Below are 144,179 nucleotides of genomic sequence, written 5' to 3'. Positions count from 1 at the left end.
AAACTATGGCATTCCTCAAGGCTCCATTCTATCTCCATTACTGTTTAATATTTTTTTCACCCTTATTAAGTCTATGTCTTTCTATAGGCTTTACTACTTATGCATATGCAGACGATATTCAGCTGACTCATCCCCTCAATCCAGAAAATGTAGATGAAATACATCAGATCAACCAAAAATTAGAAAAAATTAAAAATTGGCTTACCTTAAATAGATTAGCTTTAAATATAAAGAAAATAAAAGCTCTACTTTTTCCATGGAAACAGGGGTTAAATTTGGGCACTCCATTTACCATTAATAACATACATATAGACTTAGTATCATCATTAAAAATACTTGGGATTATTATCGATGACAAACTATCATATCACGAACACATAAGTAATGTTGTCAAATGCTGCTTTTATCGCTTACGTTTGATTCGTTCTATTTCCAAGTTTCTGGAACCTAAATCGTTAAATACCACAGTTCTTCAACCGCCGGTCCGCGGACCGGTGCCGGTCCGCAAACAAAATCTTGCCGGTCCGCAAAGGATTCGGTCCCCGCCGCAACGAAAGGCCGGCGTCAGCTGACTTGCAACTTCCTGTTGCAGTCGCTGTGCCGGGACTCCTGCCTTCGCCGGACTCCTGCCTTCCACCGCGTTTGCCTCCTGCCTTGTCTCCGCACCTCCAGACCAGCAGCGGCAGCTCTGTATGCTTTTAACTTCGGCACAGAGCTGCCCCTAATCAATAGTTTAGCGCGGTTTCATAAGGCAGCCTCGGGGCCTTTGCTAGGCCGGCCCACATCGCATCATCGAAGCGGGCCGGCTATCAAAGGCCCCGAGGCTGCCTCATGAAACCGCGCTAAACTATTGATTAGGGGCAGCTCTGTGCCGAAGTTAAAAGCATACAGAGCTGCCGCTGCTGGTCTGAACTCTTGGGCCGCTGAAGGAGGGCAAAGAGCAGCTGTCCTGGAGGTTTCCCTTCCTCTCGCCTTTACAGGTCCCTTTTTTCCACCTTTTTTTTTTTTTCCTTCAAACGGCAACGGGCCCCAGCATCGACATCAATCAAGTAAGTTCCACTGTCAATCAAGCGGTTCTGCTCGGCCAAAGCTTCCCCTGTGACATGAGCCACCCTCAGGGGAAAGAAAGTGACCCACAAAGGTGAGGGGAAGGGGGGCAGATGATGGAAGTTGGGGGGGAGGAGAGAGAGAGAGAGAGAGAAGGGGCAGATGATGGAATGGAGGAGATGAGAGAGAGAGAGAAGGGGACAGATGATGGAAGTGAGAAGAAGGGAGAGAGACCATCTAGTAGCCGTTGCTGCTGCTCCTTTAAAACAGCCCTCGCAACCCCGAACCAGCCCGACAAGATTCCTCACTGAAGAGGCTGTCAGCCTAATTGAAACACCGACGCTGATCTTACTGCTGGGCGTGCGAGCTTGCTCCGCCCCCCAATCCCTGCCGGGACATTTAAATTTGGCTGCTCAACGGCGCACAGTTCAAGACCCGTCAGGACAGATGGTTAAGACTAGGTCCCTGATTTCTTCTCAATTTGAACAATTCTATACCTCCTTATATAAATCCGAACACTCAGCCTCTGACTTTGAGATAGACTCTTTTCTTGCTCCCTTGATTCCCTCATCCTTATCAGATTCTGTAAAAATGGAACTTGATTCCCCTATCACTATATCTGAAATAGAAGCTGCAATTACTTCCCTGCCCAATAGTAAAGCACCGGGTCCAGATGGCTTCACTAATGAGTTTTTCAAACAATTTCGAACTCTTTTGGCCCCTCATCTTCATACTTATTATGAATTTCTACATTCTACTCCAGATAAACAATTTAATTTTACTGAGGCTACTATTGTAGTTATTCCTAAACCTGACAGAGATCCCACCTTGGTTAAAAATTTCCGCCCCATTTCTCTTCTTAATCTAGATTATAAAATTATGGCAAAACTTCTTTCTCTGAGACTCAATAGAGTGATCCCCTCTCTAATTCACAAAGATCAAGTAGGATTTTTTTTTTTTTTTTTTTATTTATTTATCAAATTTTACATCATTATCATTTATACAGATAACAACTTAGGAAGGAAATCACAGTAAAAATAAAAACCCAACTAATATTTAAACATTCCACTAGCTCCTCAAGTCCACATATTTGGGAGAAAATATCCAATATTTAAACAGAAACAATTCTTAATATAATCCCTGATCAAAGATCAACATTAATGGTGCATCAATACTTTAAACTCCAAATATTAAATCAGTGATGTCTAACTAACTTCTTTAAGTTGTAAAAATTGTTCTAACTGATTCGAATCCCAATATACATATTCAGTATCCTTAAATTTTATTAAGCATTTACAAGGAAATTTTAAATAAAAGGTGGCTCCCAAAGCCAGTACTCTTGATTTCAAAGCTAAAAAAGCTTTTCTCCTCAATTGCGTGGCTTGGGCCACATCTGGAAAAATCATCACATTATCTCCACAGAATTTTTCTTGCTTATTCCGAAAATAAGCCTTCATTATTAAAGATTTATCTATTTCTCTTACACATGTTATCAATAGGGTAGATCTAGTTTGAATTCTATCTTGAGAATCTTCCAAAAAACCAGTTAAATCAAATTCAATCTGTTCCAACTGATCTACACCCATTCCTATAGGAACTTTCTTTCTCTGGGGAATATAATATAAATTTGTTATGGGCAAATTCTCTGCGTCAGTCAATCCCAATATTTCCTTAAAATATTTCCTAATCAATATTTCTGGAGATAATAATTCAGTTTTTGGGAAATTAACTAACCTTAGATTTTTTGCCCTTTGAAAATTTTCCATTTTCTCAAATTTCATATGAGTAATATGAGAATCTTTAACTGTTGTAGAGGTCACTGCTTGCAATGTGACCACATGAGACTCTGTTGTTCTAATACATTTTTCCATAATTTTCAAGTTAGCGTCCACATTTTCCAACTTTTCTATCACCTCCTGAGAAAATTTTACATCCTGAGTCACCACTGACTTTAATAACCCCTCCATTCTAGTATTTATTTGCCATAAATCTTTAAGCGTTACCTCCTGTGGCTCTACCTGGGAGTCTCTTGCAAACAAAGCCTCATCTTGGAATGATAAGGCTTTAGGTATGTCCCCAAAAACTAATGGGGGCATCACCTGTTGCACAGATACTCCACAAGGTTGAGAACTGGAACCTGAATTAGGATCCAGAACTACTGGAGCATTTGGTGGAGGTGGTGGAGTTCTTCCTGGGGGACTAAGAGACGCCCCTGATAGCGAGTCAACTCCCTGACCTTGGCCCAAGGCGCTGGTTGAAACAAGGTGTCTTTCTATGGGACCCGGTAAATTAGGTGTTGATGCTTTTGATTTCCCCTTTCTTTTCCCCATAGTAAATTCAAAATACAAAAATACATACAGTTAATTCTGCTCCCCTTGTCTCCCAGAGTCTCCAAGGGGCTCCCAAGGGGCTGGCCCCTTAGGGCACGCCCCTTTGGCCACGCCCTGCGGCCGCGCCCTGCGGCCGCGTGCCGCAGTTGCGGCGTCCCTTTCACGGACTGTGAAAGGACCCGCGATGACGTCAGGTCAGTCTCCCTCGCAAGTGCCTGAAGGGGTCCGCTCCCGACGCTCTGGCTCAAGCTGTCAGGTGAGCACTGCAGTCCTGGGCAAACACGTCCACCACTATCTGGCACCCAAAATTAGATATTCTTCCAGGGAAATGCAGTTGCGGCGTCCCTTTCACGGACTGTGAAAGGACCCGCGATGACGTCAGGTCAGTCTCCCTCGCAAGTGCCTGAAGGGGTCCGCTCCCGACGCTCTGGCTCAAGCTGTCAGGTGAGCACTGCAGTCCTGGGCAAACACGTCCACCACTATCTGGCACCCAAAATTAGATATTCTTCCAGGGAAATGCAGTTGCGGCGTCCCTTTCACGGACTGTGAAAGGACCCGCGATGACGTCAGGTCAGTCTCCCTCGCAAGTGCCTGAAGGGGTCCGCTCCCGATGCTCTGGCTCAAGCTGTCAGGTGAGCACTGCAGTCCTGGGCAAACACGTCCACCACTATCTGGCACCCAAAATTAGCTATTCTTCCAGGGAAATGCAGTTGCGGCGTCCCTTTCACGGACTGTGAAAGGACCCGCGATGACGTCAGGTCAGTCTCCCTCGCAAGTGCCTGAAGGGGTCCGCTCCCGACGCTCTGGCTCAAGCTGTCAGGTGAGCACTGCAGTCCTGGGCAAACACGTCCACCACTATCTGGCACCCAAGATCAAGTAGGATTTATTAAACACAGATACATAGGTGATAACTTACGCCTCTTCCATCATGTTAATGCCCATGCTAAAACTCTTTCAGATCCTGTAATCGGCCTGGCTGTTGATGCTGAAAAGGCCTTCGATCGCGTCGAATGGCTCTTTCTTTTCCGAATCCTGAAATGGTATAATTTTGGTTCGTTCTTTATAAAATGGGTTGAAACCCTGTACAAACAACCCACAGCTCGAATCTTGATCAACAATTCCCTTTCCAACAAATTTTCACTTCACAGAGGCACTCGCCAAGGCTGTCCACTCTCCCCTTTATTATTCAACCTAGCTCTAGAACCTCGCCTTTCGGCCATTCGTCAATGTCCCTCAATTAAAGGCATTTCCACTTCCTCTCGACAGATTAAATTAGCGGCATATGCTGATGATGTTCTTCTCTTTATCCAAGATCCTACTAACTCCCTTCCAGCTCTCGTTAACATCGTCTCTCGATATTCCTTGCTCTCTGGATACTCAGTTAATTGGGAAAAATCGGAGATTTTCCCCCTTAATGATCATATTTCTCCCTCAGACCTCACTCAATTTTCTTTCCCATGGTCGCGTGGGGCTGTGAAATACCTAGGTGTCTTGATACATAAAGATCCAATTCACGCTCAAGATCTTAACCTGTCTAAAATCAAAAACGTAGTCCTGAACACTATATCTCGTTGGTCTCCACTATATTTATCTTGGTGGGGCAGGATTGCTTCCATCAAAATGACTCTTGCCCCCCAAATAAACTATATCCTCTCAATGCTCCCATCTTTATGTAAGAAAACATTTTTTCAGTGGCTGGATAAAAAAATTTCTGAATTTGTTTGGAATAAGAAAAAGCCTCGAATTGCTCTTACCAAATTGAAAGCCTCCAAAGTTCATGGCGGTTTAAATTTACCAGATTTCTACTTTTACTATATTGCATCATTGGCCAAATTTGGAGCTTATTGGATCACGGACCCCTGTTCCCAGGACCCTCCAGCTTGGTTCGAGATGGAACGATTTATATGTACACCACTACATGTCTCTTGTATGGCAACAATTCCAATCCCTAGACATTTGAGAAGATACTCTCTGTTGAGTGCGACGCAGCATGCCCTTCATCTATTAGATGCGATAGCAGAAATTTCAATCAAAGATAGCCCATTTGTGTCTATTTGGAACAACCCCAAACTCCAACACAACGGAAAGTCACTTTCATGGAAAAGATGGCAGCAGGCTGGGCTATGGTTTCCTCATCAAATAACTACTCAGACCTCTATTGTGCCTTTCAACACACTCTGCTCTACATACTCATTACCTCCTTCCACATTTTCTCAATGGCTTTCCCTCACTGAAGCAATATCCTCTCAGTCCCTACGATTTGACTTTGAGTTATCCATTCACACTATACGCCATTGGTCTTTACTGGCTATATCGAAGGGCAAAGCAATCTCTTTATTTTACAGCATACTAAGGGACAACTCCTTTATCTTTTCTCCTCATTCCATGAAACACTGGGAATCCATACTAACAACCCCTCTTACTGATGTTGACTGGGATCTTTTTTGGTCCTCGACAAATCGTCCTCTCTTATCTTCCAGAGTTTCACAGTCAATGTTCTTCGTCATGTGGAATGCGGTATGGACTCCTTTTCGGATGTGGAAAGCCAACCTTAAACAAAACTCTATATGCTGGAATTGTATGAAGGAGGCCGGAACCCTTGATCATATGCTCTTCCACTGCACTCCAGTTCGCTCCTTCTGGTCTCGCATTTGGGACACTATAAAGCATGTTACTAACTGTTCGGATGAACTTTCTTTGGATATTATAATTCTCAGATCTCAGCACCCCTGCTTTATTCTTTCAAATTGTCCTCCTAAACTTATTGACACTATGTTTGTGACTGCCCTTATGCATATATTGAAGAATTGGAAATCCTCTTCATCATTGGATTATACTTTTTGGTGGAAATCTTTGTGCATGTATCATAAATTTGAATCATATGCTTATGAGAAGAAAAATATTGCTCGACTATCCATGAACAAGACACTATGCAACTCACCTTGGAAATTCTTAGACTCCTATGTTAGATCTGTTTCATAGACACTCCTGTCCTTCTCTCTTTCTCTTTCTCTCCTTCTCTTTCTTTTATCTTTTCTCTCCTTCTTTCTTTCTTTCTGCTTTCTTATAAACAGTCCAAGTACTTTGGATCTCTTAGAAGGTTTCAAACCCAATTACAATTGATTGTAGTTACTGCTGTGTTACACTAAGTGTTATTAGTTTCGAGATCCCGGTGTCGTACATGTATCTGAATGCATTTTTGGACTGTATCTTTTCATAAAGCTTAATAAAAATATTGAACTGAGAAGAAGGGAGAGAGAGCAGAAGGCAGATGGATGTCAGTTGAGAGGGGAGAGCAGATGCTGAATGGAAGTGGGGAAAGAACACATACTGGATGGAAGGAGGAGATAAATAAAGGGGGAAGAAAATAGTAAGATAATGGAGGGGTGAGGGAAAGGGGTGACAAGCTGTGTGTAGACACAGTGAAAAGAGGGAAACGGGACTAAATAGTAAGAAAGAATTTAATTTAGATGGAGGCAGAAAATAGAGAAGGAAGACCAGAGAAGAAAAGGGAAGAGAGAGCAGAGAATGATCAGTTCTGAGTGGAGGAAATGAGAAGAGAGATATGCTAAAAACCACAGGGGGGAGGGAAGGATAGAGATGCCAGACCATGAGGGGAACAGAAGGAAGATGATGGATGCTAGACCAAATTGGGGGGTGGGGGGGGCAGGAGGAGAGATGGCAGGGAAAGACAGACAGTGAATGGAAGGGGCAGATGCTGGACTGAAGAGACAGAGAAGGTTATCATGCTGCTGTACCGGGCCATGGTACGCCCTCACCTGGAGTACTGCGTCCAGCACTGGTACTTGAAGAAGGACACGGTACTACTCGAAAGGATCCAGAGAAGAGCAACTAAAATGGTTAAGGGGCTGGAGGAGTTGCCATACAGCGAAAGATTAGAGAAACTGGGCCTCTTCTCCCTTGAGCAGAGGAGATTGAGAGGGGACATGATAGAAACATTCAAGGTACTGAAGGGAATAGACTTAGTAGCTAAGGCAGGGAGAACGAGAGGGCACTCTCTAAAGTTGAAAGGGGATAGATTCCATACAAACGTAAGGAAGTTCTGTGGTAGAAAGCTGGAACGCTCTTCCAGAGGCTGTTATAGGGGAAAACACCCTCCAAGGATTCAAGACAAAGTTAGACAAGTTCCTGCTGAACAAGAACGTGCGCTGGTAGGGCTAGTCTCCGTTAGGGTGCTGGTTTTAGACCTGAGGGCTGCCGCGTGAGCGGACTGCTGGTCATGATGGACCTCTGGTCTGACCCAGCAGTGGCAATTCTTATGTTCTTAGGGCAGACACTGGCTGGAAGAGAGTGAAAAGGCAATGAAAGCAGAAATCAGAGACGACAAAAGGTAGAAAAAAATAATTTTATTTCTATCTTGTGATTCAAATATATCAGATTTGAAATATGTATCTTGCTAGACATAATTGGGGAGTGCAAAGCCCAGGCAGTGCTTCTTTAGTTTCCAGCTGGCTTAGGGCTCTCTCTGACCAGGGGGCAGTTGCCCTAGTTCCACTCCCCTAACACCATTCCTGTCATGTGTGACTGTGATATTCTGTTACTTGATATTTGTGTAGCATTCTGTAATAATTTGGCTTATTCAGTTTTCTTGATAGTAGAGAGGATATATGTGAAGGGGAGGGGAGAGAGGGGTTTTGTTGATTTTGCCCTGCATTATTTGTATTTATAAAATGACAATTGTATAGAATATTGTTTCTTTTTATACTTTAATAAAATATGTTCAATATAAAATTATAACTATTTGAGGCTTGTGCGGATGGGATCAGATGGTTTTTGGGACCGAGCTTGCGGGGACGGGGCGGCGATGGTTTTTAAAAAAAAATTTCAGTCTTAGTAGTTTGCCGGTCCACGAAATAATTATTTTATTTCCGCCGGTCCATAGGTGTAAAAAGGTTGAAGAACACTGTTCTAATACACTCACTTGTCATTGCTAAGCTCGATTACTGCAACTCCTTATTATTAAATATCACTCAAAAGGAAAAGAAACGTTTACAGATAATCCAAAATACTGCTGTTAAAATCATCCACAACGGAAAAAAATATGATCACGTAACTCCCTTCTCGATTGATTCACATTGGCTCCCCATCAATCACCGTATGACCTATAAAATCCTGCTTCTAGTATTTAAAACACTGTCCACTAACAAACCACAATTTATAAACCGAATGCTTATTCCAGGGGTGCCCACACTTTATGGGCTTGCGAGCTACTTTTATAATGACTAAGTCAAAATGATCTACCAACAATAAAATTTTAAAAAAAACACAAAGCACACTGAAAGGCAGAGAAAATGTTAATTATTCATATTCCGGGTATTTTCAAAGAGGTCACGGCAGATGACTCTATGCAATGTCACCTCAGTAACAAAATACAAAAACAGACAAATATACCCCCTCCCTTTTTACTAAACCACGATAGTAAGTTTTAGCACAGGGAGTTACGCTGAATGCCTCGCACTGCTCTCAATGCTCATAGGCTCCCTGCGCTAAAAAACGTTATTGCAGTTTAGTAAAAGGGAGCCATAGTGCAAAATATAGACAGCAGATATAAATTCTCAAAACAGACACATTTTGATCACTAAATTGAAAATAAAATCATTTTTCCTACCTTTGTTGTTTGGTGATTTCATGAGTCTCTGGTTGCACTTTCTTCTTCTGACTGTGCATCCAATCTTTCTTCCTTTCATTCAGCCTCCTTTATGTTTCCTCTCCTCCAGACCTCATTCTCTCCCCCAACTTCTTCTTTCTGTCTCCCTGTTCCCCCTTCTTTCTGTCTCCCTGTCTGCCCCCTTTCTTTCTCTGTGCCCTCCCCCAAGCCACTCGGTTTGCTGCCACCGCTATCGGGGAACAGCCCCCAAGCCACCGCCGTCCCAAGCTTTCCCTGCAGAAGCGTCGCGCTGACCAGCATTCTGCTCCCTGACGTCAATTCTGACGTAGGAGAGAAAGTTCCAGGCCAACAAGGCATTTCTCCCCATTCCATCCAGCCTAGCCCCATCTCTCCTTGATCCAGCATTTCCCTTCTGTGTCTGTTAGAATTACCATTCCACCTATTTTCCAGCATCACCCTTCTTTGTGTTCATCTCACCTATATCCCTATCTCACCACTTTTTCAGAATCTTCATTTGTCTCTGTCCTTGTCTTTACCCCGTGTTCACCATTTGCCCTTTCAATGTCTTTATCTCCCCCCTCACATACTTTTTCAGCATTACTTCTATGTCTCTATTTCACCTCCTCTTCATGTCCCCTCTGTATCTCTATCCTTATTCAGTAGGTCCTGCTTACCCTTTCTCTTCTTTGTGTCACTATCTCCATTTTCAGCTTTCCCCCCTTTTCCTTTGTTAATGCATCCTGTAGCCAGAATCTTTCCACCCTCCCTCCACTCCGGCCCAGCCCAGTATGAAATATTTCCTTTTGTTTCCCTCCCCTCTCTCTTTCTCTCTCTTTTCTGCTCCCTCACCCATGAGTCCTGCATCTGGCCCTCTCCCTTCTACCTTCACCCAGCAACACCCCCTGCTCCGCGGCTCTCTTCAGCAACTCGTCAGCAGCGGTGATCAAGACAGGCTGCCGACATCGAGGCCTTCCCTCTACGAGTCCCGCCTTTGTGGAAAAAGGAAGTTGAAACAAGCGGGACTCACAGAGGGTAGGCCCCGATGTCAGAAGCTTGTGTCGATCGCTGCTGCTGAGTTGCCCAAGAGAGCCGCGGAGCAGGGGGTGTGGCCGGAAGCAGGTAGAAGGGAGAGGGCCAGATAGGAAGGCTGCTGGAAGAGGTAGAAGCTCCGGAGCATGACACCGACCTGAGCCAGGATGATTTCTTTTTCAGGCTGCTGCTGCAGCCGCCACGCCCCCTCCCCCCCCCCCCCCGAAATGACAAAAAACAGCCTAAAATGGATGCCCGGCATCGGCGTCTTTGACGTCGGGGAGAGGAAGACTGATAGGCCCGGTAGATCGGGACGGCAACACGAGTCTATCACGGAGCCCGGGATGGGCTCTGCGATCGACTCACGTTGCCCTCCTGAGCTACCGGTGGATCGCGATCGACACATTGGGCACCCCTGGCTTATTCCATATAACACGTCATGTTCTCTCCGTTCCACAGCTCAAAGGCTGTTGGCGGTTCCTTCTTTAAAAGTTATTGGTACTAGACATCATGACATATATTCGGTGATGGCCCCTCAGACCTGGAATACTCTGCCACAACATATAAGAGAAGAAAAGGACCTTAATCGATTTAAAAACAACTTGAAAACTTTTCTTTTTAGAGACTCTTTTAATCTTTAAATGACATATACACAGCGCAGCAAACACAATTTATTTAAAAAAAAAAATTTTTAATAAGAATAAAATTTTTTACCTTTCCTCATGTTCCTTACATTACATTACATTACATTACATTACTGGCTTATATTCCGCCTGTACCTTTCAGTTCTAAGCGGATTACATCAGAACGATAACTGGACATTTCCAGGAAGAGAAATACAAATTACAATTAAGGCGTAAGGTCTAAAGCAATTTTGATGAGTAGATTCTAAGAGGGGGAGAGAGGGGAAAAGGAAGGGATTAGGACGTTTGGGTGAATTTCTTGAATAGTAGGGTCTTGATTTCTTTGCGGAAAGCCTTGAGGTCAGTTGATGCTGTCAGTAGGTTGGTGATGGAGGGGTCCAATTTAGCTGCATGTGTTGCAAGTAAGTTGTCATACGTCTTTTTGCGTTTAGTTCCTTTAAAAAGGGGGAAGGAGAAAGGGGATTGGGTTCTCCTCTGTCTGGTTGAGAGGTTCCTGTTTAGACGGTTGTTTAGGTGGGTGGGTGCCTTTCCGTTTAAGGTTTTGAATAACATACAGTATAGTTTGAATTGGATGCGGGCTTGTATTGGAAGCCAGTATGAGTCTAGGAAGGCGTTGGTGATGTGGTCAAATTTTCCAAGGGAATAGATCATTCTGAGGGCAGTGTTCTGCACGGTCTGTAGTTGTTTTATTAGGTAGGTAGGACAAGAAAGGTAGAGGATATTGCAGTAATCCAATAGACTTAGGACTAGGTATTGAACTATGAGTCTGAATTGTTCTTTTTCAAAGAATTTTCTGATTTTGCGAAGGTTGCGCATGGTGAAGAAAGCTTTTTGTGTGATTTTGTTGATTTGCACCTGAAGAGTGCAACCTCTGTCTACTGTTACTCCAAGGAGTTTGAGAGTGGGTTGTAGGGGATATTTGGTGGTTTTTATTTCTAGCTCAGTTATAGAAGGGGTTTTGTCCTTTTCAAGCAGTAGAAATTTAGTTTTATCTGGGTTGAGCTTCAGTTTATGTTCTGCCATCCATTTTTCCACTGCTTCTAGAGTTTTTTCCAGGGTGCCTGATTTGGTGGGGTCTTGTGTGTCAAAGGGGAGGAGTATGGTGATATCGTCTGCATAGCTGAATGAAGTTACTTTGAGTTTGTCTAACAGGGTACCGAGGGAGGAAATGTAAAGATTGAAGAGCATGGGTGACAGTGGGGAACCTTGGGGTACTCCGCAGGGGTTGGTCCAAGGCTCCGATATAAGATCCTTTGTTTTTACTCTGTATGTTCTTGTTTTAAGGAATCCTTGAAACCAGTTGTATACTTCGCCTGAGATCCCTATTGCTTCTAATATCTGAAGAAGTATGGTGTGGTCGACCAGGTCGAATGCGGCAGAGAGGTCGAGTTGAATTATCAGCATCCTTCTTCCTTTGCTAAGGTGCTGTCTGGCTATATCTAGAAGGGAAGCTAGCAGTGTCTCGGTGCTGTGGTTAGATCTGAACCCCGATTGAGTTGGGTGGAGTAGGTTGTGGTCTTCAAGGTAGTTGGTGAGGTATTTGGCAACCAGACCTTCTATTAGTTTAACATATAATGGAATTGAGGCGATGGGTCTGTAGTTGGAGGGGGTGTCTATTGGTCCTTTGGGATCTTTCAGTATTGGGGTGATTATGATTTCCCCTAGGTCTTGTAGGAATTGGCCTTCCGTGAGAGTTGTTTGGATCCATTGCAAGAGGCAAGCTCTAAATTTGGGGGATGCGTTTGTCAGTAGATATGACGGGCAGTTGTTCAGGTCGCATGACGCTCGACTGTATTTTCTGTAGAGTCTGTTCATGTCCAGCCATTGCACCTTTGTAAAGTTGGACCAGTGCCTGTCAGCTGCAGTGGCTTCATCTGTTGTAGGGTTTATTATGATCTCGTCTAGGAGGGACGGTGAGTTGTTGAAGGAGGCTCTAATATTGGCGATCTTATTCTTGAAATGGTCCGCTAGTTGGGTGGCCGTTGGAGGGTGGATTCCTTGAGTGGTTAGGAATGGTTGAGTGTCGGTGAGGTTCTTCACAAGTTGGAAGAGTTTCTTTGTGTCTAAGGATTCTGTGCCTATTAGTTTGGAGTAATAAGCTCTTCGTTTTTCCTTAAGTTTGATCTTGTATTGTTTTATTAGGTTTCTCCAAGCTACTTTGGTTGGTTCTTGGTTCTTTTTTTGCCATGCTCTTTCGAGTTGTCTGCAGTGTCTCTTTAGTTGAAGAAGTTCTGTGTCGAACCATTTGTCTGAAGATCTGCAGAGTTTGTGTTTTGTCTTTTCTGGGGCTAGACCGTTCAAGGTTGTTTCACTCAGCGAGCGCCACTGGTGAATGAATACATCGTGGTCTAAGGAGACGATTAATGGGTCTACTGTGGTCCAGAATGTAGAAGGGTCGATTTTTGGTCGGGTTTTGAAGGAGGTTTTGTGGGTTTCGTGCTTGTTTGTGCTTTGAGTCCAGTTGATGTTGAAGGTGAATTTGAAGTGGTCAGACCAGAGGGAGGGGTGCCAGGCCCCATTGGAGATATGAATGTTCGGTGCGTGGGGGTGTTGTGACATGTAGGCTGCAATATCAAGTTGGTGGCCTTTTTCATGTGTGGATTGAGGATATAGAATTTGGTAAGAGAGTGCGTTGAGGTATGAAATTATGCCAGAAGCTTGTTTGGAGGAGGTGTCTTCTAGGTGGAGATTTATGTCTCCGAGGAGCAGGTTGTGTGTTGAGGTTAATGAGTTCCGGAAGATGAAATCTTCAAGATCGTGTTTTGTGGTGTTCCATTTTCCTGGAGCTATGTTCCACTCATGGCTCTTTGTTTTCTTTTTTTTAAAAAAAATTAATTTTGTAACTTTCTCCCTTTTTTCCTTATGTATTCAAGTTTGTCTGTCTAACCCATTTTAAGCAGTATGTTGAATTGTATGTTTATTTTATATTTTATTGTAACTCGCTTAGTAAATTATAGATAAGCGATTTATCAAATCTAAATGAACTTGAACTTGAGTAATCTAAGGAAATACTTTTTTACATAAAAGGTGGTAGATGCATGGAATAGTCTCCTGGTAGAGATGGTGGAGACAGAGACTGTATCTGAATTCAAGAAAGCTTGGGATAGGCACGTGAGATCTCTTAGAGTGAGGAAGAGATAATGGTTACTGCAGATGGGCAGACTGGATGGGCCATTTGGCCTTTATTTGATATCATGTTTCCTGTTCTCTATCTATCTAGCTCACTTCCATCAGCATCTGCCCCCTTCTCTCCATCCCTCCATCTGATCCTTTCCCTCTCTCCCTCCAGCCTACTTCTATCCAGCAAATCCATCCTTTCTCTCTCTCTCTCCCTCGACCCTACTTCCATCTAATATCCTGCTTCTTCTTTCTCTTTCTCCTCGCTCCACCCCACTTCCATCCATCTGCCCTCTCATTGCTGCTGCTTTCTTAAACTACCAGCAGCAATCTGAAATCCAGCCATTGCGGGACCTTCCTGCACCTACCCATGGCTTGTGGCAAGTGACATCAGAGGGGTTGGACTGGCAGCTGTGGGTCGGCGCAGGAAGGCCCCACGATGGATGGATTTCAGTTTGCTACTGCTGGTTTGTGAAAGCAGCAGCAGTGACAGAGCAAGGTGGGAGGTTCCAGTGTGCTAATTTCATGATGGGGCTGTGCGGCTGGATGGTCACCTTCCAAAAGATGCACAGCCATACAGCTTAGAGGCAACATTGAGTACGATGATGGAGCTAAGAGGAGCCTGAAGCCTGCATTCTGAGGCTGCTTTTAAAGTATGGGGATATTGGGACTCGAGACCAGCTCACTGCAGGGATCCAGCCTCCCCTTTACTGAGGGAATGCTGCAAGAATTGCTGTTCCTGTGGCACTACTGAAGAGCGGCCTACCGTTCCCGCGGCATCCCCGTTTTTTATTAATGTTGTTCCCATTACCACAGTAGTAGTTCCAATGTCACTCCCTAGTGCTCACATTAAAATATTCTGATCTCTTCCAAAACCTGATTTTTAATATGCTTAACAGAGTTAGCTTTTATCCAAACCAAATTTTTGTATTGTGCACCCAGAAAATTGTACCCAGATCTGTACAAGCTTTACACGTCTGCTCCTCAGTATTTTAGGATGCTGCTACCATTGCTCCTGCTGCTTTTCTTCACAATGCTTTTGGCATCAGTGCAAACTGCAACATGTGTCTACTGTAGGCACAAATTGTGTGAAGCACATTTTCATAAAAATATGCTTATTTGTTGATGCAATTTTTATTAGTATTAATCTGCACAATTTGGCATTTTGTGGACTTCATATTTGTTTTTTCTACAATACTGCACAGATGATTATAACAAAGAAATCTATGAACTACCTATTCTATGTTTCTCTGAGCTACAAGGGTGGTTTTAAAAGTTTGGTTAAAAAAAGCAAGTTAAACAATGTAGTCTCCATCGAGGGCTCTACACTTAGTCCAGTGAGTTTCCAGTTTTTTCGTTTTGTAGGAAAAATAGCTTGTGAATAAACTGGAAACTCACTGGACTAACCCGCTCTTCTATTAAACTGCGAACTCTATGAGTGTCGGGAGAAGCGTGGGCCTACGTATATAGCGCTCGATGGAGACTATGTTGTTTAACTTGCTTTTTTACCAAACGTTTCAAATCATCCTTATATTTTCTATTTAGTGTAGCTCTTCAATAACCCCCCACCCCCACCCCCCGAAACAAACAGGTTATTTCTCTAATTCATAAGATTATATTCATAATTTTGTGTTCCATTCAGTAAACACAATGACAGAATTTAAGCATGCTTGGAAGAACTACAGAGTTTAGGGGAAGCAAATTAACAGAGACTGGGTATAATCTGTAGTGATGAAAGGTCACTTGGACACACAAAGTCAGAGGCGTGAAGAAGTACAAGTTTTATTCACAGCATGCATGCTGGACCCCTGAGCTCCAAGCTGGCTCAGAAGTGCCGAAACCAGGAAGTTACAGAGATATTTATTCATTTTTCTGGCTATACAACTGAATTCTAGAAAAAGCTTTTCACGTGTTACTTTTCTTAACACTCATTGGTTCTAAGCTCACACTAGCAGGTCACTAGCAGGACACCTATCTAACTCTAACAGTTAAATGTACAGAAGGGCAGGGTACATCATGGCTCAAACTCTTATCTATTCAGCTTACAATGTGGTAAGGTAGGGACATACATTTTAGGCAGATGCAGTCAATAGATTATACACTGTTTTCAGCTATGTAGGCCAGAGCAATATTTTAAACAACAGTTAACCATTTCATGACCCTACATTCCCCCCTTTCAGGCTGGCGTACCTAAGGAGCCAAGCCTGACAAAATAAAGTTAGGGGTCAGGAAAGTCGGGGTCCCCAGTGGGTAAGGGACGATACTGGGAGAGGGCCAATGCAGCAGTGGAACGTTTGACAGCAGAGTCCATAGTTCAGTGGAGCAGCTTTATGGCTATGGGGACCATACAGGGCAGGCAGCAAAGGAGCAGAGAAGACAGGGCGGCAACCAGCAAGATGATATTCAGTGCTGAACCAGAGGGCAACCAGGAGCTGAAGGTACCAGAGATCCAGTCTGCAGTAAGGTCACGCTAGGTCTGGTCAGGAACATGAGCCAGTTTGGTGATACGATCCACATCGTTCTCAATCACTTTACTCAAGTTCAAGGCAGCAGTTGGAGAGGTTGAATTTATCACAGGCACAGCAGCTAGTAAATAGTCCAATGCTAGACGATTCTGATAAATAGCAGTGCGCATTTTAGCATTCGCTCTGCCAATGGTACTCAAAGCTCGGGAGGTCTCATTGGTTATCAGTTCAAGTACAGCTTATAGACAAATAATGCAGTTCAGCATATAGATTGGGGTCCGATAGCCCCAGGTGTCATCCTCGGTCCATGTGGCAGGTCCATAAGCAGCAATGATCCGTTCTGCAGGCCAGTCATCACCCCATTCACCTATTTTAAGGGAATTGGTGGAAGTAGACCGCTTTTGGCGACCTCTGGTGTTGAATACAGGGGCTCCCAGGTGTTCACCATCGGCCAGCGGTAACAGGAAGAAGCTGGGATGGATCATGCAAAGCACACATGTACCAGTCCATTAAGCAGGCAACCAAGAGTAGGCAAACGGATCACAGAGCCAATATCAACTATCAGGAGCTGACCATAATTCATAGGAAGTTCCATTAAGCAGTGTCTGAAGGGCTGAAGACAGTGGGAAGCAACAATGGAGGTTCACAAGGCCCATCGTGAAGGTCGTGGACCTGACGTAAAAGTGAGGGTCTGTGAAGTCAGGTTTAACATGTCCAGCTGCATTGCCTCCCATAGCCACTGTTCTCCCATACCAGTCCCTCCTCATACAAAATAATTGCTAACATTAAGAGTCTGACCTATAGTTTCAGCAAACTATATAAACAGATTTCTAGTGATTACAGGATATCAGTATCTACTTTCATAATTTCATAAAACTGGGGAAACACCACAGAGTGATGGACAGGAGCACATGAGTGGGATACAATTCGGACATATACATCAGTACCTGAGTCTCACCTTTTACCATCAATATACAATGCCATGCAGTCTCTGGCCTTCTGACTTGGACATTGGCATTCCAGTTATATGGGTCAGTGATAGTGAAAACCATGGGATTACAGTAGCCTGTAGTACACAAGGGGCCGGAGCTAGGACCTATAGTAAGGGAGGCAGACGGGGTATTAGGGGGATATTTGTGTGGGTTATTGTAGGTGGCCCACAAGACACTTTCTCATAAAGGACAGGCTCCACCATTAGTGAAGGTTTCCTCATAGGGGCAGTTCTTAAAGGCATCAGGTTATAATAACACAGTTAATCTAGGGAGCCACACAAAACTGAATTAGGGGTAGTACCATGACCTTGAGAAACATCAAATAGCACACATGTATCACAATACAAAGACACCGGGCGAGTGGGGTCTACAATAAGAGTCTAGTTGATAAGTGGACCCTCAACATCATCAATGCAGATTTCCGCCCACTTTTAAACTTCATCACCAGTAGGTTGAAAACAGAAAATACCCTCAAATGTTTGACACTTTCTGTACTTAACTCCTTCATGCAAACAAACATCAGGCAAAGGGGCTGCACTTGTTAAGTACAAAATACAGAAGAAAAAAACATAAGTGAGGGCAACACAAATATCATATCTATATATACTAACATAGGAAGCTCATTTTTCTTTCAGGCACAACTTAGAAAACTTCAAACAGTTATACTCAAGACACTTGCTAAAGGCAGTGGTGAACCACAGGCAGTCAATTAAACTCAAACACTTATAAAGAATTATATTCAGAACACCTGCTAAGTACAGTGGTAAATATTCAGAACTTTTGAGGTCTTAGAAAGCTTCAGCTGAAGATCCGTGTTGTAGTGGAACCAAGTTTCATGTCCGGACACCTTTGACAACTGTAAGAGAAGAAATTAGGACAGTAAAAGGACCTATCCACCTAGGTTTCAGGGGGTCTGACTTCCAAGTTTTAGCCATACTGTATTTCCAGGGAATTACCCATGGACTTGTGTAGCTATCGATAGTGGGGCCCTTTCCAGGACCCATTTGTGGAGCTCTTAAAAGACTGGACCTGACTCTGGAGGATATCTGATCCCAGAGTAGCAAAGGAACCAGGATCTGGGTTCACAATGGGTGGTGGCCGGCCGGACATGAGCTCAAATGGGGACAATTTAGTGGGTTTAGATGGGGTACATCTAATCTGAAATAGGACAGAGGGCAGCAGGACAGGCCAGGACAGATTAGTTTCTTCAATTCATTTTGTGAGAAGGGTCTTAAGAGTTCTGTTTATTCTTTCGACCTGACCAGAGCTCTCAGGATGGTAAGCAGCATATAATTTCTATTCAATTTAGAGGGCCTGAGCAATTTGTTGGACAACATTGACAATGAAAGCAGGTCCATTGTCACTGCCTATAAAAACAAGGAGATCAAGGCACGGAATTATTCAGGAGGTGTTTGGTTACTTCCCTGGCGCGTTCAGTGCAAGTAAGGAAGGCTTTGACCCATCTAGTCAGGGTGTCTGTGAAGACTAGGAAGTGACTGAGGGAATGGGAAATGGGCATGTGGGTAAAATCTACAGACAGAACCTGCATCGGATATGTTCCAATAGGTTGGTATCCAAGTGGTGGCAGTCATCTGATTGGGAATTTTATTCTAGAACCGACAACACACTGTCGGACCATATTCCGGACTAGCTGATCAAGGTGATTGATAAAGAAATGTCTCTTGAGAGTCAATTTTCATAGCGGGTTCTCCAGAGTGTGCCAGATCATGGCATCTTTTGACAATCGTGAGGGCCAGGTGTTGAGGAATGAATATGAGGGTACCCGCTGTGCTTGCATTTGAAGTATCAGTGTGTGGGTCTGGATTGGCACTTGAATTGGTGCATTTTGTATCCACCCCCCTTTCAGGACAGACTGGCCCAAAATAATGCATGCCCAAGTCTGTTCCTGAGAAGCGTACTGGGGTGTAAGGGAATCCAGAAAAGGAATGATTGTATACAGAGGGGCCGAAAGAGGGGGCAGAGACTGGCAGCTCGGGCTGTGCGGTCGGCAAGTGCATTGCCACGAGAGACAAGGTCCATCACGCGTCTGTAAGCATGGCAGTGCATAACAGAAACACGTGAGGGTAGTTGTACGGCCTCAAGAAGGTCAAGAATGAGGGGAGCATGATGGATCAGGCGGCCGGAGGCTATAAAGAAACCTCGATGTTTCCAGATGGCCCTATGGGAATGCAAATTAAGGAAAGCATATTTGGAGTCTGTATATATATATTGCAAGACTGAGAGGCAGAGTGGCGCAGGGCAGAAGTGAGGGCATAAAGCTCAGCTTCTTGGGCAGAAGGGCCAGAAGGCAGGGGCCTGAGTCAGAAGTTTTTGGAGGCAGCGAAAAGACCGCTCCTGAAGTTGGGTCCAGACAAAAGGGGCTGAGTCAGCGCCTTTGGTGGAATCATACAGAGAACGAGCAATAGTAGAGAAATCAGGGATCCAGATGGGACAGTATCCTGCAATACTGAGAAAGGTGCTCAGAGCCTTGCAGTTATCAGGGACAGGGAGACTACAGACAGCCTGGACACGGGTGTAGGAAGGGACCTGGTACCCTGGGAGATTTGAAAGCCAAGGTAGGTGACACGAGGAAGGCATACTTGAAATCAATGTAAATATGGCCACAGGAAAATTTAAAAGGCAGACCCACTATCTGAAAGACTCAGATAAATAATAATAATAACAGTTTATATACCGCAATACCGTGAAGAGCTATGTGGTTTACAAAAGATTAGAGAAGGTACAAAATAATTGAACTTAAGATGTCTACTAACACATAGGAATTGTTCTCAATCCCTATTCTATATCAGGTTCCTATCCCAAAGAGCTGACTTGTAAAAATTAAGTAAAATGCAGTTCTGGATCCACCCACTAAGCAGGGTAGTCTGACACATTTAGATTATTCATCAACAATAAAAAAATATTATCATCTGCATCTAAAACAATCTCTTATCGGGATTACTCCAACTTAGAATCATCTACTATTTCTTCTTTTCTTAACTCTAACTGTTTACTACCTGAAACTGGTTCCTTAGATGACCATCTTACAATATGGAATTTAACTATTCAGAAATTATTGGACAAAGAAGCACCACTCATTAATAAAACCATCTCCTCCCGAAAAACCCACAATCCTTGGTATTCTTATGAGCTCTCTCTAATAAAAAAACAACTGAGATCGTTGGAGAGGAAATGGCGTAAAAATAAATCAGATGAAAATCTGAAATATTTTAAAGAAAAATCTGTTCTTTATAAATCAAAAATCAATGAGGTTAAACGATCTTATTATTCAAATAAAATTATAAAAGCTAAAAATCCATCAATACTTTATTCTATTTTAAAATCCATTAATCCAAATTTACAAAAGGATACCAATCAATTAAACTTAACAGCACAAGACTTAGCTAATACTTTCTGTGATAAAATTAATACTATTCGAAAAATTTTTCAATCACCTTCTCCTGTTACTTCAACAGACGATACAAACGACCATCAATTTCCATATTCTAAATGTTCTACATTTAACTATCCTTCTTTAACAGAGATTAAAGATATTATTCAAAAAATCAATTTAAAAGGCTCTTCATCGGAAATCATATCTCCTATCATATTAAAAAAGTATTTTTCTTGTTTTGGCCCATTCATACATTCCTTAATATTAAAAAGTCTCAAATCAGGCACTTTCCCCACTATATGGAAAACAGCAATCATTCATCCGTTAATAAAGGACCGCAAAATAAACTCTGACGACCCCATGAACTATCGTCCTATTGCAAATATCCCATTTATGGGAAAAATAGCCGAAAGAGTAGTGTTTAATCAACTATCTGATTTTGTTGAATCTACCAATGTTTTACACCCCCAACCAAACCGGTTTCAGTAACAACCAGTATTAATTATTACTTGGATCATCACAACTCTGTCATACTTTTTTCTCTCGATCTCTCTGCTGCATTTGACACCATTGATCATTCACTACTCCTAAATAGATTAAAAACCATAGGGGTATGTGATTTAACTTTAGAATGGTTTACTTCATTTCTATCCAATCGATCATCTATAGTTCATTTTAATAACTCAGTTTCTAATTCTTTTTCACATGACTTTGGTATCCCTCAAGGATCCATTTTGTCTCCTTTACTTTTTAATATTTTTCTTTCTCCTCTACTTAGTCTAGCTCAGTCCATAGGCTTTACCACCTACGCCTATGCGGATGATATTCAGTTGATCCACCCCTTTAATTTGGAAAATTCAACTGAAATACTTTTAATTAATCAAAAACTTACAAAAATCAAAAACTGGCTTTTTCAAAACAGATTAGCTCTAAACATAATTAAGACAAAAGCATTACTTTTTCCTATTAAATCGGGATTAACACCAACAATTCCATTTTCCATCGACAATATTCCCATTGAACTTGTATCATCAATAAAAATACTCGGAGTCATAATTGATCAAAATTTTACATACCACGATCATATCAGTAATATTGTCAAAAGTTGTTTTTATCGTTTACGAATGATTCGATCCGTGTCAAAATTCTTGGAACCCAAATCTTTAAATATTTTAATACATTCTTTAGTGATCGCGAAGCTCGACTACTGTAATTCACTATTGCTGAATATTACCCAAAAGGAAAAGAAACGACTACAAATAATACAAAACACCGCAGTTAAAATTATTCATAATGGCAAAAAATTTGATCATGTCACTCCTTTCCTTATTGATTCGCATTGGTTGCCTATCAACCACCGTATAATTTACAAAATTTCTCTATTAGTATTTAAAACATTAACTACGCATGAACCACAATTCATAGATAGGCTACTCATTCCTTACAATGCAATACGATCCCTCCGCTCTTCATCACAAGGACATTTAATGATTCCATCCTTGAAGATAATTGGCACCAGACGGTATGACATATTTTCTGTAATGGCCCCCCAAACCTGGAATAATTTACCACTATATATAAGAGAAGTAAAAGATCTCAATAAATTTAAAACTATTTTAAAAACTTTTTTATTTAAAGACGCTTTTAACGTTTAAGAATGCTCTATATTTAATTACTATTCATCCAATTTTTCACATTCCCTTTCCGTATGTCTTTTCCTACCCCCTCTTTTTCATTTCTTGATTAAATATTGTAACTATTCCCTTCCATTTTTCTCCTTCCTTATGTATCATGTTAGTCTGTTTTGTCTGTTTGTATCTGAACCTCATTTATTGTTTTACTTTTTAAAATCCTACTTATTTTATATAAATTGTTAATCGCTTAGCTTGTAATAAGCGATCAATCAAATTTTAATAAACTTGAAACTTGAAACTTGACACAAGCGCTCTCTAAAGCAGCAGTCCCTTCACTATCAGCTGACTGGCAAAAATATTTACTTCCTTATAAAAGCATTCCTAAAAATTACATTCTTACCTAAATGATTTACATGATTTATAAACAGAAATACAAAACAAAGATTGGTATATACAGTAAAACTTTGGATTGCAAATAACTTGGTTTGCAAGTGTTCTATAAGACAAGTAATGATTAAATTTTAACTTGCTATACCAGTAACGTCTTGCAATACACATACATACAGTATAGAATCATCACATTTTCACAACTGAGCCAATGGGTCCTCTCTATATGACGCTGCAGGAATGCAGTGACTGTTCCAAACGAGCAAGGGCTTGCAATACAAGTATGTATATTTTTGTACACGAGTGCCCTGGACTACAAGCATGCTTCTGGAACAAATTATGCTCCCAAACCAAGGTTTTACTGTACTCACAAGTTTAAACACTGTTCATTTTTTTCTTTTTTTCTTTTTTTGTTACAATCAACATGGGTCTCAGTAGAGACTTACTCCCCCTTCCTACAGAATTTCACAAAGGAGAGAGAGTTGCTTAAAGATCAAAGAGATCAAATTACAGATGTAGTCCTTTTCAGAATTTTTAAATTTAGACAAATAACTACTAAATTTGGACAAAGAACTTCTTTTTAGCATGGAATATAAGTTCCAGAAATCATATTTTTCGTTTATATGCATTTCTGAATATGCATATACATTTTATAACATAGCCAAAAACTTCAAATGCAAAACCACTTATCTGTTTCAGGAGAAACCACATTTGAAGTGCTACACACTTCATGGCCCTTATCAGCACAAAAGGAAAAGTACTCTCCTCTCATGCTGTGAACAACTGACAGTTTAAACTTCACTAATACATTTGGACAGACAGAACTCATAAAAAAACCCGGGATACTGCAGGACTTGGGAATCAGATGAAGGGAAGAATTTGGCAAGGTCTGAAGCAAGGACGGTGAAGGGTTTTCCAATAGGAATGCAAAATAGGCTGACTGGAAGAGGAAAAGACAGCAAACGAATACATAAAAACTTAACGGGTTATGTCCTCTTCCAGGGAGCCAGAGGGGGCCAGCCCACACCAAATATCGGCCATTCTAACTGGCACAGACAAATAAGGGTTGATTTGTTAAGTATAATCAAAGACAAATTCCTTTTTTAAAATTAGCTAACATATCAAGGGATCCCCACAGGTAGACAGACATCCCCCCATTGTGCAATGGAGGACAAAAACACTTCCCTGAATTCCTGGCCCCGCCCATCTCTGGACTAGGGAAACGCAGTACTAACAGGTCCACACTCGCTTCGTCCTCAAGGACGTCTCAGACACTCTCAAACACACAAAACACAACAGATTTCAGTTCAGTTACTCAACCAGAAAATAACAGTTCCTAGAATCCCTTTCCCACAACTTTTCAGCGACAGATCACGTGGCTTACTAGGCAGGAGACGAGAGACAGGATAGGGATGATCAATCCCCACTTACCAGATAGTGGCCACTCCAGGTACAGATACAGATACAGATACAGATACAGATACAGATTCTTGTACTTTAAACTGAGACTAGATAAGTCAGTTGAAGCGGTCCAACGTCCTGAGGTCTGCCAACCCCCCAAAAGGAAGGCAGCCGGCTAAGCAGACATATCAGCCGTAGGACCAGAAACAAGTGACCAATCGAGTAACCAGTGGTCAAGAGACCTTCAAGTCCCTGTTCGGAAGCCAAATGAAAGGTCACTTGGACACACAAAGTCAGAGGCGTGAAGAAGTACAAGTTTTATTCACAGCATGCATGCTGGACCCCTGAGCTCCAAGCTGGCTCAGAAGTGCCGAAACCAGGAAGTTACAGAGATATTTATTCATTTTTCTGGCTATACAACTGAATTCTAGAAAAAGCTTTTCACGTGTTACTTTTCTTAACACTCATTGGTTCTAAGCTCACACTAGCAGGTCACTAGCAGGACACCTATCTAACTCTAACAGTTAAATGTACAGAAGGGCAGGGTACATCATGGCTCAAACTCTTATCTATTCAGCTTACAATGTGGTAAGGTAGGGACATACATTTTAGGCAGATGCAGTCAATAGATTATACACTGTTTTCAGCTATGTAGGCCAGAGCAATATTTTAAACAACAGTTAACCATTTCATGACCCTACAGTGACAGTGCATAGAAGCAACTGGAAACTGGGTGGTCCAAATGTTCCTTATCTGATGGCATTACATATGATTTTGCACCATCTTTTTGTAGTCACATAAGAGGGAGAAATACTTTAAACTGGAACACAAAATCTGTGGAGTAAATGATTTTGCAAAAAAGAAGTTGTACGAGATTAAGCATAAACATAACATATACAGGCACCATTCTCAATATTCTCAGCTCAGAAATACACAGAACTCAGTTTGGGATAATTCCTACATTCTGGCTCAGAGCAGTCTGTGTGCCCTAAACTCAGCCTCTTTCTGCCGTCTCTGTTTGTATACTAGAGGCTCAGGTTTCCTGGGGAGGAGGTGAGTACGGAATTTCACTAGGCTGAAAAACAAGCTCTTCTCTTTTTCCACCCCTTCCGTGTATTTTTGGCAGGGATTGATTCGCACAGCTGCCACCTAGAGGATCCCCAGTGCAGGCCTTATATAACCACGGAGAGGCGGCAAGGCAGAGCTTACACAGTGTGTGGGAAGGGACCTGAATGAGTCGGGACTCCGAGGTCTGAGGTTGAATACTGAACGTGGCTGGAAGGGAGAACTTTAAACCTCTGTAAGGGTAAGGAACAATCAGCGATAATGCTTCTGCCTCTGGGGGGAAGGGGATTCTGTGGGAAATGCTACTGAAAATGATAGTTTAAACAATACTTGGCAAACAACAACAAAAAAATCCCCTAACTACTGTCAGCACTGATGCAGTATTGAGAAGAAACCAGGTCAAATCCAAGTGCTGAGTGATGTGAACTCCTTCATTTCACTGGTCTGAAGCAGGCTACAAGAAGGAGGGTCGTGTTTCTTTGACAATTATAATTAAAATCCTGCGGACTAATTTAATTTTATAGCTTGTCAGAGTAAAGTATTCTGAATGCTAATCTCACTCTCCCTGACCCTAAGTATCAGTAGGGAGTTCTGAAATGGAGAATATTTTCTCGAAAAAGTAGGATTCCGATAAATGTGAATTTTTATCCCGGACGTATTCTCACCCTTTTCAAACGAATAAGACCTCTCTCTCGTTTTTAAACATAGAATAGCTTGCATGCAATATTGATCAATTGTGCTGCTATTTTAAATGTAATTCCTGGAGTTTTGTTCCAGTTTCTTTTATTTTTATGTGATCCGCCCTGAACTTCGAGGTATGTGGCGGAATACAAAATGTTGTGTTATGCAGTTTGTTGCTATCTTCTCGGCTTTCCAGCTCCTAGAAAAGAGATAACAATTTGTCTTTTCATATGTTGGTTTTCGTATGTAAGCTATTATAGCTAGTGTGTGTTGCTGCTAATTTACTGCAGTGATCCGTGACAGTGAGTCCTCGGATGAAACTTTGTGTTGCTTCTTCTTAGACTTCACTACACTGTACTTATCAGGATAATGTGCTACTTTTAAGATGTTCTCCACTGGGCCCTTTGGTAGTGCAGATCAAAAGTTTCTTTTCTGAAAATAGAGAACTGAGGAAAAACAGAATTCATATAAATTATGTTCATTCTATATGAGCATCTGAAATCTATTGATCTGATCAACCATTTTTATTTTAACTTATCAAATGCCCCCAAATATATGCAAAGAAAGATACAAAGTGGATGAAACAGATGCAGGGCCAGACCAACCACTAGGCAAATCTAGGTGGTTGTCTCTAGGGCAGCAGCTTCTTGGGAAGGGGTATGTGTTGGTGGGGTGGGGTGGGGCATCTAAAAGCAGCTATAGTCAAAGCAAAACAATGGGTTCTGACTGCCACACAAGAATTATGGATACACACTATAAGATGCATTTTTGTTGAATGTTTATATATAGTGATGGGGGGGGGGGAGGGTTGCAGGCTTGGGTCTTGAAAGTTAATGGGGGGTGCACAGTGCAGAACATTTGTTTAGACTAGGACTGATGAAAATAAATGGGGTGGGGGAGATTTCAGGTAGTTCAGAAGCAAGTGAACCTTTTTTTATATTTAGGTTGAGAAGGTTCTGGAACAAAGTGAAGAAACTTCCAAAGACGTATTTAAAAATAAATTTGATGTATTTATTAATAATGTTAGTAGATACAAAGATGTATAGAAATAATAATAAAAAAGGTGTCAGCTTTGTGGTCCTTGCCAGTTAAGGGGACCTAGTAATACAGCTTGGTATGCGCTAGTGCTGCCCGATTCAGGAAAAAAAATTTCGATTCGATTCAGCCTATTGAATTGGTTTTTCGATTCGATTCGATTTTCCTTCCCAATTGGGTGTTTTTTGTTTTTTTTTTCAAACATCCTGCTGGGTTTATTTTATAGCCTCTTCACCCCCTTTGCCTTCTAACCACACTGGCGCTGTGATGTAAACAAAATCAACAAACAAAAAAGACTTTTCCTCTCTCTGTTAAATCCTAGCTCACGTTTGTGGTCTAACACCAGCTCTGGCAGGATATACATTTCAAATCTGACAAATTGTAATCACAAAACAGAAAATAAAATTATTTTTCCTACCTTTTGTTGTTGGTCCCAGGCTCTGGTTGTCTTCTGATAACTTGCTTGCCAGGGTCTCCTTCTTTCTTCTTTCTCCGTGCTAACCATCCACCTGCCATCTCTGTCCTCTGGCATCTTTCCTTTTTTTTGTCTCCCTCCACAGATCCACCTTTTCTTAACTACCTTTTCATCCAGCATCTCTCCCTCCTTCCCCACCACCCCAGGGTCCACCATATCTTACTTTCTTTTCTCAAGTACCCTCCTATCCAGTATCTCTATCCCCCCTCCACACCATCCCTTGTGCCCAACTTCTCTCCCTTTTTGTTCCGTCCCTCCCTAAATCCCATTGTCCATCATCTCTCTTCTTCTCCTCTATTTTTAGACCCATTATTTCTTCCCCCAAAGTCCAGCATATGCACGTCTCTTTGAACTCCCCCTTCCCTCCCTCCGTGTACTTCTACACCAGGGCCTCCTCCCTTGAAGGTCTGTCCCCCCCTGAAGGCCTGCATGTTTCCCCCTAGAAGGCCTGCTCTCCCCTTGAAGGCCTGTCTCCTCCCCTTGAAGGCTTGTCCCCGCCTTAAAGGCCTGCATCCCACTCTTGAAGGCCTGCCTGTCTCCCCCCCTTGAAGGCCTGCCTGCCTGTTCCCCCTAAAGGCCTGTCCCCCCCCTGAAGGCCTGCCTGCCTGTCCCACCCCCCACACTGAAGGACTGCTCACCCCCCCCCCCCCCCCCCCGGAAGGCCTGCGAGTTCCCCCTGGCCTCCCACTGGTGTCTGGCTTCCCCCTAGCCTTCCCGCACCGTTTATCTTTGAAGAGCAGCCTGCACTGAAGATCGCGGTGTTAGCAATGTTTGCAAACAGCTTCGGAGCTGTTTCATCTGCCACGATCCTGCCTCTGACATCGGAGGAGGGGGTGGGACTGCGGTCTGCTAAATAGCTCTCTGTGTTTTTATTTTTGCTTTATTAAGCTCAAAATACATTTAATAAGGCACCATATAAACAGGGCACATTAAAACAGATATATTGCATGCAAAACCTTCTATTTATGTGGACAAATAACAATGCTATTTGCTAATTAGAGGAAAAGATCCATTAACTGAAGCACAGCACATAAAAAAACAGCTTTATGTTTCTTGCTAAAAAGCTACCCTTTTTTCTGACTAAACAGTGCTCCAATCAGCTCATTACTGAAAGCAAGGAAAGCACATGCCTCACTGCTATTTTGCTATGTCTGGGTGGCCAGTCCATCACAATGCTGGCCCCTCCCACATCTAAAAGGTCTTGTTCTGGACGTTTGGGACTTGGACGAATATTTGGATGTGAATATTATATAAAGATAGGGCACGGTGCAAGAAGCACAGCTTATGCACATCCCCAGATTTAGAAAAGGGTGCAAAAAAAACCGAATGAAAGACCCGGTATGGATAACCAATGAAGTGAAGAATGCGATAGGAGACAAGAAAAAAATCGTTCCGGAAATGCAAAAAGGACCAAACCAGGGAAAACTGGAAGGCACACAGAAACTGCCAAAAAGTATGTCATAGAGTGGTTAGGAGAGCGAAAAGGGATTATGAAGAAAGACTGGCCAGGGAGGCAAAAAATTTCAAATCATTCTTCAAATACGTTAAAGGGAAGCAACCAGTGAGGGAGGAAGTAGGACCGTTGGATGATGGAGACAGAAAGGGAGTGATAAAAGAAGAAAAAGAGGTAGCTGATAGGTTAAATAAGTTCTTCTCGTCAGTCTTCACAAGCGAGGATACATCCAGTGTACCAGAACCCGAAGAGATCTTCAATGGTGACCAAGAAGATAAACTGTCGACAATAGAGGTGAACCATGAGGATATCCTCCAACAGATAGATAGATTGAAAAGTGACAAATCACCAGGCCCGGACGGGATCCACCCAAGGGTACTAAAAGAACTAAGGAACGAAATAGCGGAAATACTCCAATGAGTTTGCAACCTATCCTTGAAAACTGGCGAGATCCCGGAGGACTGGAGGATAGCAAATGTTACACCTATCTTTAAAAAGGGATCGAGAGGAGACCCGGGAAACTACAGGCCGGTAAGTCTGACATCGGTTCTGGGCAAGATGATAGAAGCACTGATAAAGGACAGCATCTATGAGCACATTGACAAAAATGGGCTAATGAAAGTGAGCCAACATGGCTTCTGCAAAGGAAGATCGTGCCAAACAAACTTGCTGCACTTCTTTGAGGGGGTAAGCAGCCAGATGGACCAAGGGGAACCCGTAGACATCATTTATCTCGACTTCCAAAAAGCTTTTGACAAGGTGCCCCATGAGCGGCTACTTAAGAAGCTGTGGAACCATGGGGCGGAAGGGGACGTGCACAGATGGGTCAAGCACTGGTTGGCAGGCAGGAAGCAAAGGGTTGGAGTGAAGGGTCACGAGCGGAGTTCCGCAGGGGTCAGTACTCGGACCGCTGCTTTTCAAAGTATTTATAAATGACCTGGGACGAAGTGTGAAGTTATAAAATTTGCGGATGACACTAAACTCTGTAGCAGGGTTAGAACCGTGGAAGAATGTGAGGACCTACAAAGGGACCTGAATAAACTGGAAGAGTGGGTGAATAAATGGCAGATGAACTTCAATGTGGGAAATGCAAGGTCATGCATATAGGAAAGAAGAATCTGATGTTCAGCTACCAAATGGGGGGATTAGTACTAGAGGGAAGTAATCTTGAAAAAGACTTGGGTGTGCTGGTGGACATATCAATGAAGTCAACGGCACAATGCACAGCAGCTTCAAAGAAGGCAAACAGAATGTTGGGTATTATTAAGAAGGGTATTACAACCAGAACGAAGGAAGTCATCATGTCGCTGTATCGCGCGATGGTGCGACCGCATCTGGAATACTGTGTCCAATATTGGTCGCCGTACCTAAAGAAGGACATGGAGATACTTGAGAGGGTTCAGAGAAGAGCGACAAGAATGATAAAAGGTATGGAAAACCTTTCATACGCTGAGAGGCTAGAAAGGCTGGGGCTCTTCACCCTGGAAAAGCGGAGACTCAGAGGAGACATGATAGAGACTTACAAGATCATGAAGGCCATAGAAAATAGAGAATGACACGGTGGCGGGTTACCCGCGGCTAGCCGCATTTAACCGCGGGTAGCCTGCCGAAACGGGGAAGAAAAAGTAGTGGCCTCTGCGGGACGGGGACAAGGCCATTCACCGCCCCGTGGAGCGGTGAATGGACTTGTCCCTGCAGTGAGGCAATCAAGGTCACGCGGTCCCCGACATTTCCCTCCCTCCTCCTTACCGCCGGTTGAATTTCTGCCGGTCCGCACGAAAAAAAAAAAAAAGCCTCCTTCCTTTTCCCCTGCTCTTACCGCCATGCTCATGCTGCAGCTACTAAAGCCGACAGGAAGTCTTTCCGACGTCAATTCTGACGTCGGAGAGGACGTTCTGGGCCAGCCAATCGCTGCCTGGCTGGCCCAGAACGTCCTCTCCGACTTCAGAATTGAGTCGGAAAGACTTCCTGTCGGCTTTAGTAGCTGCAGCATGAGCATGGCGGTAAGAGCAGGGGAAAAGGAAGCAGGTTTTTGTTTTATTTTGAGCGGCAGGGAGGCAGCAGGCTGGCTTTGGCTAGGGAGAAAGGTAGGCAGGCAGGATTCGGGGGTGGGGGTGGGGGTGGGACAAAGTGTAGAAGGCAGTGAGAGGGACATAGGAAGGAGGCACTAGGGGCACTAAAGACATGGGAAGGAGGCACTGGGGGCACTAAAGACAGGAAGGGGCACTAAGGACATGGGAAGGAGATACTGGGCGCACTAAAGACAGGAAGGGGCACTAAGGACATGGGAAGGAGGCACTGGGGCACTAAGGACATGGGAAGGAGGCACTGGGGCACTAAAGACATGGGGAGGAGGCACTGGGGGCACTAAAGACAGGAAGGGGCACTAAGGACATGGGAAGGAGGCACTGGGGCACTAAAGACAGGAAGGAGCACTAAGGACATGGGAAGGAGGCACTGGGGGCACTAAAGGCATGGGAAGGAGGCACCGGGGGCACTAAGGACATAGGAAGGAAAGAGGGAGGGAATAGGAAGGGACAATTCTTGGGCCTGAGTGCAGAAATAAAAGAAAGGATACACAGACAGAAGGAAACGCAACCAGAGACTCATGAAATCAATCACCAGACAGCAAAGGTAGGAAAAATGATTTTATTTTCAATTTAGTGATCAAAATGTGTCAGTTTTGAGAAGTTATATCTGCTGTCTATATTTTGCACTATATTTGTCTATTTTTCTATAGTTACTGAGGTGACCGAGCTTGCGGAGATGGGGCGGAAACAGGGTTTTAAAATTTTAGTCCTAGTAGTTTGCCGGTCCACAAAATAATTCTTTTATTTCTGCCAGTTCACGGGTGTAAAAAGGTTGAAAAACACTGATGTAGAGTATGCCGGCTTTCTTTTTCGCCCAGCCGCACGCGTTCAAAAAGCCGCGCTTGCGCGGCTGCTCGAGTTGATCAATCTTCTCCTCTCTTACAACTTCCTGTTTCCGGCTGCATCAGAGGAAAATATTGAACAAATGAGCACCCACACGTGCGGCTGGGCGAAAAAGAAAGCCGGCATACTCTACATCTAAGGTGAGATGAAGGGAGGGAGATGGCGGAACACTGCAATCGGTCGGGTGTCTGCTGTTTTTGTATCACTGCCTGCCTGCGCTCACGTTCCAGATCCACCTGCATTTTTAGTGTGCACAATTGACCTGATTCGAGCTATAGGTGAACATGGGGGACACGTCATTGCAAGGGAGGACAAGTCAATTGATTTATTTTATGTTCTGTTTTTACTATAGGGCAGAGGCACTGAAACAGATTCTCAGTGCAGTAGTAGTAGTAGTGGTGGCAGGATTCTCTTCTGTCTTCATGGTGTTTCTCAGTACTGAGGCTTATATGGATGCTGCGGGGACGGTGACGGGGTGGTGAATGGGATGGCAGTGGCGGTGACGGGGCGGTGAAAGGGATGGCGGTGACGGTGATGGGGCGGTGAAGGGAACGGCGGTGACGGGGCGGTGCAGAGGATGGTGGGCCGGGGACGGTGCAGTGACGGGGACAGATTTTTTCCCCGTGTCATTCTCTAATAGAGAAGGTGGAAAGGGACAGATTCTTAAGCCTATTGGGAACTACCAGAACAAGGGGGCACTCAGAAAAATTGAAAGGGGACAGAATCAATGCTAGGAAATTTTTCTTCACTCAGAGGGTAGTGGACACCTGGAATGCGCTTCCGGAGAATGTAATAGGACAGAATACATTAAGAGGATTCAAAGAGGGATTGGACAAGTTCCTGAAGGATACGCGGATTGAGGGATATAGATAGAGACAGAGATAGGATGATGAAAGGGTATTGAAAGGTTTTAGACAAAGGATCACTTACAGGCCATGGACCTGATGGGCCGCCACGTGAGCGGACTGCTGGGCGCGATGGACCCCTGGTCTGACCCAGCGGAGGCAACTTCTTATGTTCTTATTGGCGGTCTGGACGATTAAATGCCTGGACATACAGATAGTTGATTTAAAAAAAAAAAAAAAAAAATTGGATGTACTTTTCGAGAATGGACATTTTGGCACTGTTTACTTTAGGTAACTAGCACCCCACGTTGAAATTGGACTTAGATGTTTCTATTGATTATGCCCCTCCATGTGTCTAATACCAATCTGATTGATATACAGTTTGTAGGTTACAGTTTTGTCACAGTCAACCTTACAGTGCAAGTTTTTCTTTTTTTCTTTATAAATCTTTATTCATTTTTTAAACTCACAATAAGTATAACACAAGTACAAGTTTTTCAGTACAAGTTGTTGTTCTAGCTTGACACACACTAGTGATATAATACCAATATGCATAATATACAATTTGCAGATTAAATTTCCATTGTTACCATAGAAGAATTTCAATTCAAGTTTTTACCCTATTGTGACACATACCCAGGATCTAGAACCCATGTACAGTTCTTTAATCCATCGGTTATGGTTAGTAGAATTAGGTGAAAAGGTATGTTTTAATTGCTTTCCTAAAGTTGAGGAGACCTTCAAGAGATCTGATCTACAGGGGCAGTCGATTCCAGTGGCTCGGTATGAAGTGGAATTAGGCATGTATGGCATTTTCAAGTTATAGGGCACGGCCAGGGGGCATTTTGAGGCAAATTTCATCCTGTGAGCAGAGGGACCTGTTCGACATATACAGAGGAAGCTTGGCCATCATGTAGCCCGGTGCCATGTCATGCAAGGATCTGAATGCTAGCATCAGGCCCTTGAAGACACAGCGTTTGGCCACGGGTAGTCAATGAGCCAATGTTAGAACCTGGGAGACAGGGTCACAGGCACGGAGGTTTTTTAGAAGTTTGATCGCCGCGTTTTGTACACATTGGAGACGATGTATGTTCTTTTACATTAGACCGTTGAATAGCACATTACAGTAATCCATGCGAGAGAGTACTAAGGCATAGAATAGTTGGGTGAAGTCAAATTCTGAGAAGTAGATCCTTATTTTTTTGAGTTGTAGATAGTAGAATAATGAGGATACTACCTAAGATATATGATTGGAAAGTGATAGTTTGCCATCAAGGAGTATTCCTAAGCTGCGCACTTGGTCTTTCGCAGTTATGGTAGTTGAGTCCCAGCCCAGCAAGGGATAGAGGCGGTCACAGCGTTCTTTGAGGATCCAAAGGAGTTCTGTCTTGGAGACTTTAGTTGCAATTTGTTGACAGAAATCCAATTTCTGATTTCCGAAAGGCAGCTTAGGAGTTTCGTGATCTGGGTGTCATGGGTTTTTCTTAATGGTAGGTACAGTTGTATGTCATCCGCAAAAGAGTGGATCTGAATTTGGTATTTGTGGGCTATGTCTAGGACAGGTCTGACGTAGAGATCGAATAATAGGGGGGGGGATAGGAGAGCCCCCTGCGGAACACTGTATTTGATTGGTCTTGGTTTCAATAGTTGAGTTGAATGTCTCAATGTTAGCATTAACTTGCTGCAGAATGCAATAAAATGCATTTAAATGTCTGTTAATATAGTCAATATCTACTCTGTAACCATGCATAAAAAAATTTCTCATGTGAGTTTAATGTAGGAAACTTTTAACCAGATCTGGGGCAGTGTAGAAGGGTTAGTTGAAAGGAGAGATGTCTAGCAGCACTTCTTTTCTCCCTCCAACTGACTACCATACCCCAAACCTAGCTTAAAAATTCAGCACCCTCCTCCTGATCTTATTGACCCGACCCCCCCCCCCCCCTTTTCCCAAACATTGCAAAAATGTTCTGGCTTCTTGAATCGATTGATAATCACATATAACCCAACAAGAGCATTAAGATCAAACTCTCAAAATCTTCTAGTTGTCCCTTCCCTACGTCATCTTTTCTACGACACTACATGTAAAACAAACTTTTCAGTTACAGCGCCTACCCTCTGTGAGGAGTCATCTTTAGATCAATTTAAATCCATCCTGAAAAGTTTTATGTTCAGAGATGCCTTCAATTTATAAACTTTTTCCTCTCCCTCCAAGTAGACAGATTACTCCCCTATTGTACTTGCCCTCATTGTTCACTTTCCTATCAAAAATTGTATTTCTCCCTCAGATACCTCATGTTTAAACTTGTTCCATCTTTAAAAAAAAAAAAATTCTTTATTCATTTTTAAAAGACAAATGGCCAATTCTACTGCTCCTCCCATCTCTCTCATCATCACCAAACAGTCATGACATCATGCATAATCTGCATTTAAATTAATCCAGTGAGCTGGAATTTCCATCTAGATATGGAATTTTCTCCTCCTATTTAAATGAAGAAAAAACTATTCACACAGTTCTATTACACTTGAAAAACCATTTCCATGTATCAAAATCATTTAAAACCAAAAACATTAAAACTCATCTTCATATAACCACAGAAAACAAATATAAAAATAAGAATAAAAACTGTTTTCACTGAGAAGATTAATCATTCAGTGCATAGTTGTTTCTTGATTTGCCAAAAATTCTTTGAGACTTTTTCAGGGTCCTCAAACTGATAAAATGTATCATTATAAGTAACCCTCACCAGCGCTGGGTAATAAAATCCATACTTAGCCCCAAGCTCTCTTAAAGGTTGCCTCAATTGCAGAAATTGCTTGCGCAGCTGTACTGTCTCTTTGGCAAAATCCGGTACAAACATTAGCTTTGAATCCTTATAAGCCAAGTTTTTTATTTCCTTTGCCATCTTTAAAAATTTCTAGAACATGCTGAAAGCGCAGCAAGCGCATAATAACTGGCCTGGGTTCTGCCTTCTTGACCGGTTCTCAAAATCCGTCATTTTCTTTACCATTTCTTTTAGGATCTTATGATCCTCTTTATAATCCTGCAGCACTTGTTCAATTTTTTTTTTACTCTGTCTTCAACCTTATCCATTCTTCTGTTAACCAAGTCCAACTTGTTATTCATAATCACCATCTCTTTCTTCATCTCAGTCAAAGTTAAACTGATGTTTCTTAGTTCTTCCATTACCTCAATCACATCCAAGGCATCCATTGGTAAAGGGGTCCCACTAGGGGTCTGTGGATCTTTTAACCTTTTTGTCTTTCCAGCAGACTTTGTAGGAATTTCCTGCAACTTCTGCTTGCTAGAAGCCATTAGTGTAGGATTTTACAGGTGAGTAGAAGAAAATTTATATCGCTGGAACCCAGTAAATGCTGCCCAAGAGGAGGGAGCTCAACAGCTAACCAGCCATTAATCATGTCTCCAAGTTTCGGAATCAAACTTGTTCCATCTTCTCAGTCTAATATCAAGAAATCTTGAATTTTACACTTTTTTATGTAAGCCGCTTTGATATTGATAAAGCGGGATATCAAATTTTTAATAAACTGGAATCTTGATTCCCTGCCTGACTCAAAACATCCTCACAATGTTAAAAAAAAAAAAAAAATGCCCTGGTGATATAGTGGACTCTTGACCCCCCTCTTTTGCAGCCCCTTCCTCTCCCCAAAAATACATGGTAGTCCAGCAGGACCCCCCATCTATCGCTAGTCTAGCTCATTCCCCCGCCCCTGTATCTAAAAGGAGGAAGGAACAATGCCCACTCATTCCTGTCTCCAGGCACTGCTATTTACAAAACGGTAGCACCCTGTCCCACCTGGTGCATCCTGGAAAGTACTGGGCAGTGCCTGTCTGCCATATAAGGCAAATGATGGGGCTCAGAAATAGGAGCAATTGGGTATCAATCGTGCCTCCTTCAGTGTACTGGGGCTGGAGGGGTGAGAAATCAAGTGTATGTGTTTGGGGTTGGAGTTGCAAGATATCAGGGGTATGTTAGGGTAAGGGGCTAACACATTCTGCAGCATGCTTGTGTGCTTTTTTAAATGTCAACTTTCATGTTAGTATCTATGCCAATCACTGCTCAGGCACTGACGGGAAGGTTGACATTTTGTGCTGCCACAGATTACTGCTGTAATTATAACATTGAACTAGAAAAAACCTCCCAAACCCCAAGAGAGGAAAATGACTGGGGGAAGGAGACAAAGACCAACAGAACATTCAATCAACTATATTGAAAATTAATGAATGCTTAAGCGGGAGAGCCCTCAGTCACACAGCCACCACTGGGAGACCCCAGGGAAAAGCTGACGTGAATTTACACCCAGAAGAGTGTTAACTGCGAAACATCCCCGGGCTCTCTCCGCATAATAAGTGAATAAATAAAGTGCAACAATAACGTGCAGTATGTGTGAAAAAATGTAATTAAATAAAAAAACACCAATGAATTAAGTTGAAATTTGTCTCTGTCTCCCAATCATGGGGCCAAAAGGAAAATGAGTGTCCAAATCTAACCAAGCTGAACACAAACTAGAAGAACTTAGCTTCTCCGTGTGTAGGCAGTCAGCAAAAGATGGCTTCGTCCTACGGGACTCCGTTTCGGGGGTGCACACCCCCTTCTTCAGGAACTCGACTGCGCTGGGTCTTTCAATTTCTCCAACACAGCTTGGAAAGCGAGGTAGAAAAAGGCACTCAACTGGAGAGGACGCCTCCAATTTAAACTGCAGACACAAATGTAATTGGTTAGAAAAGTCAGCTGACTGAACAGTGTAGGCATCTTGCCTCAGAGATTTTTTTTTTTTTTTTTACTGCTGCCTACAATTGGGATGCTTGTTTGCAGAATCAGGCCCAAAATGTATTCTTTTGGGATGGGGGCAGTCGGAGGCTCCTACTTTTTACCTTATGGAGAAATTAAGTGTTTTATATATAGACATTAAAAGAGGGTCACCTAAGAAGTGGTCTCCAGTTCATATGGGAAGGATAATCACATCATTTATGATAATGGATTTCTTTGAGAGATTCGGGGGAGGGGACGACTATGGGTTTATAATGTTTTTGTATAATTAGACCACAGTGAAGGAACAATATGGGAGGTTTATTGTTTGTCAGTTTGACTTGTTAGGATTATACTATAGAAATATGTACACTTCTCCCTCCGTATCCATGTGGTTAGGGGCAGAGCCGGCCCATGAATATTAAAAAAACCACAAATAATATTTGAGCCGGTTCTGCCCCTAACCCCCGCTTCCTCCCGGCTATTTTAAGCCCTGTAAGCCCCCCTTTAAGCCTTACCTGGTGGTCTAGCGGGTTTTCGGGCAGGAGTGATCTTCCCACTGCCCCATGCAGATCGCTCACAGGAAATGGCTGCCTTGAGCTCCCATCGTCTCTCAAGACTACGACATTGAGAGGCATCGAGGCTCTGATACAAACTAAAGCCCCAGCATTCATAGACAGACTTCTGATTCCATATGATCCCCCGAGAGCCCATAGATCAACTTCTCAACATACCCTTAATGTTCCTTCGTTGAGGATAATTGGTACTCGTCGTACCTTTATATTTTCAGTGACTGCACCAATGATCTAGAATTCTCTTCCTATATATCTAATATCTGAACAAAACCTGCAGAAGTTTAAAAGCAGTTTAAAATGTTTTCTTTTTAAAGACGCTTTTAACTGAATATTCGTTATGACCAGCATCTTTTAAGTTCCCCCCTCCCTATTGTGTTTCCATTTTATGTACCTTCTCTATATAAAAATTGTAGTTCTACCCCCCTTCCTATTGTTTCTTAATGACTTAAGAAGTCATGTACGTCAAGTTAGTCAACACTGTTTGGCCTCCTGTAACTTCTTAGATTTTTAATCTTATTGTAAAACGCTTTGTATCTTAGGATAAGCGTTTAATCAAATATTCAAATAAACTTGATAAACTTAATAAAACAAAGCTGTGAACAGCAGTTGGTAGGAGCAATTACGTGCTTTCTGGCCCCTGATAGAAGGAGGCATACGAAGCGAGTGTCAGAGCCTTGGTGGCACCTTTCACAAGAATGTGGAAAATAAAAGAAAATAGAATATAGAATAACTGGCAGATCATACTGGATTGAACTGTTGACATGTTAAGACTAGCGCAGGGACTCAGAACTAGTATTAGAGGGTTTAGAATTTTTACTAATTATGCTTGCTGGTTTGTGCATTAACTGCCTGTCTCACAATATTTAGTAATGAAGGAATGCTATTTGAGTATATTATTGGAACTTTATTTTTTGGTAAAGCCACAGTTTCCAGATTGAATTTTGTGAAAATAAATAAGGGTCATGGAGGTTTAATTTGTAGAGAAATATATTTCTCTCTCTCTCTCTCTCTCAGTATAGGAGGAGGGGGACTTAATATATTGCATTGTATTTGGGAACAAGAAAGTTTAATTTCTATTAATTTATTTTAATGAAATTTATATTTGTTAGGTTTTAATCTACATGATTGTAGATAGGATCAAACACTGGTTGGCTGGCAGGAAGCAGAGGGTTGGAGTAAAAGGCCAATACTCTGACTGGCAATGGGTCACGAGCGGAGTTCCACAAGGGTCAGTGCTGGGACCTCTACTGTTCAACATATTTATTAATGATCTGGAGGCAGGGACAAAATGTGAGGTTATCAAATTTGCTGATGACACCAAACTCTGCAGCAGGGTTAGAAACACGGAAGACTGTGAAAACCTGCAAAGGGACCTAACGAAACTGGAAGACTGGGCAAAAAAGTGGCAAATGAGTTTTAACGTAGAAAAATGCAAGGTCATGCATGTAGGGAAAAAGAACCCGATGTTCAGCTACAAAATGGGGGGAACACTGCTAGGGGTGAGTAACCTTGAAAGGGACCTGGGGGTGATGGTCGACACATCACTGAAACCATCGGCGCAATGTGCGACAGCCTCAAAGAAAGCAAACAGAATGCTGGGCATCATCAAAAAAGGTATTACAACCAGGACGAAGGAAGTCATCATGCCGCTGTATCGCGCAATGGTGCGCCCGCACCTGGAGTACTGTGTTCAATACTGGTCACCGTACCTCAAGAAGGACATGGCGATACTCGAGGGAGTGCAGAGGAGGGCGACTAAACTAATAAATGGTATGGAAAATTTTTCATACGCTGACAGGTTAAAAATGCTGGGGCTGTTCTCCCTGGAGAAGAGGAGACTTAGAGGGGACATGATAGAAACCTTCAAAATCCTTAAGGGCATAGAGAAAGTGAATAAGGACAGATTTTTCAAACTGTGGGGAGCCACAAGCACTAGGGGTCACTCAGAGAAACTGAAAGGGGACAGGTTTAAAACAAATGCTAGGAAGTTCTTTTTTACCCAGAGGGTGGTGGACACATGGAACGCGCTTCCAGAGAATGTGATAGGCCAGAACTCTGTACAGGGGTTCAAGGAGGGTTTGGATAGGTTCCTGGAGGATAAGGAGATAGAGGGGTACAGATATAACTAGAGGTAGTTTATAGAAATAGGCAGAAACTAGAGGTAGTTTATAGAAATAGGCAGAAACCACTTCACAGGTCACGGACCTGATGGGCCGCCGCGGGAGCGGACCGCTGGGCAGGATGGACCTCGGTCTGACCCAGTGGAGGCAACTTCTTATGTTCTTATGTTCTTAGGATGTGTTATTAACAATAACTTATTATTAATACTGCTCACTCAATATTTTTGATCGATTTGGGAACTGATTTAAGGTTTAGTAATGATTTTGCCTAATATAAATGAGTTCCATGTAATTTGGGTTGTGGAAATATTAGGGAAAGGTTAATGATTGATTATTTCTGTTCTATAATTAATTTGTAAAGGGAATGGATATCCTTTATAAGAAAGGTTATATGGATATATAGATAATATTGAATATTACATATGAATTGGGGTAATTTAGGCTGTACTTATAATTTGATTAATTTAGTATGAAAGGAATGCCACCGAGAGGTTAGAAAAGCGAAAGGGGAATACGAAGAGGGGCTGGCCAGGGAGGCGAAAAACTTCAAGGCATTCTTCAGTTACGTAAAGGGGAAGCGACCAGCGAGAGAGGAGGTGGGGCCGTTGGACGATGGGGATAGGAAGGGAGTGATTAAGGAGGATAAAGAGGTAGCTGAGAGGTTGAACACGTTCTTCTCTTCGGTTTTCACGAGCGAAGACACATCTAATATATCGGACTCAGAGGAGCTCATGAGTGGGGAACAGGCCGAAAAATTGGAGCACATAGAGGTAAGTAAGGAGGGTGTCCTCAAACAGATAGACAGGTTAAAATGCGGTAAATCACCGGGCCCGGACGGGATCCACCCAAGGGTTCTGAAGGAACTAAGACAAGAAATAGCGGGCACAATCCAGCATGTTTGCAACCTATCCTTGAAAACTGGTGAGGTACCAGAGGACTGGAAATTGGCGAATGTCACACCTATCTTCAAGAAGGGATCGAGGGGTGACCCCGGGAACTACAGGCCGGTGAGCCTGACTTCAATTATAGGGAAGATGGTGGAAGCTATGATCAAGGACGGCATTTGCGAGCACATCGAGAGGAATGGCCTACTGAGAACAAGCCAGCATGGATTCTGTAAGGGAAGGTCGTGCCTAACGAACCTTCTGTACTTCTTTGAGGGAATAAGCAGTCGGGTGGACAATGGGGAACCCATAGACATCATTTACCTCGATTTTCCAAAGGCTTTTGACAAGGTGCCACATGAAAGGCTGCTTAGGAAGCTGTGGAACCACGGGGTGGGAGGGGATGTGCACAGATGGATCAAGCACTGGTTGTCGGGTAGACTGCAGAGGGTCGGAGTGAAGGGCCAATATTCTGACTGGCGGGGAGTCACAAGCGGTGTGCCACAGGGATCGGTGCTGGGGCCGTTACTCTTCAACATATTTATCAATGACCTGGAAAAGGAGGCAAAGTGCGAGGTTATAAAATTTGCAGACGATACCAAACTGTGCGGCAGAGTTAGGTCCAGGGAGGAGTGTGAGGACCTGCAAAGGGACCTGGACAAGCTGGAAGACTGGGCAAACAAATGGCAAATGCGCTTTAACGTGGAAAAATGCAAGGTCATGCATATAGGGAAAAAGAACCCGTTGTTCAACTACAAATTGGGGGGGGCATTGTTGGGAGACAGCAGTCTTGAGAGAGACTTGGGTGTGCTGGTGGATGCATCATTGAAGCCATCTGCACAGTGCGCAGCAGCCTCGAAAAACGCTAACAGGATCTTGGGGTTAAGAACATAAGAAACGCCTTCACCGGATCAGACCTAGGTCCATGCTGTCTGCCTGGATTTTTTTCATTCTTTTTTTAATGGCAATGATATTTTGCATGTATTACATTTGCAAAATATCTGGCCAGTTTTTTAAAAAAAAGTGAAAAAAAGCTCCCCACCTGATAAACACGAGCCCCACCTGAACCACAGCCCTCTCCCCTGAGCCCCCCCCCCCCCGAAGAAAAAGGAAGGAGGGATGCCCACTCCCTCCTGCCACTGACCCCGGCCTCCTGCTCCCCGACCCCCTCCCTGTACCTCAAAAATTTGGGAGTGGGAGGGGTGCTCAGTCCCTCCTGCTCCATAGTCCTCCTGTGCTGCAATGCGGGCCTTAAGCCCTGCCATGGTGCATCATGTGATGCACAGGGAGGGGCCTAAGGCCATGATTGGCTCTGGCGTCTCGAGGAGTGAGAGTAATGAGAGAGGGAGAAATGGACATGGGGTTGAGGAGAGGGAGAAATGGTGCATGGGGAGAGAACATGGATTGGGGAGTGGGAAGGAAGGAAGGATGTCACTCGAGGGAAGAGGCAAGGAGAGAGAGAGAAAGTGTGGAGGAGGCAAAAAGGGTTGGACTCATGGAGAGGGCGAGATGGATGGGGAGGATAGAAAGGAGGGAAGGAGAAATGTCACACTCGGGGGGGGGAGGAAGGGGGAGAGGGAAGAGAATGAAAAGTTGAACTCGTGGAGGGCAATAGAGAGATGTTGGTTAGGGAAGGGAAGGAGAAGCATGCAGGAGGAAGAGAGAAAAAATGTTAGACTGGTGGAAAGGAGAGAGAAATGTTGGACTGGGAGGGGGGGCCGGAAACGAGGAAGGGAAGGGAGATGGACTACAGGGGGCAGAAAGGAGGAAGGGAAAGAGAAATGTTACACTGGAGGGAGGAGAGATAACTAAAGGAAGGGAGAGATATCAGACCAGGGAATGGAAGGTAATGCTTGGAGCGTGATCATTATTGAAAAGCTGCAATGACTGGAAGGTAAATTCTGGTCCAACACTAGGGGGGTGCAAACCTTCCTTGTAGAGTTTCACATCTCTGAGCAACTTCCAAAAATTTTTGATCAATCTCCATAGACAGGTTTCAAGTGAGGTCAGTTTACTTTTTGATATAAGTGCTTTCTGACTTTCTTTTGTCTTCAATCAGAAGTTTCCCTGCAATTTCTAAACGAAGCAAAGCATTGGCAGATCAGCTCTCTTTCTCATCTTTTCTTCGTTAGATGACTGTTGACTTGGATCTTCAATTAGATGCTGGTTCCAAATACTCTAAGGAGTATCTCGAAGTCATGCATTTACCTCAACCTCCGGCAGAGTCACTTAAGCTTCCTCTTCACAAGCTTTTCTCTCAGACTTTTGTCAGATGTCTGGAGACTCCTTATACCATTCCAGCTGTACCAGGCAAATTGGACTCTAGGTATAAAACTACATTGCAAAGGGTTTGACAACTCACAGTTATCTCATCAATCCCTGCTTGTGGAGTCCTCCTTAAAGAGGTCTCATCTTTCCAAGGTTTATGCCACCGTTCATCCTGGGAGGGAAGGGAAAACTATGGACAAATTTGGACGTCGCATCTATCAAAATTCTATGATGTCCTCTAGAGTCCTCAATTATAACTTTCATTTTATTACTTATTTTGAATTCCTCATAACTCTTACCTAAATTTCTGAGTTATTTGGATACTCAAAAACACTTTGAATTTCAATAAGTCATTGCTTCTTTATCATAACTAAGACTACATCTACTTCAGTCGTCTTATGATGCCTTCGAGTTATCTGCCCAGGCAGCTACTTGCTCTGTAGCCATGCGTCGCCTTGCCTGGCTTCGTACCATTGACATGGACCCTAATATTCAGGACTGCAGGCAATGACCTCTTTGAATCTATCGATGCAGCCACCAAGAAATTGTCTGACCATGAAAAATCCTTTGCTTCTATTGTCAGACCCAAGCCAAAGCCAGCTCCTGCAAAAACTACACGTCCTCCTTCTATCTATCAGAGGCGTTTTGCTCCAAGGGTGGCTCTTTACAATCGCCCTCCTCCTAAGAAACAGCAGCCTCAGAAGCAACAAAAATCTCAACCTTCTGCTGCACCTAAGGCTTCACAGCCTTTTTGACTGTCTCAAACAGAGCATAACCACCATTGTTCTGTGTCCGACTTCTTTTCCCCCTATAGGAGGTCGCCTCCATCATTTTTACCACTGATGGATGACAATTACATCCGACCTCTGGGTACTGACCATCATCAGAGAAGGATACTCTTCATTTCACTCAGGTTCCACCAGAGCTTCCTCCAAGAGAGTATTCTTCCCAGACCGCACTTCTTCTTCAGGAAGCTCAAGCTCTGCTTCGTCTCCATGCCATCGAACCAGTTCCTCTGGAACAGCAGACCAGGGGATTTTACTCCTGTTACTTCCTTGTTCCGAAGAAGACGGGCGATCTGCGGCCCATTCTGGATCTCAGGGCCCTCAACAAATATTTGGTCAAAGAAAAATTTTGAATGTTGTCCCTGGCATCCCTTTATCCCCTTCTCAAGCAGAATGACTGGTTATGCTCTCTGGATCTCAAGGAGGCCTACACTCATATTCCCATTCATCCGGCCTCCCGTCAATATCTCAGATTTCGGGTGGGGAATCTGCATTATCAATACAGAGTGCTACCCTTCGGCCTGGCTTCAACTACCAGAGTGTTCACCAAGTGCCTGGTAGTGGTAGCAGCAGCTCTAAGGAACCATGTTTTTCAGATATTTCCCTACCTCGATGACTGGCTCATCAAAGATTCAACATCTCAAGGGGTTATTGTAGAGACCCAACGGACTACCTGGTTCCTACAAAGTTTGAGATTCGAAATCAACTTTCCCAAATCCCACCTTCAGCCCTCACAGAATCTACAATTCATGGGAGCTGTTCTGGATACTGTCCAACTCAAGAGCATTCCTTCCACAACGACGTCTGGAAGCTCTTCTTCAACTCTGTCATACAGTGTCTTCCCGCTCTTCCATCTCAGCGAGACACATGATGGTACTTCTGGGTCACATAGCCTCCACAGTACACATGACTCCTTTTGCCAGACTTCACCTCAGAATTCCTCAGTGGACCCTGGCATCTCAATGGATGCAGGTTTGCGACCCACTTTCTCAACACATAATAGTCACTCCTTCATTGAAGCAGTCTCTCTGTTGGTGGATGCTCTCTTGCAATCTCTCCAGAGGCTTGCTTTTTCAAATGCCTCCCCCCCCATCAGAAGGTCCTCACGACAGATTCTTCGACCTACGCTTGGGGCACTCATCTCGATGGTCTCCGTACACAAGGCCACTGGATCAGTACGGATCATCAGTGTCATATCAATCTGTTGGAACTCAGAGTGATCCTCAAGTCTCTCAACGCTTTTCAACATCTTCCTTACGACCAAGTAGTCCTCATTCGGACAGACAACCAAGTCGACATGTATTATGTCAACAAACAGGGAGGGACGAGATCTGCCTCCCTTTGTCAAGAACTCTGAAGGTTTGGGACTGGGCAATCCGCCACAATACCTTCCTCAAAGCTGTCTACATCCAAGGGGCGAAGAATTGCTTGGCGGACAACTTGAGTCGTCTTCTGCAACCTCACAAATGAACACTCCATTCCTCGCCTCTTCATCACATTTTTTCACAGTGGGGAATGCCTCAGGTAGATCTCTTTGCAGCTTCCCACAACTGCAAACTGCCTCAGTTCTGCTCCAGGATATACTTTCCTCATCGCTTCAAGGCAGATGCTTTTCTTCTGGAATGGACAAATCTCTTCCTCTATCCATTCCCTCCATTCCCTCTCATTCTCAAGACTCTTGTCAAGTTAAAGAACGATCATGCCACCATGATTCTGATTGCTCCTCGGTGGCCGAGACAACCTTGGCACTCCCTTCTACTTCAACTCAGCAGCAGGGAGCCATACCTTCTACTAGTTTTTCCATCTCTGCTTACACAGAGTCAGGGATCTCTGCTTCATCCCAACCTGCAGTCTCTACACTTGACAGCGTGGTACCTCTCAACATGACTCCTCTTCAGTTTTCTCAATCTGTACGAGACTTTTTAGAGGCTTCTAGGAAACCTACCACTAGACAATGCTATCGCCAAAAATGGACTAGATTTTCTACATGGTGTTTTTCTCATAATAAGGAGCCTCAACATTCCTCCATATCTTCTGTTTTGGATTACCTTTTGCACTTATCCACGTCTGGCCTCAAGTCTACATCGATCTGAGTCCATCTCAGTAGAATTGCGGCTTTCCATCAGCCTATTGAAGGGAAACCCCTCTCTGCTCATCCGGTGGTTTCCAGATTCATGAAAGGACTTTTCAATGTCAAACCTCCTCTCAAACTGCCTCCTGTGGTTTGGGATTTCAATGTTGTCCTTGCTCAACTGATGAAACCTCCATTTGATCCAATTGACAAGGCTCATCTGAAGTATCTCACTTGGAAAGTGGTATTTCTCATTGCCCTCACTTCTGCTCGATGAGTCAGTGAGCTGCAAGCTTTAGTTGCTGATCCACCTTTCACAGTGTTTTATCATGACAAAGTGGTCCTTCGCACTCATCCTAAATTCTTCCCTAAAGTGGTATCGGAATTTCATCTCAACCAATATATTGTTCTTCCAATGTTCTTTCCAAAGCCTCATTCTCATCCTGGAGAAATAGATCTTCATACTCTGGATGTAAACGTGCTTTGACCTTCTATTTGGAACGCACCAAACCACACAGAACTGCTCCTCAACTTTTTATATCCTTTGATCCAAATAAGTTGGGACATCCTATCTCTAAGTGTACCATCTCCAACTGGATGGCTGCTTGTATCTCCTTCTGCTATGCCCAGGCTGGATTACCCCTACACAGTAGAGTCACAGCCCACAAAGTTAGAGCAATGGCAGCTTCAGTAACTTTCCTCAGATCTACACCTATTGAGGAAATTTGCAAGGCTGCTACTTGGTCCTCGGTTCATACTTTCACTTCTCACTATTGTCTGGATACTTTCTCCAGACGGGATGGACAGTTTGGCCAAACAGTATTACAAAATTTAATCTCCTAAATTGCCAACTTTCCCACCATCCCATTTTGGTTAGCTTGGAGGTCACCCATATTTGAGAATAACCTGCCTGCTTGTCCTGGGATAAAGCACAGTTACTTACCGTAACGGGTGTTATCCAGGGACAGCAGGTAGCTATTCTCACAACCCACCCACCTCCCCTGGTTGGCTTCTCTGCTAGCTATCTGAACTGAGGAGACGTGCCCTACGCTGGATGGGAAGACACTTGCGCATGTGCGGGCAGTTGACTCGAAACTTCGAGTTTCTTCAAGCAAGACTGCTTGCAAACTTCCGCATCCGGGCGCCGCTGATGATGTCACCCATATGTGAGAATAGCTGCCTGCTGTCCCTGGATAACACCTGTTACGGTAAGTAACTGTGCTATTTGGTGCTGTGTCCAAGAACTCAAGTGTTGTTTCTGAAGTTTTCTTTTGCAATTTCCGTGTTTGTGTTATTTCATATAAGAATAAGTTGTATATTTTTTGAACCTAAACAAATTAATTGGATTTATAGTGCTCAAGGAAGAAGCAAAGATTTGTGTATCTGTTCCTCAGCCCACTAAGATCGGCTAGGCATGTTATGCAGTGATTAGGCATCCAATAGATATTTTTCTTTTTTTTTTTCTTAATTTTTCTTTCCTTATACTTGGATCCTTTTATTTCCTTTATTTTTTTTTATGTAGAAGGCTTGTGATATTTCTCAAGTTACAATATATATAATAAATAAAATTTATCATGTATGTGCTTGGCACTCCCCCCTACTCTGCCCATGTTACTCCCATTTCCACACCTATTTCATAGTTCTGCCCTATAGAATTTAGGCATAAATGTTATAGAATAAAACCTAAGTGCAATTATGGGTGTAACTGCAAAATACTGCCATTTATTCCATAATTGTTTTAGCAGCAATTTATTAATCAATTAACCTTATTAATCAATTAACTTACATGTTTAACTCCCATTATTCTGAAACACAGGTGCACAATTTGCAAGCAAATTATAGAATTAGGTTTGTGTCACAACTCAACAAAGCCATGAGTGTACAGTAGTAAATACAATCATTTTTAAAAAAAATTTTTCATTGATTTTCTAAACAATCTTAAGTCCAAGAAATAACACATTGTAACACTGCTGCCGATGTTACATATTTCAAAACTCCACAAATCAATGATCCAAAAGTGTTTGTTTTTTCTACAAAATTCTATAACTTGCACAAAACCTAAATCTCCCTTCCTCCTTTCCTCCATCTTCCCAAACCTTTACCTGCCTTCCCCCAGAAGCAAGAACCAAACAGAAAAAGCTACCACTGACAGATTTATAAATCCCTTATGAAATACCAAACAAGCTGATCCCATAATTCTTTAATAATTTCTTTAACTGTTATCTAGGCACAGTGAGCTTTAATAATTCTAATAACTTTATTTTTATATACCACAAACTGTTCAGAGGGGTTTACAGAGGAAGAGACTGTATACAGACAGTGATATTACAAAAAAAACTTTCCAAAATTACAGGGCCAGTCCAAGTGTATCTGATGCCATACATAAACCTTGGGTCCATATGTTTCCAGTGTTTCAGGCCTTAGACATTTTTATGTGGGTTATTTTATTGTTTTATTAAAGCCTTCATCTTGGACATCTACTCTCTGCAAGTTTTTTGTTTTGGTTGGCTTTTATTTGCAGAGGAACCAGGGTCAACTGTCTTGTCTGATACACAAACCTTCAGCCATGTGCTCACCCTTACTCCCTTTAGTCTAGCATCCCCCCTTTCTTCCAGATGGCCATGAACCCCTTTCACCTTATATTAAACTTAAGTGTTCAGGATTCTTCCTTTTAAGAACATAAGAATTGCCACTGCTGGATCAGGCCAGTGGTCCATCCTGCCCAGTAGACCGCTCACGCAGCGGCCCCAGGTCAAAGACCAGTGCTCTAAATGAGTCTAGCCTCACCTCCATACATCCCAGTTTAGCAGGAACTTGTCCAACTTAGTCTTGAAACCCTGGAGGGTGTTTTCCCCTACAACAGACTCCAGAAGAGCATTCCAGCTCTCCACCACTCTCTGGATAAAGAAGAACTTCCTTAAGTTTGTACGGAATCTATCCCCTTTCAACTTTAGAGAGTGCCCTCTCGTTTTCCCTACCTTGGATAGGGTGAACAACCTGTCCTTATCTACTAAGTCTATTCCCTTCAGTATTTTGAATGTTTCGATCATGTCTCCTCTCATTCTCTTCTTTTCAAGGGAGAAGAGGCCCAGTTTCTCCAATCTCTCACCTTAACCATTTTAGTCATTCTTCTCTGGAGCTTTTCAAGTACTACCATGTTCTTCATGTAAGGCGACCAGTGCTGGACGCAGTACTCCAGGTGAGGGCGCACCATGGCCCAGTACAGCGGCATGATAACCTTCTCCAATCTGTTCGTGATCCCCTTCTTTATCATTCCTAGCATTCTGTTTGCCCTTTTTGCCACCGTAGCACATTGTGCAGACGGCTTCATCAACTTGTCGATCAGAACTCCCAAGTCTCTTTCCTGGGAGGTCTCTCCAAGTACCGCCTCGGATATTCTGTAATCGTGCATGAGATTTTTGTTACTGATATGCATCACTTTGCACTTATCCACTTTGAACCTCATGTCGATGCCCATTTCTCGAGCTTGATTATGTCACTTTGTAGATCTTCGCAATCCCCCTGCATCTTCACTACTCTGAATAACTGTATCGTCCGCAAATTTAATCACCTCACTCGTCGTACCAATGTCCAGATCGTTTATAAAGATGTTGAAGAGCACGGGTCCAAGCATCGAGCCTTGCGGCACCCCACAGGTGACGCTCTTCCAGTCTGAGTATTGTCCATTTACTTCCCACTCTCTGTTTCCTTTGCTCCAGCCAGTTTTTAATCTACGTGAGTATTTCACCCTCGATTCCATGGCTTGCAATTTTCCAACATAGTCGGTCATGTGGAACCTTGTGAAATGCCTTCTGAAAATCTAGATATACAATGTTGACTGGGTCGCCCTTGTCTATCTGCTTGTTTACTCCCTCCAAGAAGTGCAGCAAGTTCCTCAGGCAAGATCTGCCTTTTCTGAAACCGTGCTGGCTGGTCCTCATTAAACCGTGTCCGTCAAGGTGATCAATGATGCGGTCCTTTATCAGCGCCTCTACCATCTTTCCAGGTACCGAGGTCAGACTCACCAATCTGTAGTTTATGGGATCTCCCCTCGAACCTTTCGATCTGTGTTGCCTGTGATCCGGTGAGTCTTCCCATATATCTTCCTGCACAGTATCCTCTAGTGAGTCTTTCCCTCTATCTTCCTGCATGATATCCTCTGGTGAGTCTTTCCTCTATCATCCTGCACGGTATCCGGGTATACCGGTTCCCGAACCTATCTCTATCTCTCTCCCTCCCCTGTTGGCTTTCCCCTTCTTCCTAGTTTAAAAACCGCTCAACGTCTCTCTGGATGTTGCTTGCAAGTAGCCTCGTTTCATCTCTGCTGAGGTGGGAGTCCATCCTTCCTGAATAGCGTGCTCTTCTCCCAGAACGTCGTCCAGTTGCGCATGAAGTGGAATCCTTCTTCCTCACACCAGCGCCGCATCTACTCGTTGACTGCTTGCAGCTCCATCTGCCTCTTTTTGTCAGTTCTGGGTACCGGCAGGATCCCCGAGAAGGCAATCCTTTGCTGGTCTTCAGCTTCCTTCCTAGCATCTGGAACTGGTCTTTCAGTACTTCCCTGTTGTAGTTCCTGCTGCTCACATTGTTCATCCCCACATGGATCACCACCGCTCTATCTTCTTCTTCCACACTGTCGATGATCCTGTTGATGCAGCTCACTATGTCTTCTACCTTGGCTCCCGATAGGCAGGTCACCAGTCGATCCAGTCTTCATCCTGCTATTTAGCTGGCGACTTGTCTGGTGATGGAGTCCCCCATGATGATTGCTATTCTCTCTCTTTTCTCTTGATTCTCCAGCCATAGGTCCGTGTCCTTCATTTCCATCCATTTTCTCTCATCCTGGCATTGGCTTGCACTGGACTCGTCTTCTTGTGGGTTCCCTCCGCTGTTTCCAGATCTCACTGCTGTGTCACCCATTTCTTCCTGGTGGTGTCCGTTGGGTCCACACTCTCTGTAGGTGTATCTTGGCAGTTCCACTGTTGCTGGTGATTTTCCACGGCCTCCCTGTATGCCTCATCTATGAACTTCTCCAGCTCTCGGACTTCTTCCTCGATGGTGTCCTCTGTCTTGATGTTCGCTGCATCCTCTGTCTTGATGTTCTCTGCATCTCTGTCTTCCTCCTCCATTGCTTGAAGTGCCTCCAGTTCCAGTATTCTGCCTTCCGGGAGTCTGACTTGTTTCTTCAGGCTCTCCAGTTCTCCACATCGAGCGCCTGCTGTGATCTCCTTCTGCTCTCCTTTAGCGGTGGCTCGTCCCTTCTCAAGGCCCTTCGCAAAGGCGCTCTCGCTAAGGCGAGCGCCTTTAACGCTCGCCTTCGCGTGCCAAATGGCTGAGCACCATTGGCCCCTCCCCTTTTAAGGGGGAGCTTCAGTGGTCGATGTCAGAGGGTGGGCGGAGCTAACTCTCGCCGATTCCCCCTGTAGTCTCCTGCCTCTGCTTCCCTTGTACACTTTTCTCCTTTTGCTTTTGCTTCCCTCTCCCTCTAATTGGTTCCTGTGCGAGACATTGCAATAAAGGCACATTGTACTCTAGTGCTACCATATCCCACTCTCCCCAGATGCATTTCCTGTCAGGGAGTGAACATGGGCCTGTTCTGAAAGGTCCTGTGCTGGTGCTGATTACCTTTGAAGCAGCAGGGAAGAGATAGGGTGGCAGCAGCAGCAACCTCAGGAGAAATAGAAGTGGGAGGAAAACAAGATAGCCAATCTTCTGCAACATCACTGCCCCCCAAATGTTGCTGACCTAGTTGGATGCTTAGCCCACCTAGTGTCAGTGTTGGCCATGCCTCAAGGGAAAAAGGCTGGATCCCCCCCTATCTTGAAACTGGAAAGGCCCGAGGAAGCAGATGCCAGGTTTTTTCCAATGTGTCACATCTTGCCCTCAACCTAGGGTTACCAGATTTTGGGCAGCAAAACCCCTGACACTTGGCCCTGCCCTACCCCGCCCCAATAAAGCCTCCTCTCTTCTTTCCTGATGAGCTCCAGCCACGTCTGGAGGACTTGGAGCATGCGCAGATGTGTGTGATGTCATCCACACATGCTCAGAGGCCCTCCAGATGCATCTGGAGCTCGTGGGGACTTTCTAAAACCCAGACAAACTGCTGTGTTTTGGAAAGTCTGTCCAGGCACCTGAACAGTCCTCTAAAAAGAGGACATGTCTGAGTTTTCCCAGATGTCTGATAACCCTATTTTAACCCCATGTGATTTTTCTTTCCATGCACATGATTATCAAGCCTACTGAAGCCATGTTGAGTCTGGTGTCATTTTCTGTTCCCATTACTTAGCCATAGCACTTTTGGCAGCTAGTTACATAGATTGCTTAAGAAGAAGTTATTTTCTGTGTTTTTAAGAGGAACTTCTACTGGAGGAGTATAATTTGAAAATCTGATCTTTATAGCAAAACTCAAAATAATGCAAGCGAGTGTCTCAAATTAATTGCTGGTAAATCCATATTCTGGTAGTTAGATTGGGATATAAAAATTCTCTTTTTGACAAATATTTGCCAATTTCCAGTTCTCTGTAAAGAGAGATTAATCATATGTGTATTTTGACACATACCTATTATAGTTTTGTCACATGCTGTTGAGATTGGATACATGTGTATTTGAACTAATGACTGTGACTTTTGGTTTCTTTGTGATAGGGGATCCTGCTGCAGTCATCCTCAAGGCAGGTCAAACATTTCATGAATTTTTGTTTCCTATTTATGTATATTGATGGCATGATGTCTGATTGAGACTGTTTACGGTGAAAATTAATGGCTGGTTAACAAAGGTTATTCTAAAGTAATAAGTGTTAGTGAGAGTCTCAGATCATCAACACATCCATTTTTTGATTTTGGTAATTCCTTCATCTTTGTTCTGCCAGCTGATTGTAAAGCATGTTTTTCTTCCTGCCAAATGAATGCAGCCATCAAGCTCAGGTTTACCACTGTGTTTTTGCTGTAAATGATGAGGGGCCCTAGTATAGGGTTGCCATATTTGTGATGACAAGGATACATGGCTCTGTCCCTGCCACTGTCCCACCCCTCTCCCAGATGGCTGCCGGCCAGGGTCACAGTCAGGGTTGTAGCAAACTATAATTGTGCCCTTTGTGATGCCCTCTATGGCGCCCCCTATCCTTTTTTGTGCTGCCCCACCCTCTCCCCCATTATATAACAGACTTTCAGTTGTGAGTTTTGTATTTTATTCAAAATTAAAATACAATTCTTTTTTCTGCCTTTGTTGTCTAATTTTTCTAAACATGTTGGTCCCAATCACTGCTTTCTGCTTTCCTCTGCCTTCTAAACTATCATGCCAGGTTTTTGAGACCATTTGTCATTTTTCTCTCAGCTCCTTTCTTTATCTCCTCCACTACTACATCCATCTCTAACATTGTTTTTTCCCTCTCAGCATTCTTAATTTATTTTTCTCCTTCTATTCATTCATACTAGTCTTCAATTTCCCTCTTTTTACTGTCTACCTACAGCTGTTTGTTTCTTTTCTTTCACACCATACCTCTCATTCCCCTTTCTCTTATTCCCACTCTCACTAACTCTGTCCTCTACCCCGTTCCATCCAGCATGTCCTTCTCTCTCTTCCCACTTACATCCAGTGTGCTGCGCCTCTCTCTCTCTCTCTCTGTCTCTGGTCTGTCTCTCTCACTCTCTGTCTCTGGTCTCTCTCTCTGTGTCTCTTTCTCTGGTCTGTCTCTGGTCTCTCTCTCTCTGGTCTGTCTCTGTCCTCTGCCTCTCTCTCTCTCTGGTTTCTCTCTCTCTCTCTCTCTTTGTGTCTCTCTCTCTGGTCTCTCTCTCTCTCTCTGGTCTCTGTCTCTCTCTGATATCTATCTCTCTCTCTCTGGTCTCTGTCTCTGTCTCTCTGTGTCTCTGTCTCTTGTCTCTCTCTCTCTCTCTCTCTCTCTCTCTCTCTCTCTTTCTCTTCTCTCTCTCTGGCCCCTCTCTCTCTCTCTGGCCCCTCTCTCTCTCTCTCTGTCTCTCTCTCTGTGTCTCTCTCTCTGGTCTTTGTGTGTGTGTGTGTGTCTCTCTCTCTCTCTGTGTCTCTCTCTCTCTGGTCTTTGTCTGTGTGTGTGTGTGTGTCTCTCTCTCTCTCTCCTCTCTCTCTGTGTCTCTCTCTCTCTGTTTCTCTCTCTCTGTTTTTCTCTCTCTCTCTCTGGTCTCTCCTCACTTCGATCCAGGGTCTTCCTTCTCTCTTCCCACCCTTCCATCCAGCATCTCTCTATGCTCTTTCTATACAACATGTCCTCATTTTCCTTCCATTTAGTGTGCCCCCTTCCATCCAGCATCTTGTCTCCCCTTTTCTATCCAGTATGCCAACTTTTCTCTCTCTTCACTTTTCCATTTAGCATGGTCCCTTCCCTCTCCCTATCCTTTCATCCAGCAACCCCACTCTGTCCCTTTTCCATCCAGGGTCCCCTTTTTCTATCTCATCCTTCAATTTAGCATGACCCCCTTTCTCTCCCACTATGTGCGCAGGCAGATAGAAAAACTAAAAACTGACAAATCCCCAGGTCCGGATGGAATCCATCCAAGGGTTCTGAAGGAATTAAAGGAGGAAATAGTGGAGCTACTACAGCAAATTTGCAACCTATCTCTGAAAACAGGTGTGATCCCGGAGGATTGGAAGATAGCCAACGTTACGCCCATCTTTAAAAAGGGATCAAGAGGTGACCCAGGAAACTATAGACCGGTGAGTCTGACCTCGGGTCCGGGGAAAATGGCGGAAGCACTGATAAAAGAAAACATCGATGAACATTTTGAAAAAAACGAACTTCTGATAACCAGCCAACATGGTTTCTGCAGGGGAAGATCGTGCCTGACTAACTTATTGCACTTCTTCGAGGGAATTAACAAACAGATGGACAGAGGAGACCCAATAGACATCATATACCTAGATTTCCAGAAAGCCTTTGACAAGGTGCCTCATGAACGTCTACTCCGGAAACTGAAGAACCATGGGGTGGACGGAGATGTGCATAGATGGATCAGAAACTGGTTAGAAGGTAGGAAACAGAGGGTAGGAGTGAAGGGCCACTACTCGGACTGGAGGAAGGTCACGAGTGGTGTTCCGCAGGGCTCGGTGCTCGGGCCGCTGCTTTTTAATATATTCATAAATGATCTAGAAACAGGAACGAAGTGTGAGATAATAAAATTTGCGGACGACACCAAACTATTTAATGGAGCTCGGATGAAGGAGGAATGCGAAGAATTGCAAAGGGACTTGGACAAACTAGGGAAATGGGCTGAGAGATGGCAGATGAAATTCAATGTTGAGAAGTGTAAAGTTTTGCATGTGGGAAACAGAAACCCGAAGTACAATTATATGATGGGAGGGATGTTATTGACTGAGAGTACCTAAGAAAGGGACTTGGGGGTAATGGTGGACATGACAATGAAGCCGACGGCACAGTGCGCAGCGGCCGCTAAGAGAGCGAATAGAATGTTAGGTATAATCAAGAAGGGTATTACAACCAGAACAAAATAAGTTATCCTGCCGCTGTACTGGGCAATGGTGCGTCCGCATCTTGAATATTGCGTCCAGTATTGGTCACCGTACCTTAAGAAGGATATGGCGTTACTCGAGAGAGTTCAGAGGAGAGCGACACGACTGATTAAGGGGATGAAAAGCCTCTCATACGCTGAGAGATTAGAGAACCTGGGTCTCTTTTCCCTGGAGAAGAGGAGACTTAGAGGGGATATGATAGAGACTTACAAGATCATGAAGGGCATAGAGAGAGTAGAGAGGGACAGATTCTTCAAACTTTCAAAAAATAAAAAAACAAGAGGGCATTCGGAAAAGTTGAAAGGGGACAGATTCAGAACGAATGCTAGGAAGTTCTTCTTTACCCAACGTGTGGTGGACACCTGGAATGCGCTTCCAGAGGACGTTATAGGGCAGAGTACAGTTTTGGGGTTTAAGAAAGGATTGGACAATTTTCTGCTGGAAAAGGGGATAGAAGGGTATAGATAGAGGTTTACTACACAGGTCCTGGACCTGTTGGGCCGCCGCGTGAGCGGACTGCTGGGCGCGATGGACCTCAGGTCTGACCCAGCAGAGGCATTGCTTATGTTCTTATGTTCTTATCCTGCTGTAACCAGCTAAAAAAAATTTAAACCCACCTGAGGTCTGGCTGTTGGTGCTGGAGGCATTTCCGTAGACTTGCTGTGGCCCTGTGGTTGGCATTGCATTAATGCTCTGGGCTGCTGGGACCGCAGTAGCAGGAGGCAGGCAGATCAGCTGATCTGTCTCCTGGCAGTCAGGGCACTTGTTGATTCTGTGTTCCGGCCACTGGGAAGAGGAAGGAGAGGTGCGCTCATTCTGGCACATGAGTGACAATGAGGAGCAGGGCCGCAGAGGAGGCCTAGCATGTGTGGAGGTGTGCTAAAGATTAGGAGGGTGCTGGGAAGGGAATAGAGGGCTCCTGGACTGCTGTCAACCATGGCAGAAAAGTGAATGGACCCTAACTGGATGGAGGCTGGGGAATGGAAGCCTGTTGGGCTGAAGCAGTGATGCAGGTGGGGTCTCTGGCCTCCAGGTGTCAACCAGTGGGAGGGCGGCAAAGAGCATTGCTATGGCTTCCAAATCCTATACAGTTGCTGGTGTTGCATGTTGGGGAGCATTATATGCTGGGAAAGTATCTTGCCTTTGCAAAAATCTGGACAAAAGCAGTAAAATTTTAAAAAAAATTGCCCAGATGTTTGATAAAGCTCTCAAAAAGAGGACATGTCTGGGGAAACCTAGACATCTGCTAACCCTATCCTAGGAGATTTTTAGGGGGATTTTTTAGGGAAAGGGGATGGGAATTGATACACAACATTTGACAATTAAGTTAGTGAACTTGTCACCGTGTGCCTACATTGGCAACACTGTACAAACAACTCAGTAAGGTTTCATAATTTTGATATAATACAGTATCTCACAGCTGTGTTTATGTCGATGTGTGATGGTGTCACAAAAGGACAGCGAGGAACTACAGAGAGATTTGAGCCAGTTAGAGAGAGGGGCAGAGAAATGGCAGATGAAGTTTAATGTGGAAAAATGCAAGGTAATGCATTTGTGCAGAAAGAACAAGGAGCATGAGTATAGCATGTCAGGTGCAACTCTGGGTAAGAGCGAACAAGAAAAAGACCTGGGGGTACTGATAGATAGGACCCTGAAACAGTCAGCATAATGTGCGGTGGCAGCAGAGAAAGAAAATAGAATGTTGGGCATGATTAAGAAGGGAATCACAAGTAGATCAGAGAGGGTCATAGTGCCGCTTTATAGAGCAATGGTCAGACCACACTTGGAATACTGTGTCCAACACTGGTCTCCCTACCTAAAGAAGGATATAAAACTGCTGGAGAAGGTGCAGAGGCGAGTAACGAAGCTGGTAAAAGGTATGGAGAACTTGAACTACAAAGAACTACTTAGAAAACTGGGACTGTTCTCCCTTGAGAAGAGGAGACTGCGAGAGGATCTGATTGAGACTTTTAAAATAATAAAAGGAATCGACAAGATAGAGCAGGATAAAAAGTTATTTACGATGTCAAATGTGACTAGGACAAGAGGTCATGGACTGAAGCTGAGGGGGGACAATCCCAGGACAAATGCCAGGAAGTTCTGTTTCACACAGCGAGTGGTGGACACCTGGAACGCTCTCCCGGTGGAGATTGCTGCGGAACCCACTGTTCTAGGATTTAAGGGCAAGTTAGATGCACATCTCCTCGAAAGACGCATAGAAGGATATGGGTGACTAAATTTTTGCTAGGTTACACCTGTCTGGGCCTCCGCGTGAGCGGATCACCGGACTTGATGAACCTGGGGTCTGATCCGGAGATGGAAGTTCTTATGTTCTTATATATTTTGTGTGAGAATGTCGGAGCTTGAATTAGAGCAATAAACAAACATTAAATTTCTTGTTAAACTTGGCAAGAGTGAAGTGAAATCAGAGACATGTTAGTCCAAGTTATGGGAATAATGCCATGAAGAAAAAGGCAGTGAACAAATGGATTAAACGTTTTTTTGAGGGGAGTGAAAGCGTCACTGATGTAGAGAGGTCAGGCGGCCAGTAACAAGTAACTCTGCAAAAATGTGTCAAGTTTTGTGGCAAAACCGTTAGCAGACCAAGTAAACATCGATAGAGAAACAGGAAAATCTTGGCATGAGAAAAGTGTGTGCAAAAATGGTCCTGAAAGAGTCGAAGTTTGCCAAGACCTTTTGGAGAGGCAAGACAATGTTTTGGGCTGTGTTTTCACTTGTGATGAAACATTGGTGCACCAATACAACCCTGAAAAAAAAAGCGTCAAAGTATATAATGGAAGTTGGCCAATTCCCCATGACCAAAAAAGTTCTGCCAGTCTAAATCAAGACTCAAAACGATGTTGCTAACCTTTTTTGATATCAGAGGGATTGTTCATTATGACTTTATCAACTGGACAGTTAACTAAGTTTACTATTTGAAAGTGCTGAAAGAGACTCCGTAAAAAAAGTTAGATGAAAACGACCTGAACTTTTCACCAACAATTCATGGCTCTGCATCATGACAATGCACCAGCCCACACGGCACTTTCTGTGAGTAAACAAATAACTATATTGCCAGTAAACAAATAACTATATTGGAACACTCTTTCTACTCACCTGATCTGGCCCCCAATTACTTTTTTCTTTACCTAACAATAAAAGAAATATTGAAAGGAAGATATTTTGATGACATTCAGGACATCGAGGGTAATACTGCGACAGCTCTGATGGCCATTCCTGAAAAAGAGTTCCAAAATTGTTTTGAATTGCTTTGAAGGGTGGACTAGATGCTGGTGTTGGTGCATATCTTCCCAAGGGGAGTACTTTGAAGGTGACCATAGTGATATTCAGCAATGAGATATGTAGCACTTTTTCCAGGATGAGTTAATGATCAAGGACGGCATTTGCGAGCACATCGAGAGAAATGGCCTACTGAGAACAAGCCAGCATGGATTCTGTAAGGGAAGGTCATGCTTAACGAACCTTCTGTACTTCTTTGAGGGAATAAGCAGTCGGGTGGACAATGGGGAACCCATAGACATCATTTACCTCGATTTTCAAAAGGCTTTCGACAAAGTGCCACATGAAAGGTTGCTTAGGAAGCTGTGGAACCACGGGGTGGGAGGGGATGTGCACAGATGGATCAAGCACTGGTTGTCGGGTAAACTGCAGAGGGTCGGAGTAAAGGACCAATATTCTGACTGGCGGGGAGTCACGAGCGGTGTGCCACAGGGATCGGTGCTGGGGCCGTTACTCTTCAACATATTCATCAATGACCTGGAAAAGGAGGCAAAGTGCGAGGTTATAAAATTTGCAGACGATACCAAACTGTGCGGCAGAGTTAGGTCCAGGGAGGAGTGTGAGGACCTGCAAAGGGACCTGGACAAGCTGGAAGACTGGGCAAACAAATGGCAAATGCGCTTTAACGTGGAAAAATGCAAGGTCATGCATATAGGGAAAAAGAACCCGTTGTTCAACTACAAATTGGGGGGGGCATTGTTGGGAGACAGCAGTCTTGAGAGAGACTTGGGTGTGCTGGTGGATGCATCATTGAAGCCATCTGCACAGTGCGCAGCAGCCTCGAAAAAAGCCAACAGGATGCTGGGCATCATAAAGAGGGGCATAACGACCAGGACGCGGGAAGTCATCATGCCATTGTATCGAGCGATGGTGCGTCCACATCTGGAATACTGCGTTCAATATTGGTCGCCGTACCTCAAGAAAGACATGGCGGTACTTGAGAGAGTCCAAAGGAGAGCAATGAAACTGGTAAGAGGGCTGGAACACTGCCCATACACCGAGAGGTTGGATAGGCTGGGGCTCTTCTCTCTGGAAAAAAGGAGGCTCAGGGGAGATATGATAGAGACCTTCAAGATCATGAGGGGCATAGAGAGGGTGGATAGGGACAGATTCTTCAGACTGAAGGGGACAACAGGTACGAGGGGGCATTCGGAGAAACTGAAAGGAGATAGGTTCAAAACAAATGCAAGGAAGTTTTTTTTCACCCAAAGGGTCGTGGACACTTGGAATGCGCTACCGGAGGAAGTGATCAGGCAGAGGATTCAAACAGGGATTGGACGGATTCCTGAGGGATAAAGGGATCGTGGGATACTGAGAGAGGTGCTGGGATGTAACACAGGTATAGAAAGCTAACCAGGTAATAAAAAATAGTATAGAAACCCAACCAGGTCTTGCATATGCAAGACCGGAGGGTTAGGACTTCGATGGGAAGATAGGACTTCAATGGGAAACCAAAGTGGCAAGGGGGCCCCTTCTGGTGATTAAGACAGGTCGTGACCTGTTTGGGCCGCCGCGGGAGCGGACTGCTGGGCAGGATGGACCTATGGTCTGACCCGGCGGAGGCACTGCTTATGTTCTTATGTTCTTAACTTAATTGTCAGACCTCGTACTGCTCTTCTGGGTTACAATCAGTGAGGTTTACGTATTATATACAGGCATTTATTTTGTATCTGGAGCAATGGAGGGTTAAGTGATTTGCTCAGAGTGACAAGGAGCTATAGGGGGAATTACATGCAGTTCCCTGTGTTCTAACTATTAAGTTACTTCTCAGCTCTCTACTTTGTATTGACAGCAAATCTGTAAAGGCCTTTGTCTTGCACTTCTTAGCAAATATGTTTTATTCACTTAAGTTTCTCAACTTTAGAAATTCCGCTTGCATTTGTAAATTTCTTCTTTTTTTTTTACTTTTGATTCATCCTTTGGATATTAATAGGGATGCTTACAAAATGGCACAAATTTTTGCACTTACTGCACATTAGTAATGAAATGTAAGGTGTGGTTAAAGTCTGTTCAGAAAATGCTGGGGGCATACACAGTCATCACCTGCCCAATACTTACCACATAGGATAGACAGCACATAGGCCTTATGCTTACACAGATATTTTGGATGGACTTGGGACAGTTCCTTCCCTGACACAATGTCCATTGTCTTTCCCACCCTTTGACACAGTATCCAATGACCCTCTCACCACCCGACACCTCCCCTGCACAGTCCCTAAAGTGCCCCTACCCTCCAATTTGAACAGGCCTTCCTCCTAGGCATACTTTATTCCCTGGTGGTCCAGTAGAGGGATATGGCAGGAGCAAATCCCACTTGGGTATTCCTAAAAATTACACACATTGTTATAGAATGTCTGATCTGTGCTGAATTTAGGAGTGAGCACTTACACCAGGTTTTAATTGGCGTAAATGGTTGCACCTAAAATTTTAGTTGTGGGAATGGTAAGTGCAATTGTGCTCCCCCAATCAAACCTTGTACCCCTTGCAAGCAGCAGTCCCTGTAAGATGGTCACAGCTGGGTACTTGCATGCTAGGGTCTAGTGCTGCGCGATTCAGGAAAAAAAATTTGATTCGATTCAGCCTATTGAATCGATGATTCGATTTTCCTCCTCAATTGGGTGTTTTTTTCAAATATCCTGGTGGGTTTATTTTATAGCCTCTTCACCCCTATATTTATAGCCTCTTCACCCCTATTTTATATCCTTTTCACCCCCTTTGCCTTCTCCTAACTACACTGGCGCTGTGTTGTAAACAAAATAAACAAACAAAAAAAACACTTCCAAGCTAACATTTGCGGTCTAACACCAGCTCTGGCAGGATACACGTTTCAAATCTGACATATTGTAATCTCAAAACAGAAAATAAAATTTATTTTTTCTACCTTTTGTTGTCTGGTCATTATTCAAATCTTGTTGGTCCCAGGCTCTGGTTATCTTCTAATAACTTGCTTGCCAGGGTCTCCTTCTTGCTTTTTTCTCTGTGCTAACCATCCATCTGCCATCTCTGTCCTCCCCTTCCATTTCCGTCCCTTCCCCGGAGGTCTGACATCTTCCTTTTTTTTGTCTCCATCCACAGATCTACCTTTTCTCAACTACCCTTTCATTCAGCATATTTCCCTCTTTCCCCACCACCTCAGGGTCCACCATCTCTCCCTTTCTTTTCCCAACTACCCTCCTATCCAGTATCTCTATCCCCCCATCCACACCATCCCTTGTGTCCAACTTCTCTCCCTTTCTGTTCCTTCCCTCCCTAAATCCCATTGTCCACCATCTCTCTCCTTCTCCTCTGTTTTTAGACCAATTATTTCTTCCCCCCCCCCCAAAATCTGGCATATGCACATCTCTTTGACACCCCCCCTCCCTCCCTCCCTCTGACGTCAGAGGCAGGATCTCGGCAAAGGAAAGAGTTCTGAAGACCTATGGCTGTTTGCAAAGATTTCTAGCACCGCGATCTTCTCTGCAAGTTTCAAGTTTCAAGTTTATTATTTTTCTTAATTAATCGCTTAATCAAATTCAAAGCGATGTACATATTAAAAAGATAGTCAATAAGGAACAAACAGTACAAACTATAAATAATTACGTAGGGTAATACATATTTACATATGTTCATATTAGGTAAATGGTGCGTAGAAGGCCAGGGAGGAAGCCCGACACCAGCGGGAGGCCAGAGGGGAAGGCCGACACCAGCGGAAGGCCAGGTGGGAAGCCGGACACCAGCACTTCCTGACTGACTCTCCCCCTCGCCCTCTAAAGCAGGTGCGGCAGCGGCTGGCCAGCAAGAGCAGTGCTGCTGCTCCTGCTGTAGGGGGCGAGGGGGATGGGTCAGTAACCGAATCGGGAAACCGATTTTGTTGTTTTGTTTTAAATCGATTCGAATCGATTCACCCGAAGTGAATCGGTGAACCAATTTGAATTGGGAAGCACTACTAGGGACTACTTTACCTTTTTTCTTTTTTTATTTTCTGGATAGTGACCAGTGCTGAATATCCAAATTCAGCTCTGACTGCCAGCACTATCGGTATATTAATATTTGATCCTGTATCCATATTACTAACATAAGAACTTAAGAATTGCCACTGCTGGGTCAGACCAGTGGCCCATCGTGCTCAGCAGTCCACTCACGCGGCGGCCCTTACGTCAAAGACCAGTGCCCTATTTGAGTCAGCTTTACCTGTGTATGTTCTGGTTCAGCAGGAACTTATCTAACCTTGTCTTGAATCCCTGGAGGGTGCTTTCCCCTATTACCAGTTAAATTTAGGACAGCTTTTAGTTGGCCTAACTTTATACAGGTATTTAGCTTCTATGAAATTGATATTGCCACTTACCAGATAACAGATTGGACTGCTCTCACTCAGGGCAGGATTAATTCTTGAAGGCCCCCTAGGCACACAAGTACACTGGGCACTCCTGTCCCTGCCCACATCATTTATCTGTTTTCTTATTTACTTAATTTCCACTTGTATTTCTTTTTTTTCTTTTTTTTTAATTCACAACAAACAAAGATTTACCATAGTTTTTGCTTCTATGCAACCCCCAAACATCTCTGAACAAATCCCCCTTCCTTCCCTCCCCACCTACTTACCCAGAACTTTAACTCTGAACCCTTTCCATACATATATAAAAGTGTTCAAATATATTATAAAGCAGTAATACTATCCAAAATATAAGTCTATATTAATAACCAAGTTTACAACGCCTTACTCTATGTCAACCAACTGTAACCCATATGTATGTATAAACAAACAAATCTGTAACTCCTCTAGTATGTTCCACTCCATGTATGTTAACTTGTAACGAAATAACAAGGCAAGCAGTGCACCAAAGAAGATCGGCAGAAAATAAGGAGATTCAAATCAGGTTTATTAAGGTGCTGCCCAAAGAAGTTAATGACACAAGGCCTTGGAGCACCTGGGGCAGACCGCTTCTCCCCTGCTCCCTTGGTAGCCAAAATGTTCCTTTTCAGAGGGGTCCTGACATTGCAGCTGTTCTCACAAGATGCCGGCAGCTGCCCCAAAGTTTTCCCTTTCCTACTACTTCCTGTTTCTGATAGGTCAGATCGCTGCAGAGGGAAAGCTTTGGGGTAGCCGCCGGCAGTTTGTGAGAATGGCTGCTGTGTTGGGGCCCCTCTGAAAAGGAACATTTAGCTCAGACCCTCCCATCTGAACATTTAGCTCAGACCCTCCCATCAGAACCCGCCAACACTCCCACTGCGAGGTGACTGACAAACCTTCCTCCAGCAGCGTTGGCAGCCGCAGCACTCTAAACAGGCTGCTTTGCAGCCTTCTACTAGGGTTACCCTAGTCCCGCCCAATACAATACTAATTTATCCTAAAGGAAAATTTTTTAAAAAATTATATTTATTTTTACCTTTGTTGTCTCTGGTTTCGGCTTTCCTCTTCACTCTCTTCCAACGTCTGCCACTCCACTCTTCAATCCAGCATCTATCCACTGTCTGCCCTTTTCCCTCTACTTTCTTTCTATGCCCCTCTTCCCTTTTCATCCAGCCTAATCCCCCTCTCCTTTTTACATGATTTATTCCAGCTTCACTGCTCTCTTAATTTTTATCTTTCCTATACCAGATCTAGCATCTTTGTCCCTCTCTCCTTATTTCTCTGCCTACCCCCTTCCCAGCATCAATTTCTCTCTACTTTCTCATTCCTGTAATGTCTCTTCCCTTTCCCTCATCTGATCTCTCCATTCAACCTGGACCCTGACCCCTTCCCCTCCTCTAATCTCCCTGCTAATTGTTTCCTTCCTTTTTTCCTCCTCCGAGCCGCATGTGGTTTGGGACTCCAGTATTTCTCTCTATTCCCCCTTCCCTTGCATTTAAGTCCCATATGCCAAAAGACACAACCCCGTCCTAACTAACCTGTATCTTCTGCTAAACCAGATTCCTACTCACTTTCCCCACTGCAATTGCATAGCTTTGAACAGGTCTTTTCAGAATCTTGTCGGATTACATCCCCTACGAGCTCTCCATTTCCTTTTCTCTTTCACACCAGCGTCTTCTAACCAGCAAAACTGCACTGCAGCCAAGTGCAGCAAACCTCTTTCTCTTTCCAGAGTGCCTAGTCATGAGTTGCAGCCATTGACATCTCCAGAAGGGGGAGGGGAGAGGAAAAGGCAGAGCTATTGTAATCTCAGGGAGAACCGTAAACACTAGCCAAATTTGTTTTATTTATCAGAGACTTTCAGTGACTGAGACACCCGCTGCCTGCCAGCTACTAAACTCCTCTCTCTGCCGCTTCCCACCTGTGCGGGAACAGGAAATTGCATCACAGGACGTGGGACGTGGCAGAAAGAAGAGTTCAGGAGACAGCAGACACTCAGTCACTGACGCTGCTAGCAATGAATTTGAGGTTTGGAAGACCGGGGAGCCAGGGACTAGAGAGGAAACACAGCCAGCCGGGAGGAGAGGACCCTACCTTCTCCCGCCGGTGATTCCCTCTGCCACATCACTGATGATGGCATCAGTGATGCGTCAGAGGGAATCACCGGCGGGAGAAGACCGAGAAGCAACGTGTTTAGAATGCTGCGGTTGCCGATCCAAGATGGCTGCGGACACAGTTTATTGATCAACTGCCCGCAAGTCTCACCTTTTGAAACTTTTCTTCCCTGCGGTTTTCGTTTGGTGAATAGCAGTCATGCTGAAGAGGAGAGGGAAGGGTGTCCCTGGAACCTCGCGGCGCCCTGGAGTGGTCTCCTCCGGCAATATTGAAGACCTAAGAACATAAGAAGTTGCCTCCGCTGAGGCAGACCAGAGATCCATCTCGCCCAGCGGTCCGCTCCCGCGGCGGCCCATCAGGCCTATTGCCTGAGCAGTGGTCCCTGACTATTTCTATAACTCACCTCTTGCTCCTATCCCTAAAACCTACCTCTACCCCTATCTGTACCCCTCAACCCCTTTGTCCTCTAGGAACCTATCCAAACCTTCTTTGAAGCCCTGTAACGTGCTTCTGCCTATCACAGCCTCTGGAAGCGCGTTCCATGTATCCACCACCCTCTGGGTGAAGAAGAACTTCCTAGCGTTTGTTCTAAACCTGTCCCCTTTCAATTTCTCCGAGTGCCCCCTTGTACTTGTGCTTCCCCATAATTTAAAAAATCTGTCCCTGTCTACTTTTTCTATGCCCTTCAGGATCTTGAAGGTTTCTATCATGTCTCCTCTAAGTCTCCGCTTCTCCAGGGAGAACAGCCCTAGCTTTTTCAGTCTGTCAGTATGTGAGAGGTTTTCCATACCCTTTATTAGCTTAGTTGCTCTCCTCTGTACTCCCTCAAGTACTGCCATGTCTTTCTTGAGGTACGGCGACCAGTACTGAACACAGTACTCCAGATGCGGACGCACCATCGCACGATACAGTGGCAGGATGACTTCCTTCGTCCTGGTTGTGATACCCTTCTTAATGATACCCAACATTTTGTTTGCTTTCCTTGAGGCAGTGGCGCACTGCGCCGACGCCTTCAATGTTGTGTCTACCATCACTCCCAGGTCTCTTTCAAGTTTACTTACCTCTAGCGGTGATCCCTCCATTTTATAAGTGAACATTGGGTTCTTTTTCCCTACATGCATGACCTTGCATTTCCCTATGTTGAAACTCATTTGCCACTTTTTGGCCCACCTCATCTGCCTGTCCAGATCCTCCGCAAGGTCCTACTCCCATGGCGTCTGGTGGATTCTGTCGTCCAACTGTTGGTTCTCTCCTGATGTGCTGGTGGTCCTGTGCCTCCACCATCCTGCAGGCCTCCTCGATGAACTTCTCGAGCTCTCTAACTTGTTCCGTGATGTGGCTCTCTCTGGTGGTGTCTTCAGTTGCCCAGCACTGCTCCTCTATGGTGCAGAGTCCCTCCAGCTCCTGGACTCTAACCTGCAGTCTCCCGACCTCCTTCTTCAAGCTATCCAGTTCCTGGCATCGACCGCATATGTACGCCTGCCTCCCGGAGGGGAGGTAGTCATACATATGACACTCGGTGCAGTATACTGGGTAGCACAGCTGGGTTCCTGCAGCCTCCATTACTCCTTTCTCATTCCTATGTCCCAAGATGTGAATGGGTTGTGCCCGGTGCGCAGCTAGCTGAAGAGTAGAGAGAGAAGAGAGGAATGAGTAGAGAAGAAGTACCTGTGGTTTATTATGCAGAAGTTAGATATCGCTGCTGGGCTACCTGGGCTCCTGGCTCCTTCTCAAGGCTCCTTCGCAAAGGCGCTCTCGCTAAGCCGAGTGCCTTTGCCGCTCGCCTTGGCTGCGTGCCGTTGGCTCCTCCCCTTAAATGGCTAGTGCTGCTGGTGACGTCGGGGGGGTAGGCGGAGTTAACTCTCTCCTCCTCCGATCTCACTGCTCACCGCTCCTGTGTCTCTTTCTCCCTCTGCCTCCTCCGATCGTGTTGCACTGCTCTCCGCTCCTGTGTCTCTCTCCCCTGTAGCTTCCTCCGCTCCTCTGAGCTACCACGTGCTTGGGATCGCTAGGCTCAGCTCTGTCTAACTCCTGCCTCTGGCCCGAATGCTGTTCCCAACGAGTTCCTTGCCATTGGCTCCTCCCCTTAAGTGGCTAGTGCTGCTGGTGACATCGGGGGGTAGGCGGAGTTAACTCTCACTTCCTCCGATCTCACTGCTCACCGCTCCTGTGTCTCTTTCTCCCTCTGCCTCCTCCGATCGTGTTGCACTGCTCTCCGCTCCTCTGTCTCTCTCCCCTGTAGCTTCCTCCGCTCCTCTGAGCTACCACGTGCTTGGGATCGCTAGGCTCAGCTCTGCCTAACTCCTGCCTCTGGCCCGAATGCTGTTCCCCGGCGCCTACACTGTAGATGCCTTCTGACACCTACTTTTTAAACAAAATTTTAATCAGTTTTAAACAACGCGGTCAATTTCCGTTCTCTGTAAAAGCTAATTAAAACAATTAAGTTAGGCAGCTAACGTATGCACTCTTTATAGACTATGGCCCTGCTGAGGGGGATGCAGGGCGCCATGGGGATGTCGGTGTTGCCACTGCCTGAGACGCTTCCGGGAGACATAATGGAGGCATCATTTCAGGCGCATGAGATCTCTCCCAATCCCCGTGCCGCTAGCTCCCCGGGGGTGGAGAGGCAGTCGGAAGTCGGCATGCGGTTTCCCCCCCCCCAGGTTCCTGGGGACAGCGAGATAAACAACGACTCAGGATCTTTGATTGTGCAGCAGACCCTGAATGCCCACAAGGATGTTACAACATTGGACTCAGTACCGACCCAGGAGGAACATGGAGGAGAGAAACCTTTGGTTGGTGAGCCTAACCCTTCATTACCAGATTTGCAGACTTTTAATATTGTAAAGCCCCAAGAAGTGACTTTGGAAGCTCTGTGGGATCTGACTGCCAATTTGGTCAGAACAGTGAACACTAATTATTTTCAAATTGAGGCGAAAATAAAATCTCAGGACAAAGAAGTTCTCCAGATAAAACAAGACCTGGGTGAATCAAAATTAGATATTTAGAATATTAAAGATCAACTTAAGTTTTCCAAATTACTTCAAGAGACTCTAATTAAGGATAATGTTAATTTAAGAAGGAAGATAGAGACATTTGAAAATTTCTCTAGGAATAATAATCTTAGATTGATTAATTTTCCCCGAATCTTAACAGTTACTCCAAGAGAAATGTTAAAACGCTATTTGTTGGAGATATTAGAAGTTCTGAAAGATTCAATGCCTCCTTTCACCCAGGTCTATTACTTGCCGAATAAAAATCAAGTTCATCAGGAAAGGAACCAAGATCCAATTGATGTGTCTGCTTGAATTGTCAGATAAAGAAAGTGCAACACCTGCAACACTGATTGTGACCTTAGCTATTACAGTGGATAAAAATTGGCTTCTGAGGTTATTCTTCAAAAATAAAGAGAAAAAGTTTCTTGATCTTAAGATACAAATGTTCCCGGATTTGGCAAAAGACACACAGAGGCGTAGAAGAGAGTTCTTATTATTAAAACCTGGAGTCTTAGCTCTTGGAGGCACTTTTTATCTTCGCCATCCCTGCAAATGTATAGTACAATATAATTCTCAGAAATATGTTTTCTTTGAGCCATACCAGCTAACGGAGTTTCTATCTATGTCCCCCCTAGAGAGGGAAAAGAAATGAGGGCTTAAATATATTAGCAGTTAACTGTGTTCCACGTATCTTAAGTTTATATTTTCTTATTATTCCGTTTGTGTTACATTATGGATCTTATTGTGGACTTGAGTGATTAAGTAATATTTTATTCTTCATAAAACTGGATTAGGTATTATTTTTTCTTTTGCTGTAATCACTTTCTGTACAAGTGAATCTTGATTTGTTATTTGAAATTATAAATAAATAAATTTAAAAAAAGAATGCTGCAGTTGCTGACGCTGCTGGAGGAAGGAGGTTTGTCGGCTGTCTTGCGTTGGGAGGGTCGGTCACATGGGAGGGAGAGAAAGGAGAGTCAGTGGGGGTTTGGCTGCGCCAGGGGAGGGGGCCCGGGGTGACGCCGACATTGCTGCTACTGCTGGCAAATCCAGCAAGGGTGAGGGAGATGGGTTAATTAGGGGGAGGGAGAAATTCCCGGACCGTGAGGACCCAAACGGCCCTAAAGCACCGCACCATTTTGGGCCCTAGGCCAGTGCCTACTAGGCCTACCCTTTAATCCGGCCCTGCCCTCACTCTATCCATGGACTCCTCGGTGCTATCTGTAATGATTTTCAGTACCATTATTCTGATAATACTGCTGAAAATATGGGGATGGCCACGGTCAGCACTACTTATCTCAGTAGCAGCATATGTTTGAATATCAGGCAGTAGATTTTTCTGAGCCATGCAGGATTTTTGTTCTTGCTTATTATGTCAGTTTTTGGGTTGATTGTATTTTTGTTTGCTTGTGTTTTTTTTTTTTTTTTTTTTTTTTCCTTTCACCTTCACAGATACTATGCAAGATATTCAACTTTTTCATTTTTTCCTGGTTCTTGTATTGTTCTTTTTCTTTCATTTTGTTTTGATTACTCTGTTGTAACCTTTCGGGGAGATATTCAAAGTCTTTTTAACAACCAGAAATGGCTTCTGGCCACTTAATTGTTTGCTTGGGTTTAACTAGGCATATTCAGTTGTGCTTAATCAGACAGTGCTGCTAAAAATGCCCAGTTAGCACCTAAGCCAAAACCAGTTATTTTATGGGCATTTCTGGGGTGACATTGGCATATAGCTGGTTATTAAGTGCTGCTATTCAGCATTTAAGCTGCTAGAATAACTGCATAAATAGGACTGCATAAAACACAGTCCTATTTTTTTGCTGTTTATCATAGCCACTTAAATGCTGAATAAAGCACTTAACTGGCTATGTGTTTCACAACTGTGTATGCCTAGATATTCAGTGCCAGAGAGCCTGGACATAGGCCAAATTGAATATCCAGTATAAAGCCTGTGGCAGTTAGCAAAACACTGAGCACTTCTGGCTGAATGTCTACTACTTAGTAGAGAGTTGCACGGGGACAGAAATCCCACCCGTCCCCGCCAAAGTCTCACCCGTCCCCACCCATCCCCGTGAGGAATCCCACCCGTCCCCACCCGTCCCCGCGAGGAATGTCCTCCGTCCCCGCCCGTCCCTATAAACTTCAGAAATAGTTATTTCATTTAATTATGCTACTGAATTAAAGGCTCTGGTAGAAACCCATTTACAAGTAAGCAAAAAGACTTTATTAATTTGGAAATATTAATTGGGAAGAATACACACTTTGTAAACGGGTTTCTACCAGAGCCTCTTTTGTTTATAAATTTTTATCAACACAACTAATATACTACTTTATCCTGAAGCAAAAAAAAAAGAAAAAAGAAATAGAATTCTTTTCCTACCTTTGTTGCCTGGTTTCTGCTTTCCTCATGTTCTCATTCAGTTCCTTCCATCCACTGTCTCTCTTCCTTCTGCATCTTCCATTTGCTCTGTTACTGTGCCTCTCCCTTTCTCCCCCCTTCCAAATTGGTCTGGCACCCATCTTCTTCCCTCCGCTCCCCCCATAGTCTGGCATCTCTGTCTTCTTCCCTGCCAGCGTCTTCTCCCCACTCTCTCTTCCCCATTTCCTTTCAGCGTCCTTCTCTCCCCCCCATCTTCCCCATGTCCTGTCAGCGTCCTTCTCCCCCTCTGTCTTCCCCATGTCTTTTCAGCGTCCTTCTCCACCCCTTTGTCTTCCCCATGTGCTTTCAGTGTCCTTCTCCTCCCCCCCCGTCTTCCCCATGTCCTGTCAGCGTCCTTCTCCCCCTTCTGTCTTCCACAAATGCTTTCAGTGTCCTTCCCCCCCACCCCGTCTTCCCCATGGCCTTTCAGTGTCCTTCTCCACCGCTTTGTCTTCCCAGTGCTTTCAGCGTCCTTTTCCCCCCTCCTTCTCTCCCGCCCCGGGTGCAGCACAGCCGGCCAGGTCCCCTTACTTTTGTGACGCTTCCCCGACCGACAGACCGACAACAGCCCCGGTCTGACAAACCTCCCTGCCCTTAACTGCGAATCTAAATTTCCTTCTTACAGCTGCTGTAAGAAGGTAATTTAGATTCGCGGTTAAGGGCAGGGAGGTTTGTCGGACCAGGGCTGTTGTCGGTCGGTCGGGTTAGCGCCACAAAAGTAAGGGGACCTGGCCAGCTGTGCTGCACATGGGGCGGGCGGGGCGGACTGCCCCCCCTCCCTTGGTAGCCACTCGAGCCGTGAGGCTACTCCTCCTTACCTACCCTGCCTGCAGTACAGAGCCGAATGGAAGTCTTCCCAACGTCAGCCCTCCCTCCCTCCGACATCAGCGCTGACGTCGGGAAGACTTCCGTTCGGCTCTGTGCTGCAAGCAGAACAGGTAGGGAGAAAAGCCGCGCGACTTAGTACATCCAGCCCCGCAGGAACCCCGCGACCCTCGGAGGCGTCCCCACGGGATCCCCGTGACCCGAAGGGGGAACCCGCGGGATTCCCGCCGTCCCCGTTCAGCTCTCTACTAGTTAGGGCTCGATTCACTAAACCTTCCAATCCTGTATCGACGATCGCAAAACCAGTTTTACTGGTTTTGTGATTGTTCCCCAACCCAATTCACGAAATTGCTGCCCAATCAATCTCCTACCCGATCCGATCCACCCATGCAAATGAGGGGAAATGGCATGCAAAAGTAGGAAGTCATTGATTCACTAAGCAGAAGAAGAAACACTGATTGGGTTTGCCAATCCGAAAAGAAACGACTACCGAAGACCAGTCGCTTACTATCCTTTCTGACTCTCCTACCCTCTTCCGCCCTGAAATATCAGTATTAAGGTTATAACCCATATAAAACAACCATCAAAATTAAAAATAAAACTGTAAAATATCTTTACATATGCATAAGAATTCCTTTTATATATATTATAAAAAGTGCATTGTGAGCTTTAGATCCTTGCCCAGAAATAACTAAGGAGAACCCCCCCCCAAAAAAAAAAAAACAACAAAAAAACCCAACAAATTTTTAGATTGAATCAGGTTGGGCAGACTAGATGGACCATTTGGGTCTTTATCTGCTATCATCTACTATATTATTATGTCCTCTGGTTTTACCATTTTCCTTTCTTTGGAAAAGATTTTGTTCTACGTTAATACCTTTCAAGTATTTGAACGACTGAATCATATCGCCCCTGTTCCTCCTTTCTTCTAAGGTATACATATTTATATTCGAGTATTTACAGTAACTTCCCTTTCACAACAACAACTGCTTAGATTGTACATTCTTACAGGTCAATATTGGGCCAGCATGGTCAGTGTTTTATCTTTCTGTCTCATTTCTTTGTTTTAATTAAATATCATTCATTTATTCTTAATAATTTCATTTGTAAACAGCTCTGGTGTGCTTTCAGGATGGGCAGTATATCAAGTTTAATAAACCACAAATCATCATCTTCTTTAGAGGCTTGCTGTTTTGAAAATGGTTATGTTCACTACTGGATTTGTGTGTATGTTCTGCAAAATGTCGAAACTCAGACTTGGACATCATATCAAAAATATCTACATTAGGTACCTACAACTTTTAAAAAACCTGAATGGTAGGAGATAACAGCTCAGTGTGCATATTTGAAGAAAGTGTAAGTTCCAGCAGGAAACCTCTGCAGGAACCAGAATGATGTTCTGCACATAAATATTAGCCTCACAAAGATTTTGTGTGCAAGAAAGTTTTGTGAGACTAATAGTTATGCATAGAAAAATATTCTGGTTCATGTGCAGATGCTTGCTGGCATTTACCGCTGAGCCTTTGTGTTCATGTGTCTGAGTAGAGACTATCTATTAAATGTCCAAAATGTATAAGCCTTTCAGTGATAAATAGTAGTAGTAGTAGTAATGTGCCCGGCAGGCTTTACTAATTCTTTATGGGTTTCTTCTTCCATGCCTGAGAGTCATACAGTGTCAAAGATAACAAAACCATTCTAGAGGCATCACCAGCTGCAGACTTGCAGACAATGTATTGGAATGTGTATTGGAAGAAGAAATCCAGGCACCACAGTTAAGATTAATGGGAGCTGCAAAGGAATCCTGAACTTCACAGTAAAGAACACTGTTTCTATCATAGGGGATCATGATAGAAATATTTAAATATATGACATATTTTAATAAAATATGGGGAGATGAAATCTTCCATAAAAAGGTAAATCAAAGACAAGGCTCTATGACAGAAATTTGCAAGGAATAAAGATCAAAATAAACATTAGGAAAAAGTTCTTTACTGAAAGAGTGATGAATTCTTCAAATACCCGAACAGCAGGGGTAGTGTCAACTAGAGGTGTCAGCTCTGTGGGTGCTTGAGGCGCTCTTATTGAACAAACTCCTTCATTGTATCTAGGGAGGACTAATTTATGTTGAGTGTAGCATATCCTATCATTACATTACAGATTTCTATTCCGCCATTACCTTTCGGTTCAAAGCGGATTACAAAAAGAGTTATGGAAGAAGGGTTACAACATTAGATCAGAGAAGGTTTCCAAGAGAAGGAAAAGTAATCATTTTCAAAAATTGTCTTCTATGCATGGCAGCAAACAAAACCTTGACACAATTTAAACATGCTTAGGAGAAGTTGGAAGTAAGGGCAAATAATGGATAATGCACATGATGGGGAGAGAGAGGAGATTAGGAATGCAAGTGATAGACATGAAGAAGATGTTTAGAATATTTGCTTAGATATATAAAAATTGGAGACATATAAAGAAAACAAAGACCAGTGGCGTGAGAATGGAGATACAACTGTACTAGGCTTGTTAAACCTTAAGAGCAATGATGTGGCTATAATAGGCTACAATAATTAAACCTTAACTGCCTGGGGTAATCTGCCATGATCACAGCTCTAACAGAAGTGATATAGTAACATAGTAACATAGTAGATGACGGCAGATAAAGACCCGAATGGTCCATCCAGTCTGCCCAACCTGATTCAATTTAAATTTTTTATTTTATTTTTTTTTTATTTTTCTTCTTAGCTATTTCTGGGCAAGAATCCAAAGGTTTACCCGGTACTGTGCTTGGGTTCCAACTGCCAAAATCTCTGTTAAGACTTACTCCAGCCCATCTACACCCTCCCAGCCATTGAAGCCCTCCCCTGCCCATCCTCCACCAAACGGCCATACACAGACACAGACCGTGCAAGTCTGCCCAGTAACTGGCCTGGTTCAATATTTAATATTATTTTCTGATTCTAAATCTTCTGTGTTCATCCCACGCTTCTTTGAACTCAGTCACAGTTTTACTCTCCACCACCTCTCTCGGGAGCGCATTCCAGGCATCCACTACCCTCTCTGTAAAGTAGAATTTCCTAACATTGCCCCTGAATCTACCACCCCTCAACCTCAAATTATGTCCTCTGGTTTTACCATTTTCCTTTCTCTGGAAAAGATTTTGTTCTACGTTAATACCCTTCAAGTATTTGAACGTCTGAATCATATCTCCCCTGTCTCTCCTTTCCTCTAGGGTATACATATTCAGGGCTTCAAGTCTCTCCTCATACGTCTTCTGGCGCAAGCCTCCTATCATTTTCGTCGCCCTCCTCTGGACCGCCTCAAGTCTTCTTACGTCTTTCGCCAGATACGGTCTCCAAAACTGAACACAATACTCCAAGTGGGGCCTCACCAATGACCTGTACAGGGGCATCAACACCTTCTTCCTTCTACTGACAACGCCTCTCTTTATACAGCCCAGCATCCTTCTGGCAGCAGCCATGCCTTGTCACACTGTTTTTTCGCCTTTAGATCTTCGGACACTATCACCCCAAGGTCCCTCTCCCCGTCCGTGCATATCAGCTTCTCTCCTCCCAGCATATACGGTTCCTTCCTATTATTAATCCCCAAATGCATTACTCTGCATTTCTTTGCATTGAATTTTAGTTGCCAGGCATTAGACCATTCCTCTAACTTTTGCAGATCCTTTTTCATATTTTGCACTCCCTCTTCGGTGTCTACTCTGTTACAAATATTGGTATCATCTGCACTTTTCCTTCTAACCCTTCAGCAATGTCACTCACATACATATTGAACAGGATTGGCCCCAGCACCGAACCCTGAGGGACTCCACTAGTCATCTTTCCTTCCTTCGAGCGACTTCCATTAACCACCACCCTCTGGCGTCTGTCCGACAGCCAGTTTCTGACCCAGTTCACCACTTTGGGTCCTAACTTCAGCCCTTCAAGTTTGTTCAACAGCCTCCTATGAGGAACTGTATCAAAGGCTTTGCTGAAATCCAAGTAAATTACATCTAGCATATGTCCTCGATCCAGCTCTCTGGTCACCCAATCAAAAAATTCAATCAGGTTCGTTTGGCACGATTTACCTTTTGTAAAGCCATGTTGCCTCGGATCCTGTAACCTATTAGATTCAAGGAAGTACACTATCCTTTCTTTCAGCAACACTTCCATTATTTTTCCAACAACTGAAGTGAGGCTCACCGGCCTAGAGTTTCCTGCTTCATCCCTGTGACCACTTTTATGAATAGGGACCACATCCGCTCTCCTCCAATCCCCAGGAATCACTCCCGTCTCCAGAGTAGAGGAAAACATTTATTTATCAGGATTTATGAAGAGATTCAGCCAAGGTGGTGTACAGCAGGTGCAGTTACCATAAAACTTGCAATTTTGTTAACAGCATAACAATAGTAAAATGACCAAATTTAAGCATAAATTCAATCAATGAAATACATTTAGAAACCGTGAAGTAAAACCTAGTAATAGGACTAACATGAAACAGTATCAGAAATATACACATTTGAATATTCTTCCATGCTATCACATTTCCGTTTTATATAATGGAAATGTGATAGCATGGAAGAATATTCATATAACATAGATATAATGCAATGTTATCATGATATAAATGAAACACCTAATAAGCACACATTAAAACATTCAAATAATAAATATGATGCTGATGCTGTTCCTATAATACAATGAATACAAAAATCCCGGAGGGTTAAAAATCAATAACACAAAAACAAATCCCTCTATTTCAGTGGTCTCAAACTCGTGGCCCAGGGACCACATGCGGCCCGCCAGGTACTATTTTGAGGCCCTCGGTGTGTTTATCATAATCACAAAAGTAAAATAAAACAGTTTCTTCATCATATGTCTCTTTAGCTATAAATTACAATATTATTAAGACTTAGCCAAAAGGAAAGATTTATAAACTATAAAGAGTTTTATCTCATAAAAAATTGTCATTTCTTTAAGAAGACATTAACTATTTTTTTCTGAGGCCCTCCAAGTACCTACAAATCCAAAAGGTGGCCCTGAAAAGGGTTTGAGTTTGAGACCACTGTTCTATTTCTATTTAGAATGGTGGGTAACAAGGTTGAAAGTCTATCAGGGTCAATTGACCCCTATATGAAGTTAAAATTTTTTTGTGTAGATGTACCCTTAGTGCAAAGAGTCAATTTTGTATGGTTATTAAATCACTGAAACAAGTGGAGGGGCATAATCGAAAGAAACGTCAGAGTCCGTTGTCGCCTAAGTCGCAAGTGGTCCAAAGTCAGAAACAGCTTAGGATATTTTGAAAAATACGCCCAAATTTTTTTATTTTATTTTTTTGAAAATTGTCTAACTATACATCCAGCCATCTGTCATCCAAGCTACTAAATCGTCCATCTTTTACCACATTTTCGTCCAAATATTCGTCCACATCAAAAATGCCTAGAATAAGCCCTGTTGGATGTGGGAGGGGTCAGCAAAGTGATAGACTGGACATCCAGACATGGCACCTGAATAGTGGGGTACCTTACAGGGCACTGCTGTGAACTTCACAAAAAGGGTGCCCCATAAACATCTCACTACAGCTCCCTTATAGGTCATGGTGAGACCCCCAAACACCCCCAAAACATACTATGCCCACCTGCCTACAACCCCTATAGCCCTTTTGGCTGCAGGAGCCACTTATATGGCAGTACAAAAGGGTTTGGGGGTTTATTGGGGAATGCACATGTTTCACCATGAATGTAGTGATCACAATGGTTTATGGGCCTGGGTTCTCCTCTCTATGGGTCCCTAACCCACCCCCAAGATGACTTAAGCTGCCTCTGTGCAGCTCTACTAGGCTCTCCTATGACAGGTTGCCAGGTGCTGATGTTCTGGAGGCAGATATTTAAACTGTGATTACGATTTTTATGGGGGTGGTGGGGGGAAGTTTCATAGCACCGAATACTCTTTAATAGGTTTAACCTCTAATATCCAATACTTTCTAGACCATCATAAATCTGTTATTCTCTTTTCCTTAGATATCTCAGCCGCCTTTGATACCATCGATCACGACTTACTACTAAATAGACTAGAAGAAAAAGGAATAACCGGGAAAGTCTTAGATTGGTTAAAATCTTATCTCAACAACCGAACTTCATTCGTTAGATTTAACGATGAAGATTCCACTTTCTTTACTTCAACTTTCGGAATCCCACAAGGATCTATTCTGTCTCCCTTATTATTTAACATCTTTTTATCTCCATTATTAGAAATCTGTCAAGCTATAGGTTTTATTCCATTCTCTTATGCGGATGATATCCAATTAATTCACCCTTTAGATCCTGAAAGTGATACAGACATCTCTTCTATAAACCAAAAATTAGAACAAATACATAACTGGTTGAATTTGAATAAATTAGCTCTAAATATTAATAAGACCAAATCTATTCTTTTTAACTGGAAAAAAGACATCTCGCTTATAAAACCGTTTTTGCTCAATAATATACCTATCAGCATGGAACCCTCAGTTAAAATTCTTGGGGTATTAATCGACGATAACTTATCCTATCATGAACATGTCTCCTCTATTGTTAAAAATTGTTTTTTCAAACTACGGCAGATAAGATCTATCGCCAAATTTCTTAATTCTTCGTCCTTAAAGATTTTAATCCATTCATTCATCATAGCAAAAATCGACTATTGTAATGCCCTATTTTTAAATATTACTCAAAAAGAAAAAAGGAGACTCCAAATTATCCAGAATACGGCCATAAAACTAATTTATAACGCTAAAAAATTTGATCACGTATCCCCATTGTTAATAGACGCGCATTGGTTACCAATTCATCATAGGATTCTTTATAAACTGATGTTTTTAATCTTTAAAACTCTAGCATTTAGCGAACCGCAATTCATATCTAAATCATTGATTCCATACAAACCCCAACGATCTCTGCGTTCATCCGATCAAAACTTATTAATTGTGCCTTCTTTAAAAATCATTGGAACGAGAAGAGCAGATATGTTCACTGTTGCAGGTCCACAATGGTGGAATTCCCTTCCCCAGTACATTAGAATGGAACGTGATGTTTCATCATTTAAAAATTTTTAAAAAACTTATTTGTTTAGGGATGCTTTTGACCTTTAAAACTTCCAAAATCTTCTATTCTGTTTTAATTAATATTTATGAAGTATGCCTTGCAAATTTTTACCCTACCTTTTGTTCTTCCCTTTTTTCCTATACCCTCATTGTAACTTTACCCCCTTACCTATCTCTCATGTTAGTTATTATTAGATTTTATTGTTATTTTGTTAAAGTTTCTTTACTATATTATGTACATCGCCTAGTAATTTGAAATAGGCGATTCATCAAAAGTGAAATAAACTTGAAACTTGATAGTGTGTGGGGGTCTGTACTATGTGTTTGCAGTGCTTATCTGGTCACTTTATATAGGTTTTTGTGACTTAGACCATGTTTTAAATGGCCTAAGTCACAACATCCTAGTTCCATCTAGGCTGTGTTGTAAAACTTTTGGTTATACATTCAGTACTACTAAATCTAGCACGGCCCACGGCTTGCCCAAATCCCGTCCTTGACACTCCTCCTGAAATGCCCGGTTTAGCTCTGGTCGGTCAGCGGCACTAGGAAGGCCTAAGTCGTTTGTAAACACGTCCAAAACCCGTTTTGGTTATCGGCACTTGGATGTCTTTCGTTTATGATCGTCCAAGAGCTGACTTAGGCCAGTTTTTGGACGTTTTTCTTATTAGTGGGTTCACTATATTATTTGTATGTAGCACAAGATGTACACCCATGATGGTGCTAGAGAGGCTTGAGATAGAGCCTCTGAAATATAGGGTTAAGCCTGGAACTCTGGGTTTCCATGAATCCTGTTAGCTTGGACTCTTTGCACTGAGGGTACATCTACACAAAAAATTTTAACTTCATATAGGGATCAGTTGGCCCCGATAGACTTTCAACGTTGTTACCCACCATTCTAAATAGGAATAGAGGGATTGTTTTTGTGCCTATAATACAATGAAACATCTTAACTAAATAGCCAGGAGCCAAATGCAGTTATATAGCTGGGGACAAGATAGGTAGTAAAAGTCAATTGGGATAAATGGGTGGCTAAATTCAAAGCAAGTTCTGTGTACAGTTAAATGAGATACAAGGAACTGGTCTATGTTTCAGTGTAAGCAGGTTTATATAGACAGGATATAGTTTCAGAGATATTTCGATATTCTGGCACTCATTTTCAAAAAAGAAAATTGTTTTAAAAGTGGCACAAAGGCAGAACTGGGATGTATTTTTATCGAGTTTATCAAATAGCAAAGGGGTGTTTGGAGATATGTGTTGGGCGGGACTTGGGTGGGCTTACAATCTGGACATATTTTCTGTTAAATAGAACAGAAAAAAGAGGTCCAAGGCAGCAAAAAAGTATGTTTTTACCTAGACCTGTTTCAGTCATGACTGTATCTGAAAATATGCCTAATTGACCAACTGACCACCACCAAAGATGTGACATTAGATACCAGGCTATATGATGGCTCCAGATATTATGGCCATTCCTAAGAAAGCAGCAAGCAAGTGAATGGACTAGCCTAGTTAGTGGTCAGTGTAATGGACAGTGAACAACGGGACCCAGGTTCAATTCCTACTTTAACTCTTTTATTTAAGTACGAATATGTGAGCCCTTTTGGAATGTAGAAATAGCTGTGTACCTAAATATATGTTGTCCCAGGACAAGCGGGCAGCATATTCTCAACATGTGGATAGCGTCACCGACGGAGCCCCCTAGTGGACATTTTCGCAAGCAGACTTGCTTGAAGACCTTCAAGCTTGTGATTGGCCCGCGCATGTGTGCGTGCCCCTCCCTCCCGACCTATGGCATGCGTCTCCTCAGCGTGGCCTCAGTTCTATGTTTTCTGCGGAGCCAGAAGTATTGCTCCCTTGCTTCGCACGATCTCGTTGTCCCTCTTGCACCACGGCTTATTTGGTTAATTTCAGTTGAGTCGCTGTGCCCGCGGCTTTATTTTCCTTTTTTTCCGTTCGTATATTTTTGACCGGGTTAACTGGTCTAGCTCTGGCCGCCTGGCCTTGCGGGGCCACGGCTGTCTTTTTTTCTTATGTCCCGGCCTCGTTCCGGGTTTAAAAATTGTACTAAGTGCAACCAAGTTATCTCCATCACCGACCCTCATCGTTGGTGTGTGGAGTGCCTGTGTGCAGAGAACCGCGCTGAGTCGTGTCCATGTTGTGCGACTGCAACCGCGGGCTCATCGATGGAGGGTGGCCAAGATTCTCCAACTCTTTGGCCAATGGATTCTGCAGGACAGGCCTCGAGCTCGGCCTCGGCGCCCTCGTTGGGTGCCTCAGCCTCGAAGTCCCCCTCGGCCTCGGCTCCTCCTGCTACTCCGGTCTCGGGTAAGTCTCCTCTTTCCTCCTCAGGTGTGCCGGCAAAGAAGCCTGCCTCGGAGTCTCATGTCAGTGCCGCCTCGTCGGCGTCTTCGAGACATCACTCTAAGCGTGCATCCTCACGTAGGGAATACTCTTCCTCGAGGTCACCCCCGAAGGAGCTGCACCTACGATCCAACCGCCTTTGGTCTCGATGCCTATGTTCGAGGATATGCTTAAGGCTATACTTACCACGCAGCTTTCCTTGGTGGTGAGCCAACTGGTCCCTCTGACCTCGGTCTCGACCCAGCTTCGGTCTGACCAGCCTGAGCGTCCTTTTCTCGTGTCTCGGGGCCATGCCCGCAAGACCTGTCGGGTTCCTTCGAGCGATTCTTCATCCCCCGAGTCACCTGTGACTTTTCGAGGATCCAGGACAGGAGCCCGCTTTTCGCCTGCTACTATGTCGAGGCTTGCCTTTTCTAAAAAGCTCCGATCTTCTCCGCCTCTTCGAGGCAGGTCTCTGACCGCAAAGCCTTAAAGGCACACACTTGTCCTCGAGTTGTACTCTAGTTTGCGTTCCCCATCGAGGCAGATGCCAGCCTCTAGGGGGTCTTCTTCGAAACTGGTGGAGGAATTTTCCTTTCCCCCATCTTCTCTGAGGCTCCGCCAGCTGATTCTTCGGACTCCGGGGTCCTCTCTGGTCCACCTTGCATGGGGGTCATTTCTCGACGCCCCCCAGACACTTTAGTCGAGCCTCCTTGATCTCCCATTCACGGGATTCCAAGGCCCCAGCTTACTATTCAAGGGAAATTTCTCCCTCTTAGCTGCCTCCAGATCTCGCTCGGGGTCTCCTCAGGAGGATGAGTCTCTTCTCGAAACTCCTCCTTTACTCGTTTCATCTCTGACATGGGTAGGGCCTTGAACCTGAACCTTCAGTCTGAGTCTCGTTATACCCAGGAATTCCTGGCGGAAATGGGTGCTGATCATCCTCCCCGTGAGGCGGTGCGCTTGCCATTGCACCAGGTTCTCCGGCAAACATTTCTCCAGAACCTGGAGACCCCCTATTCGGTCACGGCCATTCCCTCCAAGTTGGAGTCCCGTTACCGGACGATCACAGTTAAGGGGTTTGAAAGTTCTCAGCTTTCTCACCAATCTTTGGTGGTTGAGTCTTCCTTGAAAAAGTCCAACCCCTCGAAGGTTTACACTGCTGTTCCTCTGGGCACGGAGGGCCGTACGATGGACAAATTTGGTCGCCGACTTTATCAAAACTCAATGATGGCATCGGGAGGAGGAAGCAGGAAGCGGCGGCGAGGAGCGGGCATTGGCAAGAGTGAGCTCCGCCCACCCGCACCACTTCACTAGCGGCGTCAGCGCCCAGACTCCCTTTTAAAAGGGGGAAGCCAGCGGCGCGAAGGCCCAGCAGACCGCATGGACAGAAGCAGCGGTCACAGAAGCAGCGGCAGCGGCTGTAGGAGGAGGAAGAGAGGACATCGGGAGGAGGAAGCAGGAAGCGGCGGCGAGGAGCGGGCAGCGGCGAGAGTGAGCTACGCCTACCCGCACCGCGTTACCAGCGGCGTCGGCGCCCGGACTCCCCCTTAAAAGGGGGAAGCCAGCGGCGTGACGGCTCAGCAGACCGCGTGGACAGAAGCAGCGGTCACAGAAGCAGTGGCAGCGGCTGTAGGAGGAGGAAGAGAGGACATCGGGAGGAGGAAGCAGGAAGCGGCGGCGAGGAGCGGGCAGCGGCGAGAGTGAGCTCTGCCCACCCGCATCGCGTCACCAGCGGTGTCAGCGCCCGGACTCCCCCTTAAAAGGGGGAAGCCAACGGTGCCCAGCCGTTGGCGAGCGGCAAAGGCGCTCGCCTTAGCGAAAGCGCCTTTTTGAAGGAGCTTTAAGAAGGAGCCAGGAAGCTAGGCCAGCTTACAGAGAGCCCCAAACCGTAAGTTATAATCCTGTTTTTACCTGTTTTCACCTAGCCACACAACACACACCTAGAAAAAGCACTCACAGAGAACTCAGCAGCACCAGCACAACTCGTAACTAACAGGAGGACAGCCAAACAGAGGGTCAGGACACACACAGCCGGCTGGGACAGAAGGTTCACATAAAGCGCAGACAACTCAGAAGGGGAACAGGATATAATCGTCCACGGAAGCCAGAAGATGAGCTTTCCAGTCTTCTGCACCGGCTGCAACATGTATGACTACCTCCCCTCGGGGACTAGGGCATACGTGTGCAGTCGATGCAAGGAGCTGGATAGCCTGAAACAGCAAGTCCAGCTGCTGGAAGGAACTGTGATAGAACTTGAAGAACTCCTCGCCATGACAGAAGAAAACTGCAAGCAGAAGAAGTTGCTAGGGGAGTCCAGTACCAGAGAAGTGATCGAGGATTTGGAGAGATTCATCAAGGACGCCCACCAGTAACATGTGCAGGTTCCAGGGCTAGAGATCAGTACCAAGGAAGAGGGCCCAGGCGATATGGAAGGAGGCACCACTACACTAGACGAAGAGGCTGAAGCGGAGGTCGAGGCCGACCTCACACTTAGAAGAAATGAGAGCCCATCTGGAGATGCACCACAAAAGATGGAAGACAGGTCCTACACCATGGACAAGGACCTATGACCCCCTAAGAATCCCCGAACAAAGAAGATAGGGATCATCGTTGGAGATTCCATTATACGCAACATGGACAGCCACATTGCAGAAGGAAGAGAAGATTGCAGGAGGAAGAGAAGATAAACAGGTCACCTGCCTGCCTGGTGCAAGAGTGAAGGACGTGGCCAGCAGAATCACCAGGATCATTGACAGTGCAGGAGGAGAGGACACTGCCGTGCTTATCCTCGTGGGGACCAATGATGTGAGTGGACGGAAGTATGACAGGGAAGAGGTGACGGGCCAGCTCCGCTCATTTGGTCAGGTTGGGTCAGGGAGGTGAAAGTGGCTTTTTCCGAGATCCTCCCGGTACCGAGAGCGGATGGAAAGAGACAGGATGAGCTGCGAACAATTAACGCCTGGATGAGACGATGTTGCGATGAGGAAGGTTTCGACTTCGTGCGAAACTGGACGGCATTCTGGGGAAGAAGCAGATACTATAGAAAGGACGGCCTACACCTCACCACGCAAGGAACAAGAGTCTTGGCTGAAAACATGAAGAAGTCCATTGAGAAGGCTTTAAACTAAGGATCAGGGGAGAGCCGACAGTCGGCAACCAGTCGATGGCCTGGGCATCAGGTGACTCCAAAGAAGGAACTACAAGCAACTGCTCAAATAAAGGGGAAGAGCATGTTGAAACCAAAACTGACAGAAAAAGAGCGCAAATAGATCCAAAAAGGGCGCAAATAGATGCAAAAAGGGATGTGAAGTCTAAAAAGTCCAAGAAAGTAGCACAAAAGGAGCTCAAATGTATGTACACGAATGCCAGAAGCTTGAGAAACAAAATGGGGGAATTGGAAGCACTAGCGAGACGAGAAGAACTAGATATCATGGTGGAACGAGGAAAATGAATGGGACACAGTATTGCAGGGATACAAACTATACAGAAGAGATAGAATAGGACAAAAAGGGGGAGGTATTGCCCTCTATGTCCATGAAGGAATAGAGTCTATCAGAGAAGGGAAGACGGAAGAAAAAGAAAAACTGGAGTCCCTCTGGATAAAGATTCCTAGATAATACGAAGCAGACACAAAAATTGGACTCTTTTACCAACCCCCAGGACAGATGGAGGAAACAGACGCTGAAATGATAGAGGAAATCAACCATAGATGTAGAATGGGTAACGTAACAATCTTGGGAGACTTCAACTTTCCAGGGATAAACTGGAACCTCAAACTGCGGCAAGGAAATAAAATTCCTGGAAATGATAGGGGACTGCTTCCTAGAACAAATGGTGGGAGAACCGACAAGAGGAACCGCAACTTTGGACTTGGTCCTGAATGGCATAACTGGAAGGACATCAGAAGTGGAAGTCACGGTCCCGTTGGGGATGAGGAATCACAGCATGATCAACTTTAAAATCGGCATCGGGAAGGGGAAACGAACCAAGACCCAAACCACAACCTTTAACTTCAGAAAAGGGAAATATGACAGCATGAGAGCCATGGTAAAAAAACGGCTCAAGAAAAGGAAGGACAAACTCAAAATGGTCGAACAAGCATGGTCCCTACTAAAAAATACCATCACTGAAGCACAGAATCTCTACATTCCGCAGATATCCAAAGGAAGAAAAATAAGAACAAAGGAGAACCAGCTTGGCTAACTAAGGAGATGAAGGATACGATAAGGGAAAAGAGGAACTAGTTTAAAAAATGGAAACATGAACAAACAACAGAGGCCTGGAACAGTCACAAGGTCGACCAGAAGAAATGTCACAAGGCAGTAAGAGATGCCAAAAAGGTCTATGAGGAAAAGATAGCGCAAGAAGCCAAGAACTTCAAGCCCTTTTTTAGATACATAAAAGGAGAAAAACCAGCAAAAGAGGCAGTGGGCCTTCTCAATGACCAAGGAAGAAAAGGGTACATCAAGGAAGACAAACAGATTGCAGATAGGCTAAATTCATTCTTTGCGTCTGTCTTTACCAAGGAGAACACTGCATCCATACCTGAAACAGGGAGAGTATTCAAGGGAGAAATTGAGGAAAGCCTCACCACAATGAATGTGGATTTGGACATGATATACTATCAGATCAACAAACTAAAAAGTGATAAATCCCCTGGACCGGATGGAATTCACCCGAGAGTGCTAAAGGAGCTTAAGGTAGAAATCGGAGAACTATTACAATCCCTAGCTAACTTGTCAATTAGAACCGGGCAAATACCAGATGACTGGAGGATAGCAAATGTCATCCCAATCTTCAAAAAAGGATCAAGGGGAGAACCGGGAAACTACAGCCTGTGAGTCTTACGTCAGTTCCTGGGAAGATGGTTGAAGCACTAATTAAGGATAGCATAGTGCAACACCTGGAAAATCATGACTTGATGAGAGCTAGTCAACATGGTTTCAGGAAGGGGAAGTCATGTTTAACAAATTTGCTTCAGTTTTTTGAGAAGGTGAACCAACAAATTGATAGCGGAGACCCGGTGGATATAATATACTTGGACTTCCAGAAAGCGTTCGACAAGGTACCACACGCAAGGCTTCTGAGGAAACTACAAAGCCATGGAATAGAAGGGGATATACTAAGATGGATAGGCAAATGGCTGGAGAACAGATTGCAGAGGGTGGGCATAAATGGGAAGTTCTCGGACTGGGAGAAGGTGACGAGCGGCGTGCCCCTTGGGCCCATCTTGTTCAATATCTTCATAAATGACCTAGAAGAGGAAACAACAAATAACATAATCAAGTTTGCAGATGACACAAAACTATGTCGGGCAGTTGGGTCGAAAATGGACAGAGATGCACTTCAAAGGGATTTGAACCAACTAGAGAAATGGGCGGAAAAATGGCAGATGAAATTTAATATAGAAAAATGCAAAGTGATGCACCTGGGCAGGAAAAACAAAGAACAAGAATATAAAATGTTAGGTGTAACACTGGGCAAGAGCGAACAAGAAAGGGACCTGGGGGTACTGATAGACAGGACCCTGAAGCCGTCGGCTCAATGCGTAGTGGCGGCAAAGAAAGCAAACAGGATGTTGGGCATGATAAAGAAGGGCATCACGAGTAGATCGGTGGACGTCATAATGCCGCTTTATAGAGCAATGGTCAGACCACACTTGGAATACTGTGTCCAACACTGGTCTCCCTACCTAAAGAAGGATATAACCCTGCTGGAGAGGGTGCAGAGATGAACCACGAAGCTAATAAAAGGTGTGGAGAATTTGAGCTACAAAGAATGCCTCAAAAAACTTGGATTGTTCACCCTCAAGAAGAGAAGGCTGCGAAGGGATATGATAGAAACTTTTAAAATACTAAAAGGTTTCGACAAAATAGAGCAAGAAACTTCGTTATTCACATTGTCAAAAGTGACTCGAACAAGAGGTCATGGACTGAAACTGAGGGGCGGCAGACTCAGGACTAATGTCAGGAAGTTCTGCTTCACACAGCGAGTGGTGGATGCTTGGAATGCTCTCCCGGAGGAGGTTGTGACAGAGACCACCATTCTGGGATTCAAGGGCAAGTTGGATGCACACCTTCTTGCAAATCACATTGAGGGATACGGGTGAACAAGGTGTCCATCAGGGAACACCTAGCTTAGCCTCCACGTATGCGGGTCGCCGGACAAGATGGATCTAAGGTCTGATTCGGTGTAGGCATTTCTTATGTTCTTATGTTCTTTTATCTTCACGTCCTACCTCCGGTTCTGTGTGGACGCCCTCCGCTTGTTCCGGGAGGATGTACCGGATTCTCGGCGTCAGGAGTTTTGTCTCCTCGAGGAGACCCTCTCCCAGCTCCGCCTCTATATGTTTCAGGCGGCCTACGATGCCTTTGAGTTGTCCTTGAGGGTCACGGCTTTTGCAATCGCCATGTGTCGCCTCGCTTGGCTCCGGATTGTAGATATGGATCCGAATCTACAGGATCGTCTTGCCAATCTCCCGTGTGTGGGTCATGAGCTCTTTGATGATTCCATCGAGGCGGCCACTAAGCCCCTCTCGGAACATGAACGGTCCTTCACCTTTCTGTGAGACTTAAACTGAAGGCCCCTCCAGCTCGGCAATACAAAATTCCTCTCCAGAGGTATCTGCAGAAATCTATTCCTGCGTTCTCTTGGCCTCCTTCGAAGCGGCCGTGGCAAAAGCAGCAACGTCAACCTAAGGCCCAGCCGCCGGCTCCGGCGACGACTGGGCCGTCTTTTTGACAATTCCAGTCCAAGCCATCGAGCTCCTTTCCTCCTGGAGCCTTCCCTCCTCCCCATCAGGGGTCGTCTCCATCATTTCTATACCCAGTGGGAAAGTCTTACCACCGACAGTTGGGTGCTTTCTATCATCCGGGAGGGGTACTCCCTTCACTTCAGTCACGTACCCCCGGAGTCACTTCCTCCAAGGGAGTTTCCTTCTTCCTGGTCTCAGCTGCCTCTCCTTCTGCAGGATGCTCAGGTCCTTCTTCGCCTTTGGGCAGTCGAGGAAGTTCCCCCGGACCAGTGGAACACCGGATTTTATTCCCGGTACTTTCTGGTACCCAAGAAGACGGGGGATCTTCGTCCGATCCTGGACCTCCGTGCTCTGAACAAGTTTTTGGTCATGGAACGGTTCAGAATGTTCACCCTTCCTACGTTGTACCCCCTCTTGGACGAGGGGGACTGGCTGTGCTCACTGGACCTCAAGAAAGCGTACATGCACATTCCGATACACCCGGCCTCTCGCCGGTATCTGAGATTCCAGGTGGGGGATCTCCATCTCCAGTATCGTGTTCTTCCCTTCGGCCTGGCAGCCTCTCCGAGGGTCTTCACGAAATGTCTAGTTGTGGTAGCTGCGGACCTGCATCTCCGCGGCCTTCAGGTGTTTCCCTACCTCGATGACTGGTTGATCATAGCGTCCTCTCGCCACAAAGTTCTGCGAGCGACGAATCAAACCATCTTGCTCCTTCAGAGCCTCGGCTTCGAGGTGTACTTCCCCTAGTCTCAGCTCTGCCCGCCCAGTTTCTGGAATTTATCGGATCAATCCTGGACATGGCTCGTCTCCACTCCTTCTTGCCTCGGCCTCATCAGGAGGCCCTTGTTCGCTTATGCCGGAGAGTGGCTCATCTGTCCTTGGCCCCAGCTCGGCTCATTATGGTCCTCCTGGGTCATATGGCCTCCACGGTTCATGTAACTCCTTATGCCAGACTTCACCTCCGTATTCCTCAATGGACTCTGGTGTCCCAATGGAAACAGGATCGGTATTCTGCCTCTCGACTCATTGTTGTGACGCCTTTGTTGAAGCAATCTCTCCGTTGGTGGATGCTCTCTTCCAATCTTTCCAGAGATTTTCTGTTTCATGCTCCTCCTCCACAGAAGGTCCCCATGATGGATTCGTCGACCTACGCTTGGGGGGGCTCATCTGGACGGTCTTAGCACTCAGGGTTTTTGTCCAGTGCCGACCACCTTTGTCACATCAATCTGCTGGAGCTTCGAGCGTTTTTCCTCGCCCTGAAAGCCTTTTGTCACCTGCTTCACGACCGAGTGGTGCTGGTACACATGGACAACCAGGTCACCATGTATTGTATGAACAAACAGGGGGGAACGGGGTCCCTGTCCCTGTGCCTGGAGGCGATGCGGCTCTGGGATTGGGCCATCTGCTGCAACATATTCCTTTGAGGGGTCTACATTCAGGGCCAGCACAATTGTCTGGCGGACAAGTTAAGTCGTCTTCTGCAGCCTCAGGAGTGGTCCATTCATTCCTTGACCCTGTGTCAAGTGTTTGCTCGTTGGGGGACTCCAGATGCCGATTTGTTCGCATCCCCCCTCAATCACAAGTTACCCCGCTTCTGCTCCAGGGTTTACACCCATCTCAGAATCGAAGCGAATGCCTTCCTTCTGGATTGGACGAACGAATTCCTGTATGCGTTCCCTCCATTCCCTCTGATTCTGAAGACTCTCGTCAGGCCACCATGATTCTGATTGCTCCTCGGTGGCCCCGGCAGCTGTGGTTCTCCTTTCAGTTGCAACTCAGTTCCAGGGAGCCTTGCAGAGAAATTTAGACAATATTTTTCTAGGCATTTAAACTAGAAGGTGGGGGTGGTGTATGTACGAAGGACAATTATAGAGACCACCCCGGCAAAAGAAAAGATGTGATAGTAGTAAAGGCTGCAACATAAGCAATATCAGCAACTCATTTCTTAGTATTGCAACGGAAAGTGAAACGACACAAAAATCCATACGAAAAAGCAGATTATCGCTGAAAAAGAGCTGGAAAGCGATGACCACAAATGCTCGCAGTCTAAGCAACAAAGTTCATGATCTGCAAGCCCTGATATTAGAGGCAGATCTAGATATTGTTGCTATCACAGAGACATGGTTCAGTGAATCACATGGATGGGATGCAAACATACCGGGATATAATCTTTTTAGGAAGGACAGAGATGGTCATAAAGGTGGAGGAGTAGCTCTCTATGTAAAGATCAATATCCAAGCGACCAAAATGCAAGGGACCTGGGGAGAGGAAGAAGCGATATGGATTGCTCTGAAAAGAGAAGATGGAACTTCTATCTACGTGGGTGTAGTCTACAGACCTCCGACTCAATCGAAGCAAATTGATAAGGATCTGATTGTGGATATCCAAAAGTTTGGAAGGAAAGAGGAGGTTCTGCTGTTGGGAGATTTCAACCTGCCGGATGCGGACTGGAATGTTTCGTCTGCGGAATCGGAAAGAAGTAGGGAGATTGTGGATGCCTTTCAAGAGGCTCTGCTCAGACAAATGGTAACGGAACCCACAAGGGAAAAAGCGATATTGGATCTGGTCCTCACAAATGGAGAGAGTATCTCTAATGTTCGAGTGGGTGCTCACCTGGGTAGTAGCGATCATCAAACGGTTTGGTTTGATATAACGGCTAAAGTGGAGAGCGGCCGCACGATACTTAAAGTCCTAGATTTCAAACGTATGGACTTTAATGCAATGGGAAAGTACCTGAAGAAAAAGCTGTTAGGATGGGAGGACATAAGAGAAGTGGAAAGACAGTGGTCTAAGCTGAAAGGAGCGATAAAAATGGCTACGGACCTTTATGTGAAGAAAATCAATAAAAACAAGAGAAAAAGGAAGCCGATATGGTTCTCCAACCTAGTGGCTGAGAAAATAAAGGCGAAAGAGTTGGCGTTCATGAAATATAAAAAAACCCAAGAAGAGGAGAGCAGAAAGGACTACAGGGTGAAACTGAAAGAAGCCAAGAGAGAGATACGTTTGGCGAAGGCACAGGCGGAAGAACAAATGGCTAAAAATGTAAAAAAGGGAGATAAAAATTTTTTCTGATATATTAGTGAAAGGAGGAAGATAAAAAATGGAATTGCTAGGCTAAAAGATGCTGGGAACAAATATGTGGAGAAAGCAAATGTGCTAAACAAATACTTCTGTTCTGTGTTCACAGAAGAAAATCCTGGAGAAGGACCGAGATTGTCTGGCAAAGTTACACGAGAAAATGGAGTAGTTTCTGTGCCGTTCACGGAGGAGGCTGTTTATGAGCAACTTGAAAAACTGAAGGTGGACAAAGTGATGGGACCAGACGGGATCCATCCCAGGATACTAAGGGAGCTCAGAGAGGTTCTGGCGAGTCCTATTAAAGACTTGTTCAACAAATCTCTGGAGACGGGAGTGATTCCTGGGGATTGGAGGAGAGCGGATGTGGTCCCTATTCATAAAAGTGGTCACAGGGATGAAGCAGGAAACTACAGGCCGGTGAGCCTCACTTCAGTTGTTGGAAAAATAATGGAAGTGTTGCTGAAAGAAAGGATAGTGTATTTCCTTGAATCTAATGGGTTACAGGATCCGAGGCAACATGGCTTTACAAAAGGTAAATCGTGCCAAACGAACCTGATTGAATTTTTTGATTGGGTGACCAGAGAGCTGGATCGAGGACATATGCTAGATGTAATTTACTTGGATTTCAGCAAAGCCTTTGATACAGTTCCTCATAGGAGGCTGTTGAACAAACTTGAAGGGCTGAAGTTAGGACCCAAAGTGGTGAACTGGGTCAGAAACTGGCTGTCGGACAGACGCCAGAGGGTGGTGGTTAATGGAAGTCGCTCGAAGGAAGGAAAGGTGACTAGTGGAGTCCCTCAGGGTTCGGTGCTGGGGCCAATCCTGTTCAATATGTATGTGAGTGACATTGCTGAAGGGTTAGAAGGAAAAGTGTGCCTTTTTGCAGATGATACCAAGATTTGTAACAGAGTAGATACCGAAGAGGGAGTGGAAAATATGAAAAAGGATCTGCAAAAGTTAGAGGAATGGTCTAATGCCTGGCAACTAAAATTCAATGCAAAGAAATGCAGAGTAATGCATTTGGGGATTAATAATAGGAAGGAACCGTATATGCTGGGAGGAGAGAAGCTGATATGCACGGACGGGGAGAGGGACCTTGGGGTGATAGTGTCCGAAGATCTAAAGGCGAAAAAACAGTGTGACAAGGCAGTGGCTGCTGCCAGAAGGATTCTGGGCTGTATAAAGAGAGGCGTAGTCAGTAGAAGGAAGAAGGTGTTGATGCCCCTGTACAGGTCATTGGTGAGGCCCCACTTGGAGTATTGTGTTCAGTTTTGGAGACCGTATCTGGCGAAAGACGTAAGAAGACTTGAGGCGGTCCAGAGGAGGGCGACGAAAATGATAGGAGGCTTGCGCCAGAAGACGTATGAGGAGAGACTGGAAGCCCTGAATATGTATACCCTAGAGGAAAGGAGAGACAGGGGAGATATGATTCAGACGTTCAAATACTTAAAGGGTATTAACGTAGAACAAAATCTTTTCCAGAGAAAGGAAAATGGTAAAACCAGAGGACATAATTTGAGGTTGAGGGGTGGTAGATTCAGGGGCAATGTTAGGAAATTCTACTTTATGGAGAGGGTGGTGGATGCCTGGAATGCGCTCCCGAGAGAGGTGGTGGAGAGTAAAACTGTGACTGAGTTCAAAGAAGCGTGGGATGAACACAGAAGATTTAGAATCAGAAAATAATATTAAAGATTGAACTAGGCCAGTTACTGGGCAGACTTGTACGGTCTGTGTCTGTGTATGGCCGTTTGGAGGAGGATGGGCAGGGGAGGGCTTCAATGGCTGGGAGGGTGTAGATGGGCTGGAGTAAGTCTTAACAGAGATTTCGGCAGTTGGAACCCAAGCACAGTACCGGGTAAAGCTTTGGATTCTCGCCCAGAAATAGCTAAGAAGAAAAAAAAAAAAAAAAATTTAAATTGAATCAGGTTGGGCAGACTGGATGGACCATTTGGGTCTTTATCTGCCGTCATCTACTATGTTACTATGTTACTATGAGCCTCTTCTTCTGCCTGTTTTTCCTTCTCTGCTTACGCAGAGTCGAGGTTCTCTTCTTCATCCCAACCTACAGTCTCTGCACTTGACGGCTTGGTTCCTCGAGACTTGGTGCCCTCATTCCAGTTCTCCCAGCCTGTGCTGGACGTCTTGGAGGCGTCTTGGAAGGAGTCCACTAGCCAAAGTTACCATCAGAAGTGGACCCTATTTTCTTCCTGGTGTGCTACTCAACAGCAGGAGCCGCTGTCTGCCTTATCTGCTGTCTTGGACTATCTGTTACACTTATCTGGCACTGGACTCAAGTCCTCATCTGTTCGAGTCCATCTTAGTGCCATTGCTACTTTTCATCAGCCGATTGACGGGAAGCCTATCTCTGTTCATCCTGTGGTTTCCTGTTTCATGAAAGGCCTTTAACACAGTCATCCGCCCCTTAAACTCCCTCCTTGCTCGCTTGATGAAACCCTCATTTGAGCCACTCACTTGAAGTATCTTACTTGGAAGGTTGTGTTTCTTATTGCTCTCACTTCTGCCCATCGGGTCAGTGAGCTTCAAGCCTTGGTAGCAAACCCACCATTCACTGTCTTCCATCATGATAAGGTGGTTCTCCGTACCCAGCCTAAGTTTTTGCCTAAGGTTGTTTCTGAGTTTCATATCAAACAATCCATTGTTCTTCCTGTGTTTTTTCCGAAGCCCCATTCTCACCCTGGAGAAGTGGCTCTGCATTCTCTTAATTGTAAGCGTGCGCTGGCCTTCTACTTGAAGTGTACTGCTCCTCATCGTTCTGCTCCCCAGCTGTTCCTCTCTTTCGATCCTAATCGCTTGGGTCACTCTGTTTCTAAGCGGACCATTCCGAACTGGTTGCCCGCTTGTATCTCTTTCTGTTACTCTCAGGCTGGTCTCTCCCTGCCGGGTCGAGTCACAAGCCACAAGGTCAGAGCGATGGCGGCATCTGTTGCTTTCCTCTGCTCAACTCCGCTTGAGGAAATCTGTAAGGCTGCCACTTGGTCCTCTGTTCATACGTTTACCTCACACTACTGTCTGGATACTTTCTTCAGGCGTGATGGCCATTTTGGCCAATCCATTTTGCATAATCTGTTCTAAATTGCCAACTCTCCCTCCATCCCATTCTGGTTAGCTTGGAAGTCTCCCACATGTTGAGAATATGCTGTCTGCTTGTCCTGGGATAAAGCACAGTTACTTACCATAACAGCTGTTATCCAGGGACAACAGGCAGATATTCTCGCAACCCACCCACCTCCCTGTGGTTTGCTTCAAGTTTCAAGTTTATTAGGTTTTTATATACCGCCTATCAAGATTATCTAAGCGGTTTTACAATCAGGTACTCAAGTATGTTTCCCTACCTGTCCCGGTGGGCTCACAATCTATCTAACATACCTGAGGCTATGGAGGACTGAGCTTCTTTGCTAGTTATCTGAACTGAGACCCCGCTGAGGAGACGCATGCCCTAGGTCGGGGGGGAGGGGCACGCACACATGTGCGGGCCATTCGCAAGCTTGAAAGTCTTCAAGCAAGTCTGCTTGCGAAAACGTCCGCTAGGGGGCTCGGTCGGTGACGTAACCCACATGTTGAGAATATCTGCCTGCTGTCCATGGATAACACCTGTTACGGTAAGTAACTGAGAGCTATTGTAGTGGTGGACATTTAAGTATAATAGATTTTCTCTGTTTCTGGAAAATTCACCATACAATAGAAAGGGTTTAGATGTACCTGGGTCCCTTTATGCGAAATCCACTTTACTGACCAATAGGCTGCCCCTCTGCACCATTGGGATATCTGTGTGGCCAGTTCACTAGGAAAGCTGCTAAATTTTTCTCTGGGACTTTTTATTTTCTAAGATAGTACCTACAAATGGACATGTTCACCCTGAAAATGTCTACTTCAATGCCATAATTGAACCAGAAATTTAGACATTTTTTTTATTTGGTTATGTCTGTGTGCTAGATGTTTTGAGAGGTTTTCAGCAAAACATCTCAATTTGGACAGAGTTCATAACAAAAATGCCCCTCTGTTATCCATATTAATATATACTGTTAATTGCAAAAGATAATTTTATGGGGAAGTTAGAGAGAAGGCAAAAGGTTTACCTAGGATACCAGTACCCTCTGTCTTGGCTGTAGTGTAACTTCCTACAAGTAGTGTACTTTCATACATGTTTGGTGCTATTACTGTGACCCCTTCACTTAAATGTTGACAAAATTTTCTGATATTTTAGTTATAACATCATTGGGAACTTTAACTCACTAATTTCACTTCTGCCCCCTCCCTTTTCTTAACTATAGGGATAAACATTAGTTTGTAACCTTTAGGGTTAATAAGTAGGTGTAAAATTTGGTTTCATTTCATTGTTAAAAGCAGAACAATTAAGTTTGAGAAAGGGAGAATGCCTGATTGAAGACTTTACAGCCCTCTGAAGATTCTAGCTGACATTCCATCAGAGGCTGCTCTATACAAGTTTTCCCTTAGCGATGCTAATTTGTGGCTCCATTGAGATACAGATGTAGCTGTTTTGTTTGCATTTTCTCCTTTTATTCTGTCAAAGGAGCCTTAGAACTGAAGAGTGAATTAGAAGTTTGTAGAGAGAGGAGGATCTACAGCTGGCTTCCCTGTGCTCCACATGTGGTGAGAACAAGTAATATAGTATTCCTTCTGTGTTACAGTGTTTTCAGTTTGCTGCAGGGCTGTCATTTACAGCACTAAGTAGGAAAAAAGAACTTTTTAGGGAAAAGTTAGTTATTTACATACTTCAAGTTTTTTTTATGTCTCTAGAATCACTCACTTTCTCTTTGGCTACAGTCTGCTAAGAATATTAAGGAGCCCTCTTACCTAGAGCTACTCAGTAAGGGATCAAAATGCAACTGGGGAAATGGACTATGGAAGAAAGCCCAGTAATAATTTAAAATCCTTTTAAATTTGTTTCAAAGGGGAAGGGCTATTAGTTTCTTTAGAAGTTGTAAGGTTTTGTGTCTGTGTTTTGGCTGGCTGGGTTTCCAAAAAAATATGTTACCTTGAGAATAATATTTTCTGTGAGATAGTTTTTCAGCCAGCCTTGTGTTAAAGCCCGAACACAGACAATGCTGGGCTAGCTTCACTGCTCTATGTAAAACTAAGCTCTCTGTTCCTACCCCACTGCAAACTCATATTCTACTTAAACTACATAACTTATAGCCATATAGTAACCTATATGGCCAAAGGTTTTCCAAATAAATTCTGGCAGATTTTTTTAAAGCATTTATTGAGTTGTCACCTGCTGCTGCCTGCATAAGTGCTTTTGAATATCAGGCTCTTTGTTTTCTAGGTTCTGAATCACTATGCTGATTGCCAGGATCTGTCCCAATATGCAGAACTTTTAGTGGCATTGAAATGCTGTTTTCTTTAACAGCCTTTGAGCTGCAGTGTGCGTATTTCCCCCATATTCTCCAAACTAAAGGCTGGGACAGAAGGCGGGAGGGATCCTTCCTATCCCGGCTACCGTTGTACCCCCAATCATTTTGATAAGTTGGCTCCTATTATTTATTCTTTAGAAGTCTGTACCCAGGACAGACAGTGGCCATGCTACTAGATTGCCAGTAATGCAACTGCACTTACTACCTCCTCTTGAGGACTAGATGTGGAACTGGTTGCAATATTTTTCCTTTCTTGTATTTCTTCTTGAAGGTAGAGCAATATCTCTCCAGTGATCATGTCTTTCTCCTTTTTAAGGCACCTTGGGGGTAATTCTATAACATAGTTCTAACAATTAATGTGCTTATCTTAAATAATAAAATGCTAGCCGCGCATGCGCACTTGCCTCAAGCGTGTTCCCTGATCCCTTTTCTGTCGGGATGTGGCAAGACAAGTGCGCATGCGCGCCCTTCCCTGCTCTCCACATCACAATACGGCCCTACTGGAACATGGCGAAAGAGACAGCCAGGACCGAAGGAGCCAACGGCAGAAATCTCATGTCGGGGCAGCTCAGCCTCTTCAGACCCCGCCGCTCCTCCTCTTCGGGCAACAGGCTTCTCTCACGCACCCATCGCTGCCGGGTGCCACAGGCGCAACGAAACTGGAGCACACTTCCCCCCTCCCCTCAGAGCACACCGCACCATGCCGCCCCTTCACAACGAGGAGAGGGATCGCGGCCGCTCAGCGTCCCCACTGAGGAGCCCAGCAACTTTCCGCTGCCCGGGACCCGAGTCATTTGCCGCCCCCCCTCTTCCCTTACCGTGGGCCCGACTGCCGATTTAAGCAGCGTGTGCAACCGTCTTCACACGCTGCTTCGGGCCCTTCTACTGCCCTGATTTGCTCCGGACGTGCCAGAGTAAATCAGGGCAGTAGAAGGACCCGAAGCAGCGTGTGAAGACGGTTGCACACGCTGCTTAAATCGCCATGTGGACTCGGGACCGCGTTTGTAGTTGTGACTGTGGGAAGGGAAAGGGGGTAGAGGAAACGCTAATGCTACTGCGCAGGGAACTGGTGTTGGGGGAGGAAAATGGAAGGGGGAGGGAATGCTGCTTTGGACAGACAGACAGAGGGAGGAAGGGAGATAGAAAGACAAGAAGAAAGACACAGGGGCAGGTGCACAGGGAACTGGTGTGGGGGGAGGGAAATGGAGGGGGAGGGAATGCTGCTTCGGACAGACAGACAGAGGGAGGAAGGGAGACAGAAAGAAAAAAAGAAAGACACCAAGAAGAAATACACAGGGGCAGGGAGATACACAGAAAGACAAACAGACAAAGAGGGACAGAGACAGACAGAAAGAAAGACAGCGGGAGTCGCGTCAGGAGGGGTGCGGGATGCCGCAGAGGGAACTTTTCCAATGGGTGCAACTGGGCGGCTGTCGGGAACCTCTGATCAGGGGCAGAGCAGGGTAAGTGTATCATAGGGATAAGAAGGAGGAGGGGGGTTGAAAATGGAAGGGACGCCTACTGCTGGACAGGGGGAGAAGTAAAGAGGTGCTGATGGACAGGGAGGGGTGAAGAAAAAGGAACGGAGGCCTAATGTTGGACAGGGGGAGAAGGAAGGTGCTGATGGACAGGGGGGAGGTAAAACAAAGGGAGAAGGGCTGCTGCTGCATAAGGAGAGCTGTGAAGGGGAGGTGGTGGACACAGGGGAGGTAAAAGGAAGGGAGAATGGACAGGGGGAGCAGGCAAGGGGTGGTGATGGACAGCCAAGAAAAAAGAAAGAAAGAAAGCGGCTAAGAGAGAGAGAGAAAGAAATAAAGACAGACACACACATATATTCTAGCACCTGGACAGCCGAGGAAAAATAAAGAAAGAAAGAAAGACAGAAATACAGAAACAGGCTAAGAGGAGAGAGAGAAAGAAAGAAAGACAGACACATACATCTATTCTAGCACCCGTTAATGTAACGGGCTGAAAAACTAGTTATATACATAAATGTTTTGAATGACATTTAAATATGATTGTGTAAATGACAAAATTCTGCCAAAACATCATTCTGTAAATATTCATCTAACATACACAGCACATATTTGCAAAGAGAATACATGGGTAGAGCCTGGACAGGGCATGTGGGGGATCCCTACATACATGCATAACTTATGGAATACTGTAAGTTATGCATGTATCTCTAACATCTAAGAACTCGTGTCTAAATTCTAGGCATGTATTTCATCTGTTAAATTAGTAATCTATACAGGAAAGGAAGTGCCTATATTATTTTAAAGAATAGGCTCCTCCCATGTGCCCTCTGGATGCCCTATTATTTATGTATTTATTTTGTTCAAACATCTTTATTGAATTTCATAGCATTTCAACACAACAATTAATCTAATGACATTTAAGCCCTTCCCCCTCCCCCCAACAAAATTGTAAAAGTAGACGAATTGGGAGTACAAACTAGAAAGACAAGTCAATTAGCATGTATTCTACAATAGTCATCTAAAAGAGCCCAAATTCTCTTAAAATATCAAACAGAACATCATCTAACAGCAGCTACTTCTTCATATTTATGCGTAAAGTAGACTCCTGCACACCATGCAGGAAAAGAAAGAACTGTACTATTTTTCCATTCTGATAAAACATGCTGAATTGCTAGACCCATAAGAACAACAAATTATTTGGCCTTATATTTTTTAACTTAATGCGATAAGATAGCAGAATGCAAAATGACAATTTCATAAGTCAGTTCTAAACAGAATCCAAAGGTTTCTTGCACTCGTTGCCAGACTTCATGCCATTTTAACAGCATGGCTTCCAAACAACATATGATAAAATGTGCCTACATCAGTTTTACAAGTCCAGCATAAATTAGATCCATGCAATGACAGTCTGGAGAGGTGTCCAATATGCTCAGTGAGGAACATAGAATAAAGATGGTTGGCTTCTTTGCTAGCTATCTGAACTGAGGACATGCTGAGGAGACGCATGCCCTAGGCAGGGCAGGAAGCACTGGCAGCTGGTAGGCTTGGGAATCGCTGATATTCCGAAGGCAAGTATCGGCAGAGTTAACCATAGTGCAGCTACAAGAAAAGTGAAGTGAAGGGGAAGGAAGGCTAAGTCGGCTTCCCTCACTGCTCAGGAACCTGCTTCCTGCTTGCTTTTTCAGCAGGAAGCCCCACCCCCTTTTTGTCTGGGATCCTCCAGCCCTCTTAAGGGGCTTAGAGGGCCACCCTATGCTCCAGAAGTCCAGCACATTGAAGGGGAAGAAAGGCCAAGTCGTCGCCCCTCACTGCACTGGAACCTGCTTCCTGCTTGCTTTTTCAGTGGGAAGCCCTGCCCCGTTCCACCTCGGTCCACTTCCAGCCCTCGTAAGGGCTCAGCGGACCAGCCCACCTCTAGTTCCAGCTCTGTAAAGAGGCTGTTATATTGTGCCTCTGGAACTGGCTAGTTCATCTCTTCTTACAATTCTTTCTTCAATCAGTGTTAGATTTGACCTTGCGGTTTCTCCAAGTTTTCATCATGAAACTACCTTTTTGGTTCCTTCTTCTTGTACTCTATTCATCTTTCAATACTACTCACTGTACAAAATATCCATCCCCCCCAATGTATTTGGCTCTACTAGTGATAGTGAGACCTACCCTGGTTCCAGAATCCCTGTAAGAATATAAGAAGTTGCTGCTGTTGGGTCAGACCAGTGGTCCATCGTGCCCAGCAGCCTGCTCCCGTAACGGCCTCCAGGTCAAAGACCAGTGCCCTGAGACCAGCCCTACCTGCATACGTTCCGGTTCAGCAGGAACTTGTCTAACTTTGTCTTGAATCCCTGGAGGGTGTTTTCCCCTATAACAGCCTCCGGAAGAGCATTCCAGTTTTCCACTACTCTCTGGGTGAAGAAGAACTTGTTTGTACAGAATCTGTCCCCTTTTAACTTTAGAGAGTGCCCTCGCGTTCTCCCTATCTTAGAGAGGGTGAACACCATGTCTTTATCTACTAAGTGTATTCCCTTAAGTAATTTGAATGTTTCTATCATGTCCCCTCTCAGTCTCCTCTTTTCAAGGGAGAAGAGGCCCAATTTCTCTAATCTCTCACTGTATGGCAACTCCTCCAGCCCCTTTACCATTTTAGTCGCTATTCTCTGGACCCTGTCGAGTAGTACCGTGTCTTTCTTCATGTACAGTGACAAGTGCTGGACGCAGTATTCCAGGTGAGGGCATACCATGATCCTGTACAGCATGATAACCTTCTCTGATCTGTTTATGATCCCGTTCTTAATCATTCCTAGCATTCTGTTTGTCCTTTTCGCTGCCGCCGCGCATTACACGGATGGCTTCATCGATTTGTCGACCATTACTCCCAAGTCTCTTTCCTGGGGGGTCTCTTCAAGCACTGCCCCAGACATCCTGTATTTGTGTTTAAGATTTTTGTTATCGACATGAATTGCCTTACACTTATCCACATTAAACCTCATCTCCCATGTCGCGGCCCATTTTTCGAGCGTGTTAATTCACATTGCAGATGTTCGCAATCCTCCCAGGTCTTCACTACTCTGAATAACTTCGTATCGTCTGCAAATTTAATCACCTCACTCATACCAATTTCCAGATCATTTATAAATATGTTGAAAAACATGGGTCCAAGCACTGAACCCTGCAGCACTCCACTGGAGACGCTTTTCCAGTCCGAGTATTGTCCATTTACTCCCACTCTCTGTTTCCTAACCGCCAGCCAATTTTTAATCCATGTGAGTATTTTTCCCTCGATTCCATGGCTCGCAATTTTTCCAAGGAGTCGTTCATGCGGGACCTTGTTGAAAGTCTTTTAAAAATCCAGATATACAATGTCGACCGGGTCACCCTTCTCTATCCGCCTGTTTACTCCCTCAAAGAAGTGCAGCAAGTTCGTCAAGCAAATTCTCCCTCTGCTGAAGCCATGCTGGCTGGTCCTCATCAGATCATGTCCGTTAAGGTGCTTAATGATGCGGACCTTTATCAGCACCTTTATCATCTTTCCCGGTACCGAGGTCAGACTCACCGGTCTGTAGTTTCCCAGATCACCCCTCGAACCTTTCTTGAAGATCGGTGTAACATTCGCCACCTTCAAGTCTTCCGGAACCCTTCCTGATTTGATCGACAGATTGGCTATCAGTTGAAGCAGTTCAGCTATAGTCCCTTTCAGTTCCTTGATTACCCTCAGATGGATGCCATCCAGTCCTTGGGATTTATCATTTTTTAAGCCTATCAATCTGCCAGCATACCTTTTCTAGACTGACCGCCTCTGAGTGAGGAAGAACTTCCTTACATTTGTACAGAATCTATCCCCTTTTAAACTACTAAACTAAAATAAACCTTAGGTTTGTATACCGCACCATCTCCACAAGCATAGAGCTCGGCACGGTTTACAGGGTTAGGTTGAAAAGGAGCTACAATGAAGGGTTATAGGAAAGGAGCTAGGAAGATAAAGAGGGACAGGGTACCAAATAGCGGGAGGTATTACATTTTTGAAAAGAACCAAGTTTTCAGGTGTTTTTGGAAGGGGATGTGGGGTTGTTCCAGAGTTCTATGGTTCTAAAGGGGAGGAATGTTCCTACTTTTCCTACGCGGGATATACCTTTTGCAGAGGGGAATGATAGTTTCAGTTTTTGGGAGGATCTAGTGGAATTAGGGTTAGAGGAGTTCCAGAAGAGTGGGATAACGGGAGGGAGGATGCCATGTAGGATCTTGAAAGCTAAACAGGCACATTTAAAGAGGACTCTGGAGTGAACCGGGAGCCAGTGAAGTTTGGACAGGAGTGGGGAGACGTGGTCGAACTTGCCTTTAGCGAAAATAAGCTTGGCTGCAGTTTTCTGGATTAGCTGAAGTCTATGGAGTTTTTTTTTCAGTTAGGCTTAAATAGATGGAGTTGCAATAATCCAGTCTAGAGAGGATGGTGGATTGAACAAGGATGACAAAGTGAGAATGATGAAAGTATGATCTCACTTTCCTCAGCATATGAAGACTAAAGAAGCATTTTTTTACCAAGAAGTTGAGGTGGTCATTGAAGGAGAGAGAGGAGTCTATGATGATGCCAAGGACTTTGCTTGAAAACTCAAGCTGAAGAGTAGAGCCGGAAGATAATGGGATGGAGGTGGGTAAATGACCTAATATTGGGCCGAGCCAAAGTAGTTTTGTTTTGGACTCATTCAATTTCATTTGTACAGAATGTGCCCAGGATTGAAGGTTCATTATACATGTGTGATATGTTCTCAGCGAGGTTAGTGAGAATCGAGTCCATCTCAAGGAGGATGAGGATATCATCAGCATAGGTGTAGAGAGTTTCCAGGGGGATAGATGAAGGAGTTTCAAAGAGGACATGTAAATATTGAAAAGGATAGGAGAGAGGGGTGAGCCTTGCGGGACTCCACATATCGGCTTCCAGGGTGGGGTGAAGTACCGTTTATGTTAACGGTGTAGGAGCGTAAGCGTAGGAATTTCGAGAACCAGTCTAGGACTGTGGAACTTATGCCTATTTCAGAGAGTTGGAAGATTAGGATATCATGATGGACGACGTTGAAAGCTGCAGAGAGGTCGAATTGTAGAAGTACAGTGAATTTGTTGCGAGAATGAAGTTGTTGTACCTTAGAGATTAGTGAGGCTAATAGGGATTCGGTGCTGAAGTTGGGTCTGAAGCCGAATTGGTGGGGTAGGAGAATAGAGAATCTTTCTAGGTAGGATGAGAGTTGAGTGGATATGATGGATTCTAACATCTTGGTTAGGAGAGGGATATTTGCTATTGGACGGTAATTGGAGGGAATAGAGGGGTCAAGGTCGGTCTTTTTCAGTAGAGGGGTTAGTGCAATATGTCCCATTTCGGAGGAGAAAAGGCCCGATGTTAGAGCATCGTTTATAAGTTTGGTGAGGGAAGCGATGGCCTGTGTAGAGATATTCTCGAATAGGTAGGAGGGGAAAAGATCCAAGGTACATTTGCAAGTTTTTAGTTTGAGGCAGAGTTTGGAGACTTGCAATTCGGAAACAAGCTCAAAAACGGTCCAGGATCTGTCGGCTGGAATGGGATTGGAGACAGGTAGGGAAGGGTTGAGGTCAGTAGAGATTAGGGAGTTGTAGGAGACTGTAGGCGGGAAGGAGCATCTTAGGGTGGTAACCTTTTCATTGAAGAATTTTGCAAGGGCATCTGCTGATAGAGACGAGGAGAGCAAGGATGGGTCCTTTTTTGTAGTTAAGGAGCGCCAAATGTTAAACAACGCACTGATCTGGTTGTTGGATCTGGAGATTTTATCACCGAAGAAATTCTTCCTGGCTTTTTTTAGTAATGAATTGTAAAGTTTAATATTGACCCTCCAGGTCTGTCTATCTGAGGGGGATTTAGATTTTTTCCATTTGCGCTCCAAAGTGCGACATTTCTGTTTCAGCTCTCTATGGAGCGGTAGATACCAAGGGGCCTTTCGGGGGTAGGAGATGGTTTTTGTGGATATTGGAGCGAGGGAGTGATAGATGGATTCGGAGAGGGAGATCCAATTGCACCAGCAGGATTCAGAGTCTGTAGGCTTAGGATTGGAGGAGAGTTGGTTGAGAAATTTGGACCAGAAAAGATTACTCGAAATTTTCTTGCGGAAGGTTATTGAATGGGAGGAATGGGATGGGGATTCAAGGTGTGACATGAAAATGGGGAGGCAAGTAGCCCCTAAGAAGTGGTCAGACCAAGGGACTTGTTCCCAACGGGTGTCATCAGTTGAAGTTTTGAAGGCAGTAAGGTCGAGGAAAGTGGTGAAGTCTAGTGTATGTCCTTTTTCGTGGGTTGGAGAAGAGGTAGGTGAGGGAAAACCTAGAAAGGTAAGGAAGTTGTTAAATTCGATCGTGCCTTGCTGTTGGTGTCATCAAGGTGGAGATTAATATCACCAACAATCAGTAGTCTTTGAAATTTAAGAAAGGCGTTTGTTATAGCCTCAAAGACGAGATTGGAGGAGTTGTTCCAAGGGGTGGGTGGGCGGTATAGTAATAAGATGCCCAATGGGTGAGTGCGGAGTTCATCATTGACAGAGACAAGCATATATTCTAGAGAGGCGTGAGTGCCCTTCTCGAGGAGCTGGACGTCAAAGAAAGATTTGTAGAGCAGTGCCAGTCCTCCTCCTTTTCGGTTGGATCTGGAGGAGAAGAGGCCTTGATAACCATGGGGGAGGAGTTTGTTTTGTGTAAAAAGATCATCTTTGGCGATCCATGATTCCGTGATGCACAGGAATCCAGGATCGAACTCATCTAGAAGGTCCTTCAAGATTTGGGTCTTATTGCATGCTGATCTGGCATTGCAATAAAGAGTCGGGACGGGTGAGAGAGTCAGAGACAGCATTGGGAAGAATGGCTGGGGGCAGGGGCTTTAGTGAATTTAGGTTGACTTTTCGGAGATTTTTCTTGAAAGGGGGAATTCTAGTGCGTATCAGCATGGGGATTCTGAGGCCAAGGCAAATATTATTGGTGTTTGGTGGGTCGAGTAGGTTGGGGGAGGGGGGTATCAGACAGAGGGAAGAGTAGAGAGGTGAGCAGAATAGGAGGAGAAGGAACCAGAAGAAAGGATTCATGGCGGGGTTAGGGCCGGATGATTGGTGTGTGAAAGTCTGCAGCAGGGGGAGATTAGTGTTAGCTAAGGAAGGGGCAGGGGACTTAATTAGGCTGGCTGAGTGCATAATCAAGAGTAGGGAAGAAAGGCGAAACCTTTGGCAGTAATACAATTTGGCACTGAACAAAAGCACAGACAGTAATAAACTTAGGCAACTAAAACAAGAGCATGGACAATAATAAAAAATATGGAGCTAAAACAAGAGTATAGACAGTAATAAAATTTGGTCCCCAGTGGATCTCGATAAGCCAAGGAGAGGGAGGGGGTGAGTTATTGAGAAAGGAGCCCCGTTGGTTTGAGCATCAGACTGCAGCTCTTAACTGTCGGCTCTCTCCTGCAGGAACGGGGGAGGGGTGTAGATGATGCTAGGTGCCCTGCTGGAAAGGGCTCACAATCTGGCCACTAGGCCACTAGGCCACTAGGTTGGTGCCGAGAACCGTCAGCGCTGCTCCTCTTGTAATTCTCTCCCCTGCTGGAACAGGGGAGGGGAGTAGATGATGCTAGACGCCCTGCTGGAAAGGGCTCCCGAGCTGGCCACTAGTGAAACTGGCAGTTGGTGCCGAGCACCATCAGCGCTGCTCCTCTTGTAATTCTCTCCTCTGCTGGAATGGGGGAGGGGAGTAGATGATGCTAGGTGCCCTGCTGGAACGGGCTCCCGATCTGGCCACTAGTGAAACTGGCAGTTGGTGCCGAGCACCGTCAGCACTGCTCCTCATGTAGTTCTCTCCCCTGCTGGAACAGAGGAGGGGTGTAGATGATGTTAGGTGCCCTGCTGGAAAGGGCTCCCGATCTGGCCACTAGTGAAACCTTTAAGTCTAATAATTGATGTTCAGAGGAGGGAGCTCAACTGCTAGGCAGCCATCCACTAAGCCTCCAAGTTCCGGAACTTTAGCGAGTGCCCTCTTGTTCTCTCCACCTTGGAGAGGGTGAACAATCTCTTTCTCTACTAAGTCAAATCCCTTCAATAGCTTGAATGTTTCCATCATGTCCCCTGTGTCTCCTCTTTTCAAGGGAGAAGAGGCCCAGTTTCTCTAGTCTCTCATTGTACGTGAACTACTCCAGTCCATTAACCATTTTTGTTGCTCTTCTCTGGACCCTTTCGAGTAGTACAATGTCCTTTTTCATGTACGGCGACCAGTGTTAGACGCAGTATTCTAGGTACGGGTGTACCATGGCCCGGTACAGCGGGATGATAACCTTCTCAGATCTGTTTGTGATCCCATTCTTAATCATTCCAAGCATTCTGTTTGCCCTTTTCGCTGCCACCACACATTGTGCGGATGGTTTCATTGACTTGTCTACAAGTACTTCCAAGTCTCTTTCCTGGGGGCTCTCTCCAAATATAGCACTGGACATCCTGTATTCATGCATATGATTCTTGTTACCAACATACATTTTATTTTAATTTTTATTTTATTTACTCAGTTTTCTATACCGTTCTCCCAGGGAGCTCAGAATGGTTTACATGAATTTATTCAGGTACTCAAGCATTTTCAGGTATTCAAACATTTTTCCCTTGCACATATCCACACTGAACTTTGCCATTTCGCGGCCCATTCCTTGAGTGTGTTTATGTCTCATTGTAGGTCTTTGCAATCCTTCTGTGTCCTCACTACTCTGAATAACTTTGTATCGTCCGCAAATTTAATCATCTCACTCGTCGTGCCAATTTCTAGGTCGTTTATAAATATGTTGAACAGCACGGCCCGAGCACTGAACCCTTTGGCACTCCACTCGTGACGCTTTTCCAGTCTGAGTATTGTCCATTTACCCCCACTCTCTTGTTTCCTATCCGCCAACCAGTTTTTAATCCATGTGAGTATATTGCCCTTGATTTCATGGCTCGCAATTTTTTTGAAGTAGACGTTCATGCGAGACCTTGTCAAATGCCTTCTGAAAATCTAGATATACGATGTCGACTGGGTTACCCTTGTCTATCTGCCTATTTACTCCCTTGAAGAAGTGCAGTAAGTTTGTCAAGCAAGATCTTCCTTTGCTGAAGCCGTGCTGGCTGGTCCTCATCAGTTTATGTCCGTCAAGGTGATCAATGATGCGGTCCTTTATCAGCACCTCTACCATCTTTCCCAGTACTGAGATCAGACTCACTAGTCTGAATTTCCCGGATCTCCCCTCGAACATTTCTTGAAGATCAGCGTAACATTTGCCGCTTTCCAGTTTTCCAGAATTTTTCCTAATTTGATCGACAGATTGGCTATTAGTTGAAGCAGTTCAGCTATAACCCCTTTCAGTTCCTTGATTACCCTCGGGTGGATGCCATCCGGTCCCGGGGATTTATCATTTTTAAGCCTATCAATCTGTCTTCATATCTCTTCTAGACTGACCGTCGACCCTGTCAGTTTCCCGTCTTCATTTCCTGTGTATTGTCTGTTGGCTTCTGGTATATTGTAAATATCCTTTTCGGTAAATACAAATGCAAAAAATGTGTTCAGTTTGTCGGCGAAAGCTTTGTCCTCCTTTAGTACTCCCTTTATTCCATGTTCATCTAATGGCCCCACTGCTTCCTTTGCGGGTCATTTCCCCTTAATATATATTGAAAGACCGGTTTAAAATTTTTTGCCTCAGGTTTCAAAACTGTGTCACAAATTAAGATCTTGTAAATGGGTCTTGGATCCATTTCCCTCATACCTATAAGAAAATTCCCACTCAGGCTACCTCATCACTCACCAATCTTATAAATTTTGCCTTACTCTCGGGTCTATTTTCTGAAGTGATGGGCCACATTGCTCTGACCCCACTACTGATTTCAGTACCGAATCTCCATTGGTCTCACTAATCTCAAAGGTTCAGCAACTACACTCTTGTAATAAGTTTGCTATTCTATCACAATTTGATCTATCTGCGGCCTTTGACGTCTTTCATCACAACATTCTGATCTACCAACTTTCTGAGATAGGTATTGATTCTACTGTCTTAGACTGGTTCTCAAAATTCTTACGATCTCACTGTTAATATGAATGGCACCAGGTCATTGCCCTGGAAGCCATTATGCGGAATCCTGCATGGATCACCTCTGTCTCCTATTCTTTTCAGTATCTATATGTCCACCTTGAAGCTTTTCCATCTCTCGCCCTTTTAAACACTATACATATGCAGATGACATCTTCATTGTTCTCGAGACAGATTCAAATTTTACTAACCTCACCAAGAATATTATAGAATACATAACAAAACTTCAATCTTGGGCCCTTACTGTACAAATAAAGCTAAATGAGTCCAAAACAAAATTACTTTGGCTTGGCCCAAAGTTAGATCAGCTACCTCCATTCATTCCACTGCCTTCTGGACCTTCACTGAATATTGAATTCTCAAGCAAAGTTTTGGGCATCATTATAGACTCAACACTTTCATTTAATGATCATCTTAACTCTCTAGTAATGAAGCTAAATGAGTCCAAAACAAAACTACTTTGGCTTGGCCCAAAGTTAGATCAACTACCTCCATTCATTCCACTGCCTTATGGACCTTCACTGCAGATTGAATTCTCAAGCAGAGTTTGGATGTCATTATAGACTCAACACTTTCATTTACTGATCATCTTAACTCTCTAGTTTAAAAAAATGATTTTTTTTTAGCCTCCATATGTTGAGGAAAGTGAGATCCTGCTTCCACCAACAACATTTTGCTGTCCTTGTTCAATCAATCATTCTTTCGAGGCTGGACTACTGCAGCTCGATCTATTTAAGTCTGACCAAGAAAAGTCTTCAAAGACTTCAGCAGATCCAGAATACTACAGCTAGGCTGATCTTTTCAAAGAGCAAATTTGACCATGTTTCGCCGCTCTTGCTTTTACTCTTGCTCACAGTAATTTCCAGGGTCTACTTTAAATGTGCCTGCCTAACTTTCAAGATCCTGCATGGCATTCTTCTCCCTTTAATTTCTCTATCTTGGAATGCTGCGAGACCTGATATCACCACATCTATCCAAAAGCTCAAATTATCTTTCCCCTCACTAAAAGGCATTACCTACATTGGAAAATTAGGGAAATCACTTCAAAACTGTAGAGCTTTGGAATAATTTCCCTGCTCTTTCCAACTATTCTGAAGACACCTGAAAGCTTGGCTATTTTCAAAAATGTAAATTTCCGCTTCCCCCTACCACCAACTCCCACTGTACTTCCGTTTAATTTTTGTAAACCGTGTCGAGCTCTGTATTTATAGAGAAGATGCAGTGTATAAGTTTAAGGTTTAGAGCACCGGTGGCTGGAGGGGAGACGGGGAGCATTGGCTGGCTGGGAATCGCTGACATTCCGAGGATAACCTATTCTGAAAGTTTCCCAGCTGAAAAAAAATCTACATATTAAATTGGTAGTAAGACAATTCTACCAATTGCATCCTACTAATTGTCATTGATCCGGTCAGACCCAGTATAGCTATCCTTATGTTCTAAATTATTTTATCAATAACTTTCAGTTTTCTCTCTTTCCAGCTTCTTCCTTTCCTTCTTCACATCTGATGCTGATCGTCTCACTCATCTTTTTTCTCCATTTCTTTCCTCTGCTTCTCCATATATCCTTTATTTTCCCATTCTCAGTCCTCAGTCTTCTTTTCATGTCTCATCTACCAGCTTTCAGGCTCCCACTTCCTTTCGTAGCCCTTCTATTGTCCTTTATCTCTTGCTTTTCTCAATGTTTACTCACTCTTCACTCATTCCCTAGTCCCATATTTCCATTCTCTGTACTCATCACCTCCCCAATCCTCATCTGCCTTCTTCAACTCTCATTCCCTAACTGACCCTAGAAAATCTGTCATTCAAACCAGGGTGCAGCCACGGGATCCACATTGTACTTAGGTCCAGCCAGCAGTAGTAAACTCTTGCTGTAGTTGATTGGGACCACCATGGCACCCAGAACTCCTTTCTGTCAAGTTTGGCTTTCAGCAGCAGTGTGGCTGAACTACTAATACCAGTACCCTATGCATGCTTGGCTTTTGCACATGCTCAGTTTATGTGCAAGAACTGAGCTAACATTGCTGGCTCAGGAATGCTGCTACTGACTGTAAGCTTGGTAGAAGGGGATTCTGGGCACTTTGGGAGGATGTCTTCAGTTGGCAGGTTTGGGGATCACTGCCAACTAAGAAATTGAAGTTGAGTTGGGGAGGGAGATATACAGGGAAGGGGAGGGGGGGAAGAACAGGGGTGAGTGGAAGAGAGGAAATTTCATGCTCACCCATTTTGTTCATTGATCACCTAGAATTCACCATCTGGCAATGCCACTGATTTAACCCCTAATGGCATTACTCTTCTGTGCCCATATCTCCCTCTCATTTCAAGATTGCCCTTCAATGTTCCTATTTCTCTCTATGTTCAGCTCCTCCCTTCACTCTCCCCTTACTCCCCCACCATACTGCCCCATCCCCAAGACCATAACCTTTTCAACTTTCTTCCCTCCTGTTTCCTCCCCCAGGCAAGCATCTCTACCTTCTTGCCCCTCTGCCAAGGATACAGCAAGTGTCCCTTTCTCTTCCTTCCCTCCTGTACCCTTTCTCACTGGCCTGTGGGTCCAGCATTTCTCCTTCTTCTTACTTTCTGCATTGATCCCAGTATTCTTTCCTCACCCTCATGTGGTCCTTGAAACTTGTCTTTGTTGCTAGCAGCACCAACAGTGCTAAGGACACACTCTGGCTGATATTCAGAACACAGGAGGTAGGCTGGCTAATTCTTGCAGTCGGCACCGACTGTGGATATTCAGTGCCAGACTGTTTCCAGTGACTGACATTGAATATCAAGTTTTTTGGGGGTTGGTGTAAACTTAACCAGCTAAGTCAATTTTCAGCACTGGCCGGCTAAGTTATAGCAGCCAAAAGATATGCTGGACCAATGGAGGTAGAGTAATTCTGGATTATGGAAGGGAGGGTGGGAGAGAGAGAGGGAGATATAGGGGGCCTGGGGTGGGAGGTGTGAAAGGAGGGACAGAGATGACAAGCTGGATAAACAGAGAAAGGTACACAGAAAAAATGCTACTGTGTTTCCCCGAAAATAAGACCTACCCTGAAAATAAGCCCTATTATGATTTTCGGGGTAGATCTTAATATAAGCCCTACCCCCAAAATAAGCCCTAGTCTGGACAGAAGTGGCAGTACCGTTGCCTCGGTCTTCCAAGCCAGCTGGGGAGCAAGACCGTGTGCAGCCCTTCGTTGTTCTTTGTCTAGATTGGTTCCCAGTGTTCGAGGAAGCATCTAAATAACATCCCCCAGCAGGGACAGCAAGAGGAGGCGGTGGGGGAGGGGCTGGAGACTTGCACTCATTGCTCCAGCCTGACGCGTGCGCTCTCTCCTTCCCATAGGAGTTAAAGAAGAAACAAGATGGCTGGTGACAAGCGATGAGGACTGTCGGTGTTCTTCCCCTTTAAGTGTCAGAGGCGGCTGGCAACTGTCGGCTTTAGCCGGGTTCGGAGCGAGGCCGACCAATGGGCAGCTGACACCCCCCAGTGTCCCATCCCAGCAGGAGGAGAGCGCAGGATCAACCCGGACCCTCTCCCTTCTCCACAAATTCTCCCCCCCCCCTCAATCCATAAACTGCTGAGGAGGCTGTGCTAGGTCCTTTGTCAGCTCGTGGGGCAACACAAGGGACATCGGGGGTGAATTTTTCCTCCTTCCCTGTCACTTGAATGTTCAGAACATTAAAACAAAAATAATTTATATATTTGGAAATAATATATTGTATTTATGATCAAGCTGGCGGAGTGGCCCTTTTTTTTAACCTTTGCCTTTGTTTTTCTGATGGGGAGGATAGTGTAAAGCTCCAGTTTACTGCTTAAACTGGGGGAAGAAATCTGGTTTGGTTGCTGGACCTGCCCCGAAAATAAGACCTAGTGTGTTTTTTGGGCCCAAAATTAATATAAGGCACTGTCTTATTTTCGGAGAAACACGGTATTTGCATGGCCCAATTTGGCTGCTAAACTTGGCTGGTCACTGTTGAAAATCAGCAGTTATTGGTGGATCCAAGATGGCGACTGAATAGGTTGTCTGTGTGTTTGCTCCTGACAACCTCCTCGAAGTTTGAGACTTTATTAGTGCTTTTTTAAAAATTACCTTGAGCATGCCGAAGCGGAGAGGGAGAAGCGTCGCTGGGGCCTCGCAGCGCTCCGGGAATTCCGGGACTCCCACCGCGGTTGGTGGCATAGAGGAGCTTATCCAGCGCATGCAGGGCATGTCAGCAGAAACAGGGCGGTTATCCCCGCTGGAGAACTGCAAGGGAACGGCGCGCAGCAGATCTCCTTAGGGCTCGAGACAACTTTCAGCCCTGAAGCAAGAGCACCGCCTCCGAATCCTCAAACGACTAGTTCCCCGAGGGAGAGGGAGCTTCCGGGTGTTGGAGTGCTCCCTCCTCCAGAGGCAGCAGAATTCGACCCGAGGAATGGAGACTCAGGCTCCCAGCTTATGCTTGGGAACCTGAGCATGGAGTTTGAGGCATTAACACCTGTAGGAGGAGGTTCAGCACAGCCTGAACAGCAGCTGGAAGACTTGCCATTGGGTGAGCATAAAACTTTACATTTATAATTTCCTCAACTTGTTAAACCCCAGGTGGTAACGTTGGACGCTCTGTGGGACTTGGTAGCCACTATTCCAAAAACTATAGCTTTCACCCTCTGGGTGAAAAAGAACTTTCTGGCATTTGTTTTAAACCTGTCCCCTTTTAATTTCTCCGAGTGCCCCCTTGTACTTGTGGTTCCCCATAATCTGAAAAATCTGTCCCTGTCTACTTTTTCTATACCCTTCAGGATCTTGAAGGTTTCTATCATGTCTCCTCTAAGTCTCCGCTTTTCCAGGGAGAACAGCCCCAGCTTTTTCAGTCTGTCAGTATATGAGAGGTTTTCCATACCTCTTATCAGTTTAGTTGCTCTTCTTTGGACTCCCTCAAGTACCGCCATGTCCTTCTTGAGGTACGGCGACCAATACTGGACACAGTACTCCAGATGCAGTCGCACCATTGCACGATACAGTGGCAGGATGACCTCCTTTGTCCTGGTCGTGATACCCTTCTTAATGATACCCAACATTTTGTTTGCTTTTCTCAAGGCTGTGGCGCACTGTGCTGACGCCTTCAAAGACATGTCCACCATCACTCCCAGGTCTCTTTCAAGGTTACTTACCCCTAGCAGTGATCCTCCCATTTTGTAGCTGAACATTGGGTTCTTTTTCCCTACATGCATGACCTTGCATTTCCCTACGTTAAAGTTCATTTGCCATTTTTTGGCCCATTCTTCTAGCGTCGTTAGGTCCCTTTGCAGATCTTCGCAGTCTTCCATGGTTTCAACCCTGCGGTAGAGTTTGGTGTCATCCGCAAATTTAATAACTTCGCAATTTGTTCCTGCCTCCAGGTCATTAATAAATATATTGAACAGGAGCGGTCCCAGCACCGACCCCTGCGGAACTCCGCTCGTGACCCAATGCCAGTCTGAGTAATGGCCCTTCACTCCAACCCTCTGTTTCCTGTCTGCCAGCCAGTTTTTGATCCATCGGTGGACCTCCCCTTGCACCCCGTGTTTCCACAGCTTTTTAAGCAGTCTTAGTGCGGTACCTTGTCAAAGGCTTTTTGAAAGTCAAAGTAAATGATGTCAATGGATTCCCCTTTATCCACCTGTCTGCTTACCCCCTCAAAGAAGTACAATAAGTTTGTGAGGCATGACCTACCCTTGCAGAAGCCGTGCTGGCTCGACTTTAGCTGTCCATTGTTTTCTATGTGTTCACAGATACTGTCCTTAATCAGTGCTTCCATCATTTTTCCCAGGACCGAGGTCAAGTTCACCGGCCTGTAGTTTCCCGGGTCCCCCCTTGAACCCTTCTTGAAGATGGGCGTGACATTTGCAATTTTCCAATCCTCCGGGATCTCTCCAGTTTTTAAGGATAGGTTACATATTTGGCAAAGTGGCTCTGCTATTTCGTTCCTTAGTTCCTTGAGTACCCTTGGGTGAATGCCGTCCGGACCTGGCGATTTGTCGCTCTTTAGTCTGTCTATCTGCCTGAGGACATCCTCTTGGCTTACCTCTAGTTGGACCAGCTTTTCATCCCGATCCCCATTTACGATGTCCTCCGGTTCCGGAATATTGGATGTGTCCTCCCTCGTGAAGACTGACGTGAAGAACTTATTTAACCTGTCTGCTATCTCTTTTTCCTCTTTTACCACTCCTTTTTTGTCTCCATCATCCAATGGCCCCACTTCTTCCCTTGCCGGTTGCTTCCCCTTCACATATCTGAAGAACGATTTGAAGTTTGTTGCTTCCCCCGCCGGAGCACGTTACAAGGCTTCAAAGAAGGTTTGGATAGGTTCCTAGAGGATAAAGGAATTTAGGGGTACAGATAGGAGTAGCGGTAGGTTATAGGGATAGTCTGGGACCATTGCTCAGGCGGGCCTGATGGGCTGCCGCGGGAGCGGACCGCTGGGCGAGATGGACCTCTGGTTTGCCTCAGCGGAGGCAACTTCTTATGTTCTTATGTTCTCAATTTAACCAAGTGGAAGAAAAATTTAAAGAACATGATAAGGAAATTACAGGATTACAGAAAATTACTACTGATATTAAATCACAGATTGAAACTCAACAACAAAATAATAAATCCTTTAAAGCAATACAGGATGCATTGATTAAGGACAATAACAACTTAAGAAGAAAGCTTGAATCACTTGAGAATTTCTCCAAAAACAATCACCTTAGATTAATTAATTTTCCTAAAATTCCCACAGCAACTCCTAGAGATATGCTCAAACGTTACTTAGTAGAAATACTTGAAATTCCTGAATCTTCTATTCCACCGTTCACACAGGCTTATTATTTGCCTGTTAAATACACTAATGATCAAAAGAACTTTCAGGAAGCGAATCAAGAAGTGATTCAAGAACCTTTGGATATATCAGCCTTAATAGAGTCCTCAGACAGGGAAGTAGTCATTTCGGCTACTTTACTCTTATCAGTTGCCCTTACATTGGATAAAACATGGCTATTGAAGTTATATTTTAAAAATAAACACAAGGAATTTCTGGGATTGAAAGTTCAAATGTTTCCTGATTTGGCCAGAGACACACAGAGGCGTCGAAAGGAATTTTTATTGTTAAGACCAGCAATTACTGACCTGGGAGCAACTTTTTTTTCTCCTATACCCTTGCAAATGTATCGTTCATTATAAGTCGCATAAATTTGTTTTCTTTGAACCCTCACAACTGACAACATTCCTGTCTCTGTCAAGACTGGAGAAAGCTCATGATGTATGATGTATAGATGACTGCCTTATTACAGTTCTACCTATAACTGTTTCTTTCTTTTTTTGTACCTGATTGCTTTAAATTCCGTTAGATTTAATCTTGGATCCTATATGAGGACTTGAGCGTGATTTAAGATAGAATTTATTTTTCTTTGGAAATTTAATATGTTGGATGTTTCTTTCTTTATTGAATCTTGCTTTTCTGTACAAGTTTAAACTTGATTGATTATAATTGAAAATTCATAAATAAATAAATAAAAAAAAGAAAATCAGCAGTTATTATGCAATATAGCCAGTTGAATATTTGTGGTTAGTGGCTAAAATTTAGCAGAGATGACTGGTTATTTTGCATTGAACATTCGGAATTAGCTGGCAAAGTGCTACTTAACCAGTCAGTGCCATTTCTGGCCGGTTAAATAGCTCAGAATATTGGCCAGATTATCTCCAACTAGCCAAGAGCCATTCCTATGCTTTGTCCCATTCTGGCAGAAACAGGAAAATACAGCATAAGAGGCAATACGTAGCAGGGGGAAAGTCCTGAGTCAGTTGGTATACAGCAGGGGGAAAGCCCTGTGTCCTTAGCACTGCCAGCCAAAATTTGGAGCTTTGCAAAGAGAGAGAGAGAGGGAGAGATGATGATCTGCTGAAGGGAGGGAGGAAAGGGAAGAGACAGAGATGCTAGACTTCAAAGGGCAGGGAGCCAATTTAGAGAGAGGAATATTTCGGTAGGGCCCATGTGGAGCTCCCTCCTCCCCCGTTTTTTGGTGTTTCTAGCCCTATACATAATATTAGCATTGAAGGAAACGGGGAAATCTTGCTGGGATATACATAGAGTTATATTTCAATGGGGGGTGGGGGGTGAGGTTAAATGCACTGATATCTTGTCATCTTAGAATCAGTATGTTTATTTGTAAACTGCCTAGAAACAAATTGATATTGTGGGTTATAATTGTAATAGTAAATAAATAAATCAGTATGAAAAAGGTAGAAAAAAATATTTCCACTAGAAAATCTTGTACAGCTAAATTTTGTATTGGTATATGTAGGATCATCTTAGGTTGTTAGAAATAGTGCAGGCAACTCCAGGTCCTTCTACTGGAGCAGCCCTTCACAGGTCTAAATTTTCAGTAGGTGCTGTGACAGAGTTGGCTCTTGCATGCAGAAGGTAGAGGGAACTGCAATAGATTCAGCCCCTGTATAGGGCTGCCAGCAGCCCGAAAGAGCAGTGAGTTAGATGACTCTAACATGGAGGTGCTAGTAAGTGGACTGATGCTGAAAAACCTAATGCTGATGATAAAGGCAATTAGTGCCACTCGATGATCTAATGGTTTCACAGACCACATTTAAATGATATCACTTCATAACCTCACAGCATGTTAAAAATAAATAAATAAAACACTGTCAGGCACGTTTAGTGCTAGAAAAAACACTGCCAGCCTCAGGATAGTATTAACAGGGTTGGTTGAGAGAAGGGATGTCTAATGACACCCCTTCTCTTCCAACAGCACAACCACCCTGTCCTGAACATGCTTGCCCTTTAAAAGAATTCCTATGTGGCTCTGGTGGTCTAGTGAACCTTGACCCCACCCCAAACCTAGCCAAGGCCATGGTGGTCCACTGGGACCCATTTCCTGATCTGTCCTAATCAGGCCATACCAGACCTCCCATCCTGGAATCTTTCCTGTTGGCCTAGGATAGCCCTAGCCCTCTCTACCCCTACCCCACCGCACCACCCCAATACCACAGCCTGACATGCCTCAAGTAGTAGGGAGGCGGGAGCAGGAGGGGCAGCATCATCAAAATGGCATCACCTAGCCCCGCATGGTACATTTGGGGATGCACTAGGTGGGGCCTAACTACCAAAAAAGGGAGTGTTTCCCTTTTTTAGTAGTTAGACCCCACCCAGTTCATCTCAGAATGCATCAGGTGGGGTGTGGCTGGGCAACCCAGGAGGGAAGAATTCCTGTTCCCTCCTTCCTACTATTTGAGGTATATTGGGCTATGTGGAGCGGGCTAGTGTCTGGCCTGGCCTGGTCAGGCCAGAAGTCCCACTGGATTATCAGGACCTTGGTTAGGTTTGAGTTGGTTAAGGTCCACTGGACCTCCAAGACCTCTTGTGAAGGGGCTTGGGGAGGGGTCAACTGGACCTTCAAGGATTTTTTTTTCAAAAAGAGGGGGGGGCGTTGGGGTCAGGGTCATCTGATGCTAGGGGGAGGAGGGAATGAGAATTCAGGCTATATATTGGGTGGTGAGGAAAGAGATAATTCAGGCCAGAGCAGTATGCCTTTTTTTTTAAATTCTTGTAAATGATTGAGCTAATCAATGCTCAGGCACTGAGGAACATAAGTAGAATAGTGTGCAGCAAATTTATACCATGATTTTAATGCATAAATTTACATGTTCATTATTCTTGGAGTACCATGGTAATTTTGTGTCACAAGTTTCATGGTAGAATTTGATTCTACTGTGAACCTTTGAGCATCATCCTATAGAACATAAGAATTGCTGCTGCTGGGTGTGACCAGTGGTCCATTGTGCCTAGCAGTCCACTCACATGGCAGCCCTTAGGTCAAAGACCAGTGCCCTGATTGAGTCTAGCCTTACCTGTGTACGTTCCGGTTCAGCAGGAACTTGTCTAACCTTGTCTTGAATCCGTGGGGGGGTGCTTTCCCCTATAACAACCTCCAGAAGAGCGTTCCAAATTTCTACCACTCTCTGGGTGAAGAAGAACTTCCTTATGTTTGTACGGAATCTATTCCCTTTTAACTTTAGAGAGTGCCTTCTCGTTCTCTCTACCTTGGAGAGGGTGAACAACCTGTCTATCTACAAAGTCTATTATCTTCATTATCTTGAATGTTTCAATCATGTCCCCTCTGCCTCCTCTTTTCAAGGGAGAAGAGGCCCAGTTTCTCTAATCTCTCACTGTACTCTAATCTCTCCTCTAGCCCCTTAACCATTTTAGTCGCTCTTCTGTGGACCCTTTCGAGTAGTAAATATCCTTCTTCATGTACGGCGAACAGTGCTGGACGCAGTATTCCAGGTGGGGGTGTACCATGGCCCAGTACAGCGGCATGATAACCTCTGATCTGTTTGTGATCCCCTTCTTAATCATTCCTAGCATTCTGTTCGCCCTTTTTGCCGCCACCGCACATTGCGCAGACGGCTTTATTGACTTGTCTACCAGTACTCCCAAGTCTCTTTCCTGGGGGGTCTTTCCGAGTACTGCACCGGACATCCTATATTCGTGTATAAGATTTTTGTTACCAACATGCATCACCTTGTACTTATCCACGTTAAACCTCATTTGCCATGTTGCGGCCCATTCCTCGAGCGTGTTTATCACGTTGCAGGTCTTCGCAATCCTTCTGTGTCTTTACTACTCTGAAAAACTTTGTATCGTCCACAAATTTAATCACCTTGCTCGTCGTACCAATTCCCAGGTCATTTATAAATATGTTAAAGAGCACGGGCACTGAACCCTGCGGCACTCCACTCATGACGCTTTTCCAGTCTGAGTATTATCCATTTACCCCCACTCTCTGTTTCCTATCCGCTAACCAGTTTTTAATCCATGTGAGTATTTCACCCTCGATTCCATGTCTTGCAATTTTTCGAAGCAGTCGTTCATGCGGGACCTTGAACGCTTTTTGAAAATCCAGATATACAATGTCGACTGGGTCACCCTTGTCTATCTGCCTGTTTACTCCCTCAAAGAAGTGCAATAAGTTCGTCAAGCAAGATCTTCCTTTGCTAAAGCCATGCTGGCTGGTCCTCATCAAATTGTGTCCGTCAAGGTGATCAATGATGCGGTCCTTTATCAGCGCCTCTACCATCTTTCCCGGTACTGAGATCAGACTCACAGGTCTGTATTTTCCCGAATCTCCCCTCAAACCTTTCTTGAAGATTGGCGTAACATTCGCCACTTTCCAGTCTTCCGGAATCCTTCCTGATTTGATCAACAGATTGGCTTTTAGTTGAAGCAATTAAGCTATAACCCCTTTCAGTTCCTTCATTACCCTTAGATGTCTGCCATCCGGTCCCGGGGATTTATCATTTGTAAGCCTATCAATCTGCCTGCATGCCTTTTCTAGACTGACTATCAACCCTGTCAGTTTCCTGTCTTCGTTTTCTGCATATAGCCTGTCGGCTTCTGGTATATTGTATATATCCTCTTCGGTAAATACAGAATCAAACCTCATGTGAAGCTGGAGGAAAAGGAGAATCCAAGAGCATGGACTGCTCTACCCCCAAAACAGAGCTGCTTCTTTTCTCGGAGGACAGGTGGGAATGAACACCATAGTCAGTGCCATACCAAGGGTGATCCCCTTGTACAAGAGGGTGTACAGCCAGCACATGGGGCCTGGAAATTCCCGCCCTACTCTGCCATGGGACCTTCCTGCACCTCCCCGCAGCTGCCGATCCACCCCCTCCGATGTCACTTGTTCAGGAGCAGAGCTGGGAGCCGCAGTCATCGCGGGACCTTGATGAATGGCATTGGGATGGAGGGAGAGAGAAAGTAGGATACTTGTATGGGAGGGAGATGGAGGGAGAGGGAAGTGTGGTGGAGGGTGAGAAAAGGGAACAAGATACTGGTATGGAAGGGTGGTGGAGGGAGAGAAAGGGGGCAGATTCTGATGGAATTAGTGTGCAGGGAAAGGGGAGAGAGGCATAAGGGGGAAGGATACTGGAGGGAATTGGGTTGGAGGGAAAGAAAGGGGGCAGATGCTGATGAATGTGGGGGGAAGGGGGAGACAAGGGGCAAATGCTGATGGAAGAGGGGTGGATGGAGAGAGAAAGGGCATACATTGGATGTTAGTGGAGAGAGTAGAGGGGGAGCCTATGCTGGATGGAAGTGCGGATGGGAGAGAGAAGGGAGCAGATGCTGGATGGAAGTGGGGAAGAGAGACAGAAAGGGGGAACCAGATGTAGGAAGTGGAGAGAGGGGGCCAGAAGCAGGAAGGAAGTGGACAGAGAGAGGAGAAGATGCTGGATGGAAGGGGTAGAGAAAGAGGGCACATGATGGAAGGAGGGGATAAATAAAGAGGGCACATGATTGGGGGAGGAGGATTGAGTTAGTGAAATACTGGAGGGGGTGAGGGAAAGAGATGGCAATCTGTAGGTAGACAGTGAAAAAGAAAATTGATGACAGGGTAGTAAGAACTTAATCTAGACAGATGCAGAAAATAAATTGAGAAGGAAGATGAGAGAAGAAAAGGGAGAGGAGAGAGTAAAATGCCAGACTATGGGGGTAAGGAAGAGGGAAGGGAAGGAGAGGAGAGAGATACAAGACCATAGGAAGAGGGTAGGGAAGGGAAGAAGATGGATGCCAGAACAATGGGGGTGAAGGGAGAGATGGAAGGGGGAGGCATACAATTTCTGGAAGGGGCATAGAAGGAGAGAAGATGCCATATAGAAGGGGCACTAGAATCAAAGAAAAACAAAAATTTGTTCAAAAAATAAATGATCATATAAACAGAGAAGAAATCGGTATCAAGTTGAATTGAATTGCCAGACCTCAAATACCCAAGGCATTACTTGAATAGTTTTTCATGCCCTTACTGGGGTGGTATATTCATCATTGGTCTTAGAAAAATGACATGGGCTCAGAATATTATTTCTCAATTTAATTTGATTCAAATTCAATAAATATAAAGTGCATAAGGTGCTAGGAAAAGGATGGCACTTATCTTTCATGCCCGACGGTTGCCCACCGTTTCACACTCAGTTTCCTCAAGGGCTATGCCTCCTTATATTCATGCACCAATAACTAAAAAGAACAAAACTTGATTAATATTAATAAATGTGGAAATCCTAATGATAACTCATTATAAATTATCCTTCATAACATTTTATTGATTAAATAATCAAATTTGTTAAGAGTTAATAAATTTAATAACTTGTTCAAAGAAATTTATATTAATAAATAATTGGAAAACACCTAAATTTGAAAATTGATTAACTAATTAAATATATATATGCCATCTATAAAATATTGATTGAAAACAGAAAATATAAATTTCAAAAATCAGTTGATATGAATCTCAAAAATAGATGAACCCCCAAATTCAAAAATCTATTGACTCATTTATCATATATAAATGCCATCAATAAAATTGATTGAAAACCCAAAATGGATCTTAAAAAGTAAATTCATTTCAAAAAAGCTGACATATATCGTTTCTGGAAGGGGCATAGAAGGAGAGAAGATGCCATATAGAAGGAGCAGACAGTGGATAGAAGGAAGGGAGTGGATAGAAGGGAGTGATAAGAAGATGAGGAAAGCAAAAACCAGAGAAGAGAAAGGTAGGGAAAATTTTCTATTTATTTATTTGCTTTAGGATAAAGTAGTTTTATAGTTGTATTGATAAATATTTATAAACAGAAAATGGAAATAAGGTGATCCTTTTATTGGACTAATTGTAATACATTTTTTACTAATTCAGAGACCAAAACCTCAGGTCAGGACAGGATACTGTAACAGCAGTATACTTTACTGACCTGAGAAAAGAGGTTCTGGCTTCTGAAAGCTAATTGAAAACTGTATTAGTCCAATAAAATGGTATTATCTTATTTTCCATTTTTGTTTTATTCCCCCCTCCCCCCTTTGGCCCCCTTTTATGAAGCTGCATTAGGCTTTTTTATCACCAGCCATGATGATATTAGCTCCAACACTCATAATAATAATAATAGTTTATTTTTATATACCGCCATACCCAGGCAGTTCCATTCAATCAATCATTATACATACAGTACAAATAGATATTTAAAATTGAAATCATCTAAAATTTCAGCAAAGTTAAAAGCTTATAGTGGGAAGATACAAATAATTTAAAATGAGATAAAAATTATAAGTAAGTAATAAGATACATTAGGTTGCCAGTCTATTGAACAATTGCGTTTTTATCTGTTTTATAAAATCAAGAAAAGAGGAAGCTTCTAACGCAATTTTGGCAAGCCATGTATTCAGTGTGGCTGCCTGAAAAGAAAAGGTTCTGTCGAGGAACCTTTTGTAATGCCGTGGCCTGCAATTAAAAAAAAAAATCTAACACAACTTCATAAAAAGGGGGAAAGGGTTATTTGTTAATTTGTAAAGTGATGATCTTTTAAGACTTAGAGAGAGGAAGAGATAACGGTTACTGCAGATGGGCAGACTAGATGGGCCATTTGGCCTTTATCTGACATCATGTTTCTATGTTTCTATTTCTCTGGTTTTTTTTCAAATTTACATCTGCTATCTTTATTTTTTGCACAATATTAGGGGACATGCATCACTGTTTCTGTGGTGTTGCATTGTATGCAGAGTCCAGCTTCTTGGTGGTTCAGTTTAATTTTTGTCTACGTATTTCTATTTTACCCCTCCCCCCCTTTTTTTTTTTACAAAACTGTAGAGCGTTTTATAGCATCGGCTGTGGTGGTAACAGCTCTGACGCTCAGAATTCTATGAGCGTCTAAGCTGTTACCACCATGGCTAAAACTGCACTATAGTTTTGTAAAAGGGGGAGGGATTAGTTTGTGATTATATATTCCATATTAGATGAAGGTGTTTTCTTTATTCTGTGTGTTCGAAAGACATGGTTTTCTGTTAGTACTGAATGTGCAGGATTGATCTGTACTAGTCTGTCTTGTTGAGTTTTACAATGGGTGTATTGATGTTCTGCTGTAATGATGGTGTAGTGATGTAAGATGTAATGGGTGTAGTGATGTAAGATGCTGTCTTTTCCTAGGTACACTCTTTTTTTTTTTTTTTAGTTCAAACTTTTTATTGAGTAATTATTTTAGCTAAACATAAGAAAACAAAACAAATCCACAATATCAAAATGTAACAATATATGATCAGACACAATATAATGAATATCTCAAATTATTATAAAGAACTGATTAAGAGAAGGAAAGCAAATAGAATGAAAAAAGAAAGAGCAGGGAAAAAAGAGGAGCTATGATATGGTATCAGAAGCAGCTGAATGGAACCTGTCAAGAAATTTCCAGGGTGAAATAGACTTGTTAGATGATATGGTGGAAATATGACGTTTTTCAGTTACATATTGCTCATGTTTATTATACAGACATAAGGAATTCCACCAGAAAGTATAATCTAAATGGGAGGCTGATTTCCAATTTCTGAGAATATGCATAAGGGCAATAACAAACATGGCGTCAATCAATTTTGGAGGACAATCCGTATTGGCAAAGCAAGGGTATTGAGAACGAAGCATAATAATATCAATAATAATAATAATAACTTTATTTTGTATACCGCAGTACCACAAACAGTTCAGAGCGGTTTACAGTGTAAGAGACTGTACATTTACAGCGAAGATACAATGAGGACTGTACATATTCAGTAAAGGTGTTTATATAATGAAGAACAATGCAGATTTACCATGCAGGAGACTGTACATATACAGCAGAGATATTTATATAGTGGAAAAAAAAGCAGTGCGAGAGACTTGTAGAGCAAAATGCAATGCAAGGGACAGAATAATGCGGTAAAGCGGTTTACTATGCAATGACAGTTACATATATGGCGAGGATGCAGGGTGGTGAATGACAAGAAAAGCAACCAGTATCAATTACAGGATGGATGCATTTGATTGATGGGTAGAATTTGGTTATTTGGTGATGGGGGGGGTTCGAGAAATTTGTCGTAGAGGAAAGATTTGAGAGATTTCCTGAAGGATGAGTAAGATGGGGCAGATGAGATGAGGGTGGTCAGGCAGTTTTTCCATCTGCCAGCTCGGTACGAGAAAGTTCTATTGAGGAATCTTTTGTAGGTGCATCCCTTTGGGGAAGGGTAGGTAAACAGATAGGCATTACGCGTGCGAGTAGTTCCAGGGAACACAAAGTGGTGAGACAAATATATCGGGGACAAGCCAGTTAAGGTTTTGAAGCAGAGGCAGGCGAATTTGAAGATGACTCTCCCTTCTATTGGTAACCAGTAAAGTTTCCTGTAGTAAGGGCTGATATGGTCTGACTTTTTGAGGCCATAGATTAGGCGGACAGCGGTGTTTTGGATAAGTCTCAGCCGTTTGATGGTTTTCTTGTAGGAGCCCATATATATGATATTACAGTAATCCAGTGTGCTTAGGATTAGGGATTGGACCAGCAGTCTGAAGGAGAGGAAGTCGAAGTAATGTTTGATGGTGCGGAGTTTCCAGAGGGTATAAAAGCATTTTTTGACCTGGGCATTGGTGTGGTCTTCGAAGGTCAGGCAGCGGTCTAGGATGACTCCAAGGATTTTGATGGTGGGATTAATAGGGTAAATTAGGTCGTTGAGTTGTAAGGTGGTGGTCGTTAATTTGTGGTTGGGACTTGCTAGGAAGAGTTTAGTCTTTTCTGGATTTAGTTTCAGTTTGGACTGAGTGGTCCAGTGTTCGACCATGGTAAGTACTGATGAGATGTGTTGCTCTGTTTCTTGTGACAATGAGTAGATGGGGATGACAATTGTGATGTCATCTGCATAGATGTAGGATTTCAGCTTTCAGTCAGATAACATGTGTCCCAGTGAAGTCATGTAGATATTGAATAGGGAAGGTGATAGGGGGGAGCCTTGTGGAACTCCACAGGGGTTGGACCAGGTGTGGGAGTAGGTTCCCTCATTGTGTACTTGGTAGGTGCGGTTTTTTAGGAAGCCTGTGAGCCAGGTTAGTACCTGTCCCACAATGCCTATGGAATCGAGGTAACTGAGCAGAATGTCATGGTCTACCAAGTCAAAGGTACTACTGAGGTCAAACTGGAGTAGTAAGGCACTGTTTCCCTGTGAGAATAGTTGGAGGAGGTAGTCGGTTAGAGATGCTAGGATGGTTTCCGTGCTGTGGTTAGTGCGGAATCCAGACTGGGAATCATGAAGGATGTTAAATTTTTCGAGGTAAGACATGAGGTCCTGGTTTACAAGGCCTTCCATAATTTTGAGGAAGAAGGGTATGTTGGCAATGGGTCTGTAGTTGGTGGCTGTGGTGAGTGGTTCTTTGGGGTTTTTGATGGTTGGAGATATGAGGATGTGGCAGAGTTCCAGTGGGAAGTAGCCAGTGGACAGGCAGAGAGTGATCCAGTTGAACAGCTCCACTTTGAAGGGGGGGGAGCTATTTTCATGATGGAGGGTGGTCAGTTGTCTAGGAGGCAGTTGGATTTGGCATATTTAGAATATAGCTCAAGGAATAGGTTCCAGTCTGGGTTTTCAAAGCGATTCCAGGTCATGTCGGCGGTAATACCTTCATTGTTTGTTGTTGCGAGAGAGGTTTTTAAGTTATGAATTTTGTTGGCGAAGTAGTCAGCTAGGTTTGTTGGAGAGGGTGGAAGATCTGTGGGGGAGCTTTTATATGAGTTGATGTCAAATAAGGAGTTGATAAGTCAGAAGAGTTTATTGCTGTTCAGGGATGGGGTGTTGATTGATTGGGCATAATATTTGGAGCGTTTCTCCTTGATCATTTTTTTGTATTCGATAACTTTTGTATGCCAGGAATATCTATCTGTATCTGTGCCGGATTTGCACCAGATTCTTTCTAGTTTGCGTACTTCTCGTTTCAGAGCTAGAAGGTTGGCGTCAAACCAGTTGGCAGATGAGCGGTGTTTTTTCTTGTAGGGTTTCAGTGGGGCCAAGTCATTTAGAACCTGGGTGCTGAAGTTATTCCAACTGGGATGAAGTTGGGGTTTGGGTCTGTGGTGGATGTTGGGTTGTAGTGGGACCAGAATTCTTCAGGGTTTAGTTGACCTCTAGCCCATATTGTTTTTTCTTTGTGAGTAGTTCTTGGGGTCCTTTGACTTTGTTTTTTGAGCCAGTGTAAGTTAAAGTTGCATCGGAGGTGATCTGACCAAGGGGTGGAGGTCCAGGTTTCGTCAAGTGAAATTTCAGAGTGACTAGAGGTGATATGTTTAATAGTCTTCCAAACGCTAGTCCAAAAGGGACGTATGTTAGCACATTGAAATAACATATGATTCAAGGAGCCATCCAAGCTCTGACAATGCCAACAAGAAGGATCCGGCCTCAATTTAGCTTTCCACATATGGTAAGGTGTCCATAAGGCTTTGCCACATAACAAAGTACATAGATTGAGATATTTTGGATGACATTAGTGGACGGTTAGTTTTAGTCCAGTAGATGCTCCAATTAATATCAGAGAATGAAGAAGGTAACAACTGTTGCCAATGAGACATATCCTGCAATGAGAAAGTATATTTGTGGTCTCTCATAATTTTATAGAACACAGATATCGCTTTGCCTTGAGAAAGGACTAATTCACTCCAAGAGAGAAAAGAAGCCATAGATGAAGGTGATGATAGGGAGGGTAACACAGCTGATACACTTGAGGTCAGCGTCAACCATTGGGAGTGATAGTTCGCTAGGGTGGGAAACTGATCACTAAAAGAAGCAAAAGAGATTAGTTTGTTGTCACGAAGCAGTTGGTCCACAAACCAAAGACCAGCTTTTTGCCATCTTCTCCAGAAGAACATCTTATTATTACATTTCAATTTTGGATTATTCCAAATTGACATTTTTACATTATTATAAAGTGAAGAGTCCGCCAAGGAATCCAGATGTCGTATGGCTCGTTGCGTTGCATTCAAGAGACCATATTTTCTTAAGTGTAGAGGGAGCGACAGTACAGAAGGAGGAAATGGGGGTAAGGATGACAAATATGCTTTTCCAATTCCAGCCAAGGCGGTATATCCAGAGATGAGTGAATATGGGGCCAATAAGCCCCGTACTTAGCCAAAGAAGCTAAATAATAAAAATAGAAATCGGGAAGATTTAAACCTCCATTTACCTTGGAGGCACGCAAGTTAGCCAAGGCTATGCGAGGTTGTTTGTTATTCCAAAGAAATGCTAGAAAGTTTTATATCAATCCAAGAAAAAAATGATTGTTTACAAAGAGAAGGTAACATGACTAAAATATATACTATTCGTGGCATCAGATTCATTTTTATTGAGGCTAAGCGACCCCACCAGGATAAAAATAAGGGGGACCAGTTGGATAAGGTTTTTTAAATAAGCATTTTAATTTTAGATAAGTTTATTTCCATAACATGGGCGGAGTCTTTATGAATCATTATACCCAAGTATTTGACAGGTGCGTCCACCCAAAGAAATGGGAAGTGAGAGATGTCTGCCTGGAAAATAGTCATTCAACGGGAAAATTACAGATTTCTCCCAATTAACTAAATAGTCTTTAATAAGTATTGGGAGAGAGAGTGTGGGATTTCGAATAAAGAGGAGAACATCATCTGCATACGCAGCGAGTTTAATTTGACGTTGAGCAGCAGGGATACCCGCAATACCATCAGCTTGACGAATAGCGGAGAGAAGAGGCTCTAAGGCAAGATTAAATAGCAATGGAGAGAGGGAACATCCCTGTCGAGATCCTCGATGTAAGGAGAATTTATTCGAAAGTGTATTATTGATCAAAATGCGTGAAGTAGGTCTCCAGTACAATGTTTTAATCCAATCAATAAAGTAATCTCCAAAATTGTACCATCTTAGAACCCTTATCAGGAAGGGCTATTCTACATGATCGAAGGCTTTCTCAGCGTCAATGGCCAATCCTACTACTGGTTCCGAAATAGATTTAGCATAAGCATTAATGTGATGAAAGAGTCTCATATTGTCTCCAATGTATTGATGTTTAATAAATCCAATTTGATCGGGATGAATCAATTTGGTAATAACATTGTTCAGTCTAGTAGAAAGAATCTTAGCCAAAATTTTATAATCTAAATTTAATAGAGAAATGGGACAGTAGTTTTTGACCATAGTGGGATCTCTGTCCGGTTTTGGGAATACTACAATAGTAGCTTCTGCAAAGTTAAACTGTTTATGAGGAGAAGCATGAATGAAATTATAATATTGTAGGAGGTGCGGGGCGAGGATAACATTGAATTTTTTATAAAATTCATTTGTGATTCCATCAGGTCCGGGAGCTTTATTTTTTGCCATGGACGAAATCACAGATATGATTTCCTTAGTTGAAATAGGAGCCTCTAATGAGTTCTTGGCGGATGTTGTCAATTGGGGGTGTTGCAAGTCTCTTAAAAAGGAATCATAGTTAGGTTCTGGTGTAGGGAGTTCAGAGGCATATAAATTGGAATAAAAAAGTTCGAATTGAGACTTAATAGAGTCTGTAGAGGAGACAAGTTTCAAGTTTATCAAGTTTATTAGGATTTTATATACCGCCTATCAAGGTTATCTAAGCGGTTTTTTACAATCAGGTACTCAAGCATTTTCCCTCTCTGTCCCGGTGGGCTCACAATCTATCTAACGTACCTGGGGCTATGGAGGATTAAGTTGACCTGAGGGAGTATAGATAGATGAAATAGAGAACCTTTTAAATTTAGTTTTGAGATAATTAGCTAATGGTTTTCCTACACTATTGTCACCTATATAATGACCCGAGGCTAGTATAAATAGATCTTGTCTAGCTTTATAGGAGGTCAGGGAATTATATTCATATTTGAGTCGCAGTACTTGACGATATGTGGAAGGATCATGCATGTGATTAGACATATGTTGAAGTTCTAGTTGTTTAATGGAGGATTCTAGATCTCTCTCTTTCTGTAAAATGAGTTTCTTTTTCCAGGCAGACAACTTAATCAATTCTCCCCTTAATGTAGCTTTATATGCCTCCCATACAATGAACGGACACACCTCGGGATCTTTTGTATTAATAGCGAAGAATTCTATTGTAAATATTCTAATTTTCTCCAATATGTCATCATCCAACAGAAGATGGTTATTTAATCTCCATGAGGGATGCAATGTTGATGAAGGAGAGATAAGGAGAGACATAGAGACCGGAGCATGGTCAGTGAGACTGATAGAGTGAATAGTTGTGTTAGTCAGGAGCTGAATGAGGTGCGAGGAAATAAGAAAATAATCGATTCTTGTATAGGTATTATGTGGTGGAGAAAAATGTGTGAATTCTTTGCCCTTGGGGTTAAACAATCTCCAAGGATCGAGGAGGGAAAAGTTGTTAATGAGATTATGTAATTTTGTATAAGTCTTGGATTGAGTAGGTTTGCATGAGGAGGATCTATCGAGAACCAAATCTTGTATTTGATTGAAATCTCCTCCTATGATTAAGGATTTGGTAGAGAATTCGAGGAGTACAGATTGAAGACTTCTAAAAAATTCCGGATGATCAGAGACCGGAGCATATAAATTCAAAAATACATATTCCACTGAATGCAACGCAACATGAGCCAAACACCACCTGCCCTCTGTATCCGCCTTCTGTGATAAGATAGTGATGGGAATGCCATTTTTAAAGAGAATAGAAACTCCATTTTGTTTTTTATTAGGCGCAGGTGAAAAAATATGGGAGGAATAACCCTGAAAAAGTAATTTAAGAGCAGGTCCAGAGGGAAGGTGTGTCTCTTGAAGAAATATGACATCTGGATGCTTGGTAGATAAATAATTAGCAATCTTTTTTCTTTTTATGGGATGATTAAGCCCATTGACATTAAAGGATACAATATGGAGATAAGCCATAGTAAGACATATGTACATCTGGTTGAATCAGGAACAGCTGCATATCAGTGGAAGCAAGCAAAGTTAGATGCATATCATACCATAGCAGGGCTACAGAACAAAGCAAAAAGGGAAGAAAAGAATGAGAGAGATAAGAATCAGCATAGCACACACAAGGCATTGCCGAGTAGAAAAGCATGCACATGTGGACAGTATAAACAGCAATACGTGGAAGAACCAGTATAACAGTGAGTAAACACAGGGAGCACTGAGCCGCCCCAGGCCAATATGAGAAATGAACTACTGTCATTCCATTATAGCATGAACATGAAGAGAACAAGTTAAACACAGTGTCAACGTTTCAGCCAATTCAGGTCATGGCATTATTGATGGAATCTAGGAAGGATTTTAGGTCCGCTGGCTCCAGATAAGAAGTGGTGTGGTTGTTGTATGTCACCTTCATTCTGGCCGGGTACATGAGGCCATATTTGGCTTCAAGATCTTTCAGTTGTTGACGATATGAGAGGAATTCCTTTCTTTTGAGTGCGGTGGTCTTGGCGAGATCAGGTACAATGAAAAATTTCTTTCCCTGATATAGAAGTTGGGGGTGAGATTTCGCCGCATTTATGAACTGCAAGGCGTGTTGAAAGCGCAGTAGTTTCGCCACTGTAGGCCTGGGTCTAGTAGACATCGTGGAGAGGTGAGAGGGAACACGATGTGCCCGCTCGATTTCCAGTGGGGGGTAAATAAGAGACCGAGAGTTTTAGGCAAAAAATCAGTCAGGAAGGACATTATATCAGAGCCCTCCGCTGACTCAGGTATTCCAATGATGCGGATATTACTGCGCCTACCTCGGTTCGAAAGATCTTCCAAGTCTCGTTGCAGCGCCAGGATTTGTTTATCATGTTTCTCAATCAGGGAGCATTTAGTGGTGAGCGTTTGGGCCGTTTCCTCTAGGGCGTCCAGACGATGTCTGGCGTCCACAAACTGATCATTTAAAGCCTCAATCTCTGCCCTCACTAGTTTGGTGGCGTCGACCTGCTCCTGCATTATGCGCTTGAAGGAGCGCATTTCTTTAATGAGCGTGTCGATTTGTGATTCCTCATGTTTTGCCGCCATCTTGTTGGGTGAGTTGATGTCAGTCTTGGGCCGTTTACCGCTAGGCTGAGTCGCAGCGGAATCCACTTTATCAGCTTTTGTCGGTGGCATGTGTGAAGGATATTATCAGTAGCCAGGACCGAATTAGGTAAGGAATAACGTCGATAATCTCGTTGTCAGGTGCCGGCGTGGAGGAGCTCTTACTCTATGCGTCCGCTCTCCTTATCCAGCAGGCTCCGCCCCCCTCCTACGTCGCATAACTCTTGTTATGCGACGTGTGGATTGTTACTAAAAATCATGTTTTCCATACAGATGGGGGGGGGTCAAAAAATGATGGGCCTCAGGTATCACATATACCGTATTTTCACGCAAATAACACGCACCCGTATAAAACGCGCACACGTGTATAGCGCGCAGAAATCACGATGATAAGCACAAAAACTTTGGTATAACGCGCTCACGATTATACCGCGCATGCTGCCCGACTCTCCGTTCACCCCCCCTGACTTCCGTGCACTGCCCCGCCTCCCCGTGCGCTGTCCCGACTCTCCGTTCACCCCCCCTGACTTCCGTGCACTGCCCTGACTTTCCGTGCGCTGTCCCGACTCTCCGTTCACCCCCCCCTGACTTCCGTGCACTGCCCTGACTTTCCGTGCGCTGTCCCGACTCTCCGTTCACCCCCCCTGACTTCCGTGCACTGCCCCGCCTCTCCGTGCGCTGTCCCGACTCTCCGTTCACCCCCCCCTGACTTCCGTGCACTGCCCTGACTTTCCGTGCGCTGTCCCGACTCTCCGTTCACCCCCCCTGACTTCCGTGCACTGTCCCCCCTTGAAGGTCTGTCCCCATCCTGAAAGCCTGATGCCCCCCCCCCGACGTCCGATACATCCCTCCCCCCGAAGGACCGCCGACTCCCCAACAATATCGGGCCAGGAGGGAGCCCAAATCCTCCTGGCCACGGCGACCCCCTAACCCCACCCCGCACTACATTACGGGCAGGAGGGATCCCAGGCCCTCCTGCCCTCGACGCAAACCCCCCTCCCCCCACCGACCGCCCCCCCCCAAGAACCTCCGACCGCCCCCCCGCCGACCCGCGATCCCCCTGACGACCCCCACGACCCCCCCACCCCCCATCCCCGTACCTTTGGTAGTTGGGCCAGAAGGGAGCCCAAACCCTCCTGGCCACGGCGACCCCCTAACCCCACCCCGCACTACATTACGGGCAGGAGGGATCCCAGGCCCTCCTGCCCTCGACGCAAACCCCCCTCCCCCCCAACGACCGCCCCCCCCAAGAACCTCCGACCGCCCACCCAGCCGACCCGCGACCCCCCTGGCGACCCCCACGACCCCCCCACCCCCCTTCCCCGTACCTTTGGTAGTTGGCCGGACAGACGGGAGCCAAACCCGCCTGTCCGGCAGGCAGCCAACGAAGGAATGAGGCCGGATTGGCCCATCCATCCTAAAGCTCCGCCTACTGGTGGGGCCTAAGGCGCGTGGGCCAATCAGAATAGGCCCTGGAGCCTTAGGTCCCACCTGGGGGCGCGGCCTGAGGCACATGGTCGGGTTGGGCCCATGTGCCTCAGGCCGCGCCCCCAGGTGGGACCTAAGGCTCCAGGGCCTATTCTGATTGGCCCACACGCCTTAGGTCCCACCAGTAGGCGGAGCTTTAGGATGGATGGGCCAATCCGGCCTCATTCCTTCGTTGGCTGCCTGCCGGACAGGCGGGTTTGGCTCCCGTCTGTCCGGCCAACTACCAAAGGTACGGGGAAGGGGGGTGGGGGGGTTGTGGGGGTCGCCAGGGGGATCGCGGGTCGGCTGGGGGGCGGTCGGAGGTTCTTGGGGGGGGGCGGTCGTTGGGGGGGAGGGGGGTTTGCGTCGAGGGCAGGAGGGCCTGGGATCCCTCCTGCCCGTAATGTAGTGCGGGGTGGGGTTAGGGGGTCGCCGTGGCCAGGAGGGTTTGGGCTCCCTTCTGGCCCAACTACCAAAGGTACGGGGAAGGGGGGTGGGGGGTCGTGGGGGTCGCCAGGGGGGTCGCGGGTCGGCTGGGGGGGGCGGTCGGAGGTTCTTGGGGGGGGGGGCGATCGTTGGAGGGAGGGGGGTTTGCGTCGAGGGCAGGAGGGCCTGGGATCCCTCCTGCCCGTAATGTAGTGCGGGGTGGGGTTAGGGGGTCGCCGTGGCCAGGAGCGTTTGGGCTCCCTTCTGGCCCGATATTGTCGGGAAGTCGGCGGTCCTTCGGGGTGGGGGTGCGAGTGGTCCTGCCGGGGGGGGGGGGATGTATCGGACGTCGGGGAGTCGGCCGGGCAAGAGGGCTTGGGCTCCCTCTTGCTCCGATCGTGGATGCGGGTGCGGGTGGGAGCGCGTGCGAGCGGTCGTTCGGGATGGGGGTGCGAGCGGTCCTGCTGGGGGGGGTGAATCGGGCGTCGGGCGGGGGGTGGGAACTATGTTTTAAAACTTTTGTATACCGCGCTCACGCATATAACGCGCGAGGGGTATGCGCGGTAGGTAAAAACGCGTATAACGCGCGCGTTATATGCGTGAAAATACGGTACTAGGTACACCCTAACCACAGCATCCAACACTTTTGAGCTGTTGCTGTTTTCCTCCAGGGACATAGATACCATTGAGTGAGACTAACAAAATGCCCAGGACCATCCAATGGAGAGGCTGCTTGCTGTTGCTCTCCCTGTCCTCTTCAAGTCCCAGCATCTCAACCCCCTTGCAAGTCCCAGCATTCTTGTACCATTCTTCCCCCCATCCCAACAGGTCCAGTATCCCGCTGCAATTCTCAATCCCATGGTAGGCTACTGGCAGAAGCAGTGACATAGATAGACTGCCTCTAGCCAGGGCTGCTAGGGCCTTTTCACTGTCGCGTCATGCCTCACTGGTGCTGCTAGGGCCTTTCCACTGTCATGTCATGCCTCACTAATGTCACTTCCTTTGAGCAGGATGTAGTAGAGGAAGGATGCTGGCAGCACTGGCCAGAGATAAGTCTGTGTACATCATTGCTGCTGTCTTTACCTGCTGCCCATCATGGGCTTCAAGGGCTGTGAGGAGGGGTTAGAGAGATACCAGGACCTGCAAGGGTGGTAGGGCAATATCAGATCTGAAGTTGGGGGGGGGGAGGAGCTGGAGAACAGGGACAACCATTCACAGAGCAGCGCGGGACAAGGCAGGAAGCGAAAAACTCGCACCTGCCTGCTTGCCGCTCTGCTGGTGCCTTTTGAGGGGAGGAGAGAAGGATAGGAGGCTGTAGGGCTGGACCGCCATTCACGGAGCGGCAAAGCAGGAAGCAAAAACTCACACCTGCCTTCTTGCCGCTCCAACTCTGCCTGCAGCTGGGGAGAAAGCCGGATGGAAGGACAGGAGGCTGAAAGCTCCTGCCCTACAGCGCTGGACCCCCAGACCACCAGAGAAATTAAGGTAGGGGAGGGAGGTTAGTTAGTATTTGTTCTATAAGACGCACCCTTATTTCCACCCACTTTTGGGGGGATAAATAGTGCATCTTATAGAGTGAAAAATACAGTACTCCTTCCCATACTTTGAGGTCAATCGATGCTAATAGACTTGTTCTCCCCTCTCCCAAATTAGCTCATTATGAATCCATTCAAAAATCAACCTACCTTTTTATTTCCTGTTTTTAACTGCCTCCCCTGATTCGGGCAGAACAATCATTTATCAAATTTAACACATTTTTTAAAATGGCTTTTAACTGTTCTCCTTAAGGAAGACAGATCGGAATTAGATGACACAATTGGATATTATGTATGATTGGTTATTTGTATTATTGTTGGACTTTACTTATTTTTTGGCGTTCCTTTTTGTTTTTATGTATAAATTATAAGTTGCTGTGACCTTCTGCATTGGTATCAAATGAATAATAAACAAACATAGTAAACGTAAAAGGAGACTTATCAGGAGGGTTAATGCGTGAACTGTCATGGTTGTGTCAGTAATACAGATGGGATGGCTAGGGTTAAGTATGAATAAGTCAGCATGCGCCCACAAACAAACTACTATTGTGAGTCAGATTTAGGGCTCTTTGAAATACCTACAAGTTTCTGTCACGCGATAGGGCAGAGAGGCTTTAGGGTTTCATGGAGAGGCAGATAATCCAGCTGCAGGGACAGAGGGATCCTACCCTGATCAGGGCTTAAGAGGACAAAAAATTTAGCATTGGAGTCTATAGCCTGCAAGTTTCTATCATGTGAAGGGGTGGGGAGACTTTAGGGTTTCACAGAGAGGCAGCTTTACACCAATATAACTTTTGTTTAAATTTTCCTTTCCCTTAAGCTTTCTCCTGCCCTCTTCCCCCCTCCCAGAATGCCTCCCCCCAACTCCTTGGGCTGAGCCGTAGGAAGTCCCTGATTGGCTATTGCTTTGACAAATCAGGGACTTCCTTAGGCTCAGCCCTAAGGAAGTCCCTGATTGGCTCAGGTGCCCAGGCCCCTCCCAAGGGAGAAGCCTGAGCCAATCAGGGCCTTAAGCTCCTCCCCATGTATCACATGATGCAATGGGGTGGGGACTAAGGCCCACATTAGCAGTGCATCATCGAGGAGGGGCAGGAGGACTTTGCGGTTCCTCCTGCTCCTTAGGCCTCCAGCCAAGTCTTTGGGGAGCAGGAGGGACTAAGCACCCTCCTGCTCCCAACTTTAAGGTACAGGGGGAGGTTCGGGTTGGGTCGGCCAGTCGGGGGTGTGGTGGGCCAGTTCAGGGGGTGTGGAGGCCTGCAGAGCAGGAGGGACCGGGTACCGCTCCTGCTCTAATTGTTTTAAAGATACGGGGAAGGGATGGGCCCGGTGGGTGGACCGTCCCTGTCAGGGGGGGGGTGCTTGTTCGGGTACACATGGGGGGGTGTTCGGCACAGGGGAGTTTTGGGGTTTTTTTTTTCTATTTTTTAATAGTCCTGATATTTTGCAGCCTATTAAAAAAAAGAAGAAAAAAAAAGCCGTAAGAGCCTTGACAGCAGTGACAGGAGGCTGCTTCTCCTGTCAGTACTGTCAGGGCTCAGTTCAATCCGTGCAGTCTGTTGGGGGCGTGCCTCCAATCACCTCCATTTGCATGAAGATGGTTGGTGAATCTATCGACCTGCCTCCAATCGCACAAGGATCAGACACGGAGCGGAAGGTTAGTAAATCTAGCCCTTAGTGCTGCTGAATATCAGGGGGTAGGTGGTGACAGGTGATTTAAGTCTTTTCTGCTTCCTAAATTACTTTATGTCTGAGTGATTTTATTTTATTTTTTTTATGTGCATGCAGCTATCCTTAGAATAGGGTGCTGGAGTCTTTCCATGTACAGTAAATATGAACATTTGCTTAGACTAAGGTATGGAGAATCTTTCCATTGAAAGATAATGGTTTACTTTCCTAAATGTTTATCATAGCTTAGTGTTTCTTAAGCATAAGATCTGCAGATTCAGTTTTCAGAGTAGCCATTATGTCCAGATAGACCTAGGGGTCCTTTTACTAAGGCGCGCTAGCTGTTTTAGCGCACGCTAAATATTAGCACGTGCTAAACGCTAACGCGTCCATAGACTATAATGGATGCGTTAGCATTTAGTGTACGCTAATATTTAGTGTGTGCTAAAACAGCTAGTGCGCCTTAGTAAAAGGACCCCCTAGTTCTTTAACAGATTATTTATTCCACTTTTGCTAAAAAAAATAAAAAACTTGATTACAGTAAAATATAAAAATATCCAAAATTAACAGATCAGAACTACCAGAGGGTTTTGAATTTTGATTGGGAACTATGCATTTAACTGACTACATTTCCCAGTGTTTGGATATAGGCATTTAATAGCTAAAGGATTTTGCTATGAGAGAGTACTAGTATCATTATTTATATGGCAGATGGTTTTACAATCTGACATTTATTTGGCCTCCATACATTTTCTTGATCTCTCCCATGTCCAGCAACTAGAGCCAAGTAGATGATGTCATGCATATATGGTAATAAAAGTTAACACAAAAAGCCAATGTTCTCTCCCTTTCTATAGCACAGATGAACATTTAACTTTTGTTTTTGTAGCAATCTGTTTTTTTGTTTTCATTCAGTATAATTTTTAATGATACTAATTTAGACAAAGCATTCCATTCACAAAATGGTTCACAGAGGTGATCAAAATAATGCAAACCTTTTAGATGATCTAACAAGTGTGTGAATTTTTTCTCTTTTCTTGTAGGTCCTTTGACTTCCAAGTTAACTAGACATCATGAATGTGATTGATGTGAATTTCAGTTCTGGATTCATGGAAGGACCTAATGTCACTGATTTCAATGTGACATGCACCAGTGAAGACTGCATTATTTTGGAATCAATTTCCTGTCCTAACATGCTGAACAAAACTATTTTAACATACACATTGGCCATATTTTACATCTTCATCTTTGTGATTGGTCTTCTGGCCAACTCTATGGTTATCTGGTTGAGTCTACAGACTAAAATTACAGGTTATGAAACTCACCTCTATATCTTCAATTTGGCTATTGCTGACTTGTGTGTGGTCCTGACCCTTCCATTCTGGGTTGTTTCCATGATCCAGTACAATCAGTGGACTATGGGAGAGTTTATATGTAAGATCACACACTTTATCTTCTCCATTAACCTTTTCAGCAGCATTTTTTTTCTCACCTGTATGAGTGTAGACCGTTACCTTTCTGTCATTTTCTTTCCTGCCTCCAGTACTTGTAAAAGAAAGATTGTACGTCAGCTTATCTGCTTCTTTGTATGGCTTCTTGCTTTCTCTGTCTCTATTCCTGATACCTATTTCCTGAAGACAATCTTTTTGCCATCAACCAATGAAACTGTCTGTCGCCCTATGTACCCAGAAGACACTTTTAAAGAATGGATGATTGGCATGGAATTGGTCTCTGTTGCCTTAGGATTTATCATCCCTTTTCCAATCATCACTGTCTTCTACTGTCTCCTGGCAAAGACCATATCTGCTTCAAATGACCAAGAAAGAAATGTTAGCAGTAAGATTATATTCTCCTATGTTATTGTCTTCCTTGTCTGTTGGCTGCCATACCATGGTGTGGTACTACTGGACATCTTCTCAGCCCTGTTCATGTCCTTCAGTTGTCACATGGAATCATTCTTGTATGTAGCTCTTCACATCACTCAATGTTTCTCCTTGATTCACTGCTGCATAAATCCAATACTCTACAGTTTCATTAACAGAAATTACAGATATGAGCTTATGAAGGCCTTCATCTTTAAGTACTCTGCCAAGACTGGTCTCACAAAACTCATTGATGCCTCTAAAGTGTCAGAAACAGAATATACTGTGGTTGACCAAAATGCTAAATGAAGTACTTCTCCTTGCCCTGGACTTCTCTCAGACTTTTAATGCTTGTCCTTATCAGGACACTAAACAGCCACTAACAAATAGACCATATCCTTTGAGCAGCACAGGATGAAAGTAACACCAAACTAATTAGCTTTCACCGAGTTATGTGTTTTACTACTGGCTATATATCCAAATATTTTGAGTCTCAAGAAGCTAAAGGGACAAGCTAAGAGCATTGTGCAATAGTGTAAAACTGTAATCAGCACGATCATTGGTTGTCACTGATGCTATTTCATAGCAGGCAGGCTTTTCTTGGGAAAAAAAAAAACCAACAAAAAACACATTTAATGCCCTCTGTGTCCTTTAAAAATGCACTTTTACAGTGGTCTCTATTCTGCAACTTTCAGAAATGTGCAAACATTATAAATCTGAGTAAGCTTCCATGGGAGTGTGTTCAGTGCTTCCTGAGTATAGAATGAAAAAAAATTCAACAAGGGAAGCCTAGTGGCTTGGATGCAGTGGTGTGCACTGTCATGTGGAGTGACCTAGGTTCTGTTTACTGGATCAAGTCTTGTTCTTCATTTAGTGAATGAGGCTGGGCGTGAAGATTCTGCAGAGGTAGCATTCACTGCCCCCGAGATGAGAGGGTTATGGAAAGTGGAGTGGATTCACAGTCATCATGCAATCTTGACACCTGACTGTAACATTTGGGATGGAACCTTGAAGCAATGCCCTTGGCTAAGGACTATTTCTTCAATGACAGGACTAAAGTAAGTTGAAAGAGGACAAAATTAAAGGAAAAATCCTCAGATAGCTGCAAATGAAGATTCATGACATCAGATTCCACCCCTGGTTTCATTTGCTTGGGGAACCAACTGAGCAGGAGGAAACTGGTAGATCAAAAAATGCAAAGCAAACAAAACAGAAGACTGCAGACCTTGTACACGATGCAGGCAGACTTTATTTATAACAAGTAAAACATAAATTAAAAACCTCTTGCTAGGCAAGGGAAAAGCAGCAGGTCAAATAACTTCAAATATTTAGTCATTTATGCAAATTTTTAAATTGTATTTATTTATTTTAAATTTGATATACAGTTATTCAAAACCTACATCAAAGTAATTTACAACTCAAAAACCTTGGGCTCCCTCCAATAACAGTCAAAACTCCAGAAAAGAAATTTACTAATTTGTTTCATTTATTTTGTGAAATATTTAATTCTCTTTTTACTATGCTACCCCCTCCTTTACAAAGCCACACTAGCATTTTTAGCACCAGCCACGATGGTAACAGCTGGGACACTCATAGGAATTCTATGAGCGTCAGATCTGTTACTGTGGTGGCCGGTGCTAAAAACGCTAGTGTGATTTTGTAAAGTGTGTGTGTGGGGGAGGGGGTTCTTTAAAATAAATTCCCTTGGAATTGTCAGATATGTCTGCCATATCACTGTTTTGGTCTTTAAGGAACTTAGGGGCATAGTTATCAATGTGGGATACCGTTAAAAGTATTATTTTGACAAAACTTGTACTTTTTTTTAGCATAGGTTCCATTTTATTCAATGAGTCCTACTTATTAACAACTGGGGCTAACTATCTTAATGTCACTTTGATAACCGTACCCCTTAATTCACTAAAATGTACTTGTAAAAGTGCCAAATTGGGCCTTAATACCTAGCTTACCAAAACAATTTTGCAGAAGTAACTACCCTCCAAGGCCTCCACTAAAAGGCCATTCTAGAACTGGGGTACTCGTGTGCATGTGTGTTATGCCCATAAATGTTTAGAATACTAGGATTTACAGGCGTATATGCACACTTACACCCATAAATGCTAGTATGACAACTAACTACTACTCTGCAAATATGCATTAATATCCATCTAACTTACATACTCCTCCTTTTACTAAGCCGCAGTAGAGTTTCTACCGCATCTCAGAGCAGCATCAGAGCATTTAATGTTCTGGACTGTGGTAGAAACCTCTATCATGGCTTAATAAAAGGGGGGATAGTATATATTTCCAAGGAGTCATACATAAGTGATGGATCATGAGTGGGACAGAGCCAGGAATGCTTCTACTTATGTGCATAACTTACAGAATACTTTGTTATGTGCATTTCTACCGCACTTAGGCACTCAGTGCCCAATATTCAGCAGGGAGTGGGCAGCATTTTTGCTGTCTTCTGCTGTTTTTTAAACCTGGATATTCAATGCCAATGTTCTGGGGACTGGCATTGAATATCTGGGTTATTTTAACCGCTGTAAAGTTAACTGGTTATGTCGATATTCAGTGCTAATCGGTTAACTTTTTAGAAGGTAAAGATAGGAAAGCTATTTATGTAGTCCTATATGACCGATAAACTTATCTGGTTAAGTGCTGAATATCAGCCCCTAACCAGATAAGTTGTGTGACCTAGCCAGTTAGTGTCTAGCCACTAAATGGGGATATTCAGCGAGGAATAACCGGTTTATGTCCCACTGCATATTTGTGGTTAGGTGCTAAAATGCTATTTAACTGACCAAGAGACATTCTTGGTGTGTTAAATAGTTTTAATTATTGGCCAGATTAACTGCAAATGCCTAAATTTTAGGTGTGCTGATAGCTGGTAAAGATAGTATTCTATAATGGAACCTAGGCACCAAGGTTCTTTTATAGAATAGGCTTCCATAGTATGTCCTCTGGGGACCTATTTGGAAGTACCCAGTTATATAATTGCCCTCTAACTGGTCACATGTGCATCATAGCTGATGCAACATTTAGCAGTGTCATTTTATTGCAGGATGGTGAACTAGCAGCATTAGGGGGCTCTTCTGCTGCCAGCAGACTTGGAAGAATTCTGTCAACAATGGGTTGCGCAAGAAGAATTTAATAAAAAAAAAGGTCAGAGAGAGGTACTGGGTTTAGTAAATAGGAGGATGATACATAATCCCCCTGTTTACTTAATTTTAAAATACATAGCCACAATCGAGTAATGCACCATAAGTTTTCATCTTCAGTAAATTTGTAGTGAATAGCATAGGTTTAAGATGTATGCATAATGACAGCATAGTTTTAGAGGGGTATTTACAAAAGTGTGTGAAAGCAATAAACTGGACTTTTTCTGTTTAACACCAGATTGTAGGCCCAACTTGAGTCTGGTTGCAGCAATGCAAACTGAAATTTATCACAGCTTACCACAGCAATCACTATCCTGTAGCATTGAGTTACCAAAGGTTAGTGACTCCCACATTAAAATTTTGTTTCAGTAATTTACTGCATCTTGTACGAAGGGGTGCTAGAGAATGATGTGTATATGGTTCAATCAGTGATCTGAAACAATGTCAAAATATAGAATTTCATTTTTGCAAATTGGCCATTACACTTCTCCCTCGATATTCGCGGGAAGTGTGAAAAATTACGAATAAGTTTTCGCCCAGCTCTGACCCATCCCCGCCTCATTCCAGACCTTCTCCACCTCCCTCCCCGCATCCCAGACCTTACCTGGTGGTCTAGCAGACTTTTGGGGCAGGAGCAATATTCCTACGCTCCTGCCCCATGCAGATCACTCATAGTAAATGGCTGCCGTGAGTTTCCGTAGTCTCTCAGAACCCCTTCACCTCCTACCACCACCTATTTTGTAGGCAGTAAGGGCTTGTGCTAACCACACACTAATCTGTTAGTACAAGTTTCAAGTTTATAAAAAAAATTTTTATACCTCTTAATCAAATTTCTAGGCGGAATACAATAACAAAAAAATATCTTAAAAGAAACTAAACAAGTTGGAGATAGAATACTATACAGAACCAGGTTAGGTTAGTAGACACATACAAAGACATATATACTAACTGCACACAATTAGGAAAGAAGGGTAGAACTACAATCTTTGAGAAAAAGCACACTTAGGGATAAAACAGTAGGCGAGGGTAAAAGCTGCGCTAACCAATTAGCAATTCATTTCTCTACCTCCAGACCTGCCCCAGAACTTAAAAAAAAAAAAAAAAAGCTGTTTTTTAGCACATGGGTAATGTGTGCTGATTAGTCAAAGACTTGTGTAAATTTTTGAGAGGAAAAAGAGTCACAGTAACCCCTTCAAACAATCCACAAGGGATAAATTTTGTTTGCATGTATATGGGGTTCCGGTATCTATCACTGACCCAAAAAACCTCTCATCTGCATCACTTTATTGAAGTATATATATTATTTATGAATTATTCAAAACCTTATACAGATTTGTTAATTGCAAGACAGCAGAGTGGGACTTATCTTAATCTGCACCTGCCGGCGTCCAAATTTCACAGGACAAAATGACTGTTCAATAAATCCCTGTCATTTTGTCCTGTGAGATTTGGACGCCGGCAGGCGCAGATTAAGATAAGTCCCACTCTGCTGTTGCAATTAACAAATCTGAATAAGGTTTTGAATAATTCATAAATAATATATATACTTTAATAAGTGATGCAGATGAGAGGTTTTTTGGGTCAGTGATAGATACCGGAACCCCATATACATGCAAACAAAATTTATCCCTTGTGTATTGTTTGCGGGGTTACTGTGACCCTTTTCCTCTCAAAAATTTACACAAGTCTTTGACTAATTGAGACCATATTTCTTGCTGGTTATGTGTCATAATTAGGTATCTTCATCCTATAATATCAAGTTATAATGTGTTCTGATGCCATAATTACCAGGGGACGCCTTGCGGTAAGGCATGTTAAGCTGTAAGTAGGCACACATTAGTGCTTATTACAGCTTGGTGAAAACACCCCTTAGTAAATTTGTCTCTAAGGGCTCCTTATATCAAGCGCGGTAGGCCTACCACGCTAGTCGCTAACGCCTCCATTGACGAGGTGTTAGTTTTTGGGTGTGCCTTGGGGGTTAGCGCGTGATAAAATGTCCGACGCGCTAACCCCCGTAGCGCACCTTGATAAAAGGAGCCCTAAAAGTCTAAAAGTCCAACATTGTGGAACTCTCTACCACAACCTCTTCGCGACGAGCAACAACTGGATAAATTTAAGATAGGCCTAAAGACTTTTCTATTTCGCGACGCATTCACTTCAGTTTAGTCTCTACTTTTCCTGATATTTTCAATCATTTACCTTCAAAAATTATATCTAAAAAGACTTTTCCCCACCCAAATGTTTATTCCCATTCCCTCTTTCTCCCTTTTCTCTCTACAATGTAACTTTACCCTCCCATAAACCTCTCTCCTCACTATCAAGTTTGTCTTGTTTACGTTTTAATATACACTATACGTACTTCTAAATATTTATTATATTAATTTTTCTTTCTTACCTATATTTTTTTTTATTGTAATGTAAACCGGCCAGATATTTATTTGATGGTCGGTATATTAAAACCTAATAAACTTGAAACTTGAACTTGAAATTAAAGGTATCTATTTCCAAATTAGAACCCATTTCCATTATGAGGGGGCAAGAAATACTTTTATATTTTTTCAAAGTGTATCCTTTAATAGGAGCAATATGCCTTCAATCCACACTGTTCACTGCTTTCTTTACATTCCAGTTAATGGTAGTGATGTGAAGCACAGTTCATCAAAGGAAATATTTTAAATAAAAATAACCACCAAAACTTTTTTTTTTAAACCCACAACTTTTACCAATTTGAAAACTAGCAGAGTGATTGTTCTGTTCATTTCCTATAGACTGGGCATCCTCAAGCTTGGTCCTCAAAGATGCAACACAGTCAAGTCTTCAGGATTTCCAAAATGAATATGCAAGTGATCTATTTGCATACATTGAAGGCTGTGCACACAAACCTCATGTCTAATCATTGTGGAAATCCTGAAGACCTTAACACCATATTTGGAGACCTCAGCTGCAAACCTCTATGTTTTGAGTTCAGAAGTTGCTTGGATGCAGCTTTAGGGTAAGAATGTTTTCCCAATTAAATGATGAATTAGTCTGAAGTTTATTGGCGGGTGTCAGGTCAAAAGTGCGCCGGGACAAAGGCGCGCCCAGACAATTGAGCGCAGCGCGCGCCACTCTAAATTACTGTTTTTAGTGCTGGGGCGGGGGGGGGGAACATTGCGCCGCGTTGTGGGGGGTTGTAACCCCCCACATTTTTACTGAAAACTTCACTTTTTCCCTGTTTTTAGGGAAAAAGTTCAGTTTACAGTAAAATGTGGAGGGTTACAACCCCCCATAACGCCGGCGCAATGTCTATTAAGTAAACTGGGGGGGTTCCCCAACAAACCCCCCGTCGGAGCTCCTAAAAACTGTAATTTAGAGCGGCGCGGCGGCGCACGCTTTTGTCTTTCGCGCCGTTGTCTATGACAGTGGTTCCCAACCCTGTCCTGGAGGAACACCAGGCCAATTGGGTTTTCAGGCTAGCCCTAATGAATATGCATGAAGCAAATTTGCATGCCTATCACTTCCATCA

At 44.2% G+C, this 144,179-nt stretch overlaps 1 protein-coding gene across 4 annotated transcripts; it reads left to right on the top strand.

Annotated features, from left to right (window-relative positions):
• Window positions 1-25,237: 25,237 nt before the first annotated feature.
• On the top strand, window positions 25,238-141,779 carry ACKR3 (atypical chemokine receptor 3). 4 transcript variants are annotated; one of them, XM_033946440.1, is made up of 3 exons: window positions 25,268-25,375; window positions 95,305-95,384; window positions 136,695-141,779. In XM_033946440.1, the coding sequence occupies exon 3, from the start codon at window positions 136,725-136,727 to the stop codon at window positions 137,820-137,822; it is 1,098 nt and encodes a 365-aa protein (XP_033802331.1). In that variant the 5' UTR covers window positions 25,268-25,375; window positions 95,305-95,384; window positions 136,695-136,724; the 3' UTR covers window positions 137,823-141,779. The 4 variants fall into 4 exon arrangements, with proteins under 4 accessions (XP_033802332.1, XP_033802331.1, XP_033802333.1 ...); XM_033946442.1 differs by lacking the exon at window positions 25,268-25,375 and adding an exon at window positions 52,682-52,700; XM_033946443.1 differs by lacking the exon at window positions 25,268-25,375 and adding an exon at window positions 62,503-62,521.
• Window positions 141,780-144,179: the final 2,400 nt, after the last annotated feature.

The sequence above is a fragment of the Geotrypetes seraphini genome, chromosome 5 (genome assembly GCF_902459505.1).
Source record: "Geotrypetes seraphini chromosome 5, aGeoSer1.1, whole genome shotgun sequence".
NCBI classification, from domain to species: domain Eukaryota; kingdom Metazoa; phylum Chordata; class Amphibia; order Gymnophiona; family Dermophiidae; genus Geotrypetes; species Geotrypetes seraphini.
This window is presented reverse-complemented; position numbering and strand designations above follow the sequence as displayed.

Bases quoted from the DNA above. Each gene is read 5' to 3' on its own strand.
- ACKR3 (XM_033946441.1), top strand. From the start codon at position 136,725: ATGAATGTGATTGATGTGAATTTCAGTTCTGGATTCATGGAAGGACCT.